General features: G+C 49.1%; 1 protein-coding gene across 1 annotated transcript; it reads right to left on the minus strand.

Moving 5' to 3' along the window:
- Window positions 1-13,745: 13,745 nt before the first annotated feature.
- LOC144752238 (ras-related protein Rab-38-like) lies at window positions 13,746-93,013 on the minus strand. The gene is made up of 3 exons (XM_078640237.1): window positions 92,812-93,013; window positions 15,911-16,191; window positions 13,746-13,995 (listed from the first exon to the last, which is right to left on the minus strand). The coding sequence occupies exons 1-3, from the start codon at window positions 93,011-93,013 to the stop codon at window positions 13,837-13,839; spliced, it is 642 nt and encodes a 213-aa protein (XP_078496363.1). The 3' UTR covers window positions 13,746-13,836.
- Between the last annotated feature and the right edge of the window lie 51,166 nt (window positions 93,014-144,179).

A 144,179-nucleotide genomic window follows, 5' to 3' on the forward strand; every position in this document is an offset into this window, starting at 1 on the left:
CATGGCTATTACAGCTCCCACAGCTCCCTCTTGTGTTCAGTTTCCATTACTGCACCGCTATAAACCAGGTTTCATCTCCCCTTTTTAGTCAGTTAGTAGAACTACATGGCTATTACTGTTCCCACAGATCCATTGTGTGTTCAGTTTCCCTTGCTGCACTGCTGTAAACAATGTTCCATCTCCCCCTTGTCATCAGTTAGTGGAACTGCATGGCTATTACCGCTCCCACAGCTCCATCTCGTGTTCAGTTTCCCTTACTGCACCGATATAAACCAGGTTCCATCTCCCCGTTTTGATCAGTTAGAAGAACTGCATTGCTATTACCCCACCCATAGCTCCATCTCATGTTCAGTTTCCCTTACTGCACCGATATAAACCAGGGCTTGCGGGGGCTCCTTCCCCAGGCTTGCGGGCGGAGCAGCAGGAGCGGCTGCCGGATCTTCATAGGCGGAGTCCCCCCCTTGTAATTAATACAACTATAAACTATCCAAATGCTGTCTCTGGGGTCAGGGAGCAAGCCTGATCTGCTGTGAGATGGTATAAGGTCTGGGGCTGCACACCTCCCAGCTCTCCCCTGGGGCCCAATAAGAGTCCTGCATGACTGTAAACCATCACAAGCTTCATCCAATCCTGACCTGCATGACTGCCATCCTTCTCACCCGCCCGCGTCATCAGTTAACAAGGAGGCCTGATTGTAATACTGCCCGTTGCCCCCCTCAGCATCAGTTCTCAGAGAATAATGCTGCAAACGATCTCACAGCGCCTCCTCTACTCAGGCATTCGAACTGCATGGCTATTACCGCTCCCACAGCTCCATTGTGTTTTCAGTTTTCCTTACTGCAAGGCTATAAACCAGATTCCATCTCCCCCTTGTGGTCAGTTAGTGGAACTGCATGGCTATTACTGCTCCCGCAGCTCCATTGTGTGTTAAGTTTCCATTACTGCACCACTATAAAAAAGGTTCCTTTTCCCCCTTTTGGTCAGTTAGTAAAACTACATGGCTAATATTGCTCCCACAGCTCCCTCTTGTGTTCAGTTTCCATTACTGCACCGCTATAAACCAGGTTCCAACTCCCCCTTGTGGTCAGTTTGTAGAACTGCATGGCTATTACCGCTCCCACAGCTCCCTCTCGTGTTCAATTTCCATTAATGCTATAAACCAGGTTCCAACTCCCCCTTGTGGTCAGTTAGTAGAACTGCATTGCTATTACCGCCCCCACAGCTCCCTCTTGTGTTAAGTTTCCAATACTGCACCGCTATAAACCAGGTTCCATCTCCCCCTTGTGGTCAGTTAGTGGAACTGCTTGGCTATTACCGCCCCCACAGTTCCCTCTTGTGTCAAGTTTCCATTACTGCACCGCTATAAACCAGGTTCCATCTCCCCCTTGTGGTCAGTTAGTGGAATGCCATGGCTATTACCGCCCTCACAGCTCCCTCTTGTGTTAAGTTTCCATTACTGCACGGCTATAAACCAGTCTCCATCTCCCCCTCGTGGTCACTTAGTGGAACTACATGGCTATTACCGCCCCCACAGCTCCCTCTTGTGTTCAGTTTCCCTTACTGCACTGCTGTAAACAATGTTCCATCTCCCCCTTGTCATCAGTTAGTGGAACTGCATGGCTATTACCGCTCCCACAGCTCCATCTTGTGTTCAGTTTCCCTTACTGCCCCGTTATCAACCAGGTTCCATCTCCCCGTTTTGGTCAGTTAGAAGAACTGCATGGCTATTACCGCACCCACAGCTCCATCTCATGTTCAGTTTCCCTTACTGCTCCGATATAAACCAGGGCTTGCGGGGGCTCCTGCCCCAGACTTGCGGGCGGAGCAGCAGGAGCGGCTGCGGGATCTTCATAGGCGGAGCCCCCCCCACCCCCCCCTTGTGATTAATACAAATATAAACTATCCCAATGCTGTCTCTAGGGTCAGGGAGCAAGCCTGATCTGCTGTGAGATAGTTTAAGGTTTGGGGCTGCACACCACCCATCTCTCCCCTGGGGTCCAGCCCGTTGCCCCCCTCACTATCAGTTCCCAGAGAATAATGCTGCAAACGATCTCACAGTGCCTCCTGTACTCAGGCACTCAAACTGCATGGCTATTACCGCTCCCACAGCTCCATTGTGTTTTCAGTTTTGCTTACTGCAAGGCTATAAACCAGGTTCCATCTCCCCTTTTTGGTTAGTTAGTAGAACTACATGGCTATTACCACTCCCACTGCTCCCTCTTGTGTTCAGTTTCCATCCCTGCACCTCTATAAACCAGGTTCCTTCTCCCCCTTTTGGTTAGTAAGTAGAACTACATGGCTATTACCGCTCCCACAGCTTCCTCTTGTGTTCAGTTTCTATTACTGCACCGCTACAATCCAGGTTCCATCTCCCCCTTCTGGTCAGTTAGTAGAACTGCATGGCTATTACCGCTCCCACAGCTCCATTGTGTGTTCAGATTCCATTACTGCACCGCTATGAACCAGGTTCCATCTCCCCTTTTGGTCAGTTAGTAGAAATGCATGGCTATTACCGCTCCCACTGCTCCATCGTGTGTTCAGTTTTCCTTACTGCACCGCTATGAACCAGGTTCCTTCTCCCCCTATTGGTCAGTTAGTAGAACTGCATGGCTATTACCGCTCCCACAGCTCCCTCTTGTGTTCAGTTTCCCTTACTGCATGGCTATAAACCAGGTTCCATCTTCCCCTTGTCATCAGTTAGTGGAACTGCATGGCTATTACTGCTCCCACAGCTCCATCGTGTGTTCAGTTTTCCTTCCGGCACAGCTATTAACCAGGTTCCATCTTCCCCTTGTGGTCAGTTACTAGAACTGCATGGCTCATACCGCTCCCACAGCTCCATCTTGTGTTCGGTTCCCATTTCTGCACCACTATAAACCAGGTTCCATTACCCCCTTTTGGTCAGTTAGTAGAACTGCATGGCTATTACCGCTCCCATAGCTCCATCTTGTGTTCAGTTTATATTACTGCACCACTATAAACCAGGTTCCATTACCCCCATTTGGTCAGTTAGTAGAACTGCATGGCTATTACCGCTCCAACAGCTCCCTCTTGTGTTCAGTTTCCCTTACTGCACAGCTATAAACCAGGTTCCATCTCCCCCTTTTGGTCAGTTAGTATAACTGCATGGCTATTACCGCTCCCACAGCTCCATCTCATGTTCAGTTTCCCTTTCTGCACCGTTATAAACTAGGTTCCATCTCCCCCTTGTGATCAGTTAGTAGAACTGCAATACTGTTACCGAACCCCCAGCTCCATCTCATGTTCAGTTTCCCTTACTGCACCGATATAAACCAGGTTCCAGCTCCTCCTTTTGGTCAGTTGGTAGAACTACATGGCTATTACAGCTCCCACAGCTCCCTCTTGTGTTCAGTTTCCATTACTGCACCGCTATAAACCAGGTTCCATCTCCCCTTTTTGGTCAGTTAGTAGAACTACATGGCTATTACTGTTCCCACAGATCCATCGTGTGTTCAGTTTCCCTTACTGCACTGCTGTAAACAATGTTCCATCTCCCCCTTGTCATCAGTTAGTGGAACTGCATGGCTATTACCGCTCCCACAGCTTCCTCTTGTGTTCAGTTTCTATTACTGCACCGCTACAATCCAGGTTCCATCTCCCCCTTCTGGTCAGTTAGTAGAACTGCATGGCTATTACCGCTCCCACAGCTCCATCGTGTGTTCAGATTCCATTACTGCACCGCTATGAACCAGGTTCCATCTCCCCTTTTGGTCAGTTAGTAGAAATGCATGGCTATTACCGCTCCCACAGCTCCCTCTTGTGTTCAGTTTTCCTTACTGCACCGTTATAAACCAGGTTGCATCTCCCCCTTTTGGTCAGTTGGTAGAACTGCATGGCTGTTACCGCACCCATAGCTCCATCTCATGTTCAGTTTCCATTACTGCACCGATATAAACCAGGTTCCAGCTCCCCCTTTTGGTCAGTTAGCGGAACTACATGGCTATTACCGCTCCCACAGCTCCTTCTTGTGTTCAATTTCCATTACTGCACCGCTATAAACCAGGTTCCATCTCCCCCTTTTGGTCAGTTAGTAGAACTACATGGCTATTACCGCTCCCACAGCTCCCTCTTGTGTTCAGTTTTCATTACTGCACAGCTATGAACCAGGTTCCATCTCCTCCTTGAGGTCAGTTAGTAGAACTGCATGGCTCTTACCGCTCCCACAGCTCCATCTCGTGTTCAGTTTCCATTACTGCACAGCTATTAACCAGGTTCCATCTTCCCCTTGTGGTCAGTTACTAGAACTGCATGGCTCTTACCGCTCCCATAGCTCCATCTCATGTTCAGTTTCCCTTTCTGCACCGTTATAAACTAGGTTCCATCTCCCCCTTGTGATGAGTTAGTAGAACTGCAATACTGTTACCACACCCCCAGCTCCATCTCATGTTCAGTTTCCCTTACTGCACCAATATAAACCAGGTTCCAGCTCCTCCTTTTGGTCAGTTGGTAGAACTACATGGCTATTACAGCTCCCACAGCTCCCTCTTGTGTTCAGTTTCCATTACTGCACCGCTATAAACCAGGTTCCATCTCCCCTTTTTAGTCAGTTAGTAGAACTACATGGCTATTACTGTTCCCACAGATCCATTGTGTGTTCAGTTTCCCTTACTGCACTGCTGTAAACAATGTTCCATCTCCCCCTTGTCATCAGTTAGTGGAACTGCATGGCTATTACCGCTCCCACAGCTCCATCTCGTGTTCAGTTTCCCTAACTGCCCTGTTATAAACCAGGTTCCATCTCCCCGTTTTGATCAGTTAGAAGAACTGCATTGCTATTACCCCACCCATAGCTCCATCTCATGTTCAGTTTCCCTTACTGCACCGATATAAACCAGGGCTTGCGGGGGCTCCTTCCCCAGGCTTGCGGGCGGAGCAGCAGGAGCGGCTGCCGGATCTTCATAGGCGGAGTCCCCCCCTTGTAATTAATACAACTATAAACTATCCAAATGCTGTCTCTGGGGTCAGGGAGCAAGCCTGATCTGCTGTGAGATGGTATAAGGTCTGGGGCTGCACACCTCCCAGCTCTCCCCTGGGGCCCAATAAGAGTCCTGCATGACTGTAAACCATCACAAGCTTCATCCAATCCTGACCTGCATGACTGCCATCCTTCTCACCCGCCCGCGTCATCAGTTAACAAGGAGGCCTGGTTGTAATACAGCCCGTTGCCCCCCTCACCATCAGTTCTCAGAGAATAATGCTGCAAACGATCTCACAGCGCCTCCTCTACTCAGGCATTCGAACTGCATGGCTATTACCGCTCCCACAGCTCCATTGTGTTTTCAGTTTTCCTTACTGCAAGGCTATAAACCAGATTCCATCTCCCCCTTGTGGTCAGTTAGTGGAACTGCATGGCTATTACTGCTCCCGCAGCTCCATTGTGTGTTAAGTTTCCATTACTGCACCACTATAAAAAAGGTTCCTTTTCCCCCTTTTGGTCAATTAGTAAAACTACATGGCTATTACTGCTCCCACCGCTCCCTCTTGTGTTCAGTTTCCATTACTGCATCGCTATAAAACAGGTTCCATCTCCCCCTTTTGGTCAGTTAGTAGAACTGCATGGCTATTACTGCTCCCGCAGCTCCATTGTGTGTTAAGTTTCCATTACTGCACCACTATAAACCAGGTTCCTTCTCCCCCTTTTGGTCAGTTAGTAGAACTGCATGGCTATTACCATTCCCACAGCTCCATCGTGTGTTCAGTTTTCCTCACTGCACCTCTGTGAACCATGTTCCATGCCTTCTTGTCATCAGTTAGTGGAACTGCATGGCTATTACCGCTCCCACAGCTCCATTGTGTTTTCAGTTTTCCTTACTGCAAGGCTATAAACCAGATTCCATCTCCCCCTTGTGGTCAGTTAGTGGAACTGCATGGCTATTACTGCTCCCGCAGCTCCATTGTGTGTTTAGTTTCCATTACTGCACCGCTATAAACCAGGTTCCATAGCCCCCTTGTGGTCAGTTAGAAGAACTACATGGCTATTACCGCTCCCACAGCTCCCTCTTGTGTTCAGTTTCCCTTACTGCACGGCTATAAACCAGGTTCCATCTCCCCCTTTTGGTCAGTTAGTAGAACTGCATGGCTATTACTACTCCCACAGCTCCATCGTGTGTTCAGTTTCCCTTACTGGACCGCTATAATCCAGGTTCCATCCCCCCCTTTTGGTCAATTAGTAGAACTACATGGCTATTACCGCTCCCACAGCTCCCTCTTGTATTCAGTTTCCATTACTGCACGGCTATAAACCAGGTTCCATCTCCCCCTTTTGGTCAGTTAGTAGAACTGCATGGCTATTACCACTTCCATAGCTCCATCGTGTGTTCAGTTTCCATTTCTGCACCGCTATAAACCAGGTTCCATCACCCCCTTGTCATCAGTTAGTAGAACTGCATGGCTATTACCATTCCCACAGCTCCATTGTGTGTTCAGTTTCCCTTACTGCGCCTCTATAAACCAGTTTCCATCTCCCCCTTGTGATCAGTTAGAAGAACTGCATGGCTGTTACCTTTCCCACAGCTCCATCTCGTGTTCAATTTCCTTTACTGCACCTCTATAAATCAAGTTCCATCTCCCCCTTTTGCTCAGTTAGTGGCACTGCATGGCTATTACCGCTCCCTAAGCTCCATTGTGTGTTCATTTTCCCTTACTGCACGGCTATAAACCAGGTTCCATCTCCCCCTTTGTCATCAGTTAGTAGAACTGCATGGCTTTTACCGTTCCCACAGCTCCATCTCGTGTTCAGTTTCCCTCACTGCACCTCTATAAACAAAGGTTCCATCTCCCCCTTTTGCTCAGTTAGTGGAACTGCATGGCTATTACCGCACCCACAGCTCCATCGTGTGTTCAGTTTTCCTTACTGCACTACTATAAACCAGGGTCCATTACCCCCTTTTGGTCAGTTAGTAGAACTACATGGCTATTACCGCTCCCACAGCTCCATCGTGTGTTCAGTTTCACTTACTGCACTGCTGTAAACAATGTTCCATCTCCCCCTTGTCATCAGTTAGTGGAACTGCATTGCTATTACCGCTCCCACAGCTCCATCGTGTGTTCAGTTTCCCTTACTGCACCTCTATAAACCAGGTTCCATCGCCTCCTTGTGATCAGTTAGTAGAACTGCATGGCTTTTACCGTTCCCACAGCTCCATCTCGTGTTCAGTTTTCCTTACTGCACTACTATAAACCAGGTTCCATCCCCCCTTTTGGTTAGTTAGTAGAACAGCATGGCTATTACCGCTCCCACAGCTCCCTCTTGTGTTCAGTTTCCATTACTGCACGGCTATAACCAGGTTCCATCTCCCCCTTTTGGTCAGTTAGTAGAACTACATGGCTATTACCGCTCCCACAGCTCCATCGTGTGTTCAATTTCCCTTACTGCACTGCTGTAAACAATGTTCCATCTCCCCCTTGTCATCAGTTAGTGGAACTGCATGGCTACTACCACTCCCACAGCTCCATTGTGTGTTCAGTTTCCCTAACTGCACCTCTATAAACCAGATTTCATCTCCCCCTTTTGCTCAGTTAGTGGAACCGCATGACTATTACCGCACCCACAGCTCCATCGTGTGTTCAGTTTTCCTTACTGCGCGGCTATAAAGCAGGTTCCATCTCCCCCTTTTGCTCAGTTAGTGGAACCGCATGGCTATTACCGCTCCCACAGCTCCCTCTTGTGTTCAGTTTCCATTACTGCACCGCTATAAACCAGGTTCCATCTCCCCCTATTGGTCAGTTAGTAGAACTACATGGCTATTACCGCTCCCACAGCTCCATCGTGTGTTCAGTTTCCATTACTACACCGCTATAAACCAGGTTGCATCTCCCCTTGTCATCAGTTAGTAGAACTGCATGGCTATTACTGCTCCCACAGCTCCATTGTGTGTTAAGTTTCCATTACTGCACCGCTATGAACCAGGTTCCATCTCCCCCTTTTGGTCAGTTAGTAGAAATACATGGCTATTACCGCTCCCACAGCTCCCTCTTGTGTTCAGTTTCCCTTACTGCACTGCTGTAAACAATGTTCCATCTCCCCCTTGTCATCAGTTAGTGGAACTGCATGGCTATTACCGCACCCACAGCTCCATCGTGTGTTCAGTTTTCCTTACTGCACGGCTATAAACCAGGTTCCATCTCCCCCTTTTGGTCAGTTAGTAGAACTGCATGGCTATTACTGCTCCCACAGCTCCCTCTTGTGTTCAGTTTCAATTACTACACCGCTATAAACCAGGTTCCATCTCCCCTTTTTGGTCAGTCAGAAGAACGACATGGCTATTACCGCTGCCACAGCTCCATCGTGTGTTCAGTTTCCCTTACTGCACCTCTATAAACCAGGTTCCATCTCCCCCTTGTGATCAGTTAGTAGAACTGCATGGCTTTTACAGTTCCCACAGTTCCATCGTGTGTTCAGTTTTCCTTACTGCACGGCTATAAACCAGGTTCCATCTCCCCCATTTGGTCAGTAAGTAGAACTGCATGGAAGTAGAACTGCATGGCTATTCCCGTTCCCACAGTTCCATCGTGTGTTCAGTTTCCCTTACTGCACCTCTATAAACCAGGTTGCATATCCCCCTTTTGCTCAGTTAGTGGAACTGCATGGCTATTACTGCTCCCACAGCTCCATTGTGTGTTAAGTTTTCATTATTGCACGGCTATAACCAGGTTTCATCTCCCCCTTTTGGTCAGTTAGTGGTACCGCATGGCTATTACCGCTCCCACAGCTCCCTCTTGTGTTCAGTTTCCATTACTGCACCGCTATAAACCTGGTTCCATCTCCCCCTTGTGGTCAGTTAGTAAAAATACATGGCTATTACTGTTCCCACAGCTCCATTGTGTTTTCAGTTTCCCTCACTACACCGCTATAAACCAGGTTTCATCTCCCCTTGTCATCAGTTAGTAGAACTGCATAGCTGTTGACTGTCTTACGGCTCCCCGTGTGGTCATTTACATGAACTGCATGCCTAGTAAGTACCTCACATTTCCCTCTTGTGTTAAGTTACTAGTCGTGCATGGCTATAAGCAGTGTTACCACTTCTCCTGTAGATCCCTACAGCTGTTAACTACCTCACAGCCCCAGCTGTTAGTAGAGATCACTGAGTGTAAACGTCCAAGATCTCCCCCTTGTGTTCAATTCCTGAATAGCATTGCCGTGCACAATGGAAGTTATTAGGACATGTGGGCTGTTGTAAGACTCCAATGATTTTTCAGCACTACACTGAGAGAGGGCTTGGGAATATGTGTAGGTTAAGTGCCTATTTCAGGGCACAATCCAACAAATATAACACGCATTGGTCAAGAAGATATGAGTTGCCTAAACAGAGCAACAATGTGTTTGCAATAAAAAAAAATAAAAAAACATGTAAACATTAGAAATCCTTTTAGTACAACTGTAGGGGTGCTTTCTAGTGGACACAACTACTTGTGCACTTAGAACATGGACAGAAATCCTTTTTAGTTTTAATGTCAATCACAGGAAAAAACAATTCTTAGTGGAGAAAATAAAAAGGTACCTTGACTTCAAATGACTGTAACCAAAAGGCATATCTTAAACATAAAAGAATGACTAAAAATGTTTAAAAGAGAATGAACAATAGAAATAAAAAATGGCACAGTGTTAGGCTCCCAGTCCTGGGACCGTAAAAAACTTCTATTTTAGGGACACGTGCATAAGATGAAGTGGGCTGCCCTGCGCACAATGTAGTGGTTGGAACCAAAGTATGAATGATCTTTGAGTAGACCAATGACTGAAGAGTGTTGACCCACAGTCCCTCCCTCTATGATATGTATGCATTTTTATTCATGAATTGTTTTGATTACATGAGGCTGACGAGGCAGGTAAAGCCGCCTCTAACCGAGACCTAAAGAGGAAAAGTATTCACATTCATTCGTAAACCAATGAGAATGGACTGTGTCACATAGTATAATAAACAATTTTATTCTTATCAGTAAATAATTTACAGTTCGTAACGTATTAAGGTAAGAAATGGGCCTGTGGGTATATAGACAGTTAACTGCAGAGGTCTCGACTGCAGGACACACACACTCCCATAGAATGCTTCCTTCATGGGCTCAGTCATTAGTTAAATTACAACCAGTCATTATAAAGAAATACCAACTACATATTGTATTTATACATTTACATTTTGCACAAACTACATTTCCCCAATCAGTGTAAAAATTACAAACAGTACATGCTCCCCAGTCATTGGCTGCATGGGGACACTGGCTCTTGCATGCTCTTCAGGCATTGGCTGCATGGAGACACTGGCTCTTGCATGCTCCCCAGGCATTGGCTGCATTTGGGACACTGGCTCTTGTATGCTCTCCAGGCATTGGCTGGTAAGGACACTGGCTCTTGAATGTTCCCTGGGCATTGGCTGCATGGGAACACTGTCTCTTGCATCCTCCTCAGGTATTGGCTGCATGGGGACACTGCTTTCGCATGCTCTCCAGGCATTGGCTGGCTGGGGACACTGGCTCTTGCATGCTCCTCAGGCAGTGGCTGCATGGAGACACTGGCTCTTGCATGCTCTCCATACATTGGCTGCATGGGGAACCTGGCTCCTACATGCTCCTCAGGCATTGGCTGCATGGGGACACTGGCTCTTGTATGCTCTCCGGGCATTGGCTGGCTGGGGACACTGGCTCTTGCATGCTCTCCGGGCATTGGCTGGCTGGGGACACTGGCTCTTGCATGCTCCTCAGGCATTGGCTGCATGGGGACACTGGCTCTTGCATGCTCCTCGGGTGTTGGCTGCATGGGGACACTGGCTCTTGCATGCTCCTCAGGCATTGGCTGCATGGGGACACTGGCTCTTGCATGCTCCTCGGGTGTTGGCTGCATGGGGACACTGGCTCTTGCATGCTCCTCAGGTGTTGGCTGCATGAGGACACTGGCTCTTGCATGCTGTCCATACATTGGCTGGCTGGGGACACTGGCTCTGGCATGCTCCTCAGGCATTGGCTGAATGGGAACACTGGTGGACTCCTCGGCATATTTGGGGTAAGGTGGAATGTTTTATTCATTTATTTATGCAATTTATAGAACGCGCAAACACCCTTAGGTGTCTCGGTGCTATGGAGTGTCTAGAGGACGAGACCAGTGATGGACGTTTATTGGTCAAAAAGTCACGTCTTTAAAAGTTTCCTGAAGGAAAACAGATTTTGACATGTTTTGATGTGTTCCATAATTTGGCAGTGGCAACGACAAATCTTTTACAGGTGGAATGTTCTAATGAAGGGGAATGTTGGGACAACGGGTGGAATCGTATACATGTTCGGGGTAAGGTGGAATGTTTGAGAGCTGGAATGTTGTAATGAAGGGGAATGTTGGGACCGCGGTGAAATCTTATACATATTTGGGGTAAGCTGGAATGTTTTATAGGTGGAATGTTAGAATGAAGTGAATGTTGGGACCATGGGTGGAATCTTAGGCATGGATGGGGAAATGGTGGAATGTTTTAGAGCTGGAATCTTGTAATGAACAGGTATGTTGACAACACAGGTGGAAACTTATATATGATAGGGGTAAGGTGGAATGTTTTATAGGTGGAATGTTGTGATGAAGGACAATGTTGGGACCACGGATGGAATCTTATGCTTGTTCGGGGCGAACGTGGAATGTTTTGGAGGTGGATTGCTGTAATGGAAGGGGACTGTGCCGACGATGGGTGGAGTCCGAGGCATATTTGGGGTACAGTGCAATGGAGGGGGAATGAATGTTGGGACGACGGGTGGAATCTTAAGCTTTATTTTTGGGTGTCAGGCACTTGGTAAAGGACTGTCACACCCCGCCCCTCCACTGCTTTGTTTGATTGCGCTTTTTACTGAACAAACTTTCTGTTTTGAACCCAGGTCTTCATTTCCAACAGTTGGCGTCTGCGCCGTGCGGATTCTCTTGTCCGCGATAAGTTCAGAAGAAATCCTCTGATGTTTTCTGTGTGCAAAGGGTTCTGGGACACGCTGAGCTCCCAAGGGTGCCCCTTCAAGGGTGTAATTTCACTGAGACTGTTTGTAAAATAAAGTATAAGCTTATAATTCTGATTTTGGCAGGGAAGGTCAGAGGTCCCACATAGGGATGGAGTTAAGAGGTCACATGACTCCAGACCATAGAGAACGCTGCAGCCAGACTCAGCCTGCACCTCCCCAAACAAACCCACATCGCCCCCACCTGAGAGGCCTCCACTGGCTCCCCATTCAGAAGAGAGGCCAGTTTAAGAGCCTCATGTGCTCCTACAAAGCTCTACACTCAGGGCCGAACTGGGAACCAAAGTGCTCGGCAAAGTGCTCGGCCGCCACCCCCGGGGGGTTGGGGGTGCCGAAGAGATCTCTGCCAGGGCCGGTTTTCGGCCGATTATGTTACGGGGCAGAGTTTGCAGCTATGCTGCAAAAAAGGCCCTGTAACAAAAACGGCCCCCAGGGGCCCAAAACTGGCCCCCACCCGTGCGGCCCACCGGGGGATTGCCCGGTGCCCGCTAGGGCCAGTCCGGCCCTGTCTACACTAATAAGGACTGTCCTACATCAACCATCGACTGAACTTCCACCAACCCTCCAGACGCCTGCACTCCTCTTCACTCACCCTCACGCACACCCACTCATCCGTCGCAGCAGTAGCGATGGCCACTCCTTTTACTGCATCGCTGCCAAGACCTGGAACGACCTCTCCCCTCCTCCCCGCAGTTCTGTACAGCCCCCTCGCTGGCAGACTTCAGAAAGAATCTCAAGACCTGGCTCTTCGACGGAGACACAGCGCCCAGATACCCCTAGGGGCGACAGTGCTGCGCTTTACAAATCCTGTTTGATTGATTGAATGGGATGTATGACGTTACAACGCATACTTTTACAATGCCTACCTTTACATCGCAAGTTTTACAACGCATACCATTACAACGCATAATGCTTTTGGGCGCTGGGTAGTGAATAGTTTAATTTACTATTCCAACTCCAGTCCCCATGGATAGTAGGGAAGGTGTTGGATAGTACATTAAACCTATTCCCTATCCTAGAGCGCCCCCCAGCGCAATGCGTTGGAATGGTTTGCGTTGTAAAAGTTGCGTTGTAATGGAAGAGCGTTGTAAAAGTTTTGTTGTAAAGGCTGTATACCGATTGAATGACATGTGTAAGATCGAGAAGTATGGCTGTAAGTCATAGGCTAAAAGGTCAAAGGTTAGAAAACTGAGACTAAAAGCTCTGAAGGGACCGGGCTCGCGGTTACAGGTCTCAGTACAGACGGGCAGGACAGGTTGCAATCAGAGGTGGTGTCGCTGGATGACTCCAGAGGAGGGTCTCATCAAAGGGCTGCTGGTCCGAGGTTATAAGGTTGAAGGTCAGAGGGCTGCAGGTGAGGGGATCCAGAGCTGGCAGGCAGAGATCAGAACTTCAGGGACTTGACATCCTAGAGCTAGGGGTCACAGAAGGTTATAGGTCGGAAGGAGGCCAAAGGTCAGGAAGATAGTGGTGAAAGTCACACCACTGGAGGTGAAAGTTATGAGCCGACAAGTCAGAGGTTACAGGGCCTTAGAGATCATTAGAAGGAGGTCAAAAGTCAGAAAGGTGAAGGTCAAAGTTCACAGAGCTTGGAGTCAGAGGATGATGGGTTAAAGGTCACAGATCAAATTGGCAGAAGTCACTGGGATGAAGGACAAAGAGGTGGAGGTCAAATGGCCAGTGGTGAAAGGTCATAGGACTGAAGGTCCGCAATATAAAGAGGTCAGAGGTCACATGGGTGATAGGCAAAGGCAGGAGGTGAAAGGTCACAGGGCTGTAGGTCTGAGGTGAGGAGGAGTTCAGAGGTCACACACTGGAGGTCAGAGACAGCATCATGGATCAGAACTTGGCGCAGTTGGAGCAGTTGCTGTTTTTTAGGGTCTTGTTTTTCAGGGTGGGGAGGACGATGTGGGGGTCCCGCTTGGAGTCCAGGCCCTTGTCGTTGGCGACCATGTTCTTTATCAAGCAGCTTGCGGCCTCGTCGATATTCAGATTGTCCTGGTTAAAGAGAAAAACAAAGACTCTGTTATACAGGGTACAAGCAGCAGGGCTGAGGTGAGTGTGAGCAGTGACGTGGGCCCTGGTGCAAGCAGGGGAAACTGAGGCACTGCCGGTGCTTAACCTCTTGAGTGCTCGTGATGGAACCACTCTGTCACGAGCCATGGACGAGCTGTGCTGGTGATGGAGTGGTTCTGTCACGGCGCGGCCGCGCCGCCCACGCTGCAGGATTTCGGGAAACGGCCACTACAACGAAGTCGTTTCCACGAAATCCTTAACCACGCATGCAATACAACGCATGCGTGGTTACCACTAAAGCCTTTACCACGCATACCTTTACTACGAGATTTGTAGTAAAGGCATATGTGGTAAAGGTAAAAAGTAAAAAAAGGGGGGCTTGGGGGGTCTCCCCCCCAAAAAAAAACTCACCAGAAGTCACGTCGGGATATGAAGATAATCAGCGTCGTTTAAGAGAAATCGGAAAAAAAAAATCAGTTTCCTCTTAACGACGTATGACGTCACCACGCAAGTATTCGAGGTAAAGGTTATGCGAGGAAAACGAATTCCGTTGTAACGCATGCGTGGTAAAGGCATGCGTTGCAACGGAATTCGTTGTAAGCGGTGCGGTCATACATTCCAGGATTTCCGCACCTGCGCGGGCATTCTATTGAGCAGGCGGGGCCGTGACGGAACCATTTCGTCACAAGCACAGCGCACCCGTGGCTCGTGACGGAGTGGTTCCGTCACGAGCATGGCGGCGCCGCATGGACCACCCCTCCCCCCAGCACCGCGTCGGAATTACCGTCACGGCCAAGGGGTTAATATGAGGCAGTGGGGGGGCACCAGCACTTATTTTTCTGCATCAGACATTTACCAAGAGCAAGCGAGTGAACAACACACAACTGGGAAAGATGGAGGAAGAGGAAGGCAGAGAAACCGTCACAAAGAGAGAAAGCAGGAACATGCAGGAGTGAGATAAAGGGGCAGGGAGCGTCTGCTGGTGCATTAAAGAGGCATGAGGTGGATTTAGGACTATGCAGCTTTGGTCTTCTGGGAGCGAACATTTAATTATACCACTGCGTGTTTCAGAGCAGAGCTTTGACACCGGCACTCTTTCATCTACAAATTAAGCACTGGCCCCAGTGCACCAGGCAGTAAATTGCAGTGATTGCTGGGGTACAGTGGGCCTGTCACACGATACCTCACTGCACGGCACTGCGACTGCTGCACTAATGAGAGCTACACCCTGACTGAGGAAACAACAGAACTCCTATCGATGAGGGACGCCGAGGGTTGCAACTGCTTCAGGGGACATCCTGATGTTAGGTGGGACACTCACTGTCCCACCTGCTGTGTGGAGGTGGACAGTGAGTGCCAGAGGGTACACGTATCAGGACAGTGTCTGGGTGAGATATGTCTGCATGTGGGACAGTGAATGTTAAAGGAAACACGTATCAGGACAGTGTCAGAGTGAGATCTTTATGCAGACAGGACAGTGAATGCTATAGGGAACATGTATCAGGACAGTGTCAGAGTGAGATCTGTCTGCAGACAGCAGACAGGCAGCATACACTAGAAGGAACACATATATGAGGGCAGTGTCAGGGCATGTGCTGTGGGGCAGGAAAGTGTAGAGGCCACAGAAAGATGAGGGTCAGATCTGTGCTCTGACATCAGATGGGACAGTGAATCTCATCGGTTCACTTCGGCTGCCATGGTTGCTCATGAGTGTAGCATTACAGGCCTTTTTTGTTTCTATTGCAATTGCATGAGCAGTAGAGGAGCTCTGTTAATTTTAGGAGAAACAAAAGTGGACTGGACTGAGTGAACCTGGTAACTGAGGCACGCTCTCAGTTGACTTGGAAATGCAGGGCATTGGAGTCCATGGCCTGGGTTCAACGTGAGGTGCGCGTACCTTGGCTGAGGTCTCGAACCAGCCGCTGAAGCCGTTGTCCCGGCAGAAGTGGTCGAGTTTGGGCAGCTCGGTGCCCAGCCCCTCAAGTAACTGGTCGCACTTGTTGGCCAGCAGGATGATGGGGATTGGCTTGCCACTCTGGAGGGACACCTTGGAGTCCAGGTCATCCTTCCACCGCGGCACGGCCTCAAAGGTGGAGGCGCGAGTGACATCGAAGACGATGAAAGCACCAACGGCATCGCGATAATACAGGCGCGTCATGTTCCCGAAGCGCTCTTGACCTGTGGGTAAGAAGAGGAGAAGCCACAATAAGAGCTCAGGTAAAGAGAAAAGGATCCAGAACAAAATACCTGATCTCCTCTAATCTATCCATTCATCCCACCAACCATCTGCATGAACTCAAGGCCCACCACTGCTGAGCACAACTAACTGCTCATTTAATCTATCACAAAGTAACTAGAGCAAATGTGTGGAATGGCTTACTTGAGAGCACAATACTAATCCCATTAACCCATGGATTCTCCACTAATTCTGTGTTCCGGAGTAGGGTGCTACTCACCACAAACTACTTGTCAGTGGTAGTGCTATACAGATGTAAATAAAACACAACAGGAGTTCAGGGAAACAGAAGAAGAGTTTGGATAAGGAGAGGAAAGTCTGGAATGAGAGGTAAGGTAAAGGGAGGACAATCCAGAATAAGTGGTCGGGTGAAGAAAGAGGAATACAAAATAATAATTTAAGTAAAGAGAGCACAATCTGGAAAAATAATTCATTAGACAGAGGAGAATTCAGAATCAGTGCTCAGGAAAGGACTAAAAGTGATCAGGTAAAGAGAGCAGAATCAGAGTAATAGATCAGGTAAAGAGAGCAGAATCAGAGTAATAGATCAGGTAAAGAGAGCAGAATCAGAGTAATAGATCAGGTAAAGAGAGCAGAATCAGAGTAAGAGATCAGGTAAAGAGAGCAGAATCAGAGTAAGAGACCAGGTAAAGAGAGCAGAATCAGAGTAATAGATCAGGTAAAGAGAGCGGAATCAGAGTAATAGATCTGGTAAAGAGAGCAGAATCAGAGTAAGAGACCAGGTAAAGAGAGCCGAATCAGAGTAAGAGATCAGGTAAAGAGAGCAGAATCAGAGTAATAGATCAGGTAAAGAGAGCAGAATCAGAGTAATAGATCAGGTAAAGAGAGCAGAATCAGAGTAATAGATCAGGTAAAGAGAGCAGAATCAGAGTAATAGATCAGGCAAAGAGAGCAGAATCAGAGTAAGAGATCAGGTAAAGAGAGCAGAATCAGAGTAAGAGACCCGGTAAAGAGAGCGGAATCAGAGTAATAGATCAGGTAAAGAGAGCAGAATCAGAGTAATAGATCAGGTAAAGAGAGCAGAATCAGAGTAATAGATCTGGTAAAGAGAGCAGAATCAGAGTAAGAGACCAGGTAAAGAGAGCAGAATCATAGTAATAGATCAGGTAAAGAGAGCAGAATCAGAGTAATAGATCAGGTAAAGAGAGCAGAATCAGAGTAAGAGATCAGGTAAAGAGAGCAGAATCAGAGTAAGAGACCAGGTAAAGAGAGCAGAATCAGAGTAATAGATCAGGTAAAGAGAGCGGAATCAGAGTAATAGATCTGGTAAAGAGAGCAGAATCAGAGTAAGAGACCAGGTAAAGAGAGCAGAATCAGAGTAAGAGATCAGGTAAAGAGAGCAGAATCAGAGTAATAGATCAGGTAAAGAGAGCAGAATCAGAGTAATAGATCAGGTAAAGAGAGCAGAATCAGAGTAATAGATCAGGTAAAGAGAGCAGAATCAGAGTAAGAGATCAGGTAAAGAGAGCAGAATCAGAGTAAGAGACCCGGTAAAGAGAGCGGAATCAGAGTAATAGATCAGGTAAAGAGAGCAGAATCAGAGTAATAGATCAGGTAAAGAGAGCAGAATCAGAGTAATAGATCTGGTAAAGAGAGCAGAATCAGAGTAAGAGACCAGGTAAAGAGAGCAGAATCATAGTAATAGATCAGGTAAAGAGAGCAGAATCAGAGTAAGAGATCAGGTAAAGAGAGCAGAATCAGAGTAATAGATCAGGTAAAGAGAGCAGAATCAGAGTAATAGATCAGGTAAAGAGAGCAGAATCAGAGTAAGAGATCTGGTAAAGAGAGCAGAATCAGAGTAAGAGACCAGGTAAAGAGAGCAGAATCAGAGTAATAGATCAGGTAAAGAGAGCAGAATCAGAGTAATAGATCAGGTAAAGAGAGCAGAATCAGAGTAATAGATCAGGTAAAGAGAGCAGAATCAGAGTAATAGATCAGGTAAAGAGAGCAGAATCAGAGTAATAGATCTGGTAAAGAGAGCAGAATCAGAGTAAGAGACCAGGTAAAGAGAGCAGAATCATAGTAATAGATCAGGTAAAGAGAGCAGAATCAGAGTAAGAGACCAGGTAAAGAGAGCAGAATCAGAGTAAGAGATCAGGTAAAGAGAGCAGAATCAGAGTAAGAGATCAGGTAAAGAGAGCAGAATCAGAGTAATAGATCAGGTAAAGAGAGCAGAATCAGAGTAATAGATCAGGTAAAGAGAGCAGAATCAGAGTAATAGATCAGGTAAAGAGAGCAGAATCAGAGTAATAGATCAGGTAAAGAGAGCAGAATCAGAGTAAGAGATCAGGTAAAGAGAGCAGAATCAGAGTAAGAGACCCGGTAAAGAGAGCGGAATCAGAGTAATAGATCAGGTAAAGAGAGCAGAATCAGAGTAATAGATCAGGTAAAGAGAGCAGAATCAGAGTAATAGATCTGGTAAAGAGAGCAGAATCAGAGTAAGAGACCAGGTAAAGAGAGCAGAATCATAGTAATAGATCAGGTAAAGAGAGCAGAATCAGAGTAAGAGACCAGGTAAAGAGAGCAGAATCAGAGTAAGAGATCAGGTAAAGAGAGCAGAATCAGAGTAAGAGATCAGGTAAAGAGAGCAGAATCAGAGTAATAGATCAGGTAAAGAGAGCAGAATCAGAGTAATAGATCAGGTAAAGAGAGCAGAATCAGAGTAATAGATCAGGTAAAGAGAGCAGAATCAGAGTAATAGATCAGGTAAAGAGAGCAGAATCAGAGTAAGAGATCAGGTAAAGAGAGCAGAATCAGAGTAAGAGACCCGGTAAAGAGAGCGGAATCAGAGTAATAGATCAGGTAAAGAGAGCAGAATCAGAGTAATAGATCAGGTAAAGAGAGCAGAATCAGAGTAATAGATCTGGTAAAGAGAGCAGAATCAGAGTAAGAGACCAGGTAAAGAGAGCAGAATCATAGTAATAGATCAGGTAAAGAGAGCAGAATCAGAGTAAGAGACCAGGTAAAGAGAGCAGAATCAGAGTAAGAGATCAGGTAAAGAGAGCAGAATCAGAGTAAGAGATCAGGTAAAGAGAGCAGAATCAGAGTAATAGATCAGGTAAAGAGAGCAGAATCAGAGTAATAGATCAGATAAAGAGAGCAGAATCAGAGTAATAGATCAGGTAAAGAGAGCAGAATCAGAGTAATAGATCAGGTAAAGAGAGCAGAATCAGAGTAAGAGATCAGGTAAAGAGAGCAGAATCAGAGTAAGAGACCCGGTAAAGAGAGCGGAATCAGAGTAATAGATCAGGTAAAGAGAGCAGAATCAGAGTAATAGATCAGGTAAAGAGAGCAGAATCAGAGTAATAGATCTGGTAAAGAGAGCAGAATCAGAGTAAGAGACCAGGTAAAGAGAGCAGAATCATAGTAATAGATCAGGTAAAGAGAGCAGAATCAGAGTAAGAGACCAGGTAAAGAGAGCAGAATCAGAGTAAGAGATCAGGTAAAGAGAGCAGAATCAGAGTAAGAGATCAGGTAAAGAGAGCAGAATCAGAGTAATAGATCAGGTAAAGAGAGCAGAATCAGAGTAATAGATCAGGTAAAGAGAGCAGAATCAGAGTACTAGATCAGGTAAAGAGAGCAGAATCAGAGTAATAGATCAGGTAAAGAGAGCAGAATCAGAGTAAGAGATCAGGTAAAGAGAGCAGAATCAGAGTAAGAGACCCGGTAAAGAGAGCGGAATCAGAGTAATAGATCAGGTAAAGAGAGCAGAATCAGAGTAATAGATCAGGTAAAGAGAGCAGAATCAGAGTAATAGATCTGGTAAAGAGAGCAGAATCAGAGTAAGAGACCAGGTAAAGAGAGCAGAATCATAGTAATAGATCAGGTAAAGAGAGCAGAATCAGAGTAAGAGACCAGGTAAAGAGAGCAGAATCAGAGTAAGAGATCAGGTAAAGAGAGCAGAATCAGAGTAATAGATCAGGTAAAGAGAGCAGAATCAGAGTAATAGATCAGGTAAAGAGAGCAGAATCAGAGTAATAGATCAGGTAAAGAGAGCAGAATCAGAGTAATAGATCAGGTAAAGAGAGCAGAATCAGAGTAAGAGATCAGGTAAAGAGAGCAGAATCAGAGTAAGAGACCCGGTAAAGAGAGCGGAATCAGAGTAATAGATCAGGTAAAGAGAGCAGAATCAGAGTAATAGATCAGGTAAAGAGAGCAGAATCAGAGTAATAGATCTGGTAAAGAGAGCAGAATCAGAGTAAGAGACCAGGTAAAGAGAGCAGAATCATAGTAATAGATCAGGTAAAGAGAGCAGAATCAGAGTAATAGATCAGGTAAAGAGAGCAGAATCAGAGTAAGAGATCAGGTAAAGAGAGCAGAATCAGAGTAAGAGACCAGGTAAAGAGAGCAGAATCAGAGTAATAGATCAGGTAAAGAGAGCGGAATCAGAGTAATAGATCTGGTAAAGAGAGCAGAATCAGAGTAAGAGACCAGGTAAAGAGAGCAGAATCAGAGTAAGAGATCAGGTAAAGAGAGCAGAATCAGAGTAATAGATCAGGTAAAGAGAGCAGAATCAGAGTAATAGATCAGGTAAAGAGAGCAGAATCAGAGTAATAGATCAGGTAAAGAGAGCAGAATCAGAGTAAGAGATCAGGTAAAGAGAGCAGAATCAGAGTAAGAGACCCGGTAAAGAGAGCGGAATCAGAGTAATAGATCAGGTAAAGAGAGCAGAATCAGAGTAATAGATCAGGTAAAGAGAGCAGAATCAGAGTAATAGATCTGGTAAAGAGAGCAGAATCAGAGTAAGAGACCAGGTAAAGAGAGCAGAATCATAGTAATAGATCAGGTAAAGAGAGCAGAATCAGAGTAATAGATCAGGTAAAGAGAGCAGAATCAGAGTAAGAGATCAGGTAAAGAGAGCAGAATCAGAGTAATAGATCAGGTAAAGAGAGCAGAATCAGAGTAATAGATCAGGTAAAGAGAGCAGAATCAGAGTAAGAGATCTGGTAAAGAGAGCAGAATCAGAGTAAGAGACCAGGTAAAGAGAGCAGAATCAGAGTAATAGATCAGGTAAAGAGAGCAGAATCAGAGTAATAGATCAGGTAAAGAGAGCAGAATCAGAGTAATAGATCAGGTAAAGAGAGCAGAATCAGAGTAATAGATCAGGTAAAGAGAGCAGAATCAGAGTAAGAGATCAGGTAAAGAGAGCAGAATCAGAGTAATAGATCAGGTAAAGAGAGCAGAATCAGAGTAAGAGACCAGGTAAAGAGAGCAGAATCAGAGTAATAGATCAGGTAAAGAGAGCAGAATCATCAGGTAAAGAGAGCAGAATCAGAGTAAGAGACCAGGTAAAGAGAGCAGAATCAGAGTAATAGATCAGGTAAAGAGAGCAGAATCAGAGTAAGAGACCAGGTAAAGAGAGCAGAATCAGAGTAAGAGATCGGGTAAAGAGAGCAGAATCAGAGTAATAGATCAGGTAAAGAAAGCAGAATCAGAGTAATAGATCAGGTAAAGAGAGCAGAATCAGAGTAATAGATCAGGTAAAGAGAGCAGAATCAGAGTAATAGATCAGGTAAAGAGAGCAGAATCAGAGTAAGAGACCAGGTAAAGAGAGCAGAATCAGAGTAATAGATCAGGTAAAGAGAGCAGAATCAGAGTAAGAGACCAGGTAAAGAGAGCAGAATCAGAGTAATAGATCAGGTAAAGAGAGCAGAATCAGAGTAATAGATCAGGTAAAGAGAGCAGAATCAGAGTAAGAGATCAGGTAAAGAGAGCAGAATCAGAGTAATAGATCAGGTAAAGAGAGCAGAATCAGAGTAAGAGATCAGGTAAAGAGAGCAGAATCAGAGTAATAGATCAGGTAAAGAGAGCAGAATCAGAGTAATAGATCAGGTAAAGAGAGCAGAATCAGAGTAAGAGATCAGGTAAAGAGAGCAGAATCAGAGTAAGAGATCAGGTAAAGAGAGCAGAATCAGAGTAATAGATCAGGTAAAGAGAGCAGAATCAGAGTAAGAGATCAGGTAAAGAGAGCAGAATCAGAGTAATAGATCAGGTAAAGAGAGCAGAATCAGAGTAATAGATCAGGTAAAGAGAGCAGAATCAGAGTAAGAGATCAGGTAAAGAGAGCAGAATCAGAGTAAGAGATCAGGTAAAGAGAGCAGAATCAGAGTAAGAGACCAGGTAAAGAGAGCAGAATCAGAGTAATAGATCAGGTAAAGAGAGCAGAATCAGAGTAATAGATCAGGTAAAGAGAGCAGAATCAGAGTAAGAGACCAGGTAAAGAGAGCAGAATCAGAGTAATAGATCAGGTAAAGAGAGCAGAATCAGAGTAATAGATCAGGTAAAGAGAGCAGAATCAGAGTAATAGATCAGGTAAAGACAGCAGAATCAGAGTAAGAGACCAGGTAAAGAGAGCAGAATCAGAGTAATAGATCAGGTAAAGAGAGCAGAATCAGAGTAATAGATCAGGTAAAGAGAGCAGAATCAGAGTAATAGATCAGGTAAAGAGAGCAGAATCAGAGTGAGAGATCAGGTAAAGAGAGCAGAAACGGAGTACAGGGGTGTGGAATTTATTAAAATATCTACTTGTCCATGGGGCAGGTTGCTTCATAAATCTACTTGTCCTGCAACAAAATCCACTTGCCCACTTGGTGCCATGTACTGCAGTGACACATTCTGGCAGCAATCTCATTATATAAGAGTTCTGATATAGCCTCTTTGATTACGCCAGGGCTCATACCATAGTAGTATTTGAATACTTGGAATCCCCTTATGTTGCCACATTTCCGCAGATCTACATACTAGGGCTGAAGGTAGTGGCAAGCAGTAGTACCAGGGTCAGAGGGCCCTTTTGAGTCGGTGCAAACCTACTAACTTGCATGTTTTAAGGGTTTCAAAAACTCTTTTCTAATATTTTCCCATAAAGAGCAGTGTTGGAAATTTACTCCTGACAATGGCAGACGTAAACCTTCTGCCACAGGGTTTGGAAAAAAGTGGTTGGAGGGAAAGTGAACTTGCAAACACTCAGATTTTTGCATGAGCAAATCTACACATGCATATTTGCCCATACTAAAATGCAGATCACAAATATTTTCTGGGAGTACTATTTATTGCAAAACACAAGAGGAAGTAGAGAGGTGCTGATAGAATCACCCTCCAAATAGATATGCACAAACAAAAGGATTCTATCAATGTGAAGTGGCTAAAAATATTTTAATTCTGTGAATTGTGGGATGATTCACTCTCTCTTAGGGTGCTAAAGATGAGAGCACAATGTGCTTGTTAAAATACCCCTCACACACTAAAAAAATCCAATAGTGTCATGCTTCATCATTGGGGTCTTCCCGTCCCTCTACGGGGCGGGGCGTGCTACGACCTGACGAACTACGCGGGAGCACTGATAATGTGACAAGGCTATGTGATGGTGCAAGGTGAGTTGTGTCAGTGAAGTGTAGGGACCTAATAATGTGTGGGAAAAACAAAAGCTAAAAATCCTCTGGCTAGTGGAAAAAAACAATTTATTCACTTCCCTAGCTGGGGACGTTAAGAAGGGGGTTTTGGGGTAGAGCAAGTAGCCACTACCTGGTCACATTATTAGGTCCCTACACTTCACTACACATTGTGCTCTCATCTTTACCACCCTAAGAGAGAGTGAATCATCCAACAATTCACAGAATTAAAATATTTTTAGCCACTTCACATTGATAGAATCCTTTTGTTTGTGCAGTACTATTTATTGTCCTACTTCTGTAAATTCTTGGAAATTCACGAAAGCTGCATAGCTACCCTTAATGCAAGGACATGTACCTTGGGTGCACTTTTGAGACTTTCTTTAATAATTGGGCCCCTAATATGGTCTGACGTCGACCATGACCTTTTGTGTTTATTAAAGTTCTGTTATGGCTGGCTTCACTGTGAGTTGACAGCATTCTGTTCTTTCACCCGGAGCATATCGGCACACAAAGTATTTTTGTTCATTGCCAGTAACTACTGTGGCAGTGTGTGCTTTTTGAAACCAAAAAACTATTTTTGCTTTTGCCAATGTTTGTTATCATGGGAGGGCCTAGCAGCTCGCACCCCAATAAGATTTTACAAAAACCATGCAAAAACAAGTCACACATTGACATTACTAAAAAGCTGATCACTAATTTCAGACCCACTGGCTTTACCAATGCTTGTTTGTTTTTGTTTCCCATAATCATATTGAAACTGGTTACACTGATTTCTGTTATGAATAGTTTTGGGAAATATTAGCATGCATCAACTCATGTTACTAACTGATGATGCAAAGAAAAGGTACCTGAAACATTACAGTATTTAGGCTAAATGTTATTTTTTCCTGCTTTAATTTTTTATGAACATTTTATTTTGAAAGCAAATAATCATCAATCGTGCTTTCAGGCTTTTGCAAATATTTGCATCAAATCAGAGAACATTCCGGGAGCATTATACATAGCCTCATTTTGCTAAACTTTGAAAACGTGTGTACACTTTTTTGTACTGGAACAACTGTCAGTAGGATAGTCGGCACTTCCAACATTTAATTAGAGCGCTCACCCTAATAATAAAGACTTTCAATTAATGAGCCATAAATACAAGTTTGAACAGCATTAACATATGGGCAAAATATATTACCTTAACTGCAGATAGTGTCCTTACCTGATCCATAATGTGGTACTGTAAACTGGCATTTGTGCTGCAGGGGGTTGGGCCTCCTTGTCCCAAGGACAAAATAAACATAAACACTTGTTGCCCTTGACCTCAAACAATATGTCCTAGGCGTCGGGTTATAGGAATTCCACATCCCTGGGAGTAAGAGTTCAGGTAAAGAGAGCGGAATCAGAGTAAGAGACCAGGTAAAGAGAGTGGAATCAGAGTAAGAGATCAGGTAAAGAGAACAGAGTCAGTGTAAGAGATCAGGTAAAGAGAGCGGAATCAGAGTAAGAGATCAGGTAAAGAGAGCGGAATCAGAGTAAGAGATCAGGTAAAGAGAACAGAGTCAGTGTAAGAGATCAGGTAAAGAGAGCGGAATCAGAGTAAGAGATCAGGTAAAGAGAACAGAGTCAGTGTAAGAGATCAGGTAAAGAGAGCGGAATCAGAGTAAGAGATCAGGTAAAGAGAACAGAGTCAGTGTAAGAGATCAGGTAAAGAGAGCGGAATCAGAGTAAGAGATCAGGTAAAGAGAGCGGAATCAGAGTAAGAGATCAGGTAAAGAGAACAGAGTCAGTGTAAGAGATCAGGTAAAGAGAGCGGAATCAGAGTAAGAGATCAGGTAAAGAGAGCGGAATCAGAGTATTAGATCAGGTAAAGACAGCAGAATCAGAGTAAGGGAATAGGTAAAGAGAGCGGAATCAGAGTAAGAGATCAGGTAAAGAGAGCGGAATCAGAGTAAGAGATCAGATAAAGAGAACAGAGTCAGTGTAAGAGATCAGGTAAAGAGAGCGGAATCAGAGTAAGAGATCAGGTAAAGAGAGCGGAATCAGAGTATTAGATCAGGTAAAGACAGCAGAATCAGAGTAAGAGACCAGGTAAAGAGAGCGGAATCAGAGTAAGAGATCAGGTAAAGAGAACAGAGTCAGTGTAAGAGATCAGGTAAAGAGAGCGGAATCAGAGTAAGAGATCAGGTAAAGAGAGCGGAATCAGAGTGAGAGATCAGGTAAAGAGAGCGGAATCAGAGTAAGAGATCAGGTAAAGACAGCAGAATCAGAGTATGAGATCAGGTAAAGAGAGCAGAATGAGAGTGAGAGATCAGGTAAAGACAGCAGAATCAGAGTAAGAGATCAGGTAAAGAGAGCGGAATCAGAGTAAGAGATCAGGTAAAGAGAGCGGAATCAGAGTATTAGATCAGGTAAAGAGAGCGGAATCAGAGTATTAGATCAGGTAAAGAGAACAGAGTCAGTGTAAGAGATCAGGTAAAGAGAGCGGAATCAGAGTAAGAGATCAGGTAAAGAGAGCGGAATCAGAGTATTAGATCAGGTAAAGACAGCAGAATCAGAGTAAGAGACCAGGTAAAGAGAGCGGAATCAGAGTAAGAGATCAGGTAAAGAGAACAGAGTCAGTGTAAGAGATCAGGTAAAGAGAGCGGAATCAGAGTAAGAGATCAGGTAAAGACAGCAGAATCAGAGTAAGAGACCAGGTAAAGAGAGCGGAATCAGAGTGAGAGATCAGGTAAAGAGAGCGGAATCAGAGTAAGAGATCAGGTAAAGACAGCAGAATCAGAGTAAGAGACCAGGTAAAGAGAGCGGAATCAGAGTAATAGATCAGGTAAAGACAGCAGAATCAGAGTAAGAGACCAGGTAAAGAGAGCAGAATCAGAGTAAGAGATCAGGTAAAGACAGCAGAATCAGAGTAAGAGACCAGGTAAAGAGAGCGGAATCAGAGTAATAGATCAGGTAAAGACAGCAGAATCAGAGTAAGAGACCAGGTAAAGAGAGCGGAATCAGAGTAATAGATCAGGTAAAGACAGCAGAATCAGAGTATTAGATCAGGTAAAGACAGCAGAATCAGAGTAAGAGACCAGGTAAAGAGAGCGGAATCAGAGTAAGAGACCAGGTAAAGAGAGCGGAATCAGAGTAAGAGATCAGGTAAAGAGAACAGAGTCAGTGTAAGAGATCAGGTAAAGAGAGCGGAATCAGAGTAAGAGATCAGGTAAAGAGAGCGGAATCAGAGTAAGAGATCAGGTAAAGAGAGCGGAATCAGAGTGAGAGATCAGGTAAAGAGAGCGGAATCAGAGTAAGAGATCAGGTAAAGACAGCAGAATCAGAGTATGAGATCAGGTAAAGAGAGCAGAATGAGAGTGAGATATCAGGTAAAGAGAGCGGAATCAGAGTAAGAGATCAGGTAAAGAGAGCAGAATGAGAGTGAGAGATCAGGTAAAGAGAGCAGAATCAGAGTGAGAGATCAGGTAAAGAGAGCGGAATCAGAGTAAGAGATCAGGTAAAGACAGCAGAATCAGAGTATGAGATCAGGTAAAGAGAGCAGAATGAGAGTGAGATATCAGGTAAAGAGAGCGGAATCAGAGTAAGAGATCAGGTAAAGAGAGCAGAATGAGAGTGAGAGATCAGGTAAAGAGAGCGGAATCAGAGCAAGAGATCAGGTAAAGAGAGCAGAATCAGAGTGAGAGATCAGGTAAAGAGAGCGGAATCAGGGTAAGAGATCAGGTGAAGAGAGCAAAATCAGAGTAAGAGGTCAGGTAAAGAGAGTGGAATCAGAGTAAGAGATCAGGTAAAGAGAGCGGAATCAGAGTATGAGATCAGGTAAAGAGAATGTGGAAAAGTAAATTCTGCCATGTTCTGTGTCCCTACGCGTCATCCATCATATGTTATGTGTGCATGATTAATATGCATATGTATTCCCCATGTTCGATTAAAGACGCAATTATAGTTGTGTCCACCTCTAGTATGCCAGTTTCCAGTTCTCGTGAATACTACGAATATCAGACCTATGTAAAGCTACGTTGCCTCGTTTCTCAGTGTGCACGTTATTTCATTGTAAAGTCCCCGTTCCTAGGCCTCAAAAGGGCCTGGACACTCGATTCAGCTTCTGTCTCCTGAGCCCTCGCTGAGGAGCGATACAGCCCCCACCTGTATTCCTGACCCTTCACTTACTTCCTGCCTCGCAGTGCCCGGTTCAGCCTGGCTCTGCCTCTGAGTCTGCCAAGAGTATGTTATGATTCTAGTTATCAGTCCAGCCCTCCTTCTCTGCATTCCTGAAGCTACTGAATCGCATCAATAGTTACCGTCATAGTCTAGCCTTTACGTCTCCATGTAAAAGAAATACTGTATTAATGGTCATTTAATATTCTTCATCACGCACTACATGTAGAATAATGCATGCTCCAGTCTTAGAGTCTGTTAGCCTTTACCCCGATAGCTTTTGGATTCTATCAACATGTTCTCTAAACATCAGATACCAGATATGCTTAGGTACATGTCGCTCCGACCCTCCAGACTTCAGTCTCTGCTCCTAGCGCAGAAGTCATAGCCCCCAGCTTCTCCTAGTAACACGTCACTGCCAGCTTGCGCGCACCACCAGGTTAGAGGTCCCGGCTCCTTAGGTAGCCCCCTCCATGTTTCCGCCCCATTCATGACATATTCTGTTACGTTTGCATCACATGTCTATGTATACGCCCTGTTACACCCACTTTCACCCTTATCTTTCGCGACTGCTACATGTCACACCCTTTACTCCACCCACTGCTCCGCCTATCATATGTACTGTAATGCAACTGTTTTACTATATATGCGTGTGTATTGTTATTAAATGGCAGCGCGCTCATCCCAGATCCTGCCCCGGCAGCTGCCCGGCCCTGCCATCCTATTCCTGTGCAGGTTGTCCTGTTCCTGTCCTTTATGCTGTAATAAACCTGCAAACTCCTACTACCTCGAATCTTGACTCTTATTTATTGAGCTATCTGTTATTGCTATGCCTAGTCAAACCTAGATCCGGTATTATTTATTTATATACCACATAATGGCGCCCGAATAGGCACTTGCCCTTTCCCCACGCGTCGGTGAAGCCACGCCGACCCCCTGACCCTCTGCAGTCGTGACGGAACTCTTCTGTGCACCGGCAGATATTTCTGCTTTAAGTATCCCTCAGGCCCACGGAGGAGACGGAGGAGGCGGTCCAGCATCCAGACGAGACGGTGGAGGAACGCGGCGAGTCCCGACCAGAGCCCAAGCCGAGAGTCCAAGGTCCGAGGTATCCGGAGGCCCACCTGTAACAGAAGTCCGAAGTTCGTCCGTCCGGCGTCGAAGCAGTCCAGTTCAGTCCGAGGCCTTCCGTTCTTGCTGCCCGGTGAGTACCGTTGCTGGGGTAGTATCTAGACAGGGTCAATCTAAATTGTCTCTGGTCCGATGGGTCTGGGTACGCAGATCCGAAACGAAGTGTTCACCTAGGTGGATACGGGTCTTGATGCGTCCCTTTATGGGACCGGTATGTTCCGTACTGTTTCAGCAGTGCATCCAGTAACTCTAGTCTGTTCCGTTCTCGAGAAATTCATGTGTTTCTGTTCTCAGTATTCCAGGTAATATTCTGCCCGAACTGTTATGTTATAATGTTGTTCAATGTATTTTCAATGTCGTGGTATGCCTGAATTGTTCTCCCAATTGTTATTGTTCCTCGTGTATTGTATTGTGTTCCGATTCGAGTTTACAATGTCTCTCTTTTCGAGATTACGTCAGTTAAAAACTAGAAAGGGTCTGTTGGAAGAAGCAGTTCCTGTCCCGCCTAGGGACAGTCCAGGTCATTTTATGTATCAGAAGCATGGCATAAGTGCCATATTATATCTAGATTTATGGGTAGAGTATACCAAAGAATTGGAAGAAAAGTATAGATGGCCCGTATCAGGTACGTGGGATGCCGAGTGCATCATGAGAGTAGAAGAGGCATTATGGAAAAAGAAAGCCAGACAATCACAGAAAGATGCCATCGAGTTATGGCGCAAAGAAGCTCATAAAAGAACTGAAAAAGAAATCAGGAAGTTTGAATTAAGTCGAGAATCCTTAGAACGAGCACAGGAAAAGGAATTAATCGAGATAGGCGAACGAGTCAAAACTGAACAATCAGACAGACAGAGGAATGCCCTTATTAAGGGTATGTATCCTCTTCTTGCCGAGGGCTTGCCAAAAGCGACCCCAGAGGCATCCAGTAATTATCCGCCACCATTAGTTCCGACCAAGCTACGTCACAAACCGACCGCAGCTGATATTTTTCTCTCGTCCTATTTGGACGACACAGTCCCGGAATATGCAAATCTCGCTCCGCCAGTCCTTGTAAATCAGGCACTTCCTGCTCCTCCAGACACCGGGGCACCCCTTGCAGTACCTGCTACGGCACCCCCGGTCCAGCCCGTCCTACAAGTTCAGCCCGCATTTTAACTTCCCACTCTGCCAGCACGAAGAGCATCAGTCGATGGTTCCAGTTTAGGGGCCGCAGGAGGAGGTCCTCCTCAGACCCCGCCGCCAAATAGACGTCCAGGAGCAGTCGAGTTACATGAACGTGCGTTACAGCGTACGCCTAAATATCAGTCCATTGCAGAAATCAGGCGAGCTCTTACTGAATGCTGTTATGATCCAGTTCCAGGCGAAGATAGTATGGTTATATTTTCCGTGCGTGTTAGGCAGGTGTCCGAGTACTTGGTCACTTTACCGAATCTGAAGGAAGATCTAGACAGAATATACCATTTCATCCGTACAGGGGATGATCCAGAAAGCATTGGCGAAGCCATGTCTCAAAGGAAAGTTGAGATCCAGCTCATGATATTAAAGTTTCTGATTAATTGTCTAATAAGGGAACAAGATTATCCGACCAAAGATCAAGCCGAAATGAAAGTCCTGACAAGGTGGAGTGATAATATAGCCGAGGGTAAGCACAAGACCATCAGTAGTATAGAGAGTATGTACAAGAAGATTCGTAAAGAGATAATAAGGATACACGAACAACGCAAAGAAGCACAAGTAAGCGAGAAAGAAAGTAACTCTGATACTGAAGAGGTAGACGACGAGAATCCCGCCAGAATAGCGTATGTAGGAAAATCTAGATTTCCAGATCGCCATTTACGCCTAGAACACAAGTCAGTTCTTCATCATCTAGCACCAGAACAAGGTTCTCTAGAACAAGTATTCCAAGCTACTGACCATATTCTGAAATCACGAATCGGTTATAGCGAGTTAAGTACTATGCATGAACAAGAACTAGTCCGATCAGCAGTCCGATGGATTACTGATTCTACCACTTTTCCAGATGAAATAGTGGCACAAATGTTTCTGAAATTGCCCCCAGCCGAGCAGCGACTGGTGGGTATGTATATGATCCAGCACCTCATCACTTTGTATGAGGGTCAACATTCTGATCCAGGTCCATTACACGATGTCCTGAACGAGTTACTCCAGTATAAATGGAAAGGTTTAGGTACTGATTTAATTAGTGTCATTTTAGAACAGCGCCACAAATATAGAACGTTTTTGAACCCGTATTTTGTTCATGTCTCACCCCCAGAAAGCAAACCCTTTTACATAGATAGACAGAACCCGTTACGAGAAGTGCATCCAGTTAAGACAGAGGGTGGTGAAATGCAACGAGTGTTTGTTTACACCCCGATCACAAAGATGGAACTCTTAGAGATGAAAAAGTTAATTCCCTGTCATGATAAAGATTCAGCAGGGTTCCACCGAGAATTAAAAGACATGCTCCGTATGGGAGAATACACGTATCCAGATATTATTAAAATGTTAAAAGTCCTGTTGCCCGCAGGGGTATATGAGAAACTCAAAGAAAAAGAATGGGAGGTGGGAGAGAAAAAGATCGATTGGGCAGTCCTAGAAGCTGAAGATAAGGCACGAGTACCAGGTACCGGTCTTGGAGATAAATGTAAAGAATTACCAGAACTATTGATACAAGTTTTGCCCAGATTATTAGCTACTAGAAAGGAAGATTGGGATGCAATTTCAGCCTGTAAACAGAAACAAGATGAAGATACTAGTGATTATTATTCTAGATTTGAAAAATGTTTCACCATAAACAGTGGCCTCAAGACAAGTAGTGAGTCATACCCTCACCTTTTTGTTACTAAATTAGTCGAGAATTCAAGTCCCCAAGTTAAGAATCGAGTTTTGAAAGTCGAAAGTACCTGGCAAGCTAGTACCCCGTCCCAGATGTTACAGATGCTCCAATACCACCAGAATAGAATCAGAGAAGAGCAAGAACACGAGAGAAAACGTATGAAAGACACGAAAATGAAAGTACTAGTTGCACAATCTGTTCCTCAAGACAGTCAGAAGAGGGGTCCAAATCAAGCCAGTCATCCTGCAGCTCCCGTTAAAGGGAACTGCAATTATTGTAAACAGCCAGGTCATTTTATAAACGAGTGCGCAGTTCTGAAACACAACATAGCTACCGGTAAGACTAAAGAAAGACCACGTCCGCCTAGACAAGAGCAAGTTTCACAGACTCCTCAGCCACAGAATGCACAACAGACAGTTACCGCACCGCAGCCCATCGCTGCAACACAGCATGTTACACAGCAGATGTACCAGTATGCTCAGTCAGAGTATCCAGAGTATCAACCGTATTCATGAAACAGCCTAGAGAGGGAGGTAGGCTTGCCTCTCATCGAGATACCTGTAGATCAAGAAGGTCCCTATGTTCATAGTCAAGTATTAGGGAAAGATAGAAAGTTTCTGATTGATACAGGGGCAAGTAGGACCACTATAAGTCACGCCGAAGTTCCAGGGGCTCCGCTCTCAGGCTCTAGAAATGTTTCCCTTGGATTTTCAGGAAAGCCTATTGTAAACGAAATATCAAAGCCAGTTACTCTAGAAGTAGGTCCATTGTCCCGCACTACTGATCTGTTACTTACTAAGTCATGTCCAGAAAATCTATTAGGCATTAAAACACTGAAAGAGTTAGGTGCAGTTATATGCTGTTCCCCAGAGGGAATACGATTGTTCCTACGTGACTTCAAGGGTCACTATGTATTACGAGATTTTGATCCCAGATTGTCTAATGTTCCGCAGCATCTATGGGCGCAAGGTCCAACTGATGTAGGTTTTATGCAAATCACACCCCATCGTGTGACTCTTAAGCCAGGTGTAGTGTTACCACAAATCAGACAGTACAGATTGCCACCTGAGGCTGTAGCAGCCTTATCCAAAATTATTGACGAGCTCATGGCTCAAGGGGTAGTTGTAGAAACTGACTCCAATGTATGTAATTCTCCGATCATTCCAGTCATGAAACGTACTGATCCAAATGCACCTCCAGTATATCGATTAGTGATTGACCTTCGGGAACTCAATAAATGTATTATTCCCCAGTACCCAGTTGTCCCAGATATCTCTTCCCTATTGACAGCTATTGATTCTGAAGCCACATTTTTTACGGTCATAGACCTCAAGAACGCGTTTTTTAGTGTTCCCATTCATCCAGACAGCCAGTTTCTTTTCGGATTTTGTTTAAATGGAAGGAGCTATATGTTCACGCGCGCTCCTCAAGGTTTCACAGAAAGTCCTAGTATTTACAGTCAGGCACTCAAAAGACAACTAGACAACATTCACATGCCAACTGACACTGCCCTGCTCCAATATGTCGATGATCTACTGATCACAGCCCGTTCTGAACGTGTTTGCGAGCAAGCCTCACTTACAGTCTTGTATTTCCTTGCCGAGATGGGGCACAAGGTGTCCCCTTCAAAGCTTCAATTCTGTGTCCAGCAAGTGGTCTACTTAGGCCACTTACTGTCCAAATGGGGTAGGCAGTTGACACCAGACCGTATCCAGTTAATAGCGAGTCTTCCTCAGCCAAAGACCCAGAAGGAGGTGCGTGCTTTTATCGGCCTTACTTCTTATTGCAGACAATGGATTCCTCAGTATGCATTTCTAGCTAAACCACTGATACAGTTAACGACACAGGAGGCAGCCGTATCGACTGTCCTCCCATGGACATCTGAACATACACTTAGTTTCAATGAGTTAAAGAAAGCTTTATGCCAAGCTCCAGTTCTAGCTACACCGAACTACAGTAAGCCTTTTACACTTTTCGTCACTGAACGTGAAGGTACAGCATTATCTGTTCTCACACAAGATCAAGCAGGACAATACAAGCCTTGTGCTTATTTTTCGAGCACATTAGATCCTGTAGCCCAGGCTCTGCCTGCGTGCCTCAAGTCAGTTGCAGCCACAGCACTAGCTATCAGACAAAGTGATTCCATAGTCTTAGGACACTCCCTGACAGTACAAGTTCCACACTCCGTGGAAGTTCTTTTGAACCGAACACAAACTCAGCACTTGACAATTGCACGTTTACCAGGTTATGAATTGACACTGTTTCAGCCACACATAGAAATCAGACGCTGCAACGTCCTAAATCCTGCTACACTGTTACCATCAGCTAATCCAAATCCTGCCACACACGATTGTGTGGAAGTAGTTAACATCATGACGAAACCAAGACAAGATCTGACAGATATTCCATTACCAGATCCCGACCTGACACTTTATGTGGACGGTTCATGTATGAGAACAAGTACAGGAGAACTAGTCGCCGCGTATGCAGTGACTACTGATACTGAAGTTATTGAGACACACCGTATTGACACCCTGTCTGCTCAAGCAGCAGAGCTAGTTGCTCTGACTCAAGCCTGCATACACGCTAAGAACCTGAAAGTTAATATTTACACAGATTCACGCTACGCATTTGGAGTCGTACACGACTTTGGAGTGCTCTGGCAGGAGAGAGGTTTCATGACTTCTCATGGAACCAAGATTCAGCATGGTCTCCTTATTCAAGCTCTGTTAGATGCCATACACTTACCGACATCCATTGCTATCATGAAATGCAAAGCACATACGAAAGTTACTGATACCATTTCTCAAGGTAATGATCTAGCGGATCGCACAGCCAAGCTTACAGCACAGACTCCAGACATTTCAGTTAACCCGACACAGACACTTACTCCAGATCCGACTACATGTATGACAGTTAAGGACCCTACTCAAGATGTCATAGATATCCAGTTACATGCTACTCCCGATGAAATCAAGAAATGGTCCGAACAAGGAGGGGTCCAGACAGATCAGGGATGGTTGACGAAGGGTAGAGCCACATAGTTTCTCCCCGACTCTATGGTTCAAGTCATTATTAATACCGCACATAGTCCAGCACATCTAGGAGAGAAAGCTATGTTAGACAGTATTCAGAACATTTGGTTCAACAAGCATTTACGAGCTGCAGCCAAGCAGAAAGTCCGTACCTGTATGATATGTTGTCAGTTTAATCCAGGTAAAAGTGTCCCGGTGGAACAAGGTGGATTCCAGCCCCCTGACCACCCTTTTGAAGTCCTCCAGATGGATTATATTCAGATGGAGCGATGTCGAGGTTTCAAGTATGTTCTTGTAGTTGTATGTGCTTTGTCCAGATGGACAGAAGCATATCCAGTTCCAGATTACACAGCCGCGACCACTGCCAAGCAGTTGGTTCGTGAGTTCTTCCCCCGTTATGGACTCCCTAGAGTCGTATATTCTGATAACGGCCAGCCATTCTCATCCGAGCTAATGAAACACGTGTCCCTCTTGTTAGGGTACCAGTGGAAGTTCCATTGTGTACGCCATCCTGAAGCAGCCGGTCTCGTAGAGAGACATAATCAGACCCTGAAAATTCGAATTGCAAAAGTTTGTCAAGAGAAAGGTGTGGACTGGCTAGTAGCTCTGCCAGTTGCTTTGTTTTACATGCGCATGGTCGCACATTCCAGATCAGGTCTGTCCCCGTACGAGGTCGTATTCGGCCGCCCCCCTAACATGTGGGGTACTCCTAGACCTCGAAGTATTACCGATGTTTCAAGTAATATGCTGACAGATTACCTAGCTTCCTTGATGTCTGCCCTCAACTCTTGTCGTTCACAGGTTGCCGCCGCATTTCCAGACAATACCGAGGTGGCACCGCATGAAATCGTTCCTGGATCCATGGTTTTAGTGAGAAATTTTGATCGTTCAAGTCCGCTGGAGCCTCGCTGGAAGGAGCCCCGACAGGTCCTCCTGGCCACCCGTACAGCCGTGAAGTTGGAGGGACGAAAAGGCTGGGTGCATCTTTCGCATATCAAAAGGTTTTATGGATTGAAGCCCGTTTCAAAGAACATTTCGGATCATTTGAAAGACTGCCAAAGTACTATTCTTAAGGACTGTCCCGCAAAAGACAATGATACTGCACCCTCCCCGTTAGAGAAAACTCCGCAGCAGGAGTATAAATTAAAACTAAGGTCTAGTAAAATAAGTCAGCCAGTTTGATTGTCTAAGTCCTCCCCTAGGTGAAACGGTTAGACCGGTTTCTGACATGTATAAAATAGACCCCCATAGTGAGAGAGTTAGTCAAAACTCAATCCGATGTATCGTTTTTCTAAGTTTCGTTTTGTTTCTCAGCATTATGATTTCCTGCACCAGTTATGCATTTTACCTGTATTTTCCAGTTTCTCATGAAAATAAGTTTTCTAATGCTACAGTAGAGCACACGTTTAGTGATCTGCCTCCTCATGAACTCTCTTACCGCCTCGCTATGCGTAACAATTCCTTTATCCGCATGCTACATTATTCACACCAGACCAGCAATGCCACTAATTGTTGGGTGTGTGGTCGACTCCCCCCTTTCCAGACACCGAAGGGAGTTCTGCCACTCTTTCCTTATCCATTTTCACATAATGGTTTGTGTGGAGCATGGTCCACGTTAACGTCATCCTCAACAGATATGTCTTTTCTTAACAGTACATGTTTTCCAGACAAGCAAGGTCTTCCCCACAGAACAGGGTTAGATCTAGAGAATGAAGTTTATAATTTAGGTAATTATTCTTCGAATTTCATGGTCCTGAATGTTCAGTCTGATACTACTCCAGACTTACCTGCTATTTCAGTACTACCAGTCAAAGGCGAATTATGTGTCCGAAATTATGGTTCCGTACATGTAGGGCATAGTGATTGTACTACTATTGTCAAGTATAGTGACAGTAGGAAATCTATTTTTAAAGCTTCACGTCATTCTTATTTTATTTGTGGTCAGACCGCATATGTTCGTCTGCCCCTCGATTGGGAGGGAACCTGTTACATTGCCTTCCTACTGCCACCAGTTTTCCTAGCCCCATCTGATTATCATAGAAACACACATCTAGTACACATTAGACATAGAAGGGAGATCGAGTCCCCGATTGTCGATTATACTGAAACTGCTCTAGAACAGTATACAGATTTTAATAAAGGTTTCTTCTTCTTTATAGGACCTGTTCAGAATAGTAAGCTAATCCGTAGGTTAACCAGAACCCTTGAAGCTGTAGTAAATGAGACTGCCTCTGCTCTAGGTAACTTAACCGAAGAGCAATCTGCTATGAGATTTGTCGTTTTGCAGAATCGTCTCGTCCTTGACGTCATACTGGCCGATAGGGGCGGGGCCTGTAGAGTCATCGGATCTAGTTGCTGCATTTTCATTCCTAATAACGCGCCGTCTGTTTATTCAGCTATAACCAGACTTCATAAAATTGCCCATCTGTTACACCAAGATCCAGGCACCTGGACATGGTCCGGTTGGTTCTGGAATATAGTTTCCGCCTGGGGATGGAAAGTCTTGTCCTTTCTAGGTATTGCAGTAGCGATCATATTCAGCTGCTGCCTCTGTATACAATGTGGCCCTGCGATTTGCGGCATTTGTGCTACCTCTTGTATTCCTAGTCCCAAGCCTCATTCTAAATCCCGTTCCAAGAAAATTCGAGACGAGCAAATGATGCTGTATGAAATGATAGATGGTATCATGAATATTGATGTTTCCTGATGGAAACGTAGTGACAAGGAGGGAATGTGGAAAAGTAAATTCTGCCATGTTCTGTGTTCCTACGCGTCATCCATCATATGTTATGTGTGCATGATTAATATGCATATGTATTCCCCATGTTCGATTAAAGACGCAATTATAGTTGTGTCCACCTCTAGTATGCCAGTTTCCAGTTCTCGTGAATACTACGAATATCAGACCTATGTAAAGCTACGTTGCCACGTTTCTCAGTGTGCACGTTATTTCATTGTAAAGTCCCCGTTCCTAGGCCTCAAAAGGGCCTGGACACTCGATTCAGCTTCTGTCTCCTGAGCCCTCGCTGAGGAGCGATACAGCCCCCACCTGTATTCCTGACCCTTCACTTACTTCCTGCCTCGCAGTGCCCGGTTCAGCCTGGCTCTGCCTCTGAGTCTGCCAAGAGTATGTTATGATTCTAGTTATCAGTCCAGCCCTCCTTCTCTGCATTCCTGAAGCTACTGAATCGCATCAATAGTTACCGTCATAGTCTAGCCTTTACGTCTCCATGTAAAAGAAATACTGTATTAATGGTCATTTAATATTCTTCATCACGCACTACATGTAGAATAATGCATGCTCCAGTCTTAGAGTCTGTTAGCCTTTACCCCGATAGCTTTTGGATTCTATCAACATGTTCTCTAAACATCAGATACCAGATATGCTTAGGTACATGTCGCTCCGACCCTCCAGACTTCAGTCTCTGCTCCTAGCGCAGAAGTCATAGCCCCCAGCTTCTCCTAGTAACACGTCACTGCCAGCTTGCGCGCACCACCAGGTTAGAGGTCCCGGCTCCTTAGGTAGCCCCCTCCATGTTTCCGCCCCATTCATGACATATTCTGTTACGTTTGCATCACATGTCTATGTATACGCCCTGTTACACCCACTTTCACCCTTATCTTTCGCGACTGCTACATGTCACACCCTTTACTCCACCCACTGCTCCGCCTATCATATGTACTGTAATGCAACTGTTTTACTATATATGCGTGTGTATTGTTATTAAATGGCAGCGCGCTCATCCCAGATCCTGCCCCGGCAGCTGCCCGGCCCTGCCATCCTATTCCTGTGCAGGTTGTCCTGTTCCTGTCCTTTATGCTGTAATAAACCTGCAAACTCCTACTACCTCGAATCTTGACTCTTATTTATTGAGCTATCTGTTATTGCTATGCCTAGTCAAACCTAGATCCGGTATTATTTATTTATATACCACAAGAGCAGAATGAGAGCGAGAGATCAGGTAAAGAGAGCGGAATCAGAGTAAGAGGTCAGGTAAAGAGAGTGGAATCAGAGTAAGAGATCAGGTAAAGAGAGCGGAATGAGAGTGAGATATCAGGTAAAGAGAACAGAATCAGAGTAAGAGATCAGGTAAAGAGAGCAGAATGAGAGTGAGATATCAGGTAAAGAGAACAGAATCAGAGTAAGAGATCAGGTAAAGAGAGCAGAATGAGAGTGAGAGATCAGGTAAAGAGTGCTGAATCAGAGTTAGAGACCTGGTAAAGAGAGCAGAATCAGAATAAGAGATCAGGTAAAGAGAGCTGAATCAGAGTAAGAGACCTGGTAAAGAGAGCGGAATCAGAGTAAGAGATCAGGTAAAGAGAGCGGAATCAGAGTAAGAGATCTGGTAAAGAGAACAGAATCTGTGTAAGAGATCTGGTAAAGAGAGTGGAATCAGAGTAAGAGATCAGGTAAAGAGAGCAGAATCAGAGTAAGATATCAGGTAAAGAGAGCGGAATCAGAATAAGAGATCAGGTAAAGAGAGCGGAGTCAGAGTAAGATAATAGGTAAAGAGAACGGAATCAGAGTTAAAGCTCAGGTAAAGAGAGCGGAATCAGAGTAAGAGATCAGGTAAGGAGAACTGAATCAGAGTAAGAGATCAGGTAAAGAGAGCGGAGTCAGAGTAAGATAATAGGTAAAGAGAATGGAATCAGAGTTAAAGCTCAGGTAAAGAGAGCGGAATCAGAGTAAGAGATCAGGTAAGGAGAACTGAATCAGAGTAAGAGATCAGGTAAAGAGAGCAGAATCAGAGTGAGATATCAGGTAAAGAGAGCAGAATCAGAGTAAGAGATCAGGGAAAGAGAACAGAATCAGAGTAAGAGATCAGGTAAAGAGAGCGGAGTCAGAGTAAGAGATCAGGTAAAGAAAGCGGAATCAGAGTAAGAGATCAGGTAAAGAGAGCAGAATCAGTGTAAGAGATCTGGTAAAGAGAGTGGAATCAGAGTAAGAGATCAGGAAAAGAGAACAGAATCAGAGTAAGAGATCTGGTGGGAGCAGCGCAGAAAAGGAGCACACAGGCAAGAGGGAGCTATGAGGAGCTGGGGGAGAGGCACATGGGTGAGATAGCAACGAGGGGAAGAACACTAGGGTGAGAGCATCACAGAGGGAGGTGGAGGAGCAGCATAGGGGCAAGAGAGAGTCGTGAACAGGTCCACAGAGGCAAACGAGGGCGACAACTGGAGAACATGCGCACTCTCACGGAGTGCTTACACAAAAAGAGTAGTGCTTGAAAAGTGAGCAGTGGAAGGACACAAGTAATGCGGCAGTGGCCGTGCTCAAGGTGAGGAACAAACACAAGAAGAGAATGTGAAGCCGACATATGCTGACAAATCAGAAGCAAGCAAATGGGAGTGACAATAAGGCCAACCAATCATAAGCAATGGGAAGGCTCTAAGCTCATTGGAAGGTGACAACAGGTCCTTTTGCTTAGAGACAGCGTGCGCTTCCTGGGAGATGAGACCTACAAAGGGTGCACTGGACCCCACTGACGCTGCAGTTTATCGCTTTATTCCTCTTCTACTGGCAAAGGGCAAACTGATTGAGGAGATAGTTGCTTAATGACTGTCCACTTATCCTGAAGAGTAAACACACTTGACTTGTGACAGCTGGACGTCAGCCAAGGAGAGGAACACAGTCTGCCTTGGTTCTGCCAGTCACTATTGATAATGTCGCTTTCCCAATCTGAGAAAACACGGATTAATATTAAGCTTAACTAAACGTCATTTGCACTCTTGTTTCTATATGTGGCCTCTCCTCAGTCGAGTGAGTGCTTCCTTCAGCTCAGTACACCATAGTTGTGGCTTCCAGGATGCAACCTGGATTTAGTACTGCAGTGGCCTATATGCAGGCTTCCAAGACTCTACACAGACAAATTACAGCAGGTTCAGAATGCAGCCAGCGTCTCCTCTTTCAACATTTGACATACATCTGGCCAAAGTCATCTGGTACCCGATCCACACCCAGCACCCACGCCTGGAGCCTAGGGTTCATCATCGACAACAACTGGACATGAAATCAATTTAATGCATCCTGTGTCTACACTCTAATGTCCCAAGTATCCCCCCACCTTGTGGAGTAGTGTGGCTCACTGGTTAGAGGCGGCAGACCCGGGAGCAGAAGTCGGCCCGGGACCAGGGTTCAATTCCCGACGCGGCAGGGTCGTGGACTTGGGTCAGCGGACTCGATAATTGTCGCTTCGGTGCTTACTCTAATCAGGGGTTCCACTCGGCAACTCTGGGCATTAGCTTGCCTAATCTCCACAATGGCCCCATCAATTTCGGGGATACCTGGCTCCACCTTGGGGACTCCCAGCAGAGACCATCCCACAGGGAAAGCCAGGACGGGTTCCCCAGAGTTATAGAGCGCCGGGAAACCTACGGATGGGTAGCAGTGCGCTTTACAAGCTCAAATACACCTCTTAGGTATCTCATCTCTGAAGCCTCAAGTATTCCCCACCAGTGCTGTCCTAGGTATCTCATCTCTGAAGCCCCAGGTATCCCCCACCTGTGCTATCCTAGGTATCTCATCTCCGATGCCCCAGGTATCCCCCACCTGTGCTGCCCTAGGTATCTCATCTCTGAATCCCCAGGTATCCCCCTCCTGTGCTGTCCTAGGTATCACATTTCTGAAGCCCCAGTTATCCCCCCACCTGTGCAGCCCTAGGTATCTCATCTCTGATGCCCCAGGTATCCCACACCTGTGCTGTCCTAGGTATCTAATCTCTGATGCCCCAGGTATTCCCCACCTGTGCTGTCCTAGGTATATCATCTCTGATGCCCCAGGTATTCCCCACCTGTGCTGTCCTAGGTATCTCATCTCTGTTGCCGCAGGTATTCCCCCCACCTGTGCTGTCCTAGGTATCTCATCTCTGATGCCCTAGGTATCCCACCTGTGCTGTTCTAGGTATCTCATCTCTGATGTCCCAGGTATCCCCACCTGTGCTGTCCTAGGTATCTCATCTCTGATGCCCTAGGTATCCCCACCCATGCTGTCCTAGGTATCTCATCTCTGATGCCCTAGGTATCCCCACCCGTGCTGTTCTAGGTATCTAATCTCTGATGCCCCAGGTATTCCCCACCCGTGCTGTTCTAGGTATCTAATCTCTGATGCCCCAGGTATTCCCCACCTGTGCTGTCCTAGGTATCTCATCTCTGTTGCCGCAGGTATCCCCCACCTGTGCTGTCCTAGGTATCTCATCTCCGATGCCCTAGGTATCCCCCCACCTGTGCTGCCCTAGGTATCTCATCTCTGATGCCCTAGGTATCCCACCTGTGCTGTTCTAGGTATCTCATCTCTGATGCCCTAGGTATCCCCACCTCTGCTGTCCTAGGTATCTCATCTCTGATGTCCCAGGTATTCCCCCTCCTGTGCTGTCCTAGGTATCTCATCTGCGATGCCCCAGGTATCCCACACCTGTGCTGTCCTAGGTATCTCATCTCTGATGCCCTAGGTATCCCACCTGTGTTGTTCTAGGTATCTCATTTCTGATGCCCCAGGTATCCCCCCCACCTGTGCTGTCCTAGGTATCTCTTCTCTGATGCCCCAGGTATTCCCCACCTCTGCTGTCCTAGGTATCTCTTCTCTGATGCCCAGGTATCCCCCCACCTGTGCTGCCCTAGGTATCTCATCTCTGATGCCCTAGGTATCCCACCTGTGCTGTTCTAGGTATCTCATCTCTGATGCCCCAGGTATTCCCCCTCCTGTGCTGTCCTAGGTATCTCATCTCTGATGTCCTAGGTATCCCCCACCTGTGCTGTCCTAGGTATCTCATCTCTGATGTCCCAGGTATCCCCCACCTGTGCTGTCCTCGGTATCTCATCTATGATGCCCTAGGTATCCCCCCACCTGTGCTGTCCTAGGTATCTCATCTCTGATGCACCAGGTATCCCCCCACCTGTGCTGTCCTAGGTATCTCATCTCTGATGCCCTAGGTATCCCACCTGTGCTGTTCTAGGTATCTCATCTCTGATGCCCCAGGTATTCCCCCTCCTGTGCTGTCCTAGGTATCTCATCTCTGATGCCCTAGGTATCCCCACCCGTGCTGTTCTAGGTATCTCATCTCTGATGTCCCAGTTATCCCCACCTGTGCTGTCCTAGGTATCTCATCTCTGATGCCCTAGGTATCCCCACCTGTGCTGTTCTAGGTATCTCATCTCTGATGCCCTAGGTATCCCCACCTGTGCTGTTCTAGGTATCTCATCTCTGATGCCCTAGGTATCCCCACCTCTGCTGTCCTAGGTATCTCATCTCTGATGTCCCAGGTATTCCCCCTCCTGTGCTGTCCTAGGTATCTCATCTGCGATGCCCCAGGTATCCCACACCTGTGCTGTCCTAGGTATCTCATCTATGATGCCCTAGGTATCCCACCTGTGCTGTTCTAGGTATCTCATTTCTGATGCCCCAGGTATCCCCCCACCTGTGCTGTCCTAGGTATCTCTTCTCTGATGCCCCAGGTATTCCCCACCTCTGCTGTCCTAGGTATCTCTTCTCTGATGCCCAGGTATCCCCCACCTGTGCTGCCCTAGGTATCTCATCTCTGATGCCCTAGGTATCCAACCACCTGTGCTGCCCTAGGTATCTCATCTCTGATGCCCAGGTATCCCCCCACCTGTGCTGCCCTAGGTATCTCATCTCTGATGCCCTAGGTATCCCCACCTGTGCTGCCCTAGGTATCTCATCTCTGATGCCCCAGGTATCCCCCCACCTGTGCTGTTCTAGGTATCTCATCTCCGATGCCCCAGGTATTCCCCACCTGTGCTGTCCTAGGTATCTCATCTCTGATGCCCTAGGTATCCCCCCACCTGTGCTGCCCTAGGTATCTCATCTCTGATGCCCCAGGTATCCCCCACCTGTGCTGTTCTAGGTATCTCATCTCTGATGCCCCAGGTATCCCCCCACCTGTGCTGTCCTAGGTATCTCATCTGCGATGCCCCAGGTATCCCCCCACCTGTGCTATCCTAGGTATCTCATCTCTGATGCCCAGGTATCCCCCACCTGTGCTGTCTTAGGTATCTCATCTCTGATGCCCCAGGTACCCCCCACCCGTGCTGTCCTAGGTATCTCATCTCTGATGCCCAGGTATCCCCCACCTGTGCTGCCCAAGGTATCTCTTCACTGATGCCCTAGGTATCCCCCCACCTGTGCTGCCCTAGGTATCTCATCTCCGATGCCCCAGGTATACTCCCACCTGTGCTGCCCTAGGTATCTCATCTCTGATGCCCCAGGTATCCCCCCACCTGTGCTGTTCTAGGTATCTCATCTCTGATGCCCCAGGTATCCCCCCACCTGTGCTGTCCTAGGTATCTCATCTCCGAAGCCCCAGGTATCCCCCCACCTGTGCTGTCCTAGGTATCTCATCTCTGATGCCCAGGTATCCCCCACCTGTGCAGCCCTAGGTATCTCATCTCTGATGCCCCAGGTATCCCCCACCCGTGCTGTCCTAGGTATCTCATCTCTGATGCCCAGGTATCCCCCACCTGTGCAGCCCTAGGTATCTCATCTCTGATGCCCCAGGTATCCCCCACCCGTGCTGTCCTAGGTATCTCTTCTCTGATGCCCCAGGTATTCCCCACCTCTGCTGTCCTAGGTATCTCATCTCTGATGCCGCAGGTATCCCCCACCCGTGCTGTCCTAGGTATCTCATCTCTGATGCCCAGGTATCCCCCACCTGTGCTGCCCTAGGTATCTCATCTCTGATGCCCCAGGCATTCCCCACCTCTGCTGTCCTAGGTATCTCATCTCTGATGCCCCAGGCATTCCCCACCTCTGCTGTCCTAGGTATCTCATCTCTGATGTCCTAGGTATCCCCCACCTGTGCTGTCCTAGGTATCTCATCTCTGATGCCGCAGGTATTCCCCACCTGTGCTGTCCTAGGTATCTCATCTCTGATGCCGCAGGTATTCCCCACCTGTGCTGTCCTAGGTATCTCATCTCTGATGCCCCAGGTATTCCCCACCTCTGCTGTCCTAGGTATCTCATCTCTGTTGCCGCAGGTATTCCCCACCTCTGCTGTCCTAGGTATCTCATCTCTGATGCCGCAGGTATTCCCCACCTGTGCTGTCCTAGGTATCTCATCTCTGATGCCCCAGGTATTCCCCCTCCTGTGCTGTCCTAGGTATCTCATCTCTGATGCCCTAGGTATCCACCCACCTGTGCTGCCCTAGGTATCTCATCTCTGATGCCCAGGTATCCCCCCACCTGTGCTGCCCTAGGTATCTCATCTCTGATGCCCTAGGTATCCCCACCTGTGCTGCCCTAGGTATCTCATATCTGATGCCCCAGGTATCCCCCCACCTGTGCTGTTCTAGGTATCTCATCTCCGATGCCCCAGGTATTCCCCACCTGTGCTGTCCTAGGTATCTCATCTCTGATGCCCTAGGTATCCCCCCACCTGTGCTGCCCTAGGTATCTCATCTCTGATGCCCCAGGTATCCCCCACCTGTGCTGTTCTAGGTATCTCATCTCTGATGCCCCAGGTATCCCCCCACCTGTGCTGTCCTAGGTATCTCATCTCTGATGCCCCAGGTATCCCCCCACCTGTGCTATCCTAGGTATCTCATCTCTGATGCCCAGGTATCCCCCACCTGGGCTGTCTTAGGTATCTCATCTCTGATGCCCCAGGTATCCCCCCACCCGTGCTGTCCTAGGTATCTCATCTCTGATGCCCAGGTATCCCCCACCTGTGCTGCCCAAGGTATCTCTTCACTGATGCCCTAGGTATCCCCCCACCTGTGCTGCCCTAGGTATCTCATCTCCGATGCCCCAGGTATCCTCCCACCTGTGCTGCCCTAGGTATCTCATCTCTGATGCCCCAGGTATCCCCCCACCTGTGCTGCTCTAGGTATCTCATCTCTGATGCCCCAGGTATCCCCCCACCTGTGCTGTCCTAGGTATCTCATCTCCGAAGCCCCAGGTATCCCCCCACCTGTGCTGTCCTAGGTATCTCATCTCTGATGCCCAGGTATCCCCCACCTGTGCAGCCCTAGGTATCTCATCTCTGATGCCCCAGGTATCCCCCACCCGTGCTTTCCTAGGTATCTCTTCTCTGATGCCCCAGGTATTCCCCACCTCTGCTGTCCTAGGTATCTCATCTCTGATGCCGCAGGTATCCCCCACCCGTGCTGTCCTAGGTATCTCATCTCTGATGCCCAGGTATCCCCCACCTGTGCTGCCCTAGGTATCTCATCTCTGATGCCCCAGGTATTCCCCACCTCTGCTGTCCTAGGTATGTCATCTCTGATGCCGCAGGTATTCCCCACCTGTGCTGTCCTAGGTATCTCATCTCTGATGCCGCAGGTATTCCCCACCTGTGCTGTCCTAGGTATCTCATCTCTGATGCCCCAGGTATTCCCCACCTCTGCTGTCCTAGGTATCTCATCTCTGTTGCCGCAGGTATTCCCCACCTCTGCTGTCCTAGGTATCTCATCTCTGATGCCGCAGGTATTCCCCACCTGTGCTGTCCTAGGTATCTCATCTCTGATGCCCCAGGTATTCCCCCTCCTGTGCTGTCCTAGGTATCTCATCTCTGATGCCCCAGGTATTCCCCACCTCTGCTGTCCTAGGTATCTCATCTCTGTTGCCGCAGGTATTCCCCACCTGTGCTGTCCTAGGTATCTCATCTCTGATGCCCCAGGTTTCCCCCCACCGTGCTGTCCTAGGTATCTCATCTCTGATGCCCAGGTATCCCCCACCTGTGCTGCCCAAGGTATCTCTTCACTGATGCCCTAGGTATCCCCCGACCTGTGCTGCCCTAGGTATCTCATCTCCGATGTCCCAGGTATCCCCCCACCTGTGCTGTCCTGGGTATCTCATCTCCGATGCCCCAGGTATCCTCCCACCTGTGCTGCCCTAGGTATCTCATCTCTGATGCCCCAGGTATCCCCCCAACTGTGCTGTTCTAGGTATCTCATCTCTGATGCCCCAGGTATCCCCCCACCTGTGCTGTCCTAGGTATCTCATCTCCGAAGCCCCAGGTATCCCCCCACCTGTGCTGTCCTAGGTATCTCATCTCTGATGCCCAGGTATCCCCCACCTGTGCAGCCCTAGGTATCTCATCTCTGATGCCCCAGGTATCCCCCACCCGTGCTGTCCTAGGTATCTCATCTCTGATGCCCAGGTATCCCCCACCTGTGCTGCCCTAGGTATCTCATCTCTGAAGCCCCAGGTATCCCCCCACCTGTGCTATCCTAGGTATCTCATCTCTGAAGCCCCATGTATCCCCCACCCATGCTGTCCTAGGAATCTCATCTCTGAAGCCCCAGGTATCCCCCCACCTGTGCTGTCCTAGGTATCCCACCTGTGCTGTTCTAGGTATCTCATTTCTGATGCCCCAGGTATCCCTCCCACCTGTGCTGTCCTAGGTATCTCATCTGCGATGCCCCAGGTATCCCACACCTGTGCTGTCCTAGGTATCTCATCTCTGATGCCCTAGGTATCCCACCTGTGCTGTTCTAGGTATCTCATTTCTGATGCCCCAGGTATCCCCCCCACCTGTGCTGTCCTAGGTATCTCTTCTCTGATGCCCCAGGTATTCCCCACCTCTGCTGTCCTAGGTATCTCTTCTCTGATCCCCAGGTATCCCCCCACCTGTGCTGCCCTAGGTATCTCATCTCTGAAGCCCTAGGTATCCACCCACCTGTGCTGCCCTAGGTATCTCATCTCTGATGCCCAGGTATCCCCCCACCTGTGCTGCCCTAGGTATCTCATCTCTGATGCCCCAGGTATCCCCCCACCTGTGCTATTCTAGGTATCTCATCTCCGATGCCCCAGGTATTCCCCACCTGTGCTGTCCTAGGTATCTCATCTCTGATGCCCTAGGTATCCCCCCACCTGTGCTGCCCTAGGTATCTCATCTCTGATGCCCCAGGTATCCCCCACGTGTGCTGTTCTAGGTATCTCATCTCTGATGCCCCAGGTATCCCCCCACCTGTGCTGTCCTAGGTATCTCGTCTCTGATGCCCCAGGTATCCCCCCACCTGTGCTATCCTAGGTATCTCATCTCTGATGCCCAGGTATCCCCCACCTGTGCTGTCTTAGGTATCTCATCTCTGATGCCCCAGGTATCCCCCCACCCGTGCTGTCCTAGGTGTCTCATCTCTGATGCCCAGGTATCCCCCACCTGTGCTGCCCAAGGTATCTCTTCACTGATGCCCTAGGTATCCCCCCACCTGTGCTGCCCTAGGTATCTCATCTCCGATGCCCCAGGTATCCTCCTACCTGTGCTGCCCTAGGTATCTCATCTCTGATGCCCCAGGTATCCCCCCACCTGTGCTGTTCTAGGTATCTCATCTCTGATGCCCCAGGTATCCCCCCACCTGTGCTGTCCTAGGTATCTCATCTCCGAAGCCCCAGGTATCCCCCCACCTGTGCTGTCCTAGGTATCTCATCTCTGATGCCCAGGTATCCCCCCCCCTGCTGTCCTAGGTATCTCATCTCTGATGCCCAGGTATCCCCCACCTGTGCAGCCCTAGGTATCTCATCTCTGATGCCCCAGGTATCCCCCACCCGTGCTGTCCTAGGTATCTCTTCTCTGATGCCCCAGGTATTCCCCACCTCTGCTGTCCTAGGTATCTCATCTCTGATGCCGCAGGTATCCCCCACCCGTGCTGTCCTAGGTATCTCATCTCTGATGCCCAGGTATCCCTCCACCTGTGCTGCCCTAGGTATCTCATCTCTGATGGCCCAGGTATTCCCCACCTCTGCTGTCCTAGGTATCTCATCTCTGATGCCGCAGGTATTCCCCACCTGTGCTGTCCTAGGTATCTCATCTCTGATGCCGCAGGTATTCCCCACCTGTGCTGTCCTAGGTATCTCATCTCTGATGCCCCAGGTATTCCCCACCTCTGCTGTCCTAGGTATCTCATCTCTGTTGCCGCAGGTATTCCCCACCTCTGCTGTCCTAGGTATCTCATCTCTGATGCCGCAGGTAATCCCCACCTGTGCTGTCCTAGGTATCTCATCTCTGATGCCCCAGGTATTCCCCCTCCTGTGCTGTCCTAGGTATCTCATCTCTGATGCCCCAGGTATTCCCCACCTCTGCTGTCCTAGGTATCTCATCTCTGTTTCCGCAGGTATTCCCCACCTGTGCTGTCCTAGGTATCTCATCTCTGATGCCCCAGGTATCCCCCCACCGTGCTGCCCTAGGTATCTCATCTCCGATGCCCCAGGTATCCTCCCACCTGTGCTGCCCTAGGTATCTCATCTCTGATGCCCCAGGTATCCCCCCACCTGTGCTGCTCTAGGTATCTCATCTCTGATGCCCCAGGTATCCCCCCACCTGTGCTGTCCTAGGTATCTCATCTCCGAAGCCCCAGGTATCCCCCCACCTGTGCTGTCCTAGGTATCTCATCTCTGATGCCCAGGTATCCCCCACCTGTGCAGCCCTAGGTATCTCATCTCTGATGCCCCAGGTATCCCCCACCCGTGCTTTCCTAGGTATCTCTTCTCTGATGCCCCAGGTATTCCCCACCTCTGCTGTCCTAGGTATCTCATCTCTGATGCCGCAGGTATCCCCCACCCGTGCTGTCCTAGGTATCTCATCTCTGATGCCCAGGTATCCCCCACCTGTGCTGCCCTAGGTATCTCATCTCTGATGCCCCAGGTATTCCCCACCTCTGCTGTCCTAGGTATCTCATCTCTGATGCCGCAGGTATTCCCCACCTGTGCTGTCCTAGGTATCTCATCTCTGATGCCGCAGGTATTCCCCACCTGTGCTGTCCTAGGTATCTCATCTCTGATGCCCCAGGTATTCCCCACCTCTGCTGTCCTAGGTATCTCATCTCTGTTGCCGCAGGTATTCCCCACCTCTGCTGTCCTAGGTATCTCATCTCTGATGCCGCAGGTATTCCCCACCTGTGCTGTCCTAGGTATCTCATCTCTGATGCCCCAGGTATTCCCCCTCCTGTGCTGTCCTAGGTATCTCATCTCTGATGCCCCAGGTATTCCCCACCTCTGCTGTCCTAGGTATCTCATCTCTGTTGCCGCAGGTATTCCCCACCTGTGCTGTCCTAGGTATCTCATCTCTGATGCCCCAGGTTTCCCCCCACCGTGCTGTCCTAGGTATCTCATCTCTGATGCCCAGGTATCCCCCACCTGTGCTGCCCAAGGTATCTCTTCACTGATGCCCTAGGTATCCCCCGACCTGTGCTGCCCTAGGTATCTCATCTCCGATGTCCCAGGTATCCCCCCACCTGTGCTGTCCTGGGTATCTCATCTCCGATGCCCCAGGTATCCTCCCACCTGTGCTGCCCTAGGTATCTCATCTCTGATGCCCCAGGTATCCCCCCAACTGTGCTGTTCTAGGTATCTCATCTCTGATGCCCCAGGTATCCCCCCACCTGTGCTGTCCTAGGTATCTCATCTCCGAAGCCCCAGGTATCCCCCCACCTGTGCTGTCCTAGGTATCTCATCTCTGATGCCCAGGTATCCCCCACCTGTGCAGCCCTAGGTATCTCATCTCTGATGCCCCAGGTATCCCCCACCCGTGCTGTCCTAGGTATCTCATCTCTGATGCCCAGGTATCCCCCACCTGTGCTGCCCTAGGTATCTCATCTCTGAAGCCCCAGGTATCCCCCCACCTGTGCTATCCTAGGTATCTCATCTCTGAAGCCCCATGTATCCCCCACCCATGCTGTCCTAGGAATCTCATCTCTGAAGCCCCAGGTATCCCCCCACCTGTGCTGTCCTAGGTATCCCACCTGTGCTGTTCTAGGTATCTCATTTCTGATGCCCCAGGTATCCCTCCCACCTGTGCTGTCCTAGGTATCTCATCTGCGATGCCCCAGGTATCCCACACCTGTGCTGTCCTAGGTATCTCATCTCTGATGCCCTAGGTATCCCACCTGTGCTGTTCTAGGTATCTCATTTCTGATGCCCCAGGTATCCCCCCCACCTGTGCTGTCCTAGGTATCTCTTCTCTGATGCCCCAGGTATTCCCCACCTCTGCTGTCCTAGGTATCTCTTCTCTGATCCCCAGGTATCCCCCCACCTGTGCTGCCCTAGGTATCTCATCTCTGAAGCCCTAGGTATCCACCCACCTGTGCTGCCCTAGGTATCTCATCTCTGATGCCCAGGTATCCCCCCACCTGTGCTGCCCTAGGTATCTCATCTCTGATGCCCCAGGTATCCCCCCACCTGTGCTATTCTAGGTATCTCATCTCCGATGCCCCAGGTATTCCCCACCTGTGCTGTCCTAGGTATCTCATCTCTGATGCCCTAGGTATCCCCCCACCTGTGCTGCCCTAGGTATCTCATCTCTGATGCCCCAGGTATCCCCCACGTGTGCTGTTCTAGGTATCACATCTCTGATGCCCCAGGTATCCCCCCACCTGTGCTGTCCTAGGTATCTCGTCTCTGATGCCCCAGGTATCCCCCCACCTGTGCTATCCTAGGTATCTCATCTCTGATGCCCAGGTATCCCCCACCTGTGCTGTCTTAGGTATCTCATCTCTGATGCCCCAGGTATCCCCCCACCCGTGCTGTCCTAGGTATCTCATCTCTGATGCCCAGGTATCCCCCACCTGTGCTGCCCAAGGTATCTCTTCACTGATGCCCTAGGTATCCCCCCACCTGTGCTGCCCTAGGTATCTCATCTCCGATGCCCCAGGTATCCTCCTACCTGTGCTGCCCTAGGTATCTCATCTCTGATGCCCCAGGTATCCCCCCACCTGTGCTGTTCTAGGTATCTCATCTCTGATGCCCCAGGTATCCCCCCACCTGTGCTGTCCTAGGTATCTCATCTCCGAAGCCCCAGGTATCCCCCCACCTGTGCTGTCCTAGGTATCTCATCTCTGATGCCCAGGTATCCCCCCCCCCTGCTGTCCTAGGTATCTCATCTCTGATGCCCAGGTATCCCCCACCTGTGCAGCCCTAGGTATCTCATCTCTGATGCCCCAGGTATCCCCCACCCGTGCTGTCCTAGGTATCTCTTCTCTGATGCCCCAGGTATTCCCCACCTCTGCTGTCCTAGGTATCTCATCTCTGATGCCGCAGGTATCCCCCACCCGTGCTGTCCTAGGTATCTCATCTCTGATGCCCAGGTATCCCTCCACCTGTGCTGCCCTAGGTATCTCATCTCTGATGGCCCAGGTATTCCCCACCTCTGCTGTCCTAGGTATCTCATCTCTGATGCCGCAGGTATTCCCCACCTGTGCTGTCCTAGGTATCTCATCTCTGATGCCGCAGGTATTCCCCACCTGTGCTGTCCTAGGTATCTCATCTCTGATGCCCCAGGTATTCCCCACCTCTGCTGTCCTAGGTATCTCATCTCTGTTGCCGCAGGTATTCCCCACCTCTGCTGTCCTAGGTATCTCATCTCTGATGCCGCAGGTAATCCCCACCTGTGCTGTCCTAGGTATCTCATCTCTGATGCCCCAGGTATTCCCCCTCCTGTGCTGTCCTAGGTATCTCATCTCTGATGCCCCAGGTATTCCCCACCTCTGCTGTCCTAGGTATCTCATCTCTGTTTCCGCAGGTATTCCCCACCTGTGCTGTCCTAGGTATCTCATCTCTGATGCCCCAGGTATCCCCCCACCCGTGCTGTCCTAGGTATCTCATCTCTGATGCCCAGGTATCCCCCACCTGTGCTGCCCAAGGTGTCTCTTCACTGATGCCCTAGGTATCCCCCGACCTGTGCTGCCCTAGGTATCTCATCTCCGATGTCCCAGGTATCCCCCCACCTGTGCTGTCCTGGGTATCTCATCTCCGATGCCCCAGGTATCCTCCCACCTGTGCTGCCCTAGGTATCTCATCTCTGATGCCCCAGGTATCCCCCCACCTGTGCTGCCCTAGGTATCTCATCTCCGATGTCCCAGGTATCCCCCACCCGTGCTGTCCTAGGTATCTCATCTCTGATGTCCCAGGTATCCCCCACCTGTGCTGTCCTGGGTATCTCATCTCTGATGCCCCAGGTATCCCCCACCTGTGCTGTCCTAGGTATCTCATCTCCGATGTCCCAGGTATCCCCCACCTGTGCTGTCCTAGGTATCTCATCTCTGAAGCCCCATGTATCCCCCACCTGTGCTGTCCTAGGTATCTCATCTCTGATGCCCCAGGTATCCCCCCACCTGTGCTGTCCTAGGTATCTCATCTCTGAAGCCCCATGTATCCCCCACCTGTGCTGTCCTAGGTATCTCATCTCTGATGCCCCAGGTATCCCCCCACCTGTGCAGCCCTAGGTATCTCATCTCTGATACCCCAGGTATCCCCCCACCTGTGCTGTCCTAGGTATATCATCTATGATGCCCTAGATATCCCCCCACCTGTGCTGTCCTAGGTATCTCATCTCTGATGCCCTAGGTATCACCCCAACTGTGCTGTCCTAGGTATCTCATCTCCGATGCCCCAGGTATCCCCCCACCTGTGCTGTCCTAGGTATCTCATCTCTGATGTCCTAGGTATCCCCACCTGTGCTGTTCTAGGTATCTCATCTCTGATGCCCCAGGTATCCCCACCTGTCCTGTCCTAGGTATCTCATCTCTGATGCCCTAGGTATCCTTACCTCTGCTGTCCTAGGTATCTCATCTATGATGCCCTAGGTATCCCCACCTGTGCTGTTCTAGGTATCTCATCTCTGATGCCCCAGGTATCCCCACCTGTGCTGTCTTAGGTATCTCATCTCCGATGTCCCAGGTATCCCCCCACCTGTGCTGTCCTAGGTATCTCATCTCTGAAGCCCCAGGTATCCCCCCACCTGTGCTGCCCTAGGTATCTCATCTCCGATGTCCCAGGTATCCCCCACCTGTGCTGTCCTAGGTATCTCATCTCCGATGTCCCAGGTATCCCCCACCTGTGCTGTCCTAGGTATCTCATCTCTGAAGCCCCATGTATCCCCCACCTGTGCTGTCCTAGGTATCTCATCTCTGATGCCCCAGGTATCCCCCCACCTGTGCAGCCCTAGGTATCTCATCTCTGATACCCCAGGTATCCCCCCACCTTTGCTGTCTTAGGTATCTCATCTATGATGCCCTAGGTATCCCCCCACCTGTGCTATCCTAGGTATGTCATCTCTGATGCCCCAGGTATCCCCCACCTGTGCTGTCCTAGGTATCTCATCTCTAATGCCCCAGGTATCCCCCCACCTGTGCTGTCCTAGGTATCTCATCTCCGATGCCCCAGGTATCCCCCCACCTGTGCTGTCCTAGGTATCTCATCTCTGATGCCCCAGGTATCCCCCCACCTGTGCTGTCCTAGGTATCTCATCTCTGATGTCCTAGGTATCCTTACCTCTGCTGTCCTAGGTATCTCATCTATGATGCCCTAGGTATCCTTACCTCTGCTGTCCTAGGTATCTCATCTCTGATGCCCCCGGTATCCCCCACCTCTGCTTTCCTAGGTATCTCATCTATGATGCCCTAGGTATCCCCCACCTGTGCTGTCCTAGGTATCTAATCTCTGATGCCCCAGGTATTCCCCCTCCTGTCCTGTCCTAGGTATCTCATCTCTGATGCCCCAGGTATTCCCCCTCCTGTGCTGTTCTAGGTATCTCATCTCTGATGCCCTAGGTATCCCACCTGTGCTGTTCTAAGTATCTCATCTCTGATGTCCCAGGTATCCCCACCTGTGCTGTCCTAGGTATCTCATCTCTGATGCCCTAGGTATCCCCACCTCTGCTGTCCTAGGTATCTCATCTCTGTTGCCGCAGGTATCCCCCCACCTGTGCTGTCCTAGGTATCTCATCTCTGATGCCCAGGTATCCCCCACCTGTGCTGTCTTAGGTATCTCATCTCTGATGCCCCAGGTATCCCCCCACCCGTGCTGTCCTAGGTATCTCATCTCTGATGCCCAGGTATCCCCCACCTGTGCTGTTCTAGGTATCTCATCTCTGATGCCCCAGGTATCCCCCACCTGTGCTGTCCTAGGTATCTCATCTCCGATGTCCCAGGTATCCCCCACCTGTGCTGTCCTAGGTATCTCATCTCTGAAGTGTCGTGTATTTCTATAGGTTCTGAATCAGTCCCCCTATTCCTGACCCTATTCTGGTTAAACTAACTAGCTAGTTAACTAACAGTCAGCCCATGAGGCATGAAAACCCCCATGATGCAGATACCGTTATCTGACGCAGTCACACTACGGCACAGGAACGTGTTATCTGATTAGGTCATAACGCTTGAGATCTAATTAGACAAGCGACATTCCTCCAGCCCCTGATAAGGCATACGACGTTCTCATAACAAATCAAACCTATGACAACCTGGATAATCCGTGCGGCCATTGTTTTGATTTCACAGAGAACTTTTGCAAAAGAATGTGCTAACGAGCAAGTCGTATGACATCTTTATTGACGTACCTATGTCCATCCTTACGTCAATCTCGGCACCTTTAAGGTATAAATATTGCCGACCTTGCCCTATGCAAAGACACGCGTGGTGACAAGACGGAGCAGCCATACTTGCCGAAGCCGAGAGCAGAAGCAGACCCCGCTGGCAGCAGCCCCGCCTTCCTGACGCGCTGAGAGACGCGCTGCTATCTCAAGCCGAGAGACCCAGCACCGGCGCTTCCGGGTAGCCCTCGCAGGCAGCCTGGAATATCGAGAGCAGAGAAAGAGATACCATTCCTCATTCATCCAAACTTCCAGGTACAGAACTGAATAACCCCTCACAGAGAATTCTTTAGTTATTCACTTGGCAAAAACAAACTTAACTTAAACTGTAACTTTCTATTCCCGCCCACGCATTAGACTTAGGTCAGGTACACGGGGTAGGCGTATTTAGAAACACCAGTTGAGTACGTTTAGTCAAATGTATATGTGTATGTAAATATATTTTAATCATTTTAAACATCATATGGCTCAGAAACCATATCAATGTTTTTACAGTATTATTTTATACTATTGCTTTTAATGTATGCACTTTACTTAACTATAAGTATTGCAATAATATCGATCCATTTCTCATGTATGAGAAAAGAGACTGATGAATAAATAACACCTTTTTATTGAACACGCCCGTCTCTTCCTTTTCTCTACATTCTGATGAGACTAAGAATGCACGTACTGACTGAGTAAAATAATTGCCTTGTGCTCACACGACTCTTGAGATTGACTCTTGATTAGGGGAGAGCAAAGTTGTCATGTTCTATGGTTGTCAGAAACTAAATCCCTTCTTGTCTAATCAGGGGAGTTAATTCCTTCCTTGAACATTCGAGAAAGTTTCTAGCGAACTCTGAGCTTAGCTGGCAAACCCAAAAATTAAGTCTAGTATCGACAGTAGTAGACCTAGTTAACGTCTGGTCTAGGCCTTTACTGCTGTAGGTATTATTCCAATGCGCAGAGCCTATTGGGAAAATAGGAGCTACACTACATGGCGCCCAACGCGTTTGGAAAGGGCGATAAAACTAACATAAGACATTTAGAGTAACTCAGTCGTGCTTTCTCACTCAGACCCCTTTTCCCAAATACTCCAAAGACGTCTGGAGTGGGTGAAAGGTTATATCCTCCAAAACCTCGCAGGAGGGAACTCCTATGTATGGTTTTTGGTCAAGTCAACGTTGAAGGATAAACAGTTCCAAAATATTGTGCATCTAATCTTTGTTCCATAAAGAAACCTGATCTGCAAATAAACATAATATCATCATGTCTGTACAATTGGGAGACAGTGATGAAGAAAGAGAGGCAGTTAGATTAGCAACTGAACTCGCAGATGCTGATGCTACCATGCAAGCAGCAGACCCGAATATAACACTCATTCCGGTCATTAAAAGGAGATCTATAACCTTAAAACTTATAGAAAATGGACTGACACCTAGAGGTGGCACAGTCATATTCGTAATCGAGGCACACGAATATCGGCATACAGAGGTATACTATTCATGGATACATTTTCCAGCAGCGAATGCTGTAACAAAGTACTTCCACTATTACAAAGTAGAGGAACCTCCTGAAACATACACTCCGTTCGAGGAGGTGGAAGTACCACTCAAATTCCAAGAGCATTTGCTCTTATTTGATGGCGCCCTAAAACATAATAATCACATAACAAGGCTCGGTCCTTTAGGAAGACCAGGAGCAACGTGGCCGGTCTTAGCCGGATACACACCACATCCAGACATCGACGAGATGCCTGCACCACAGCTGTTAATACAGCTAAAACAACTACTAAAAATTCACAGACAATTAGTTCAGTATGTAATGCGGACTTCAACAATTCAGCCAGCGATTAAACTTCCACAGCTGACCCCTCACCAGGGGAACACAAATAAAATTACACCACAGAACATCCAATCCTGCCTAGGTAAAGTTCCAGCTAAACGGGAACAGATACCATTCTGGTTGGCACAGAAAATCACCCAAATAGAGGCGGTGTTTCCTGACACCACCCCATTAGAAAAACACAGGATTCTGACTATATGTCTCCCAATGGGAATCGCACCACACATAGAGGACTGTGACACTTGGGGTACAGTCTTTGCTTCCATCTACACAAAAACGCACGGTGTTCCATCCATTTCGGTAATACCAGATGTGCTAAAACAAATTCAAGATGAATACGGTCCAGAACCTGCTTTAACTCTTGGTATGAAATTACTGAAAGACTTCAAGCAGGTCTCGGCTATATTACTAGCCAACATAAAAGGTGAAGCAGCAAACGTGGCGATCCGCCAGAGGTTAAAAGAGACAGATATAGCAGACCAACCAGCTGAAATTGCCAGAATTATAGAAAAATCCTATGAAGAACTAGGCAGAGATAGTCTAGGTGGAATACCAGTAAAACCGCAACTGACTACAAGTCCAGAAAAAATATTTTTTAATAATAATAATTCACCAAAAAAGAACTGGGATGGAAACAAACAATCCAATCCTAAAGAAAAGAAATTCCAGTCCAGAGGAAGGTCTCCTAGGCGAAGAGAGAAATCTCCAAACCAAAGACAGAGGTCACCGCAGAGTGACCCCTCTGGGAATAGATATAACCTTAGAAATAGGGATAATATTAAAAAACCTGATAGATATCAAGACATTGATACACGTCCCTCTCAATCTTTTCAGAATTCCTCGCAGAAATCGGAAAGAAGAGGACGATCAGAAGAGCACGCCAAGTCCAAAGACAAGGAACCTGCTCAGCTAAAAAAGAAATTACAATTTCCAAAAAAGAAGGTAGCCAGTATCAAGGTAGTTAACAATGCCGAGAATACTGAGGACACAACTGAAAAACGGAGAGTGGGCTCAGACAATGCTAGACAGCGCAGCAGAGGTGAGCATAGCTCGCAAAGTCCTTATGAATCATCTGGAGACAGTGGACACGAATGAATACCTTCAAGTGGAAACTGCAGACACCAGAGTTAGCAAGCCCCACAAGATATACGAGATAACATTACGTATAGAGGGAGATAAGACTAGGAAAATTAGGGGACTATTTTGGGATAACCTGTCCAAAGGCTATGACATCCTTCTAGCTGAAAAAGACTGGCCACCAGAGTTTGTCAGGGAATGCCCTCATGGCGAAGAAGTAATTATTGGTGAATCACAGAAACCTGTGTTGTGGGAAGCACTGTTCACTTATTCACAATAACGTGATTTTTGTTTTTCTATTAATCAACCATACATTCAATTCACTTTTAACGAAAATTAAACAGATTACGTTTCATCACGAATTCAAAATTTTCATATGTTCACAGTCTTTTTAAACAAACAAAAAGCCAAAACCAATTCCCAAATTATATGCTCATCACAAGATGGACGTTTTTCTTTTCTTCAAAAACGATTTTATTCTTCTCATTCATCAATAACCGCAACAGTCTGTGTTTTTCAAACAAATCTTCATAGTTCAACGAATACTGACATATCCCAATGCATTTCGGTATGCACCTTCATCAGGGGAATGTATTCTAAATAACAAAAGATTATACGTAATTACCAAAAATTAAATCTTGTGTATATCCAATACATACACTATTTACAATTGCACATGCATTAAATTCCAAAAATTATTAATAAACAGCAACCAGAGAATCTCCTGATGTAATTCAAACATCTAGTGTATATTAGAGAATTCATGCTCACAAAAGTTCACCTGCAACCTCCTAAATTAAACCAAAAAACCAAAAAACATGCTGCCAACCCAGTGCTACCACCACCTCATGCTAACTGTGATCCAATAGTAACCAAAGCATAACGTGAATTCCATGTGCTTGAAAATTCACAACTCCTACCTTCGTCAAATCAATTAAACTGAGAAAACGACCAGCTCCAACATCCGTCCTATACTCTCTTCTACAAAACATAATGGTACCTTTGAAACCTCAACACGTTCCTACTCAGCTTGCTCTAACTTACATACAAAGCCAGTACTTACTTGGTCTCCTCGACCCCAGTGTCAAAATGCTCTGCGCTACTTCACTTTCGAAATATTTTCTTTTCCGTTCTGTAATACATAAAGGCATAAAGCACCTTAACCCCTAGTCATATTAGGTAGTTGAAAAACTACTTCTCAACTCACTGCCATGAATTCTTACCTCTTTCTGTAAAGACAAAACGCTGCGCATTACTCTTAGGTTCACTCCGGATCTACCGCTTTCTCGCTAGGTCAAGCCCTGAGCGAGCCGCCTGAATATGGCGTCTGACGTCATACGTCATAGAAATCAAAGACGGACTGTAACCAAAACATCCTCATTCAAAATGGCACCCGTGAAATGCCTAATTACGATGAATACGAACAAAATAGTCCAATTTCAAAGATAAGAGAGTAAACTAGCTTAAGACTGATAAACTATTGAAAAAAAATAGTAATGCCTAAAGAATTATATAAGAAAACCTATTCTCAAAAACGTGAGGTTTTATGAGCATGAGTACCAATACCATCTGAATAAAGAACATATGCAGTCCTAAGCATACATTATACAGCAGTGTTACACATTATAAAAAGCAAATCATTTCAATTTTGTCGTTAAGCCCATAGGGTGTCAGTGTCCTGAGGAACTTGATCCAGTATGTTTCTCTCTGTGCCAACATTTTAGCAGTGTCAACATGTGGTTTCTCCACCAATCTTTCTAGCACAGTGAATTTTAGTTGAGGTATTGAATGCCCCCTCTCATGCCAATGAACAGCCAAACATGATTTCATATTTTTTGTGCGTATCGTGCTTTTATGTTCGGTTATTCTAACCTTCACTTTCCTGGTGGTACGGCCAACATAGACCAGACCACATGGGCATTTGATTGCATAAATTAAAACACTCGAATTGCAATCAGACGTGTGTCTCAACATGATGTTTTTACCTGTTTGCGGGTGAGTGAAAAAATTGCCTACCATTACATTACCACAATGTCCACAGTTAAAACACTTCCTCATACCTTTTTGGCCAAGATCTGTGTCTTCATGTACCCTATGCTTCAAAAGTTCCTTAAGATTACGTGATCTAGAATGTGCAAATAAGGGTTTATCTAAAAATACCTGCTTGAAATCAGGTTCTTGCTCGATTATTTCCCAACGTTTCATTACACATCTTTTTATCGCCGCTGCGGCTGTGGAAAATTTGAGTACGTAGACCTCCCTCTTATTTGTGCTCTTCTCACTTTTTTCTAGCATAGTGGACCTAGGCATGGTTTTAACTCTGTTCTCAGCTTCATCTAGTATGGCAGCCGGATACCCCCTTATGAGGTAATCAGTGCGCATATTGGTGATGGTTTCAAACCCTTGCTTTTCATCTGAACAAATCCTTCTTGCCCGGATGAATTGTGATAGTGGTAGGTGTCTTTTTAACGCGTCTGAGTGAAAACTCTCATAGTATAAAGCATTATTTCTGTCAGTTGGCTTCTTGAATACGCTTGTGACAAGTTTGTTTCCTTCTTTTTTAATCAAAATGTCAAGGTAGCTTATCTGTGCCGAACTGATAGTGTAGGTGAATTTGATAAAAGCATGACAATTGTTCAGCTCATGGAGTTGCGCTCTTAACTTTGCTTCTGAACCCTTCCAAACAACTAGTATATCATCGATATACCTTAAGTATAGCGCTAGATGTTGCTGCCATTCATGGTTCTGTAATATGTGAGTGTCTTCAAATTTGGACATAAACATGTTTGCATACGTAGGTGCCCCGGTGAACCCCATTGAGGTACCAGTCTTCTGTAAGAAAAAACATTTCTGCCATTGGAAATATCCATGATATAGACAAAATTGCAATAGTTCAAGCAAAAAAATGTTGTGCCCCTCCTCATAATCATGTCTCAATAACATCCACTCTGCTGCCTCCAGACCTTCCATATGCGGGATTGAGGTGTACAGGGCTGAAACATCAACCGTGCACAACCACACTTCCTCATTATCCAAAATAGGCACTCTTTGCAATTTCCGTAAGCAATCTGTGGTGTCTTGCACAAAAGTTGACCACTGTTGTACCAAAGGTTGCATGAAATAATCTAAATACCTTCCTACGGGTTCATGTAGTGACCCACATCCCGCCACGATGGGTCGGAATGGTGGGTCTACCGGGTCTTTATGCATTTTAGGCAACATATATATATATGGCCTACGTGGGTATTCGGTGGTCAGATACCTTCTTGTCTGTTCGTCAATCCTCCCTAACTCAAGCGCTCTTTTCAAAATCTCAGATAGAACTGTCTGAAACTCCATTGTGGGGTCCATCTCTAACTGTATATAGGTGTTGGTGTCTTTCACATGTTGATCTACTTTCTCATGGTAATAGGCGGTATTGAGCACCACCAGTGCTCCGCCTTTGTCCGCAGATACTATAGTCAATGCATCATTCAATGCCAATTCATTGAGTGCCGCCATTTCTTGTCTAGTCAAATTCCTTTTGGTTTTCCTCTGATGATTTAATTCAACAAAATCTTTCCTTACCAACGTTTCGAAGAGATCTAAAGCCTTATGTGACATAGGTGACATAAATGTGCTTTTGGGTTTAAATTGTTTGGTCTCTGGTGTTCCTGTCATGGGTTCTGGATTTTCCATGGCTATTTGATGAAAGAACCATCTGAGTCTCAACTTCCTCATGAATTTAAAAAAGGAGATTTCAGTCTCTAGGTCATTACTCTGATACGTAGGCACAAACGACATGCCCTTGTTCAAAACAGCTATTTGTGTAGGGGTTAACACAATGTCTGAGATGTTCATAATCAATTCCTCTTTGGATTGCGTCTTGCCACGTCTTGTTTTTTTCCCTTGTCCCCTCCTGGTTCGCTTGTGCCACTTTGTGTATGTTGTGCATCCGGTGGGTGGTTGGAACTGTGGCCCCCCTCTAAAAAAGGCTGCCTACCCTGATTACCTGTCCTGCTATCTGCATGTGCACCTGCTGCTGTTGTTTCTACTGGGGGACGTGTAGGCAAAGTATCTCGGTCTGAGGCTAAACTCTCCTCTGAGGTATTTTCTGTTGGTTTTCTAAAAACCCTCCTTTGTGCATAGTTATCAGCCCAACTATAAACTTCATCAAGCTTATAGTCGAGTGTATCTCGCTTAAACTTGCACATGCAGATAGCAGGACAGGTAATCAGGGTAGGCAGCCTTTTTTAGAGGGGGGCCACAGTTCCAACCACCCACCGGATGCACAACATACACAAAGTGGCACAAGCGAACCAGGAGGGGACAAGGGAAAAAAACAAGACGTGGCAAGACGCAATCCAAAGAGGAATTGATTATGAACATCTCAGACATTGTGTTAACCCCTACACAAATAGCTGTTTTGAACAAGGGCATGTCGTTTGTGCCTACGTATCAGAGTAATGACCTAGAGACTGAAATCTCCTTTTTTAAATTCATGAGGAAGTTGAGACTCAGATGGTTCTTTCATCAAATAGCCATGGAAAATCCAGAACCCATGACAGGAACACCAGAGACCAAACAATTTAAACCCAAAAGCACATTTATGTCACCTATGTCACATAAGGCTTTAGATCTCTTCGAAACGTTGGTAAGGAAAGATTTTGTTGAATTAAATCATCAGAGGAAAACCAAAAGGAATTTGACTAGACAAGAAATGGCGGCACTCAATGAATTGGCATTGAATGATGCATTGACTATAGTATCTGCGGACAAAGGCGGAGCACTGGTGGTGCTCAATACCGCCTATTACCATGAGAAAGTAGATCAACATGTGAAAGACACCAACACCTATATACAGTTAGAGATGGACCCCACAATGGAGTTTCAGACAGTTCTATCTGAGATTTTGAAAAGAGCGCTTGAGTTAGGGAGGATTGACGAACAGACAAGAAGGTATCTGACCACCGAATACCCACGTAGGCCATATATATATATGTTGCCTAAAATGCATAAAGACCCGGTAGACCCACCATTCCGACCCATCGTGGCGGGATGTGGGTCACTACATGAACCCGTAGGAAGGTATTTAGATTATTTCATGCAACCTTTGGTACAACAGTGGTCAACTTTTGTGCAAGACACCACAGATTGCTTACGGAAATTGCAAAGAGTGCCTATTTTGGATAATGAGGAAGTGTGGTTGTGCACGGTTGATGTTTCAGCCCTGTACACCTCAATCCCGCATATGGAAGGTCTGGAGGCAGCAGAGTGGATGTTATTGAGACATGATTATGAGGAGGGGCACAACATTTTTTTGCTTGAACTATTGCAATTTTGTCTATATCATGGATATTTCCAATGGCAGAAATGTTTTTTCTTACAGAAGACTGGTACCTCAATGGGGTTCACCGGGGCACCTACGTATGCAAACATGTTTATGTCCAAATTTGAAGACACTCACATATTACAGAACCATGAATGGCAGCAACATCTAGCGCTATACTTAAGGTATATCGATGATATACTAGTTGTTTGGAAGGGTTCAGAAGCAAAGTTAAGAGCGCAACTCCATGAGCTGAACAATTGTCATGCTTTTATCAAATTCACCTACACTATCAGTTCGGCACAGATAAGCTACCTTGACATTTTGATTAAAAAAGAAGGAAACAAACTTGTCACAAGCGTATTCAAGAAGCCAACTGACAGAAATAATGCTTTATACTATGAGAGTTTTCACTCAGACGCGTTAAAAAGACACCTACCACTATCACAATTCATCCGGGCAAGAAGGATTTGTTCAGATGAAAAGCAAGGGTTTGAAACCATCACCAATATGCGCACTGATTACCTCATAAGGGGGTATCCGGCTGCCATACTAGATGAAGCTGAGAACAGAGTTAAAACCATGCCTAGGTCCACTATGCTAGAAAAAAGTGAGAAGAGCACAAATAAGAGGGAGGTCTACGTACTCAAATTTTCCACAGCCGCAGCGGCGATAAAAAGATGTGTAATGAAACGTTGGGAAATAATCGAGCAAGAACCTGATTTCAAGCAGGTATTTTTAGATAAACCCTTATTTGCACATTCTAGATCACGTAATCTTAAGGAACTTTTGAAGCATAGGGTACATGAAGACACAGATCTTGGCCAAAAAGGTATGAGGAAGTGTTTTAACTGTGGACATTGTGGTAATGTAATGGTAGGCAATTTTTTCACTCACCCGCAAACAGGTAAAAACATCATGTTGAGACACACGTCTGATTGCAATTCGAGTGTTTTAATTTATGCAATCAAATGCCCATGTGGTCTGGTCTATGTTGGCCGTACCACCAGGAAAGTGAAGGTTAGAATAACCGAACATAAAAGCACGATACGCACAAAAAATATGAAATCATGTTTGGCTGTTCATTGGCATGAGAGGGGGCATTCAATACCTCAACTAAAATTCACTGTGCTAGAAAGATTGGTGGAGAAACCACATGTTGACACTGCTAAAATGTTGGCACAGAGAGAAACATACTGGATCAAGTTCCTCAGGACACTGACACCCTATGGGCTTAACGACAAAATTGAAATGATTTGCTTTTTATAATGTGTAACACTGCTGTATAATGTATGCTTAGGACTGCATATGTTCTTTATTCAGATGGTATTGGTACTCATGCTCATAAAACCTCACGTTTTTGAGAATAGGTTTTCTTATATAATTCTTTAGGCATTACTATTTTTTTTCAATAGTTTATCAGTCTTAAGCTAGTTTACTCTCTTATCTTTGAAATTGGACTATTTTGTTCGTATTCATCGTAATTAGGCATTTCACGGGTGCCATTTTGAATGAGGATGTTTTGGTTACAGTCCGTCTTTGATTTCTATGACGTATGACGTCAGACGCCATATTCAGGCGGCTCGCTCAGGGCTTGACCTAGCGAGAAAGCGGTAGATCCGGAGTGAACCTAAGAGTAATGCGCAGCGTTTTGTCTTTACAGAAAGAGGTAAGAATTCATGGCAGTGAGTTGAGAAGTAGTTTTTCAACTACCTAATATGACTAGGGGTTAAGGTGCTTTATGCCTTTATGTATTACAGAACGGAAAAGAAAATATTTCGAAAGTGAAGTAGCGCAGAGCATTTTGACACTGGGGTCGAGGAGACCAAGTAAGTACTGGCTTTGTATGTAAGTTAGAGCAAGCTGAGTAGGAACGTGTTGAGGTTTCAAAGGTACCATTATGTTTTGTAGAAGAGAGTATAGGACGGATGTTGGAGCTGGTCGTTTTCTCAGTTTAATTGATTTGACGAAGGTAGGAGTTGTGAATTTTCAAGCACATGGAATTCACGTTATGCTTTGGTTACTATTGGATCACAGTTAGCATGAGGTGGTGGTAGCACTGGGTTGGCAGCATGTTTTTTGGTTTTTTGGTTTAATTTAGGAGGTTGCAGGTGAACTTTTGTGAGCATGAATTCTCTAATATACACTAGATGTTTGAATTACATCAGGAGATTCTCTGGTTGCTGTTTATTAATAATTTTTGGAATTTAATGCATGTGCAATTGTAAATAGTGTATGTATTGGATATACACAAGATTTAATTTTTGGTAATTACGTATAATCTTTTGTTATTTAGAATACATTCCCCTGATGAAGGTGCATACCGAAATGCATTGGGATATGTCAGTATTCGTTGAACTATGAAGATTTGTTTGAAAAACACAGACTGTTGCGGTTATTGATGAATGAGAAGAATAAAATCGTTTTTGAAGAAAAGAAAAACGTCCATCTTGTGATGAGCATATAATTTGGGAATTGGTTTTGGCTTTTTGTTTGTTTAAAAAGACTGTGAACATATGAAAATTTTGAATTCGTGATGAAACGTAATCTGTTTAATTTTCGTTAAAAGTGAATTGAATGTATGGTTGATTAATAGAAAAACAAAAATCACGTTATTGTGAATAAGTGAACAGTGCTTCCCACAACACAGGTTTCTGTGATTCACCAATTATTTCCAACTTGGCTAGGAGCTAGTCAAGATATGGGTCAGCACCGGGCAGTATAATTTGTTGATATTGAAAAAACTGTTTCAATAGAGGAGTGCATATCGCTAACTATTGTTGTAAATATAGAAGAAGTAATTATGCCTGCCTTCTCGAATCAAATACCGATTCATAAAAAATATACACTTGCTAGAAAGTGGGCAGTGGCCTTAGCACCTGCTTTATATAAAAATCATGTAGGATGGGATGAGGATTCTCCTCCTCACAAAATCCAGTTAAAATCACAACCAACTGCACAAAGGCAGTACCCAATTAAGCAAGAAGCTAAAAAACAAGTAAATGAAATACTAGATCAGCTAGAATACCAGGGGGTGATTGAAACTTGCACCTCACAAATGAACAATCCTTTGTTTCCGGTCTCCAAACCAGACAATTCATACCGTCTAGTTTTGGATTACCGACACCTTAACACATGTTGCAAAACCTTTGCAGTGCAAAACTCACACAGTGCTGCACTAATGAATAACATAGTGCGCAAAAAATACAAAACTACCTTGGACATCTCCAATGGATTCTTTTGTCAAAATATAGCACCGGAGAGCAGATATTTAACTGCATTCTCAGTAAATGGCACTCAAAAACAATTCTGTCGGTTAGCCCAGGGGTACAAGAACAGCCCGGGGGTATTCTCAGCGAGAGTAACAGAATTACTACAACTATATGATAATGAAGCATTATCTTATGTTGATGACATTTACTTAACAGATGATGACTTGGAGACTCACTTGAAAAGAGTGAACACCATAATACTTGGTTTCGCTGCAGAGGGTTACAAATTCAACTTTAAAAAGTCCAGAATTGCCCATCTGACAGTCCTATTCTTAGGATATGAGTTATCAAGTGAAGGTAAAAGCCTGGCAGACAATTTCCTAGAGAAATGTGCCGTAATCCAAGCTCCTAAAACACTAAAAAACCTACAGTCAATTCTAGGTTTCCTAAATTTCGGAAGAACATACATTGCAAATTACGCAGAAAGGGTCAAACCCCTTTATGATCTAATTAAACCAGACTTTAAAAGATCCAGTTGGACTCAAACACACACAGAAATTTTGAGATCCTTACAAACAGACATGCTAATTAAAACAAAATTAGAAACCCGTGATAATACACGCAACCTTGTGATCCGAGTCATCCCAGGGAGATGCGGATTCACATACCTGACCTCTAATGAGGGAGAAATGGTACCAATTGCATTCAAATCACACATGTACACAGAAGCTGAACAGAAATTCAGTAATACAGAAAAAATCATTCGTGCAGTTCAAACCGCAATAGCTAGAGAAAAAGATATAGCTGACGGTAGACATATCACAGTCAGAACAGCAGAATCAGCCTTTGAGGCACTAACAACACCATGTAATTTACCAACTACAACATTGAATCCGGAATGGATACAATGGGTGAATTCAATCACAACGGACAAAGTATACTACTACTTTGACCCAGAACTAGAGGAATTAAAAAATCTAAAATATGAAAAGACGTATCCTCTGCCAATCGACATTCTGCCTCTACGACATTACGCCTGTGTAATCTACACAGACGGACATGCTCAACCCTCCGTTTGGGGAGAACATGCATACAACCCCACATGTGAGATTACAAAAGAAGTGTGGCGCGGAGGTATATTAAAACCTCTTTTAACAAAATCACACTCAGTAGAAACTAATTCAGAACAACAAACTGAAATAATCGCATTGAAAATGGCGCTAGATAATGCGGATCGCGAATTCCCGACACTTATAGTGTCAGATTCATATTACTGCGTCAAATCATATAACAGCGATTTGCAGACATGGATTCAGAACGGTTACAAAGATGACACAGATGCACCAATAAAGCAGAGACTTCTCTGGGAACAAATAGCTCTTTTACAAAAAGAACTACCAAAGACTCATGTGACTCACTCACTGAGTCATCAACGTGATGGCGTTCACGTTGTAGGGAATTCATTGGCTGAAACAGCCGCAGCGGCAGCCAGTAAACCGGCTCCCGTAGATCGAAAAAAGCGTACATTAAAATACATTGACGGTGAAACATTGCTGGCAGTGAAAACGTCATCAAAAGGCGACTGCTCAGCGTTACCGATCAACTATCCACTCAATTATACATACATAATCGATGCAAACTCCGTCCCTTTTGCTCGAATCCCTGGAGTGGGGGATAGAGTGATTCCAAACATGGACAGGAGACACTTGTTAATCGCAGACGCACATATGGGTGAGGGTCTTGGACACCTCAAACTAAAAGATTCTCTGGAAGATTTACAATCACGGTACTGGTGGCCAGGCATGAGCCTACATCATACCATGTTTGTAAAAAACTGCCCAAACTGCAACAGAAATCGTAGTGGGGAGAGAAAAAATAAAATACGGTGGAATCTCACTGCAGATAACATCACCACTAAAAAGAATGGCTTGCGATTAACATATACAGGCTAGTTTCCACTTATAATGTAGATCCACAGCACTCGGCTGACGTCCGGACTGTTATACAAGATTTGCGAGTCTAAATGGCATATACGCTAAGAGCATGCTACGTTCGACCATTGTTTTCACTCAGGCAATCCAGCCTGGGGGGGAAACATGGCCAAATGAGCACAGCCCAGCGGGACTCTTCTCACTTCCTTCCTGAGGGTATGGGATGGTGTAAAGAAAAAACCAAGGCAGAAAGCAATCTATAATAGAAAGGATATTAGGTTCGGGAGCTGGGTGGGTCAAACATCTAATAAGTGTCCAACGTAGTCTAAATAACTTGCCAAGAAATTCTCTGAAGGGATTCAGTCCGTACGAATTATTATTCGGAACTAGGATGTTGATCTCTGACCTTGATAGTCAGACTTCAGTGGTAATAGAAAAAACCTTTGATGTCAAAGACCGTTTGGCTATTTTGCAGGACTTAAACAAAACAAGAAAAGACCTGAGCAACATACAGTTGAAACAACAGCCAACGACCACTGAAGAATCACCACCTGTCCCAGCAAGACCTGTCTGGATTCCAAAAGTCGGGGATCTAGTCAGGGAGAAGATCGCGGTAAAGAAGGAATTTGGGCCTTCTTACAGAAAAGCAGTTCCTGTCTTGTCTGTCAACGGGACAAGATCAGTTGTACTACCGCCACTTGCTGGAAAAAAGGAGAACCGAGTTGTATCCATCGACCTGGTAAAACCACAACATGTGGCCGATAACCAACGGTAGGCCAAGTGGACTCCCAATAAGTAGCAGAACACCAAGGTTTGCTACCAGTACAGAGGTCCTAACAAAGAGGCTCATCACATTCGAAACGCCTACAGAAGAACAACAAGGACTATGCAACACTGCAATAGAACTCAGACCTCTGAAAACCCAAATAAAAACATTTAGCAGAGACACACCAATCTACAATGAAGTACCAAGTGACAATGCGAGAAACAAAAATCCTGAAGCAATTGGAACAATTGACAGAACTGCATCCGGGTACTTCATTAACTTCGATGATTCCTCTGAAGGCTTCAGTGAATCAAAGACACAGCCATCATCAAAATCCTTTAAAGACAAAGCTAAGGAACTTTTGAAACAACTGAAAGAAACATATCTGGTTTCTCCATGGATTGAATTTTGGGTGGGTTTTGGTGCATTTATCCTCATACTTTGGCTCATCATGGTATTTACTTTGGGACGCTTCATTGAGGGAAAATATGCTAAAATGGACACAGCAAGTCAGAACATCAACTTGGTCCTCAAACCACACACAACTTCACACGTCGAGAAAAGAGAACTTTCTTCAGAACTTTCTTCAGCCAACTTCACAGCAATTCCGATACCTGGTGGGGTAGCCTGGGACAACACTGACTATGAAATTTATGGTCCGGTCGAGATCCTTAAGTATCCACACCAAATCAAGATCTCTTTGAGTGACTTTGCAAAACCAAACTCATTTGCTGATGATTGGGACTTCGAGAGTATTAACAACATGATGTCTGATTTAGTAATGTCTGCTAAATTTACAAAACATGATTATTTGCAAGGTTCTACAAATTATGATAGTATGTATTGCTACAACCATTATGGTAACCATTTCTTGCATAAATCTGCACAACCTAGAAATGTTTTAAATTATAATCAATGGGAACATTGTGCAACACCTCCAAAAGGGAGCTCAAGAACCGTTTATGACAAATATTCATACTTTCAAGGTTTTAACACAAGTAATGCTGAAACATTTTATTATAAATTATCAAACAAGACAGGGATGAAAACCATGATAACCAACACAAAATTGATATATTCAGATTCATTCTTCGAAAAAATGAATACTTTTGGATTTGATTATTGGGACAAAAATGTTGATTTGAAAAGTGTTTGGGGTACAAAAGAATGGCAAGTACAGGGTTTAGAAGCTTTGTTTAGAGCCTGCATGATCCCAGAACAAATGATATTTTTAAATGACACTGTTCAACAAACCACCTGTCTTGGCTTAGCCAAAATCAAAGATTTAAATAACCCGTCTATTCCAAAGCCAACAATGTTTAGCAATAACTCTGATACAGATGAAGAAATAGACATAAACCATATACTTAACCAAAACAGAACACATCCTAATTGGAAACAATGGTTGATCTGGCCCACAGATACAAATAACTGTCAAGATAGATTCCTGAATAAAACACAGGGTTTCAAAATGACCAGGCCAGACCCTAGATATCCTCAAAGACATCACCCAGGGATAATAACAACCTACAGTGTGGGCAAATTATGCCTTCAATGGCTACAGACTTCCACACTGCCTGAAATTAAGCAACACCTAACTTTACTTACTGATGGTGCTGACTTGCGTGATTTCATAATGGGACCACGCAAACAGCGTCAAAAGCGTTTCATAGCAGCCTCTGTATATGCAGCATACAATGAGGCCTGGAAGGTTACTCAAATTGAAACAGCAGAGAGAATACGTGAAATTGATCGTATTAATTTGGAAAAATCACTTTCTGTAGTGGACAATGGGTTAATGACTCTGTCCTCCAGAATATTTTCATTGGACAGCATTGTGTCTTCAGCAATCGATATATTATCGCAAGACTTACTGTTATTACAACATGGTCAGTCACAATTGCGTTCTATTGTACAGCTTGGCTGGACGTTACAAAATCTGCGTTCAGGGTATGTGCCTTGGCGTTTAATCAACACAACGTCACTATTCCAAATCTTTAACCTTACTGATAGACAAATCGGTATGGCGCAGAAGGGTGCTGATTATACAATCTTGAGCATTGAAAAACTAGAAAGATTACCAATGACAATGTCAGAACGACCTGTCAGTGAATGGATAATCCACGGAATAATAAATATTCCAATCTCAACCTTCAGGTTTCAATACTGCCAAAAATATATACAGGCTGGCATGTACGAGAAATTGGGAAAGGGGTACCTTAAAACAACTTGGAACCTGCCCTATTCACATGCATGTGTCAGTAATAAAGGACAGAAAGTGTTTCTTAGTGGCAACAATTGTGCTATGTCACTAAGCGGCACGCTTCTGTGTAACGGAATTAGTTTGCATGGAGCCTGTGAAGGGAATTCATACAACCTTTCATGTCACCAGCAAGGCGCACCTGCAACTGAAATAGAACCATTCTTTCAAAGACTCTATAATGGGAGTTACATTCTTATTGTAGACCGCAGATGTTGTAGTCTTATGCCCGGGACTCCTTATCTAGTAACTACAACGGCGAAGGTCAAGTGCTGTGGACGTTCTTTGTTCCCCAGCTCCTTTCCAGACAGGGAGGCAAGGGCATGGCCCAGTTTGAAAATTACTTCTATTCGAATAGACACTTTAAGCAGAATGAAAACAGTGCTTCTTCAGACGCCTACAAGGCTCACGTCATCTAAAGAAACGTATGATCTACAAGTCGCAAGGACGACTGCAGAGATACATACATTATTATCAACCAATTCCCCCGTACATTTCGCGGAAATCCTGAGCGAAATCTTAAATATTTCTGATACCACAGGGGTCTCAAAGGTATTTAAGACAGTATTTTCGATGGCATTAACACCATTCAAAGCCATACTGGGTATTTTTCCAGATTTCGTCCATTCGATTTTTGGCGGACTTCCCCTGATCCTGGGACTAATTGCAGGAATCCTATTCCTAGTCCTTATTTTTCGTTATGGCAACCCATGTCACAGATCAAACTCTCGCGACAATGGAAGATACGATCCTAGCCATTGGATACCGGGACCGGATATCAAAAATCCTGGGACTCTCCCGGCTTAGAGACCTAAATATGACTTGGTTTCTATCATTTCGACCAATGTGGCAAAGGTGTGTTTTACCTGTACTAAGGTGTCTGCTATGCGGAGAAGAATGCGTGTTAGACACCTGTCTGACGCTACAATCGGATGCGCCGGTGGATGCAGATACACTGTTGGTTCCTACCAAGGTTCACGCTTTGTGCTGCCCTCAAAGGCTGCCAATCCTGATGACGGCATTCCTGGAATCTTCACCACTACGATTGAAGGGTAGTGAAGTTCAAGATGAAAGCAACATCGAACAGGTACGACCTTCTGTCAGCAATGCGAATCAGAATGTCAATGGAGACAATCATGCGCACGAATGCATGGTTACCCCTATTTCCGACTTAGTGGAACTTTCCCATGAAGCTGTTGACAGTTTTTTCGAAAGCCTGAATGATATGATGTTCTCTCCAGAACAGAAATAGAGACTTTTGAGTAAACTCGCACACGGCGTTCCCTGAATTCGGCCTTCAACTTTAAAAATAAAGTCACATGAACAATTACCATTCAGTTCACGGACAGCAATTTTTTCAGCAAGCCCCTAAAATATTTTTCTACATATTTTTTTCCCGGGACACTGATCTTCTGCTTAAAGTAAGAAACTATTCCTAGAGAACTAAGATTTCTACTTTTAGATACTTTATAGACTTTATAGACTTTAGCTGCCCGCTGGTATGTTCACAAATATTTTATTATGTGATGAAATGGTCTCGAACTTCCTTTCTGTATAGCCATATTAAGAGCCATTTCATGTGTATTTCTCATATATCAAAAAGCAATAATGCATAACAATGCGTGTTTACTTTTGCATTTAATTCATAGCTTAAGTGCATACAATATATATGACTGCAATTTTTCAGTATATTTGAAAATTTCAAAATGCATTTATGTATTTTGGGGTGGTAAGGTATACACTATACTCTATAGTATGTTGTACTATGTTATACTATGCATAGATTAGTAGATATGACCATAGTTAGCGTGGAGTGGGTGTCGTGTATTTCTATAGGTTCTGAATCAGTCCCCCTATTCCTGACCCTATTCTGGTTAAACTAACTAGCTAGTTAACTAACAGTCAGCCCATGAGGCATGAAAACCCCCATGATGCAGATACCGTTATCTGACGCAGTCACACTACGGCACAGGAACGTGTTATCTGATTAGGTCATAACGCTTGAGATCTAATTAGACAAGCGACATTCCTCCAGCCCCTGATAAGGCATACAACGTTCTCATAACAAATCAAACCTATGACAACCTGGATAATCCGTGCGGCCATTGTTTTGATTTCACAGAGAACTTTTGCAAAAGAATGTGCTAACGAGCAAGTCGTATGACATCTTTATTGACGTACCTATGTCCATCCTTACGTCAATCTCGGCACCTTTAAGGTATAAATATTGCCGACCTTGCCCTATGCAAAGACACGCGTGGTGACAAGACGGAGCAGCCATACTTGCCGAAGCCGAGAGCAGAAGCAGACCCCGCTGGCAGCAGCCCCGCCTTCCTGACGCGCTGAGAGACGCGCTGCTATCTCAAGCCGAGAGACCCAGCACCGGCGCTTCCGGGTAGCCCTCGCAGGCAGCCTGGAATATCGAGAGCAGAGAAAGAGATACCATTCCTCATTCATCCTAACTTCCAGGTACAGAACTGAATAACCCCTCACAGAGAATTCTTTAGTTATTCACTTGGCAAAAACAAACTTAACTTAAACTGTAACTTTCTATTCCCGCCCACGCATTAGACTTAGGTCAGGTACACGGGGTAGGCGTATTTAGAAACACCAGTTGAGTACGTTTAGTCAAATGTATATGTGTATGTAAATATATTTTAATCATTTTAAACATCATATGGCTCAGAAACCATATCAATGTTTTTACAGTATTATTTTATACTATTGCTTTTAATGTATGCACTTTACTTAACTATAAGTATTGCAATAATATCGATCCATTTCTCATGTATGAGAAAAGAGACTGATCAATAAATAACACCTTTTTATTGAACACGCCCGTCTCTTCCTTTTCTCTACATTCTGATGAGACTAAGAATGCACGTACTGACTGAGTAAAATAATTGCCTTGTGCTCACACGACTCTTGAGATTGACTCTTGATTAGGGGAGAGCAAAGTTGTCATGTTCTATGGTTGTCAGAAACTAAATCCCTTCTTGTCTAATCAGGGGAGTTAATTCCTTCCTTGAACATTCGAGAAAGTTTCTAGCGAACTCTGAGCTTAGCTGGCAAACCCAAAAATGAAGTCTAGTATCGACAGTAGTAGACCTAGTTAACGTCTGGTCTAGGCCTTTACTGCTGTAGGTATTATTCCAATGCGCAGAGTCTATTGGGAAAATAGGAGCTACACTACAGAAGCCCCATGTATCCCCCACCTGTGCTGTCCTAGGTATCTCATCTCTGATGCCCCAGGTATCCCCCCACCTTTGCTGTCTTAGGTATCTCATCTATGATGCCCTAGGTATCCCCCCACCTGTGCTGTCCTAGGTATCTCATCTATGATGCCCTAGGTATCCCCCCACCTGTGCTGTCCTAGGTATGTCATCTCTGATGCCCCAGGTATCCCCCCACCTGTGCTGTCCTAGGTATCTCATCTCTGATGCCCTAGGTATCACCCCAACTGTGCTGTCCTAGGTATCTCATCTCCGATGCCCCAGGTATCCCCCCACCTGTGCTGTCCTAGGTATCTCATCTCTGATGTCCTAGGTATCCCCACCTGTCCTGTCCTAGGTATCTCATCTCTGATGCCCTAGGTATCCTTACCTCTGCTGTCCTAGGTATCTCATCTCTGATGCCCTAGGTATCCTTACCTCTGCTGTCCTAGGTATCTCATCTCTGATGCCCTAGGTATCCCCACCTGTGCTGTTCTAGGTATCTCATCTCTGAAGCCCCATGTATCCCCCACCTGTGCTGTCTTAGGTATCTCATCTCTGATGCCCCAGGTATCCCCCCACCCTTGCTGTCCTAGGTATCTCATCTCTGATGCCCAGGTATCCCCCACCTGTGCTGCCCAAGGTATCTCTTCACTGATGCCCTAGGTATCCCCCCACCTCTGCTGTCCTAGGTATCTCATCTCTGATGCCCCAGGTATCCCCCCACCCGTGCTGTCCTAGGTATCTCATCTCTGATGCCCAGGTATCCCCCACCTGTGCTGCCCAAGGTATCTCTTCACTGATGCCCCAGGTATCCCCCTCCTGTGCTGTCCTAGGTATCTCATCTCTGATGCCCCAGGTATCCCCCCACCTGTGCTGTTCTAGGTATCTCATCTCTGATGCCCCAGGTATCCCCCACCTGTGCTGTCCTAGGTATCTCATCTCTGATGCCCTAGGTATCCCCACCTGTGCTGTCCTAGGTATCTCATCTCTGATGCCCTAGGTATCCCCACCTGTGCTGTCCTAGGTATCTCATCTGTGATGTCCCAGGTATCCCCCACCTGTGCTGTCCTAGGTATCTCATCTCTGATGCCCCAGGTATCCCCCACCTGTGCTGTCCTAGGTGTCTCATCTCTGATGCCCCAGGTATCTCCCACCTGTGCTGTCCTAAGTATCTCATCTCTGATGCCCCAGGTATCCCCCACCTGTGCTGTCCTAGGTATCTCATCTCTGATGCCCTAGGTATCCCCACCTGTGCTGTCCTAGGTGTCTCATCTCTGATGCCCCAGGTATCTCCCACCTGTGCTGTCCTAGGTATCTCATCTCTTATGCCCTAGGTATCCCCCCACCTGTGCTGCCCTAGGTATCTCATCTCCGATGTCCCAGGTATCCCCCCACCTGTGCTGTCCTAGGTATCTCATCTCTGAAGCCCCAGGTATCCCCCCACCTGTGCTGCCCTAGGTATCTCATCTCCGATGTCCCAGGTATCCCACACCTGTGCTGTCCTAGGTATCTCATCTCTGAAGCCCCATGTATCCCCCACCTGTGCTGTCCTAGGTATCTCATCTCTGATGCCCCAGGTATCCCCCCACCTGTGCAACCCTAGGTATCTCATCTCTGATACCCCAGGTATCCCCCCACCTTTGCTGTCTTAGGTATCTCATCTATGATGCCCTAGGTATCCCCCCACCTGTGCTGTCCTAGGTATGTCATCTCTGATGCCCCAGGTATCCCCCCACCTGTGCTGTCCTTGGTATCTCATCTCTGATGCCCCAGGTATCCCCCCACCTGTGCTGTCCTAGGTATCTCATCTCCGATGCCCCAGGTATCCCCCCACCTGTGCTGTCCTAGGTATCTCATCTCCGATGCCCCAGGTATCCCCCCACCTGTGCTGTCCTAGGTATCTCATCTCCGATGCCCCAGGTATCCCCCCACCTGTGCTGTCCTAGGTATCTCATCTCTGATGCCCCAGGTATCCCCCCACCTGTGCTGTCCTAGGTATCTCATCTCTGATGTCCTAGGTATCCTTACCTCTGCTGTCCTAGGTATCTCATCTATGATGCCCCAGGTATCCCCACCTCTGCTGTCCTAGGTATCTCATTTTTGATGCCCAGGTATCCCCCACCTGTGCTGTCCTAGGTATCTCATCTCTGATGTCCTAGGTATCCTTACCTCTGCTGTCCTAGGTATCTCATCTATGATGCCGCAAGTATCCCCCACCTGTGCTGTCCTAGGTATCTCATCTCTGATGTCCTAGGTATCCCCACCTGTGCTGTCCTAGTTATCTCATCTCTGATGCCCTAGGTATCCCCCCATCTGTGCTGTCCTAGGTATCTCATCTCTGATGTCCTAGGTATCCCCACCTGTGCTGTCCTAGGTATCTCATCTCTGATACCCCAGGTATCCCCCCACCTGTGCTGTCCTAGGTATCTCATCTCTGATGCCCAGGTATCCCCCCACCTGTGCTGTCCTAGGTATCTCATCTCTGATGTCCTAGGTATCCCCACCTGTGCTGTCCTAGGTATCTCATCTCTGATGCCCTAGGTATCCCACCTGTCCTGTCCTAGGTATCTCATCTCTGATGCCCCCGGTATCCCCCACCTCTGCTGTCCTAGGTATCTCATCTCTGATGCCCAGGTATCCCCCCACCTGTGCTGTCCTAGGTATCTCATCTCTGATGTCCTAGGTATCCCCACCTGTGCTGTCCTAGGTATCTCATCTCTGATGCCCTAGGTATCCCACCTGTCCTGTCCTAGGTATCTCATCTCTGATGCCCCCGGTATCCCCCACCTCTGCTGTCCTAGGTATCTCATCTATGATGCCCCAGGTATCCCCACCTGTGCTGTCCTAGGTATCTCATCTCTGATGCCCCAGGTATCCCCACCTGTGCTGTCCTAGGTATCTCATCTCTGATGTCCTAGGTATCCCCACCTGTGCTGTCCTAGGTATCTCATCTCTGATGCCCTAGGTATCCCACCTGTGCTGTTCTAGGTATCTCATCTCTGATGTCCCATGTATCCCCACCTGTGCTGTCCTAGGTTTCTCATCTCTGGTGTCCTAGGTATCCCCACCTGTGCTGTCCTAGGTATCTCATCTCTGATGTCCTAGGTATCCCCACCTGTGCTGTCCTAGGTATCTCATCTCTGATGTCCTAGGTATCCCCACCTGTGCTGTCCTAGGTATCTCATCTCTGATGTCCTAGGTATCCCCACCTGTGCTGTCCTAGGTATCTCATCTCTGATGCCCTAGGTATCCCCACCTGTGCTGTCCTAGGTATCTCATCTCTGATGCCCCAGGTATCCCCCACCTGTGCTGTCCTAGGTGTCTCATCTCTGATGCCCCAGGTATCTCCCACCTGTGCTGTCCTAAGTATCTCATCTCTGATGCCCCAGGTATCCCCCACCTGTGCTGTCCTAGGTATCTCATCTCTGATGCCCTAGGTATCCCCACCTGTGCTGTCCTAGGTGTCTCATCTCTGATGCCCCAGGTATCTCCCACCTGTGCTGTCCTAGGTATCTCATCTCTTATGCCCTAGGTATCCCCCCACCTGTGCTGCCCTAGGTATCTCATCTCCGATGTCCCAGGTATCCCCCCACCTGTGCTGTCCTAGGTATCTCATCTCTGAAGCCCCAGGTATCCCCCCACCTGTGCTGCCCTAGGTATCTCATCTCCGATGTCCCAGGTATCCCACACCTGTGCTGTCCTAGGTATCTCATCTCTGAAGCCCCATGTATCCCCCACCTGTGCTGTCCTAGGTATCTCATCTCTGATGCCCCAGGTATCCCCCCACCTGTGCAACCCTAGGTATCTCATCTCTGATACCCCAGGTATCCCCCCACCTTTGCTGTCTTAGGTATCTCATCTATGATGCCCTAGGTATCCCCCCACCTGTGCTGTCCTAGGTATGTCATCTCTGATGCCCCAGGTATCCCCCCACCTGTGCTGTCCTTGGTATCTCATCTCTGATGCCCCAGGTATCCCCCCACCTGTGCTGTCCTAGGTATCTCATATCCGATGCCCCAGGTATCCCCCCACCTGTGCTGTCCTAGGTATCTCATCTCCGATGCCCCAGGTATCCCCCCACCTGTGCTGTCCTAGGTATCTCATCTCCGATGCCCCAGGTATCCCCCCACCTGTGCTGTCCTAGGTATCTCATCTCTGATGCCCCAGGTATCCCCCCACCTGTGCTGTCCTAGGTATCTCATCTCTGATGTCCTAGGTATCCTTACCTCTGCTGTCCTAGGTATCTCATCTATGATGCCCCAGGTATCCCCACCTCTGCTGTCCTAGGTATCTCATTTTTGATGCCCAGGTATCCCCCACCTGTGCTGTCCTAGGTATCTCATCTCTGATGTCCTAGGTATCCTTACCTCTGCTGTCCTAGGTATCTCATCTATGATGCCGCAAGTATCCCCCACCTGTGCTGTCCTAGGTATCTCATCTCTGATGTCCTAGGTATCCCCACCTGTGCTGTCCTAGTTATCTCATCTCTGATGCCCTAGGTATCCCCCCATCTGTGCTGTCCTAGGTATCTCATCTCTGATGTCCTAGGTATCCCCACCTGTGCTGTCCTAGGTATCTCATCTCTGATACCCCAGGTATCCCCCCACCTGTGCTGTCCTAGGTATCTCATCTCTGATGCCCAGGTATCCCCCCACCTGTGCTGTCCTAGGTATCTCATCTCTGATGTCCTAGGTATCCCCACCTGTGCTGTCCTAGGTATCTCATCTCTGATGCCCTAGGTATCCCACCTGTCCTGTCCTAGGTATCTCATCTCTGATGCCCCCGGTATCCCCCACCTCTGCTGTCCTAGGTATCTCATCTCTGATGCCCAGGTATCCCCCCACCTGTGCTGTCCTAGGTATCTCATCTCTGATGTCCTAGGTATCCCCACCTGTGCTGTCCTAGGTATCTCATCTCTGATGCCCTAGGTATCCCACCTGTCCTGTCCTAGGTATCTCATCTCTGATGCCCCCGGTATCCCCCACCTCTGCTGTCCTAGGTATCTCATCTATGATGCCCCAGGTATCCCCACCTGTGCTGTCCTAGGTATCTCATCTCTGATGCCCCAGGTATCCCCACCTGTGCTGTCCTAGGTATCTCATCTCTGATGTCCTAGGTATCCCCACCTGTGCTGTCCTAGGTATCTCATCTCTGATGCCCTAGGTATCCCACCTGTGCTGTTCTAGGTATCTCATCTCTGATGCCCTAGGTATCCCCACCTGTGCTGTCCTAGGTATCTCATCTCTGATGTCCTAGGTATCCCCACCTGTGCTGTCCTAGGTATCTCATCTCTGATGCCCCAGGTATCCCCACCTGTGCTGTCCTAGGTATCTCATCTCTGATGCCCCAGGTATCCCCACCTGTGCTGTCCTAGGTATCTCATCTCTGATGTCCTAGGTATCCCCACCTGTGCTGTCCTAGGTATCTCATCTCTGATGCCCTAGGTATCCCACCTGTGCTGTTCTAGGTATCTCATCTCTGATGTCCCAGGTATCCCCACCTGTGCTGTCCTAGGTATCTCATCTCTGATGCCCCAGGTATCCCCACCTGTGCTGTCCTAGGTATCTCATCTCTGATGCCCCAGGTATCCCCACCTGTGCTGTCCTAGGTATCTAATCTCTGATGTCCTAGGTATCCCCCACCTGTGCTGCCCTAGGTATCTCATCTCTGATGCCCCAGGTATCCCCACCTGTGCTGTCCTAGGTATCTAATCTCTGATGTCCTAGGTATCCTCACCTGTGCTGTCCTAGGTATCTCATCTCTGATGTCCTAGGTATCCCCACCTGTGCTGTCCTAGGTATCTCATCTCTGATGTCCTAGGTATCCCCACCTGTGCTGTCCTAGGTATCTCATCTCTGATGTCCTAGGTATCCCCACCTGTGCTGTCCTAGGTATCTCATCTCTGATGTCCTAGGTATCCCCACCTGTGCTGTCCTAGGTATCTCATCTCTGATGCCCTAGGTATCCCACATGTGCTGTTCTAGGTATCTCATCTATGATGCCCCAGGTATCCCCACCTGTGCTGTCCTAGGTATCTCATCTCTGATGCCCCAGGTATCCCCACCTGTGCTGTCCTAGGTATCTCATCTCTGATGTCCTAGGTATCCCCACCTCTGCTGTTCTAGGTATCTCATCTCTGATGCCCCAGGTATCCCCACCTGTCCTGTCCTAGGTATCTCATCTCTGTTGCCGCAGGTATCCCCCCACCTGTGCTGTTCTAGGTATCTCATCTCTGATGCCCCAGGTATCCCCACCTGTCCTGTCCTAGGTATCTCATCTCTGTTGCCGCAGGTATCCCCCGTCCTGTGCTGTCCTAGGTATCTCATCTCTGATGTCCGAGGTATTCCCCACCTGTGCTGTCCTAGGTATCTCATCTCTGATGTCCTAGGTATTCCCCACCTGTGCTGCCCTAGGTATCTCATCTCTGATGCCCGAGGTATTCCCCACCTGTGCTGTCCTAGGTATCTCATCTCTGAAGCCCCATGTATCCCCCACCTGTGCTGTCCTAGGTATCTCATCTCTGATGCCCCAGGTATCCAACACCTGTGCTGTCCTAGGTATCTCATCTCTGATGCCCCAGGTATCCCACACCTGTGCTGTCCTAGGTATCTCATCTCTGATGCCCGAGGTATTCCCCACCTGTGCTGTCCTAGGTATCTCATCTCTGAAGCCCCAGGTATCCCCCACCTGTGCTGTTCTAGGTATCTCATCTCTGAAGCCCCATGTATCCCACACCTGTGCTGTCCTAGGTATCTCATCTCTGATGCCCTAGGTATCCCCACCTGTGCTGTCCTAGGTATCTCATCTCTGATGCCCCAGGTATCCCACACCTGTGCTGTCCTAGGTATCTCATCTCTGATGCCCCAGGTATCCCACACCTGTGCTGTCCTAGGTATCTCATCTCTGATGCCCGAGGTATTCCCCACCTGTGCTGTCCTAGGTATCTCATCTCTGAATCCCCAGGTATCCCCCACCTGTGCTGTTCTAGGTATCTCATCTCTGAAGCCCCATGTATCCCACACCTGTGCTGTCCTAGGTATCTCATCTCTGATGCCCTAGGTATCCCACCTGTGCTGTTCTAGGTATCTCATCTCTGAAGCCCCATGTATCCCACACCTGTGCTGTCCTAGGTATCTCATCTCTGATGTCCCAGGTATCCCCCTACCTGTGCTGTCCTAGGTATCTCATCTCTGATGCTCGAGGTATTCCCCACCTGTGCTGTCCTAGGTATCTCATCTCTGATGTCCTAGGTATTCCCCACCTGTGCTGTCCTAGGTATCTCATCTCTGATGCCCGAGGTATTCCCCACCTGTGCTGTCCTAGGTATCTCATCTCTGATGTCCTAGGTATTCCCCACCTGTGCTGTCCTAGGTATCTCATCTCTGATGCCCGAGGTATCCCCCACCTGTGCTGTCTTAGGTATCTCATCTCTGATGCCCCAGGTATCCCCCCACCCGTGCTGTCCTAGGTATCTCATCTCTGATGCCCGAGGTATTCCCCACCTGTGCTGTCCTAGGTATCTCATCTCTGATGTCCTAGGTATTCCCCACCTGTGCTGTCCTAGGTATCTCATCTCTGATGCCCGAGGTATTCCCCACCTGTGCTGTCCTAGGTATCTCATCTCTGAAGCCCCATGTATCCCCCACCTGTGCTGTCCTAGGTATCTCATCTCTGATGTCCTAGGTATTCCCCACCTGTGCTGTCCTAGGTATCTCATCTCTGATGCCCGAGGTATCCCCCCACCCGTGCTGTTCTAGGTATCTCATCTCTGATGCCCAGGTATCCCCCACCTTTGTTGTCTTAGGTATCTCTTCACTGATGCCCCAGGTATTCCCCACCCGTGCTGCCCAAGGTATCTCATCTCTGATGCCCTAGGTATCCCCACCTCTGCTGTCCTAGGTATCTCATCTCTGATGCCCGAGGTATTCCCCGTCCTGTGCTGACCTAGGTATCTCATCTGCGATGCCCCCGGTATCCCCCACCTGTGCTGTCCTAGGTATCTCATCTCCGATGTCCCAGGTATCCCCACACCTGTGCTGTCCTAGGTATCTCATCTCTGATGCCCTAGGTATCCCACCTGTGCTGTTCTAGGTATCTCATCTCTGAAGCCCCAGGTATCGCCCACCTGTGCTGTCCTAGGTAAATTATCTCCGATGCTCCAGGTATCCCCCACCTGTGCTGTCCTAGGTATCTCATCTCTGATGCCCCAGGTATCCCCCACTTTTAATGTGTTAGGTATCTCATTCCCAATGTCCCCGCTGTCTCCCCCACCTGTGTCTTGGGTGTCTTTTCTCTGATGTCCTGGGTGGCTCCCACTCCTGTGGTATCCCAGCCGTCTCTCCCTTCTTTAATGCCAGGTGTCTCACCTGCACCAGTGCCTACCAACCTACAATGCTACACATCCACCTGTAATGTCCAAGGAGACCCCACCCCTGCGAGGCCCAACGTCTTCCCCCACCTGCGATGTCCTAGGTGTCCCTACATCTGCTTATCCTGTGTTGTCTTCTGCAATCTGCACTGCTCCAGGCGTCCTCACACCTGCAATGTCCCAGGAATTCCCTCAGCTGTGATGCACTAGGTAACCCCAAACCTTTGATGGCCCAGGTGTCCCTACAGCTGCAATACCCCAGGTATACAGACATACGTGAAATGCCTCAGGTGTCATCGCATCACGATGTCCCACCTCCGAGAGAACAGGTGTCCCCCTACCTGCTCTTCCCAAAGTGACCCCACTGACCTGTGAAGACACAGATGTCCCCACTCACCTGCGATGACCTAGGAATCCCCACTCACCTGCGACCACCTAGATGCTTCCACTCACCTGCGATGACCCAGGGGTACCCTCTCACCTGTGATCACCTAGGTGTCCACACTCACCTGCGATCACCTAGGTGTCCCCTCTCACCTGCGATCACCTAGGTGTCCCCTCTCACCTGCGATGACCCAGGTGTCCCCACTCACCTGTGATCACCTAGATGCTTCCACTCACCTGCGATGACCCAGGTGACCCCACTCACCTGTGATCACCTAGGTGTCCCCACTCACCTGCAATCACCTAGGTGTCCCCACTCACCTGTGATTACCCAGGTGTACCCACTCACCTGCGGTGATCCAGTGTCCCTACTCACCTGCAATGACCCAGTGTCCCCACTCACCTGTGATGACCCAGTGTCCCCCCTCACCTGTGATGACCCAGGTGTCCCTACTCACCTGCAATCACCTAGGTGTACCCTCTCACCTGGGACGACCTACTAATCCCCACTCTCCTGCGATTAACCCAGTGTCCCCACTCACCTGCGATGACCCAGTGTCCACACTCACCTGCGATGACCCAGTGTCCCCTCTCACCTGCGATGACCCAGGTGTACCCACTCACCTACGATGACCCACTAATCCCCACTCACCTTTGATGACCCAGGTGTCCACACTCACCTGCTATGACCCAGTGTCCCCACTCACCTGCGATAACTGGATGACTGGACTGGATGATTGTAAACCAGTTAAAACTTAACAGAGATAAGACAGAGGCTCTTGTCTTAGGACAACATAAAGATCTTTCGAACTCCACCCATTGGCCTATTCAAATGGGAAATCTCCCAATTCCGACCAGTCATGTTCGTAATCTTGGGGTGATTGTGGACAGTACTTTATCTATGAACCAACAAACTAACAAAGTAGCAACCCTATGTTTCACCATTTGAAATGGCTGAAGAAAATTCTGTGGATGCTACCTGTTTCTACCCAAAAGACCGTAGTCAATGCGCTCATAACATCATGACTTGACTATGGCAACATCCTCTACCTTGGGTCAAAAGAGGCCGTGGTACGTAGATTATAGTTGATACAAAATTCTGCGGCCAGGCTGCTTTGTAAAGTTTCTAAAACATCTAGCATTTCTGGCCATCTACGTGACCTACATTGGCTCAGGTTGGAGAATCGAATAAAATTTAAAAGCCCTGAGCTATAGGTTCAAGACAAGCATTTGCAATGCAATAGGTCTCGCGTTAGGAATGTGTGAGCTATTGGTATTGTAAATGACATTTTTTTAAAAATATGTGTTGGTTTTGAAAATATATAAATTAATAGCTTTGTTATTCACAAAGCCAATAGCTTACACTTTCCTAATGCGAGTCCTATTGGCTATGGCAATGCTTTTTGGTAGCAAGCAAGGACAGTGCTGTTGTGGTGCTGAGTGATGTGGTGGTGTATTAGAGTGATGTGGTTGTGTCCCAGAGTAATGTGGTGGTGTCCCCGAGTGATGTGGTGGTGTCCCCGAGTGATGTGGTGGTGTCCCCGAGTGATGTGGTGGTGTCCCTGAGTGATGTGGTGGTGCTCCCGAGTGATGTGGTGGTGCTCCTGAGTGATGTGGTGATGCCCCTGAGTGATGTGGTGGTGCACCCGAGTGATGTAGTGGTGCCCCTGAGTGATGTGGTGGTGCTCCTGAGTGATGTAGTGGTGCCCCTGAGTCATGTGGTGGTGCTCCTGAGTGATGTGGTGGTGCCCGTGAGTGATGTGGTGGTGCACCCGAGTGATGTAGTGGTGCCCCTGAGTGATGTGGTGGTGCCCCTGAGTGATGTGGTGGTGTCCCTGCGTGATGTGGTGGTGACCTTGAGTGATGTGGTGGTGTCCCTGAGTGATGTGGTGGTGCTCCCGAGTGATGTGGTGGTGCTCCTGAGTGATGTGGTGGTGCCCGTGAGTGATGTGGTGGTGTCCCAGAGTGATGTGGTGGTGCCCGTGAGTGATGTGGTGGTGCTCCCGAGTGATGTGGTGGTGCTCCTGAGTGATGTGTTGGTGCCCGTGAGTGATGTGGTGGTGCACCCGAGTGATGTAGTGGTGCCCCTGAGTGATGTGGCGGTGCTCCTGAGTGATGTGGTGGTGCCCGTGAGTGATGTGGTGGTGCACCCGAGTGATGTAGTGGTGCCCCTGAGTGATGTGGTGGTGCCCCTGAGTGATGTGGTGGTGTCCCTGAGTGTTGTGGTGGTGTCCCCGAGTGATGTGGTGGTGACCTTGAGTGATGTGGTGGTGTCCCTGAGTGATGTGGTGGTGCTCCCGAGTGATGTGGTGGTGCTCCTGAGTGATGTGGTGGTGCCCGTGAGTGATGTGGTGGTGCACCCGAGTGATGTAGTGGTGCCCCTGAGTGATGTGGTGGTGCCCCTGAGTGATGTGGTGGTGCCCCTGAGTGATGTGGTGGTGTCCCCGAGTGATGTGGTGGTGTCCCCGAGTGATGTGGTGGTGTCCCAGAGTGATGTGGTGGTGTCCCCGAGTGATGTGGTGGTGTCCCCGAGTGATGTGGTGGTGTCCCCGAGTGATGTGGTGGTGTCCCAGAGTGATGTGGTGGTGTCCCCGAGTGATGTGGTGGTGTCCCCGAGTGATGTGGTGGTGTCCCCGAGTGATGTGGTGGTGCCCCTGAGTGATGTGGTGGTGTCCCCGAGTGATGTGGTGGTGTCCCCAAGTGATGTGGTGGTGTCCCCGAGTGATGTGGTGGTCACATCGTCTAGGGTGAAATTGTGAATTTGTAAAACATAGTTAAGACCACTCATGGTTAGACACTTGCTAGGACTAAGCCTATTGCACCCTGTTGAAAAATCCTTTACTCACCCTGACTTCTCTTCCCTCCCTGAAACCTGAGATCATAGGGAAATGGGTTGAACTGCACAAGTCTCTTTTCAGCTGAAGGTGAGGCTGCACGAGAGAACTGACAGTAGAATTTTGAGAGGGGGGTGGCAGTTTGGAGACACATGAACATTCTCCTGCCTCGCGGGCGCACTCTCCGGCTTGATCTAATGTCCCATCAGAGCCTGGATTCCATCCCCTTCTTGCATTATTCCCTCCTGTACCCCACCATCTCCTATGCTGCTTCTCCTCTCCCTACCTTACCTCTCAGTACCAATTCAATAACTCCCACAAAAATATTGGCCATTGAGTTAATGGGCTGTGGCAGCTCCATCCTCGATCTCCATATCTTCTCCCTGCCTGTCTCCTGGTTCTGCATTTTCAAATCTCCTGTGCTCCTTCAAAGATTTAAGGAAACATTAAGGTGGCACAAAGCACTTTCTAAATGTGAGGTTAACTGATTGAGTAGGAAAGATGGTTTAGTGAGGTAAACGCTCACCCTGGACAGTGCTGTGATCTAAAGGTCACAGGCTTGAGTTTCCGCGAGGTTACATCTTGATCGCTGAGAGGCCCTTCTGGGTAACCATGTGCGGCATAAGTTTAGGAGAATAGAATGACGTCATTAAATGGATAATTTCTCCCTGGCCGTGAATTGAGGCCTGCAAGCGGGAAAGGAAAGCCTCCCATTCCCCCTGCCCTGCACGCTGTTGTACTGATCAGACGCACAGGCAGAATGTATGTCTGCGCCGGTGTATATGTCCTGAAGCAGACACACCAAACTATAATAATAATAATAATAATAATAATCCACATTTGTAAAGCGCACAATCACCTGTAAGGGTCTCCAGGCGCTGGGGGCCGTCGGGAAAATTAAGCGAGCTATTGCCCAGAGTCACATGGTGCTGGGCTAACCTGCCGCCGGTGCCGGGGATCGAACCGTGGTCCCCAGATTCCAGCGTCAGTCGCCCTGGCCGCTACGCCACACCTCTATGGCGCACTCCCAACAATTCACATTGGTTGGTGTGGACCTGGTTTTGACTCATGAATAGCTAGATCCGACTCTATTCCAACTCTGCCTGCTTCGACCCCACTGACTCCCAGAGCAGACTCAGCACCAGCAGTTGCCAGAGGAGAAGCAGTTCGCACCAGGAGAAGTGTGGCTCACTGGTTAGAGGAGGCAGACCTGGAAGCAGAGGTCAGCCCGGGACCAGGGTTCAATTCCCGGCTCGGCGGGGTCTTGAGTCCTAAAATGTCCATGGACTCGACAATTCTCGCTCCAGTGCCTACTCGATTCACGGGTTCACACTCTACGACTCTGGGCAATAGCTTGCTTAATCTCCACAACGGCCCCTCGCGGCGTGATGCCTGGCTTTCACCTTGCGGATACCCTGCCGGGGTTATCTCACAGGGGAATACCAGGACGGGTTCCCTAAGCAAGCGCTTAGAAACCGCTTGGTGATTTGCGCTATATAAATTCCTGTACATTTACATTTACATATATGGTGGGTGTTATGGCTGCCTGCTGTCTATAAAGATCTCCAGCTTCAAGCAGTAGGTTCCTTGAAATAACCAAGCACTCCTGCTGCCTCTGCTAAAACTGTGTGTGACAGATTAAGCAGCAGATGTGACAAAACACTTGAAAGGCCCCAAAGACCAAACTTATTGGCTATGCCAATGCTTGTTTTCTATGCTTTCTGGTTTTAAACCTCGTTTTCTACCCTCCTTCTGACTGTATATGGTGCTTGGCCAAGCACCACGACTGAGAAGTGCGATGCCGATGGACAACTGAAGCCAAAGGCGCTGCGGGAGCGACAGCTTGAAACCCTGTCAGCATGGTTGTCGCAACCATCCGATCTCTGGTCCCTTCACTGAGCCGTTCCCGTGGACATCGGGCCCGATTCACAGAACTAACTTACGACAAAATCCTAAACTTACTACTTTTAGTATTCACAGAAGTTAGGAATTTGTCTTAAGTCTGTCTTAAGTCAAACTTAAGACAAAATCCTAACTTCTGTGAACACCAAAAGTAGTAAGTTTAGGATTTTGTCTTAAGTTAGTTCTGTCACTGTGAATCGGCCCCATCGACACTCATCTACGTCTGGCAGTAAGTCTTGTCGCAAGCAGTTGTGGCATCCCCCGGCTTTGTCACCTCACAACATGGTTTCCCACGGCTTCTCACGCCTTCAGGCTGAGGACCCTGTGCAAGTGTTTCCCTGGAGCACGATCGGGCCCTAAGGAGGTTACCTGCGCCTTGACTCTGTCCACGCGGGCAGGTTCGCGCGTGGCTGCAGTTAGGCCCATATCTTCATCGGTGCCGGTGTGCAGCCACTCCGGGTTCACGCCCGCAGCGCCGATCGTGTGAGGCTACCGCGCTCTTAGGCCAGCAAAGAACAGAGGGGGATATTATCAAGGGGGTTTATCTCCGCTTTTTTGGCTTTAAAAGCCAAGAAAGTGGAGATAAAATTATCTCCCTATTACCTAGCTGTCGCTAACACCAGTTAGCACCAGCTAGTAGGAGATAGCGACCATCTTGGGCCCCACTTTGCATGTCAGTGATATTTATCACTAATGACATGCAAAGTGGGCGTGCCAAGATGTTAGCGACTGGAAACAGTCGCTAACATCGCTATCTCCTATTACCAACTTTTGGAGATATTCGCGCTAAGCGCGAATATCTCCAAAAACTAACACCTGCCCTGAGCAGTTCTTAGCCATGTTATCCAATGGGAGGTGGATAACATGGCTAAGAGCATTAGCTCGGTAATGCATGAATATCGCTGACTTTTCAGCGATATTCATGCATTGCTGCCGTTTTTTATCGCATTTGCGATAAACCTTGCTAATAGCAAGGTTTATCTGCGATAATTTCTGATGATGCTTAGCGTTAAAAAATTCGTTGCTAAGCATCGTTAGCGATAAATATCGCTTAACGTTAGTAATATGCCCCAGAATTCGCGTTTTAGGATGCTTGGGAGATTGTGGGTGCAGCAGCCTATCTGCTCCAACTCCATGATTTTTTAGGGGTAAAAGGCTGTAAGCAAGATTTAATCGATTGGTTCTTAGCAGAGGTTGGTCTTGGGTCGCATGCATCTTGGGCTGTTAAGGGAGCCCAAGTCAATAAACGAGGGAGTGAACACATAAGTGCATTTTTGCGAAATAAGTAAAATCGAGGCACCCACACACTCCCCCATCATCACATACACCATCATAGACTCACTCTGAAATATCCAACTGCTGACATTCTCACTACACTCACTCTGCCATCTAACTACACTCGGTATTTCAACGGACAAATCCTAAATATGTATATACACTGATCTACACACTACTCAACCTGTGCCCACCCATGGATATGTGCATTGGGAGGAGAACAAGAGTGTCTTTCCTGCACCAACACTGCATTACAGCAGACAGCCCTGTAGCTTTCCATTCTGTACCTGTGCCATTTTGTGTTAATGTAAGCTTAGATCTCAAGGCAAACCTGCTGGTTTTGGTGGCTGCAGGCATCCTCTCTGTGACATCACAAAGAACAAGCAATTGGGCCAAACTCATCACCACGGCATTTTAAACATTCCCTAAAGTAAACCAATATGCAAGCCCTGCTCGAGTCACAGATTCTAAAGTTAAGTCTCGCTAGGTGAACATGAGAAGACAGGGGCCAATCATCAGTACTATGCAGCTCGCTCTCTGGCTGTTTGATAACAAATACATTGGGGCTGTGGCCGAGTTGTGAGCCTCTGATGGAGGTTGGACACGTAAGAGCGTTGTCCAAGGGCGCACACAAATTAGGACTCGTTCCCTGATGATGCATCAAATTGGTGCCAATTTAGGCGCTACTAAATAAATGTTTCGTCATCAGATACCGACAGGGTTGGGGTGTGGGTGGATAAAAAACAACAGCCAGTCCAAACGATACGATTTTCAGCGCTCTGAGCGCTCTAGAGTTAAGCGCTACAAAAAGTGCTACCAACATGGACAAAACAGATCGAAGAGAGACTGAAAAACTCGACATTGTATATTCGACCGTGCTGAAGCTAAGCGGCTGCGCTGTTTTGGGTGTTCTTATTAGGAATGTGCATTCTTTTGGAGGTCTAAGATTCTACTGTTGTCGGGTACGTCCTCCTCGGGCCCCGATTAAGTTCAAACGATTATTCAAGAGATACCAACAACAATGGCTCACTAGAGCCACACACAAGCGACTCACCCTCCGAGCCACTGGAAGGATTTCCAGCTCTCGCCAATCTGACAAGAAAAGAAAACAAGCCGCGAGCGTGCGCATCCTGAAAACGGAAGTTCGGGAGCGTCACGCCTGTCGTGGGGCGGGACTTCCGTTTTCCGCGAAGCCCGCGCCCACGGAGTTGATGCCCCGCGGTGGCTGCAGAAGTCAGGAGTGGCGGCGATGCGGTGAGTGGGGCTTAGTTGTAAGGGGGGCGGTGTGTCTGTGTGTGTGTGTGTGGGTGGGAGGGTAGAGGGCGGCGGCGGCGGCGTGTGTATGCGTGCGTGTCTGTGTGTGTGCAGGGGGGTGGGGGGCGGCAGCGTGTGTATGTGTGCACGCGCCTGTGTGTGTGTGTGTGCAGAGGGGTGGGGGCTGGCTGTGTCTGTGTGTGTGCGCCGTTAATGCATGCGAGTGCGAGCGAAGCGAAAGCAGGGGCTGTGAGTTCGTCTGCGCAAGCGCGTCTCAGAAGCGCGCTCCCGCGGTCAAAACTGAGACTGCAAAAGCGCACGTCTGACTCGTGTCTACATTCCCAGAAATGGCTGACAATAGTTGTCGAAGCAGACAGCAATCAATGCTTCGCATTGAATGCAGATCTGCTCGACCTAATAAAAACCGGTACTGCTCCTAAATACCTCCAAGCATTAATGCACCCATATGTACCCACACGTCATCTACGATCCCAAACTGCGGCTAATTTCTGTGTACCAAGGTTTAAACTTTCTAGAGTGGGTGGGAGATCTTTTTCCTATTTAGGTCCATCTATCTGGAATACACTTCCCACCTTCATACGGAAAGAAACAAACTATGTGCGTTTCCGGAAAAAATTTAAGACATGGCTATTTGACCAGTAACATCTATGTTAGTTTCTGTTCTGCTGTTTTGCTCCGTCATTGGTGCCGGGAAACCCTTTTTGGGTAGCTGTGCGCCTTATAAACTTAACAAATAAATAATAAATAAATAAATAACTCAGGTGTACCCACTCACCTGCAATGACCCACTAATCCCCACTCACCTGTGATGACCCCCGTGTCCCCACTAACCTGCGATGACCCAGATGTGTCCACTCACCTGTGATGACCCAGGTGTCCCCACTCACCTGCGATGACCCAGATGTGTCCACTCACCTGCGATGACCCAGGTGCACCCACTCACCTGCAATGACCCACTAATCCCCTCTCACCTGCGATGACCCCCGTGTCCCCACTAACCTGCGATGACCCAGATGTGTCCAATCACCTGCGATGACCCAGAGGTACCCACTCACCTGTGATCACCTAGGTGTCCCCACTCACCTGCGATGACCGAGTTTCCCCCTCACCTGTATTGACCCAGGTGTCCCCACTCACTTGCAATCACCTAGGTGTACCCTCTCATCTGGGACGACCTACTAATCCCCACTCACCTGCGATTAACCCAGTGTCCCCACTCACCTGCGATGATCCAGTGTCCCCACTCACCTGCGATGACCCAGTGTCCCCACTCACCTGCGATGACCCAGGTGTCCCCTCTCACCTACGATGACCCACTAATCCCCACTCACCTACGATTGCCCAGTGTCCCCACTCACCTGCGATGACCCAGGGGTACCCTCTCACCTGTGATCACCTAGGTGTCCCCACTCACCTGTGATCACCTAGATGCTTCCACTCATCTGTGATGACCCAGGGGTACCCTCTCACCTGCGATGACCCAGGTGTCCCCACTCACCTGCAATCACCTAGGTGTCCCCACTCACCTGCGATGACCCAGTGTCCCCCCTCACCTGTGATGACCCAGGTGTCCCCACTCACCTGCGATCACCTAGGTGGCCCCACTCACCTGCGATAACCCAGGTGTACCCACTCACCTGTGATTACCCAGTGTCCCCACTCACCTGCAATGACCCAGTGTCCCTACTAACCTGTGATGACCCAGTCTCCCCCCTCACCTGTGATGACCCAGGTATCCCCACTCACCTTCGATCACCTAGGTGTACCCTCTCACCTGGGACGACCAACTAATCCTCACTCACCTGCGATTCACCCAGTGTCCCCACTCACCGGCAATTAACCCAGTGTCCCCACTCACCTGCGATGACCCAGTGTCCCCACTCACCTGTGATAACCCAGGTGTCCCTACTCACCTACCATGACCCACTAATCCCCACTCACCTGCGATGGCCCCCGTGTCCCCACTAACCTGCGATGACCCAGATGTGTCCACTCACCAGTGATGACCCAGGTGTCCCTACTCACCAGCGATGACCCCCGTGTCCTCACTCACCTGCAATATCCCAGAGCTGGAGTCGAATGATGGTCTCTGGGCCCCACTTGATAACTTTGAGTGCGAAGTCCACACCGATCGTGGCGCGATAGTGCTGTGAGTAGACCTTGTGCACGTAGCGCTGGATTATGGACGTCTTGCCCACTCCGAGATCCCCCACGACCAAAACTTTACACAGGTGCTCCTTCAAGGGCGTCCCCATGGTAGAGCTGGGACCTCAGTGCTAGGGAGTCAAAGAAAACGATTCACTGGTCAGACCTCCTTCCTTGTCCACTTCCTGGACATGTAAGTGTTTACTCCACCACCCACTGGGAACTCTTCCCAGGCCACTAGACTACCCTATAGGCACCATACAGGGCCTTTCCTTCCACAGGTCACTAGACTACCCTATGGACACCACACAGGCCCTTCCCTTCCCCACGTGTAGGAAGGGGAATCTGACTACATGGTTGCCCCCACTTTTTTTCTTGGTGTTTTGGTGTTTTCTTACTTAGTTTGGCTGGGATCCTGCTATTCAGGACCCCAGCCTATCTGCTTTCTCTTTTAAAATGATTGCATGTACTTTAGGTACACTCAAGTTTGGTTACTGGGGTACCCTTATGAGTCCCTAGTATATGGTACCTTAGTTACCAAGGGCTTAGGTACCCCAGAGGACTACCAGGGGCTGCCGCATGTATTATGCCACCCCTGGGAAGCCTTTCAAAATGACACCACAGGCCTGCTACTGCAGCCTGGGTAAGGTGGTGCATGCACCCCTTACTAAGATATAGGTTACCTATATCTACCTTTAATCACTGAAACATAAAAAACCTATCAGTCACTCCTATGTCAGGGCTTATCAATCCTGAAGACAGGGTGCTGGGTTTTCTGTGAGAGGGTGCCCATGCATGAGCAGGGCCCCTCTGCAGCCTTCGGATTCTATTCTCTGGTGCTGTTCTGTGATGCAGCCAGACCATATAGTCTGAAGTGCATTATAACCTCGCTGTAAATGCTAACTTTGTAATGGGTGCAAAGAAACATGTGTTTGGTGGCAAACACTTTGGAATCAGACCCCCTTCCTCCCCCGCCTGTTCTGGGGGCGGGGGTAGAATTCCACCCTTCTAGAGGGAGAGACATGTACACACTGGTCTGCCCGGTAATAGTCTAAAAGAGCCCTGGCATCACAAAATGGATGCTGCAGCCACGGACACGAGTCTGGCCTCCTGCTGCTGGACGAAACTCCGGCAGGGGAGACCTGGACAAAAGGTTTCCTTTCACAGGGAGGTGTACCCACCTCCCAGACAGGCTTTAGTGTATTGGGGCTGGGTGGGTGCACTCTAAGAGTGCTTTGAAGTCTGCACTGCGGGCACATTTGGTGTCCCTGTGCATAGCCCAGTTCAAACCGGTTACAGGGGCTACCAACCCCTGCTCTGGTGTGAAACTGGGCAAAGGAAATGGGTGTAGCCACCCCTCTTTCCAAACCCTCCCATAGGTGGGTCCCCAGAGTATGTCCAACCCCTTCCTTGGGTATAAAGTAGGAACCCCTGGCTACAGGACTTTAGATTACACCTGGACAAAACTCTGATACTGATTCCTGGAACTCCGACGATCTGCACAACACTGGATGACTGAAGAATCTCCCTTGGAGTGAAGGAGTTACTCCCCTGCGTGGCAGGCACCAAAGACGCATCTGACCAGTTTGCATCTCAGAAGCTCCCGCCAGACAAGTAATTGCAACACAGGAGGTGGATTTCCAGACTTCTCTGAGGCCGACCTGAGTCCCCAGCAAAGCTGAGACCTGCAGCCCTCGTGGGTACCGTGGAACCGGAACCCCTGGACACTGTGCATATTTGCAAGTGCATCAGCTTCTCGACGCCCCTTGAGGCTGTGCATTGCGTTACTTGAAGCCCAGACCCGAGCACCTTTTCCACCGAAGATTGCTGGCCTACACTCCACGAGTGTTCCGTGAGCTGGCCTTTTGTATTTTCGCTCGAGGTACCTTCGCAATCCCTGATCCGTTGACTGGTGAGTTCCTGAGAAGGCAACTTTAACTTTCCTTGGGCTTCCCTGGTTGCTCCAGACGTGCCCTGACTCTCCACCACTTGGTGAGCCCCTGGACCTTGCTGGTCCGCACCGAAGCATCTTTTCTCTTCCTGCGTGGGTTGCTGTTGCCAATGCTTGTTGGATCCAATCTAGGCACTGACACCGCAGCACTCAACATCCTTCGTGGGCTGCTCGAATCCAGCTCCTGGTCATCGTTGACGCCTCCTGGTCCTCGTGGCTGCAGAGTCAAGCTTCACCTCTTCACACCTGACTTACCCGACATCGGTGGGCATTCGTCTATTGTGCCCCTGGTCACTGGCAAGTCACCCAGACCCTGTCCCCTCTGCTTTCAGGTTCTTCTCATCTTCGATCCAGGCTTGGATCACACTGGACACTTTCCTCTTCGACTGCAGCATCACTTTGCAGCAGATCGCCATTTAAATCAACGACGATTCCCGACACCAAAAGACGCCTATGCACCCGGCTTCCCTGGGTGAGGTAACTCGAGTACTCTGGTGCTCCCGTGGGTGTTGGCCCTAGAACCCCTTAAGTCTAAGGGGGATTGCTCTAAGTCCTCCCATTAGTGTCCCTTATCTTTAAGATTCCAACCGCGACTTTCCCCATAGAAGCGAACGGTGAATCGCGGCTGTGTTCTCACACTGCACACGTCCCCCGTGGGTCCTCTGTGTCACTACCTTGGGTGGTTTCTTGGGGTCCCAGCGACTCTACAGGCTCTAGGCCCTGTGTCTTGACTAGAGTTGTGGTTATTATAACACTTTCTTTATATATATCTTGGTGTCCCCCTGGGGCCCAGTGTATATTGTGCTATTTACTGAAGTTCTATTGCTTTTAAATTGTGTACTTTGCTCTGTAATCTCATGAAGAGATTACTAGAGAATGTTTAGTAATACATATATTTTATATATACCTGGTGTGGTTCTCCTTTCAGTTAGACATTCTTTAACCTAATCATCAATAAAGGTCGTTTGGACTGGTGCAAGGTGCCCACTAGAATGGTGGGCAGCATATGCCAGGCCAGCTTCTCACACCAGGTCACCTGTCTACCCTATGGACACCGCACAGGGCCTTTCCTTCCCCAGGTCACTAGTCTTCAAGGACACTCGCCTTTTTAAACAAGAACCAACCCTTCTCAGGGCTGTAGACCTTATGGACACTAACTATCTCAGGTAATGTTAAATTCCATGTGAAGATGTAGATTGCTGGATCACCACAGTGGCAGGGGTCTTGACATGGAATGCTGCTATTACAAGTCAGTTTTCTGGACAGTGTTCGGCGGGAAAGTCCCAGGTCTAAGTGGTTTAACACACACATTTACCAGCTTCTATAGGAAGGTGGCTAAAATGTCTGGGCTCCTGTTCAGGGGCACTGGGAGGGTTTGAGGGGGTTAGAGGATTGGGTATGGAAATGGACTACATACTCCCCGCCCCTTGGCGGAGGGTCAGGTGGGCACCCAGGGATGGGTCTGGACTTTAAAGAAGCCCATGGGCTAAAAGCAATGTTATTGGCTGTAATTTCTAAACAGTAAAACCAGGTCCATTCTTCCCACAACTGGGACATCTGTCTGTGGGAACACAGACCCAGTCATCATTGTAGGAAGGAAGTGAACTCCACACCACTTAGATAGGAAAACCCTTCCCCACGATCACTAGTGCTCATAGACCCTTGTGAGCACTAGCCCTCACGTATAGGACCCAAGCCATCTTAGGGCACTAGTCCTTGTGAACACTAGCCCTCACATACAGGAGCCAAGCCATCTTAGGGCACTAGTCCTTGTGAACACTAGCCCTCACATACAGGAGCCAAGCCTTCTCAGCGCTCTAGTCCTTGTGAACACTAGCCCTCACATACAGGATCCAAGCCATCTTAGGGCACTAGTCCTTGTGAACACTAGCCCTCACACACAGAAGCCAAGCCTTCTCAGGGCACTAGTTATTGTGAGCACTAGCCCTCACATACAGAAGCCAAGCCTTCTCAGGGCACTAGTTATTGTGAACACTAGCCCTCACATACAGAACCCAAGCCTTCTCAGGGCACTAGTACTTGTACACAATAGCACTCACGTACATGAGCCAAGCCTTCTCAGGGCGCTAGTTATTGTGAACACTAGCCCTCACATACAGAACCCAAGCCTTCTCAGGGCACTAGTCCTTGTGCACACTAGCCCTCACATACAGAACCCAAGCCTTCTCAGGGCACTAGTCCTTGTGCACACTAGCCCTCACATACTGGAGCCAAGCCTTCTCAGGGCATTAGTTAAGGTGAACACTAGCCCTCACATACAGGAGCCAAGCCATCTTAGGGCACTAGTCCTTGTGAACACTAGCCCTCACATACAAGAGCCAAGCCTTCTCAGGGCGCTAGTTATTGTGAACACTAGCCCTCACATACAGGAGCCAAGCCTTCTCAGGGCGCTAGTCCTTGTGAACACTAGCCCTCACATACAGGAGCCAAGCCTTCTCAGGGCGCTAGTCCTTGAGAACACTAGCCCTCACGTACAGGAGCCAAGCCTTCTCAGGGCACTAGCCCTTGTGAACACTAGCCCCCACACACAGAAGCCAAGCCTTCTCAGGGCACTAGTTATTGTGAACACTAGCCCTCACATACAGAACCCAAGCCTTCTCAGGGCACTAGTCCTTGTGAACACTAGCCCTCACATACAGGAGCCAAGCCTTCTCAGGGCACTAGTTATTGTGAACACTAGCCCTCACATACAGGAGCCAAGCCTTCTCAGGGCACTAGTCCTTGTGAACACTAGCCCTCACATACAGGAGCCAAGCCATCTTAGGGCACTAGTCCTTGAGAACACTAGCCCTCACGTACAGGAGCCAAGCCTTCTCAGGGCACTAGCCCTTGTGAACACTAGCCCTCACATACAGGAGCCAAGCCTTCTAAGAGCACTAGTTATTGTGAACACCAGCCCTCACATACAGGAGCCAAGCCATCTTAGGGCACTAGTCCTTGTGAACACTAGCCCTCACATACAGGAGCCAAGCCTTCCCAGGGTGCTAGTCCTTGTGAACACTAGCCCTCGCATACAGGAGCCACGCCTTCTCAGGGCACTAGTGCTTGTGAGCACTAGCCCTCACATACAGGAGCCAAGCCATCTTAGGGCACTAGTCCTTGAGAACACTAGCCCTCACGTACAGGAGCCAAGCCTTCTCAGGGCACTAGCCCTTGTGAACACTAGCCCTCACATACAGGAGCCAAGCCTTCTCAGGGCGCTAGTCCTTGAGAACACTAGCCCTCACGTACAGGAGCCAAGCCTTCTCAGGGCACTAGCCCTTGTGAACACTAGCCCTCACATACAGGAGCCAAGCCTTCTCAGAGCACTAGTTATTGTGAACACCAGCCCCCACAAACAGGAGCCAAGCCATCTTAGGGCACTAGTCCTTGTGAACACTAGCCCTCACATACAGGAGCCAAGCCATCTTAGGGCACTAGTCCTTGTGAACACTAGCCCTCACATACAGGAGCCAAGCCTCCTCAGGGCACTACTTATTGTGAACACTAGCCCTCACATACAGGAGCCAAGCCATCTTAGGGCACTAGTCCTTGTGAACACTAGCCCTCACATACAGGAGCCAAGCCTTCACAGGGCACTAGTTATTGTGAACACCAGCCCCCACAAACAGGAGCCAAGCCATCTTAGGGCACTAGTCCTTGTGAACACTAGCCCTCACATACAGGAGCCAAGCCATCTTAGGGCACTAGTCCTTGTGAACACTAGCCCTCACATACAGGAGCCAAGCCTCCTCAGGGCACTAGTTATTGTGAACACTAGCCCTCACATACAGGAGCCAAGCCATCTTAGGGCACTAGTCCTTGTGAACACTAGCCCTCACATACAGGAGCCAAGCCTTCTCAGGGCACTAGTCCTTGTGAACACTAGCCCTCCCATACAGGAGCCAAGCCTTCTCAGGGCACTAGTGCTTGTGAGCACTAGCCCTCACATACAGGAGCCAAGCCATCTTAGGGCACTAGTCCTTGTGAACACTAGCCCTCACATACAGAAGCCAAGCCTTCTCAGGGCACTAGTGCTTGTGAGCACTAGCCCTCACATACAGGAGCCAAGCCATCTTAGGGCACTAGTCCTTGTGAACACTAGCCCTCACATACAGGAGCCAAGCCTTCTCAGGGCACTAGTCATTGTGAACACTAGCCCTCACAAACAGGAGCCAAGCCATCTTAGGGCACTAGTCCTTGTGAACACTAGCCCTTACATACAGGAGCCAAGCCTTCTAAGGGCTCTAGTCCTTGTGAACACTAGCCCTCACATACAGGAGCCAAGCCTTCTCAGGGCACTAGTGCTTGTGAGCACTAGCCCTCACATACAGGAGCCAAGCCTTCTCAGGGCACTAGTTCTTGTGAGCACTAGCCCTCACATACAGGTGCCAAGCCATCTTAGGGCACTAGTCCTTGTGAACACTAGCCCTCACATACAGGAGCCAAGCCTTCTCAGGGCTCTAGTCCTTGTGAACACTAGCCCTCACATACAGGAGCCAAGCCTTCTCAGGGCACTAGTCCTTGTGAACACTAGCCCTCACATACAGGAGCCAAGCCATCTTAGGGCACTAGTGCTTGTGAACACTAGCCCTCACATACAGGAGCCAAGCCTTCTCAGGGCACTAGTGCTTGTGAGCACTAGCCCTCAGAGACAGGAGCCAAGCCATCTTAGGGCACTAGCCCTCACATACAGGAGCCAAGCCTTCTCAGGGCACGAGTCCTTGTGAACACTAGCCCTCACATACAGGAGCCAAGCCTGCTCGGGGAGCTAGTCCTCCTGAGCACTAGCACTCACATACAGGAGCCCAGCCTTCTCAGGGCACTAGTGCTTGTGAGCACTAGCCCTCAAATACAGGAGCCAAGCCTTCTCAGGGCACTAGCTAGTCCTTGTGAACACTAGCCCTCACATACAGGAGCCAAGCCTTCTCAGGGCTCTAGTCCTTGTGAACACTAGCCCTCACATACAGGAGCCAAGCCTTCTCAGGGCTCTAGACCTTGTGAACACTAGCCCTCACATACAGGAGCCAATCCTTCTCAGGGCACTAGTCCTTGTGAACACTAGACCTCACATACAGGAGCCACGCCTTCTCAGGGCACTAGTGCTTGTGAACAGTAGCCCTCACATACAGGAGCCAAGCCTTCTTAGGGCACTAGTCCTTGAGAACACTAGCCCTCACGTACAGGAGCCAAGCCTTCTCAGGGCACTAGCCCTTGTGAACACTAGCCCTCACATACAGGAGCCAAGCCTTCTCAGAGCACTAGTTATTGTGAACACCAGCCCTCACATACAGGAGCCAAGCCATCTTAGGGCACTAGTCCTTGTGAACACTAGCCCTCACATACAGGAGCCAAGCCTTCCCAGGGTGCTAGTCCTTGTGAACACTAGCCCTCGCATACAGGAGCCACGCCTTCTCAGGGCACTAGTGCTTGTGAGCACTAGCCCTCACATACAGGAGCCAAGCCATCTTAGGGCACTAGTCCTTGAGAACACTAGCCTTCACGTACAGGAGCCAAGCCTTCTCAGGGCACTAGCCCTTGTGAACACTAGCCCTCACATACTGGAGCCAAGCCTTCTCAGGGCACTAGTCCTTGAGAACACTAGCCCTCGCGTACAGGAGCCAAGCCTTCTCAGGGCACTAGTCCTTGTTAACACTAGCCCTCACATACAGGAGCCAAGCCTTCTCAGGGCACTAGTTATTGTGAACACCAGCCCCCACAAACAGGAGCCAAGCCATCTTAGGGCACTAGTCCTTGTGAACACTAGCCCTCACATACAGGAGCCAAGCCATCTTAGGGCACTAGTCCTTGTGAACACTAGCCCTCACATACAGGAGCCAAGCCTCCTCAGGGCACTAGTTATTGTGAACACTAGCCCTCACATACAGGAGCCAAGCCATCTTAGGGCACTAGTCCTTGTGAACACTAGCCCTCACATACAGGAGCCAAGCCTTCTCAGGGCACTAGTCCTTGTGACCACTAGCCCTCCCATACAGGAACCAAGCCTTCTCAGGGCACTAGTGCTTGTGAGCACTAGCCCTCACATACAGGAGCCAAGCCATCTTAGGGCACTAGTCCTTGTGAACACTAGCCCTCACATACAGAAGCCAAGCCTTCTCAGGGCACTAGTGCTTGTGAGCACTAGCCCTCACATACAGGAGCCAAGCCATCTTAGGGCACTAGTCCTTGTGAACACTAGCCCTCACATACAGGAGCAAAGCCTTCTCAGGGCACTAGTCATTGTGAACACTAGCCCTCACAAACAGGAGCCAAGCCATCTTAGGGCACTAGTCCTTGTGAACACTAGCCCTTACATACAGGAGCCAAGCCTTCTAAGGGCTCTAGTCCTTGTGAACACTAGCCCTCACATACAGGAGCCAAGCCTTCTCAGGGCACTAGTGCTTGTGAGCACTAGCCCTCACATACAGGAGCCAAGCCTTCTCAGGGCACTAGTTCTTGTGAGCACTAGCCCTCACATACAGGTGCCAAGCCATCTTAGGGCACTAGTCCTTGTGAACACTAGCCCTCACATACAGGAGCCAAGCCTTCTCAGGGCTCTAGTCCTTGTGAACACTAGCCCTCACATACAGGAGCCAAGCCTTCTCAGGGCACTAGTCCTTGTGAACACTAGCCCTCACATACAGGAGCCAAGCCATCTTAGGGCACTAGTGCTTGTGAACACTAGCCCTCACATACAGGAGCCAAGCCTTCTCAGGGCACTAGTGCTTGTGAGCACTAGCCCTCAGATACAGGAGCCAAGCCATCTTAGGGCACTAGCCCTCACATACAGGAGCCAAGCCTTCTCAGGGCACGAGTCCTTGTGAACACTAGCCCTCACATACAGGAGCCAAGCCTTCTCGGGGAGCTAGTCCTCCTGAGCACTAGCACTCACATACAGGAGCCCAGCCTTCTCAGGGCACTAGTGCTTGTGAGCACTAGCCCTCACATACAGGAGCCAAGCCATCTCAGGGCACTAGCTAGTCCTTGTGAACACTAGCCCTCACATACAGGAGCCAAGCCTTCTCAGGGCTCTAGTCCTTGTGAACACTAGCCCTCACATACAGGAGCCAAGCCTTCTCAGGGCTCTAGACCTTGTGAACACTAGCCCTCACATACAGGAGCCAATCCTTCTCAGGGCACTAGTCCTTGTGAACACTAGACCTCACATACAGGAGCCACGCCTTCTCAGGGCTCTAGACCTTGTGAACACTAGACCTCACATACAGGAGCCAAGCCTTCTCAGGGTACTAGTCCTTGTGAACACTAGACCTCACATACAGGAGCCAAGCCTTCTCAGGGCACTAGTCCTTGTGAACAGTAGCCCTCAGATACAGGAGCCAAGCCTACCCAGGGTGCTAGTTATTGTGAACACTAGCCCTCACATACAGGAGCCAAGCCATCTTAGGGCACTAGTCCTTGTGAACACTAGCCCTCACATACAGGAGCCAAGCCTTCTCAGGGCACTAGTCCTTGTGAACACTAGCCCTCACATACAGGAGCCAAGCCTTCTCAGGGCACTAGTTATTGTGAACACTAGCCCTCACATACAGGAGCCAAGCCTTCTCAGGGCACTAGTCCTTGTGAATACTAGCCCTCACATACAGGAGCCAAGCCTTCTCAGGGCACTAGTCCTTCTGAGCACTAGCACTCACATTCAGGAGCCAAGCCTTCTCAGGGCACTAGTGCTTGTGAGCACTAGCCCTCAGATACAGGAGCCAAGCCATCTTAGGGCACTAGTCCTTGTGAACACTAGCCCTCACATACAGGAGCCAAGCCTTCTCAGGGCACGAGTCCTTGTGAACACTAGCCCTCACATACAGGAGCCAAGCCTTCTCAGGGCACTAGTCATTGTGAACACTAGCCCCCACACACAGAAGCCAAGCCTTCTCAGGGCTCTAGTCCTTCTGAGCACTAGCACTCACATACAGGAGCCCAGCCTTCTCAGGGCACTAGTGCTTGTGAGCACTAGCCCTCACATACAGGAGCCAAGCCATCTCAGGGCACTAGCTAGTCCTTGTGAACACTAGCCCTCACATACAGGAGCCAAGCCTTCTCAGGGCTCTAGTCCTTGTGAACACTAGCCCTCACATACAGGAGCCAAGCCTTCTCAGGGCTCTAGACCTTGTGAACACTAGCCCTCACATACAGGAGCCAAGCCTTCTCAGGGCTCTAGACCTTGTGAACACTAGCCCTCACATACAGGAGCCAAGCCTTCTCAGGGCACTAGTTATTGTGAACACCAGCCCTCACATACAGGAGCCAAGCCATCTTAGGGCACTAGTCCTTGTGAACACTAGCCCTCACATACAGGAGCCACGCCTTCTCAGGGCACTAGTCCTTGTGAACACTAGCCCTCACATACAGGAGCCAAGCCTTCTCAGGGCACTAGTCATTGTGAACACTAGCCCTCACATACAGGAGCCAAGCCTTCTCAGGGCACTAGTCCTTGTGAACACTAGCCCTCACATACAGGAGCCAAGCCTTCTCAGGGCACTAGTCCTTGTGAACACTAGCCCTCACATACAGGAGCCAAGCCATCTCAGGGCACTAGTCCTTGTGAACACTAGCCCTCACATACAGGAGCCAAGCCTTCTCAGGGCACTAGTCCTTGTGAACACTAGCCCTCACATACAGGAGCCAAGCCTTCACAGGGCACTAGTTATTGTGAACACTAGCCCTCACATACCCCTCACATACAGGAGCCAAGCCTTCTCAGGGCGCTAGTCTTTGTGAACACTAGCCCTCACATACAGGAGCCAAGCCTTCTCAGGGCACTAGTCCTTGTGAACACTAGCCCTCACATACAGGAGCCAAGCCTTCTCAGGGCGCTAGTCCTTGGGAACACTAGTCCTCACGTACAGGAGCCAAGCCTTCTCAGGGCGCTAGTCCTTGTGAACACTAGCCCTCACATACAGGAGCCAAGCCTTCTCAGGGCGCTAGCCCTTGTGAACACTAGCCCTCACATACAGGATCCAAGCCTTCTCAGGGCGCTAGTCCTTGTGAGCACTAGCCCTCACATACAGGAGCCAAGCCTTCTCAGGGCACTAGTGCTTGTGAGCACTAGCCCTCACATACAGGAGCCACGCCTTCTCAGGGCACTAGTGCTTGTGAGCACTAGCCCTCACACACAGGAGCCAAGCCATCTTAGGGCACTAGTCCTTGTGAACACTAGCCCTCACACACAGAAGCCAAGCCTTCTCAGGGCACTAGTCATTGTGAACACTAGCCCTCACAAACAGGAGACAAGCCATCTTAGGGCACTAGTCCTTGTGAGCACTAGCCCTCACATAAAGGAGCGAAGCCTTCTCAGGGCTCTAGTCCTTGTGAACACTAGCCCTCACATACAGGAGCCAAGCCTTCTCGGGGCACTAGTGCTTGTGAGCACTAGCCCTCACATACAGGAGCCAAGCCTTCTCAGGGCACTAGTGCTTGTGAGCACTAGCCCTCACATACAGGAGCCAAGCCTTCTCAGGGCACTAGTCCTTGTGAACACTAGCCCTCACATACAGGAGCCAAGCCATCTTAGGGCACTAGTCCTTGTGAACACTAGCCCTCACATACAGGAGCCAAGCCTTTTCAGGGCTCTAGTCCTTGTGAACACTAGCCCTCACACACAGGAGCCAAGCCTTCTCAGGGCACTAGTGCTTGTGAGCACTAGCCCTCGCATACAGGAGCCATCTTAGGGCACCAGTCCTTGTGAACACCAGCCCTCACATACAGGAGCCAAGCCTTCTCAGGCCTCTAGTCCTTGTGAACACTAGCCCTCACATACAGAAGCCAAGCCTTCTCGGGGAGCTAGTCCTTCTGAGCACTAGCCCTCAAATACAGGAGCCAAGCCTTCTCAGGGCTCTAGTCCTTGTGAACAGTAGCCCTCACATACAGGAGCCAAGCCTTCTCAGGGCTCTAGTCCTTGTGAACAGTTGCCCTCAGATACAGGAGCCCAGCCTTCTCAGGGCACTAGTCCTTGTGAACACTAGACCTCACATACAGGAGCCAAGCCTTCTCAGGGCACTAGTCCTTGTGAACACTAGCCCTCACATACAGGAGCCAAGCCTTCTCTGGGCGCTAGTCCTTGTGAACACTATCCCTCACATACAGGAGCCAAGCCTTCTCAGGGCACTAGTTATTGTGAACATTAGCCCTCACATACAGGAGCCAAGCCTTCTCAGGGCTCTAGTCCTTGTGAACACTAGCCCTCACATACAGGAGCCAAGCCTTCTCAGGGCACTAGTCCTTGTGAACACTAGCCCTCACATACAGGAGCCAAGTCTTCTCAGGGCACTAGTTATTGTGAACACTAGCCCTCACATACAGGAGCCAAGCCTTCTCAGGGCGCTAGTCCTTGTGAACACTAGCCCTCACATACAGGAGCCAAACCTTCTCAGGGCACTAGTGCTTGTGAGCACTAGCCCTCAGATACAGGAGCCAAGCCTTCTCAGGGCACTAGTCCTTGTGAACAGTAGCCCTCAGATACAGGAGCCAAGCCTACCCAGGGTGCTAGTCCTTTTGAACACTAGCCCTCACATACAGGAGCCAAGCCTTCTCAGGGCTCTAGACCTTGTGAACACTAGCCCTCAGATACAGGAGCCAAGCCTTCTCAGGGCTCTAGACCTTGTGAACACTAGACCTCACATACAGGAGCCAAGCCTTCTCAGGGCACTAGTTATTGTGAACATTAGCCCTCACATACAGGAGCCAAGCCTTCTCAGGGCACTAGTCCTTGTGAACACTAGCCCTCACATACAGGAGCCAAGCCTTCTCAGGGCACTAGTTATTGTGAACACTAGCCCTCACATACAGGAGCCAAGCCTTCTCAGGGCGCTAGTCCTTGTGAACACTAGCCCTCACATACAGGAGCCAAACCTTCTCTGGGCGCTAGTCCTTGTGAACACTAGCCCTCACATACAAGAGCCAAGCCTTCTCAGGGCACTAGTTATTGTGAACACTAGCCCTCACTTACGGGAGCCAAGCCTTCTCAGGGTGCTAGTCCTTGTGAACACTAGTCCTCACGTACAGGAGCCAAGCCTTCTCAGGGCACTAGTCCTTGTGAACACTAGCCCTCACATACAGGAGCCAAGCCTTCTCTGGGCGCTAGTCCTTGTGAACACTAGCCCTCACATACAGGAGCCAAGCCTTCTCAGGGCACTAGTCCTTGGGAACACTAGTCCTCACGTACAGGAGCCAAGCCTTTTCAGGGCGCTAGTCCTTGTGAACACTAGCCCTCACATACAGGAGCCAAGCCTTCTCAGGGCGCTAGCCCTTGTGAACACTAGCCCTCACATACAGGATCCAAGCATTCTCAGGGCACGAGTCTTTGTGAACACTAGCCCTCACATACAGGAGCCAAGCCTTCTCGGGGAGCTAGTCCTTGTGAACACTAGCCCTCACATACAGTAGCCAAGCCTTCTCAGGGCACTAGTCCTTGTGAACACTAGCCCTCACATACAGGAGCCAAGCCTTCTCAGGGCGCTAGTCCTTGTGAACACTAGCCCTCACATACAGGAGCCAAGCCTTCCCAGGGTGCTAGTCCTTGTGAACACTAGCCCTCGCATACAGGAGCCAAGCCATCTTAGGGCACTAGTCCTTGAGAACACTAGCCTTCACGTACAGGAGCCAAGCCTTCTCAGGGCACTAGCCCTTGTGAACACTAGCCCTCACATACTGGAGCCAAGCCTTCTCAGGGCACTAGTCCTTGAGAACACTAGCCCTCACGTACAGGAGCCAAGCCTTCTCAGGGCACTAGTCCTTGTTAACACTAGCCCTCACATACAGGAGCCAAGCCTTCTCAGGGCACTAGTTATTGTGAACACCAGCCCCCACAAACAGGAGCCAAGCCATCTTAGGGCACTAGTCCTTGTGAACACTAGCCCTCACATACAGGAGCCAAGCCATCTTAGGGCACTAGTCCTTGTGAACACTAGCCCTCACATACAGGAGCCAAGCCTCCTCAGGGCACTAGTTATTGTGAACACTAGCCCTCACATACAGGAGCCAAGCCATCTTAGGGCACTAGTCCTTGTGAACACTAGCCCTCACATACAGGAGCCAAGCCTTCTCAGGGCACTAGTCCTTGTGAACACTAGCCCTCCCATACAGGAACCAAGCCTTCTCAGGGCACTAGTGCTTGTGAGCACTAGCCCTCACATACAGGAGCCAAGCCATCTTAGGGCACTAGTCCTTGTGAACACTAGCCCTCACATACAGAAGCCAAGCCTTCTCAGGGCACTAGTGCTTGTGAGCACTAGCCCTCACATACAGGAGCCAAGCCATCTTAGGGCACTAGTCCTTGTGAACACTAGCCCTCACATACAGGAGCAAAGCCTTCTCAGGGCACTAGTCATTGTGAACACTAGCCCTCACAAACAGGAGCCAAGCCATCTTAGGGCACTAGTCCTTGTGAACACTAGCCCTTACATACAGGAGCCAAGCCTTCTAAGGGCTCTAGTCCTTGTGAACACTAGCCCTCACATACAGGAGCCAAGCCTTCTCAGGGCACTAGTGCTTGTGAGCACTAGCCCTCACATACAGGAGCCAAGCCTTCTCAGGGCACTAGTTCTTGTGAGCACTAGCCCTCACATACAGGTGCCAAGCCATCTTAGGGCACTAGTCCTTGTGAACACTAGCCCTCACATACAGGAGCCAAGCCTTCTCAGGGCTCTAGTCCTTGTGAACACTAGCCCTCACATACAGGAGCCAAGCCTTCTCAGGGCACTAGTCCTTGTGAACACTAGCCCTCACATACAGGAGCCAAGCCATCTTAGGGCACTAGTGCTTGTGAACACTAGCCCTCACATACAGGAGCCAAGCCATCTTAGGGCACTAGCCCTCACATACAGGAGCCAAGCCTTCTCAGGGCACGAGTCCTTGTGAACACTAGCCCTCACATACAGGAGCCAAGCCTTCTCGGGGAGCTAGTCCTCCTGAGCACTAGCACTCACATACAGGAGCCCAGCCTTCTCAGGGCACTAGTGCTTGTGAGCACTAGCCCTCACATACAGGAGCCAAGCCATCTCAGGGTACTAGCTAGTCCTTGTGAACACTAGCCCTCACATACAGGAGCCAAGCCTTCTCAGGGCTCTAGTCCTTGTGAACACTAGCCCTCACATACAGGAGCCAAGCCTTCTCAGGGCTCTAGACCTTGTGAACACTAGCCCTCACATACAGGAGCCAATCCTTCTCAGGGCACTAGTCCTTGTGAACACTAGACCTCACATACAGGAGCCACGCCTTCTCAGGGCTCTAGACCTTGTGAACACTAGACCTCACATACAGGAGCCAAGCCTTCTCAGGGTACTAGTCCTTGTGAACACTAGACCTCACATACAGGAGCCAAGCCATCTTAGGGCACTAGTCCTTGTGAACACTAGCCCTCACATACAGGAGCCAAACCTTCTCAGGGCACTAGTTATTGTGAACACCAGCCCTCACATACAGGAGCCAAGCCATCTTAGGGCACTAGTCCTTGTGCACACTAGCCCTCACATACAGGAGCCAAGCCTTCTCAGGGCACTAGTCCTTGTGAACACTAGCCCTCACATACAGGAGCCAAGCCTTCTCAGGGCACTAGTTATTGTGAACACTAGCCCTCACATACAGGAGCCAAGCCTTCTCAGGGCACTAGTCCTTGTGAACACTAGCCCTCACATACAGGAGCCAAGCCTTCTCAGGGCACTAGTCCTTCTGAGCACTAGCACTCACATACAGGAGCCAAGCCTTCTCAGGGCACTAGTGATTGTGAGCACTAGCCCTCAGATACAGGAGCCAAGCCATCTTAGGGCACTAGTCCTTGTGAACACTAGCCCTCACATACAGGAGCCAAGCCTTCTCAGGGCACGAGTCCTTGTGAACACTAGCCCTCACATACAGGAGCCAAGCCTTCTCAGGGCACTAGTCATTGTGAACACTAGCCCCCACACACAGAAGCCAAGCCTTCTCAGGGCTCTAGTCCTTGTGAACACTAGCCCTCACATACAGGAGCCAAGCCTTCTCGGGGAGCTAGTCCTTCTGAGCACTAGCACTCACATACAGGAGCCCAGCCTTCTCAGGGCACTAGTGCTTGTGAGCACTAGCCCTCACATACAGGAGCCAAGCCATCTCAGGGCACTAGCTAGTCCTTGTGAACACTAGCCCTCACATACAGGAGCCAAGCCTTCTCAGGGCTCTAGTCCTTGTGAACACTAGCCCTCACATACAGGAGCCAAGCCTTCTCAGGGCTCTAGACCTTGTGAACACTAGACCTCACATACAGGAGCCAAGCCTTCTCAGGGTACTAGTCCTTGTGAACACTAGCCCTCACATACAGGAGCCAAGCCTTCTCAGGGCACTAGTTATTGTGAACACTAGCCCTCACATACAGGAGCCAAGCCTTCTCAGGGCACTAGGTATTGTGAACACCAGCCCTCACATACAGGAGCCAAGCCATCTTAGGGCACTAGTCCTTGTGAACACTAGCCCTCACATACAGGAGCCACGCCTTCTCAGGGCACTAGTCCTTGTGAACACTAGCCCTCACATACAGGAGCCAAGCCTTCTCAGGGCACTAGTCATTGTGAACACTAGCCCTCACATACAGGAGCCAAGCCTTCTCAGGGCACTAGTCCTTGTGAACACTAGCCCTCACATACAGGAGCCAAGCCTTCTCAGGGCACTAGTCCTTGTGAACACTAGCCCTCACATACAGGAGCCAAGCCATCTCAGGGCACTAGTCCTTGTGAACACTAGCCCTCACATACAGGAGCCAAGCCTTCTCAGGGCACTAGTCCTTGTGAACACTAGCCCTCACATACAGGAGCCAAGCCTTCACAGGGCACTAGTTATTGTGAACACTAGCCCTCACATACAGGAGCCAAGCCTCCTCAGGGCACTAGCCCTTGTGAACACTAGCCGTCACAGACAGGAACCAAGCCTTCTCAGGGCACTAGTGCTTGTGAGCACTAGCCCTCACATACAGGAGCCAAGCCTTCTCAGGGCGCTAGTCCTTGTGAACACTAGCCCTCACATACAGGAGCCAAGCCTTCTCAGGGCGCTAGTCCTTGTGAGCACTAGCCCTCACATACAGGAGCCAAGCCTTCTCAGGGCACTAGTTCTTGTGAGCACTAGCCCTCACATACAGGTGCCAAGCCATCTTAGGGCACTAGTCCTTGTGAACACTAGCCCTCACATACAGGAGCCAAGCCTTCTCAGGGCTCTAGTCCTTGTGAACACTAGCCCTCACATACAGGAGCCAAGCCTTCTCAGGGCACTAGTCCTTGTGAACACTAGCCCTCACATACAGGAGCCAAGCCATCTTAGGGCACTAGTGCTTGTGAACACTAGCCCTCACATACAGGAGCCAAGCCTTCTCAGGGCACTAGTGCTTGTGAGCACTAGCCCTCAGATACAGGAGCCAAGCCATCTTAGGGCACTAGCCCTCACATACAGGAGCCAAGCCTTCTCAGGGCACGAGTCCTTGTGAACACTAGCCCTCACATACAGGAGCCAAGCCTTCTCGGGGAGCTAGTCCTCCTGAGCACTAGCACTCACATACAGGAGCCCAGCCTTCTCAGGGCACTAGTGCTTGTGAGCACTAGCCCTCACATACAGGAGCCAAGCCATCTCAGGGTACTAGCTAGTCCTTGTGAACACTAGCCCTCACATACAGGAGCCAAGCCTTCTCAGGGCTCTAGTCCTTGTGAACACTAGCCCTCACATACAGGAGCCAAGCCTTCTCAGGGCTCTAGACCTTGTGAACACTAGCCCTCACATACAGGAGCCAATCCTTCTCAGGGCACTAGTCCTTGTGAACAGTAGACCTCACATACAGGAGCCACGCCTTCTCAGGGCTCTAGACCTTGTGAACACTAGCCCTCACATACAGGAGCCAAGCCTTCTCAGGGCTCTAGACCTTGTGAACACTAGACCTCACATACAGGAGCCAAGCCTACCCAGGGTGCTAGTTATTGTGAACACTAGCCCTCACATACAGGAGCCAAGCCATCTTAGGGCACTAGTCCTTGTGCACACTAGCCCTCACATACAGGAGCCAAGCCTTCTCAGGGCACTAGTCCTTGTGAACACTATCCCTCACATACAGGAGCCAAGCCTTCTCAGGGCACTAGTTATTGTGAACACTAGCCCTCACATACAGGAGCCAAGCCTTCTCAGGGCACTAGTCCTTGTGAACACTAGCCCTCACATACAGGAGCCAAGCCTTCTCAGGGCACTAGTCCTTCTGAGCACTAGCACTCACATACAGGAGCCAAGCCTTCTCAGGGCACTAGTGCTTGTGAGCACTAGCCCTCAGATACAGGAGCCAAGCCATCTTAGGGCACTAGTCCTTGTGAACACTAGCCCTCACATACAGGAGCCAAGCCTTCTCAGGGCACGAGTCCTTGTGAACACTAGCCCTCACATACAGGAGCCAAGCCTTCTCAGGGCACTAGTCATTGTGAACACTAGCCCCCACACACAGAAGCCAAGCCTTCTCAGGGCTCTAGTCCTTGTGAACACTAGCCCTCACATACAGGAGCCAAGCCTTCTCGGGGAGCTAGTCCTTCTGAGCACTAGCACTCACATACAGGAGCCCAGCCTTCTCAGGGCACTAGTGCTTGTGAGCACTAGCCCTCACATACAGGAGCCAAGCCATCTCAGGGCACTAGCTAGTCCTTGTGAACACTAGCCCTCACATACAGGAGCCAAGCCTTCTCAGGGCTCTAGTCCTTGTGAACACTAGCCCTCACATACAGGAGCCAAGCCTTCTCAGGGCTCTAGACCTTGTGAACACTAGACCTCACATACAGGAGCCAAGCCTTCTCAGGGTACTAGTCCTTGTGAACACTAGCCCTCACATACAGGAGCCAAGCCTTCTCAGGGCACTAGTTATTGTGAACACTAGCCCTCACATACAGGAGCCAAGCCTTCTCAGGGCACTAGTTATTGTGAACACCAGCCCTCACATACAGGAGCCAAGCCATCTTAGGGCACTAGTCCTTGTGAACACTAGCCCTCACATACAGGAGCCACGCCTTCTCAGGGCACTAGTCCTTGTGAACACTAGCCCTCACATACAGGAGCCAAGCCTTCTCAGGGCACTAGTCATTGTGAACACTAGCCCTCACATACAGGAGCCAAGCCTTCTCAGGGCACTAGTCCTTGTGAACACTAGCCCTCACATACAGGAGCCAAGCCTTCTCAGGGCACTAGTCCTTGTGAACACTAGCCCTCACATACAGGAGCCAAGCCATCTCAGGGCACTAGTCCTTGTGAACACTAGCCCTCACATACAGGAGCCAAGCCTTCTCAGGGCACTAGTCCTTGTGAACACTAGCCCTCACATACAGGAGCCAAGCCTTCACAGGGCACTAGTTATTGTGAACACTAGCCCTCACATACAGGAGCCAAGCCTCCTCAGGGCACTAGCCCTTGTGAACACTAGCCGTCACAGACAGGAACCAAGCCTTCTCAGGGCACTAGTGCTTGTGAGCACTAGCCCTCACATACAGGAGCCAAGCCTTCTCAGGGCGCTAGTCCTTGTGAACACTAGCCCTCACATACAGGAGCCAAGCCTTCTCAGGGCGCTAGTCCTTGTGAACACTAGCCCTCACATACAAGAGCCAAGCCTTCTCAGGGCGCTAGTTATTGTGAACACTAGCCCTCACATACAGGAGCCAAGCCTTCTCAGGGCGCTAGTCCTTGTGAACACTAGCCCACACATACAGGAGCCAAGCCTTCTCAGGGCGCTAGTCTTTGTGAACACTAGCCCTCACATACAGGAGCCAAGCCTTCTCAGGGCGCTAGTCCTTGTGAACACTAGCCCTCACATACAGGAGCCAAGCCTTCTCAGGGCGCTAGTCTTTGTGAACACTAGCCCTCACATACAGGAGCCAAGCCTTCTCAGGGCACTAGTCCTTGTGAACACTAGCCCTCACATACAGGAGCCAAGCCTTCTCAGGGCACTAGTCCTTGGGAACACTAGTCCTCACGTACAGGAGCCAAGCCTTCTCAGGGCGCTAGTCCTTGTGAACACTAGCCCTCACATACAGGAGCCAAGCCTTCTCAGGGCGCTAGCCCTTGTGAACACTAGCCCTCACATACAGGATCCAAGCCTTCTCAGGGCGCTAGTCCTTGTGAACACTAGCCCTCACATACAGGAGCCAAGCCTTCTCAGGGCACTAGTGCTTGTGAGCACTAGCCCTCACATACAGGAGCCACGCCTTCTCAGGGCACTAGTGCTTGTGAGCACTAGCCCTCACATACAGGAGCCAAGCCATCTTAGGGCACTAGTCCTTGTGAACACTAGCCCTCACATACAGAAGCCAAGCCTTCTCAGGGCACTAGTCATTGTGAACACTAGCCCTCACAAACAGGAGACAAGCCATCTTAGGGCACTAGTCCTTGTGAGCACTAGCCCTCACATAAAGGAGCGAAGCCTTCTCAGGGCTCTAGTCCTTGTGAACACTAGCCCTCACATACAGGAGCCAAGCCTTCTCGGGGCACTAGTGCTTGTGAGCACTAGCCCTCACATACAGGAGCCAAGCCTTCTCAGGGCACTAGTGCTTGTGAGCACTAGCCCTCACATACAGGAGCCAAGCCTTCTCAGGGCACTAGTCCTTGTGAATACTAGCCCTCACATACAGGAGCCAAGCCATCTTAGGGCACTAGTCCTTGTGAACACTAGCCCTCACATACAGGAGCCAAGCCTTCTCAGGGCTCTAGTCCTTGTGAACACTAGCCCTCACACACAGGAGCCAAGCCTTCTCAGGGCACTAGTGCTTGTGAGCACTAGCCCTCGCATACAGGAGCCATCTTAGGGCACCAGTCCTTGTGAACACCAGCCCTCACATACAGGAGCCAAGCCTTCTCAGGCCTCTAGTCCTTGTGAACACTAGCCCTCACATACAGAAGCCAAGCCTTCTCGGGGAGCTAGTCCTTCTGAGCACTAGCCCTCAAATACAGGAGCCAAGCCTTCTCAGGGCTCTAGTCCTTGTGAACAGTAGCCCTCACATACAGGAGCCAAGCCTTCTCAGGGCTCTAGTCCTTGTGAACAGTTGCCCTCAGATACAGGAGCCCAGCCTTCTCAGGGCACTAGTCCTTGTGAACACTAGACCTCACATACAGGAGCCAAGCCTTCTCAGGGCACTAGTCCTTGTGAACACTAGCCCTCACATACAGGAGCCAAGCCTTCTCAGGGCACTAGTCTTTGTGAACACTAGCCCTCACATACAGGAGACAAACCTTCTCTGGGCGCTAGTCCTTGTGAACACTATCCCTCACATACAGGAGCCAAGCCTTCTCAGGGCACTAGTTATTGTGAACATTAGCCCTCACATACAGGAGCCAAGCCTTCTCAGGGCTCTAGTCCTTGTGAACACTAGCCCTCACATACAGGAGCCAAGCCTTCTCAGGGCACTAGTCCTTGTGAACACTAGCCCTCACATACAGGAGCCAAGTCTTCTCAGGGCACTAGTTATTGTGAACACTAGCCCTCACATACAGGAGCCAAGCCTTCTCAGGGCGCTAGTCCTTGTGAACACTAGCCCTCACATACAGGAGCCAAACCTTCTCAGGGCACTAGTGCTTGTGAGCACTAGCCCTCAGATACAGGAGCCAAGCCTTCTCAGGGCACTAGTCCTTGTGAACAGTAGCCCTCAGATACAGGAGCCAAGCCTACCCAGGGTGCTAGTCCTTTTAACACTAGCCCTCACATACAGGAGCCAAGCCTTCTCAGGGCACTAGTCCTTGTGAACAGTAGCCCTCAGATACAGGAGCCAAGCCTACCCAGGGTGCTAGTCCTTTTAACACTAGCCCTCACATACAGGAGCCAAGCCTTCTCAGGGCACTAGTCCTTGTGAACAGTAGCCCTCACATACAGGAGCCAAGCCTTCTCAGGGCACTAGTCCTTGTGAACACTAGCCCTCACATACAGGAGCCAAGCCTTCTCAGGGCACTAGTCCTTGTGAACACTAGACCTCACATACAGGAGCCAAGCCTTCTCAGGGCACTAGTTATTGTGAACATTAGCCCTCACATACAGGAGCCAAGCCTTCTCAGGGCACTAGTTATTGTGAACATTAGCCCTCACATACAGGAGCCAAGCCTTCTCAGGGCAATAGTCCTTGTGAACACTAGCCCTCACATACAGGAGCCAAGCCTTCTCAGGGCACTAGTCCTTGTGAACACTAGCCCTCACATACAGGAGCCAAGCCTTCTCAGGGCACTAGTCCTTGTGAACACTAGACCTCACATACAGGAGCCAAGCCTTCTCAGGGCACTAGTTATTGTGAACATTAGCCCTCACATACAGGAGCCAAGCCTTCTCAGGGCACTAGTCCTTGTGAACACTAGCCCTCACATACAGGAGCCAAGCCTTCTCAGGGCACTAGTTATTGTGAACACTAGCCCTCACATACAGGAGCCAAGCCTTCTCAGGGCGCTAGTCCTTGTGAACACTAGCCCTCACATACAGGAGCCAAACCTTCTCTGGGCGCTAGTCCTTGTGAACACTAGCCCTCACATACAAGAGCCAAGCCTTCTCAGGGCACTAGTTATTGTGAACACTAGCCCTCACTTACGGGAGCCAAGCCTTCTCAGGGTGCTAGTCCTTGTGAACACTAGTCCTCAGATACAGGAGCCAAGCCTTCTCAGGGCACTAGTCCTTGTGAACACTAGCCCTCACATACAGGAGCCAAGCCTTCTCTGGGCGCTAGTCCTTGTGAACACTAGCCCTCACATACAGGAGCCAAGCCTTCTCAGGGCACTAGTCCTTGGGAACACTAGTCCTCACGTACAGGAGCCAAGCCTTCTCAGGGTACTAGTCCTTGTGAACACTAGCCCTCACATACAGGAGCCAAGCCTTTTCAGGGCGCTAGTCCTTGTGAACACTAGCCCTCACATACAGGAGCCAAGCCTTCTCAGGGCGCTAGCCCTTGTGAACACTAGCCCTCACATACAGGATCCAAGCATTCTCAGGGCACGAGTCTTTGTGAACACTAGCCCTCACATACAGGAGCCAAGCCTTCTCGGGGAGCTAGTCCTTGTGAACACTAGCCCTCACATACAGTAGCCAAGCCTTCTCAGGGCACTAGTCCTTGTGAACACTAGCCCTCACATACAGGAGCCAAGCCTTCTCAGGGCGCTAGTCCTTGTGAACACTAGCCCTCACATACAGGAGCCAAGCCTTCCCAGGGTGCTAGTCCTTGTGAACACTAGCCCTCGCATACAGGAGCCACGCCTTCTCAGGGCACGAGTCTTTGTGAACACTAGCCCTCACATACAGGAGCCAAGCCTTCTCAGGGCGCTAGTCCTTGTGAACACTAGCCCTCACATACAGGAGCCAAGCCTTCTCAGGGCACGAGTCTTTGTGAACACTAGCCCTCACATACAGGAGCCAAGCCTTCTCGGGGAGCTAGTCCTTGTGAACACTAGCCCTCACATACAGGAGCCAAGCCTTCTCAGGACACTAGTCCTTGTGAACACTAGCCCTCACATACAGGAGCCAAGCCTTCTCAGGGCACTAGTCCTTGTGAACACTAGCCCTCACATACAGGAGCCAAGCCTTCTCAGGGTGCTAGTCCTTGTGAACACTAGCCCTCGCATACAGGAGCCAAGCCTTCTCAGGGCACTAGTTATTGTGAACACTAGCCCTCACATACAGGAGCCAAGCCTTCTCAGGGCGCTAGTCCTTGTGAACACTAGCCCTCACATACAGGAGCCAAGCCTTCTCAGGGTGCTAGTCCTTGTGAACACTAGCCCTCACATACAAGCGCCAAGCCTTCTCAGGGCACTAGTTATTGTGAACACTAGCCCTCACATACAGGAGCCAAGCCTTCTCAGGGCGCTAGTCCTTGTGAACACTAGCCCTCACATACAGGAGCCAAGCCTTCTCAGGGCGCTAGTCTTTGTGAACACTAGCCCTCACATACAGGAGCCAAGCCTTCTCAGGGCACTAGTCATTGTGAACACTAGCCCTCACATACAGGAGCCAAGCCTTCTCAGGGCACTAGTCCTTGGTGACACTAGTCCTCACGTACAGGAGCCAAGCCTTCTCGGGGAGCTAGTCCTTGTGAACACTAGCCCTCACATACAGGAGCCAAGCCTTCTCAGGGCTCTAGTGCTTGTGAACACTAGCCCTCACATACAGGAGCCAAGCCATCTTAGGGCACTGGTCCTTGTGAACACTAGCCCTCACATACAGGAGCCAAGCCTTCTCAGGGCACTAGTTATTGTGAACATTAGCCCTCACAGACAGGCACCAAGCCTTCTCAGGGCTCTAGTCCTTGTGAACACTAGCCCTCACATACAGGAGCCAAGCCTTCTCAGGGCACTAGTCCTTGTGAACACTAGCCCTCACATACAGGAGCCTTCTCAGGGCACTAGTTATTGTGAACACTAGCCCTCACAAACAGGAGCCAAGCCTTCTCAGGGCACTAGTCCTTGTGAACACTAGCCCTCACATACAGGAGCTAAACCTTCTCAGGGCGCTCCTTGGGAACACTAGCCCTCACATACAGGAGCCAAGCCTTCTCAGGGCACTAGTACTTGTGAACACTAGCCCTCACATACAGGAGCCAAGCCTTCTCAGGGCGCTAGTCCTTGTGAACACTAGCCCTCACATACAGGAGCCAAGCCTTCTCAGGGCGCTAGTCCTTGTGAACACTAGCCCTCACATACAGGAGCTAAACCTTCTCAGGGCGCTCCTTGTGAACACTAGCCCTCACATACAGGAGCCAAGCCTTCTCAGGGCACTAGTACTTGTGAACACTAGCCCTCACATACAGGAGCCAAGCCTTCTCAGGGCGCTAGTCCTTGTGAACACTAGCCCTCACATACAGGAGCCAAGCCTTCTCAGGGCGCTAGTCCTTGTGAACACTAGCCCTCACATACAGGAGCCAAGCCTTCTCAGGGCGCTAGTCCTTGTGAACACTAGCCCTCACATACAGGAGCCAAGCCTTCTCAGGGCACTAGTCATTGTGAACACCAGCCCCCACACACAGAAGCCAAGCCTTCTCAGGGCTCTAGTCCTTGTGAACACTAGCCCTCACATACAGGAGCCAAGCCTTCTCAGGGCACTAGTCCTTGTGAACACTAGTCCTCAAGTACAGGAGCCAAGCCTTCTCGGGGAGCTAGTCCTTGTGAACACTAGCCCTCACATACAGGAGCCAAGCCTTCTCAGGGCACTAGTCCTTGTGAACACTAGCCCTCACATACAGGAGCCAAGCCTTCTCAGGGCTCTAGTGCTTGTGAACACTAGCCCTCACATACATGAGCCAAGCCTTCTCAGGGCACCAGTCCTTGTGAACACTAGCCCTCACATACAGGAGCCAAGACTTCTCAGGGCTCTAGTCCTTGTGAACACTAGCCCTCACATACAGGAGCCAAGCCTTCTCAGGGCACTTGTCCTTGTGAACACTAGCCCTCACATACAGGAGCCAAGACTTCTCAGGGCTCTAGTCCTTGTGAACACTAGCCCTCACATACAGGAGCCAAGCCTTCTCAGGGCTCTAGTCCTTGTGAACACTAGCCCTCACATACAGGAGCCAAGCCATCTCAGGGCACTCGTCTTTGTGAACACTAGTCCTCACGTACAGGAGCCAAGCATTCTCGGGGAGCTAGTCCTTGTGAACACTAGCACTCACATACATTAGCCAAGCCTTCTCAGGGCACTAGTCCTTGTGAACACTAGCCCTCACAAGCAGGAGCCAAGCCTACTCAGGGCACTAGTCCTTGTGAACACTAGCACTCACAGACAGGAGCCAAGCCTTCTCAGGGCGCTAGTCCTTGTGAACACTAGCCCTCACATACAGGAGCCAAGCCTTCTCAGGGCACTAGTCCTTGTGAACACCAGCCCTCACATACAGGAGCCGAGCCTTCTCGGGGCTCTAGTCCTTGTGAGCACTAGCCCTCACATACAGGAGCCAAGCCTTCTCAGGGCACTAGTTATTGTGAACACTAGCCCTCACATACAGGAGCCAAGCCATCTTAGGGCACTAGTCCTTGTGAACACTAGCCCTCACATACAGGAGCCAAGCCTTCTCAGGGCACTAGTCCTTGTGAGCACTAGCCCTCACATACAGGAGCCAAGCCTTCTCAGGGCACTAGTTATTGTGAACACTAGCCCTCACATACAGGAGCCAAGCCTTCTCAGGGCACTAGTCCTTGTGAACAGTAGCCCTCACATACTGGAGCCAAGCCTTCTCAGGGCACTAGTCCTTGTGAACACTAGCCCTCACATACTGGAGCCAGGCCTTCTCAGGGCTCTAGCCCTTGTGAACACTAGCCCTCACATACAGGAGCCAAGCCTTCTCAGGGCTCTAGTCCTTGTGAACACTAGCCCTCACATACAGGAGCCAAGCCTTCTCAGGGCACTAGTCCTTGTGAACACTAGCCCTCACATACAGGAGCCAAGCCTTCTCAGGGCACGAGTCCTTGTGAACACCAGCCCTCACATACAGGATCCAAGCCTTCTCAGGGCGCTAGTCCTTGTGAACACTAGCCCTCACATACAGGAGCCAAGCCTTCCCAGGGCACTAGTCCTTGGGAACACTAGCCCTCACATACAGGAGCCAAGCCTTCTCAGGGCGCTAGTCCTTGTGAACACTAGCCCTCACATACAGGAGCCAAGCCTTCTCAGGGCACTAGTGCTTGTGAACACTAGCCCTCACATACAGGAGCCAAGCCTTCTCAGGGCTCTAGTCCTTGTGAACACTAGCCCTCACATACAGGAGCCAAGCCTTCTCAGGGCACTAGTCCTTGTGAACACCAGCCCTCACATACAGGAGCCGAGCCTTTTTGGGGCTCTAGTCCTTGTGAACACTAGCCCTCACATACAGGATCCAAGCCTTCTCAGGGCACTAGTTATTGTGAACACTAGCCCTCACAGACAGGAGCCAAGCCTTCTCAGGGCGCTAGTCCTTGTGAACACTAGCCCTCACATACAGGAGCCAAGAGTTCTCAGGGCTCTAGTCCTTGTGAACACTAGCCCTCACATACAGGATCCAAGCCTTCTCAGGGCACTAGTTATTGTGAACACCAGCCCTCACATACAGGAGCCAAGCCTTCTCAGGACACTAGTCCTTGTGAACACTAGCCCTCACATATAGGAGCCAAGCCTTCTCAGGGCACTAGTGCTTGTGAGCACTAGCCCTCAGATACAGGAGCCAAGCCTTCTCGGGGCACTAGTTATTGTGAACACTAGCCCTCACAGACAGGAGCCAAGCCTTCTGAGTGCACTAGTCCTTGTGAACACTAGCCCTCAGAGTCCACACCCTCACCAGTACAGTCCACACCCACACAGTACAGTCAATACCCTCACAGTACAGTCCACACCCTCACCAGTACAGTCCACACCCTCACTAGTACAGTCCACACCCACACAGTACAGTCCATACCCTCACAGTGCAGTCCACACCCTCACCTGTACAGTCCACACCCTCACAGTACAGTCCACACCCTCACCAGTACAGTCCACACCCCTCACAGTACAGTCCACACCCCTACAGTACAGTCCACACCCTCACAGTACAGTCCATACCCTCACAGTACAGTCCACACCCTCACCAGTACAGTCCACACCCTCACAGTACAGTCCACACCCTCACAGTACAGTCCACACCCTCACAGTACAGTCCACACCCTCACAGTACAGTCCATACCCTCACAGTACAGTCCACACCCTCACAGTACAGTCCACACCCTCACAGTACAGTCCACACCCTCACAGTACAGTCCACACCCTCACAGTACAGTCCACACCCTCAGCTGTACAGTCCACACCCTCCCCAGTACAGTCCATACCCTCACCAGTACAGTCCACACCCTCACAGTACAGTCCACACCCTCACCAGTACATTCCACACCCTCACAGTACACTCCACACCCTCACAGTACAGTCCACACCCTCACAGTACAGTCCACACCCTCACAGTACAGTCCACACCCTCACAGTACAGTCCATACCCTCACAGTACAGTCCACACCCTCACAGTACAGTCCATACCCTCGCAGTACAGTCCACACCCTCACCAGTACAGTCCACACCCTCACAGTACAGTCCACAACCTCACAGTACAGTCCACACCCTCACAGTACAGTCCACACCCTCACCTGTACAGTCCACACCCTCACAGTACAGTCCACACCCTCACAGTACAGTCCACACCCTCACAGTACAGTCCACACCCTCGCCAGTACAGTCCACACCCTCACAGTACAGTCCACAACCTCACAGTACAGTCCACAACCTCACAGTACAGTCCACACCCTCACAGTATAGTCCATACCCTCACAGTACAGTCCACACCCTCACAGTACAGTCCATACCCTCACAGTACAGTCCACACACTCACCAGTACAGTCCACACCCTCACAGTACAGTCCACACCCTCACAGTACAGTCCACACCCTCACAGTACAGTCCACACCGTCACAGTACAGTCCACACCCTCACAGTACAGTCCACACCCTCACCTGTACAGTCCATACCCTCACAAGTACAGTCCACACCCTCACAGTACAGGCCACTCCCTCACCAGTACAGTCCACACCCTCACCAGTACAGTCCATACCCTCACAGTGCAGTCCACACCCTCACCAGTACAGTCCACACCCTCACCTGTACAGTCCAAACCCTCACAGTACAGTCCACACCCTCACCAGTACAGTCCACACCTTCACAGTACAGTCCACACCCTCACAGTACAGTCTACACCCTCACAGTACAGTCCACACCCTCACAGTACAGTCCACACCCTCACCAGTACAGTCTACACCCTCACAGTACAGTCCACACCCTCACAGTACAGTCTACACCCTCACAGTACAGTCCACACCCTCACCAGTACAGTCCATACCCTCACCAGTACAGTCCACACCCTCACAGTACAGTCCACACCCTCACAGTACAGTCCACACCCTCACATTACAGTCCACGCCCTCACCTGTACAGTCCACACCCTCACAGTACAGTCCACACCCTTACCTGTACAGTCCACACCCTCACCAGTACAGTCCACACCCTCACAGTACAGTCCACACCCTTACCTGTACAGTCCACATCCTCACCAGTACAGTCTACACCCTCACAGTACAGTCCACACCCTCACAGTACAGTCCACACCCTCACCTGTACAGTCCACACCCTCACAGTACAGTCCACACCCTCACCAGTACAGTCCACGCCTTCACAGTACAGTCCACACCCTCACAGTACAGTCTACACCCTCACAGTACAGTCCATACCCACACAGTACAGTCCACACCCTCACCAGTACAGTCCACACCCTCACAGTACAGTCCACACCCTCACAGTACAGTCCACACCCTCACAGTACAGTCCACACCCTCACAGTACAGTCCATACCCTCACAGTACAGTCCACACCCTCACCAGTATAGTCCACACCCTCACAGTACAGTCCACACCCTCAAAGTACAGTCCACACCCTCACAGTACAGTCCACACCCTCACAGTACAGTCCACACCCTCAGCTGTACAGTCCACACCCTCCCCAGTACAGTCCATACCCTCACCAGTACAGTCCACACCCTCACAGTACAGTCCACACCCTCACAGTACAGTCCACACCCTCACCAGTACAGTCCACACCCTCACAGTACACTCCACACCCTCACAGTACAGTCCACACCCTCACAGTACAGTCCACACCCTCACAGTACAGTCCACACCCTCACAGTACAGTCCATACCCTCACAGTACAGTCCACACCCTCACAGTACAGTCCATACCCTCGCAGTACAGTCCACACCCTCACCAGTACAGTCCACACCCTCACAGTACAGTCCACACCCTCACAGTACAGTCCACACCCTCACAGTACAGTCCACACCCTCACAGTACAGTCCACACCCTCACCTGTACAGTCCACACCCTCACAGTACAGTCCACACCCTCACAGTACAGTCCACACCCTCACAGTACAGTCCACACCCTCGCCAGTACAGTCCACACCCTCACAGTACAGTCCACAACCTCACAGTACAGTCCACACCCTCACAGTACAGTCCACACCCTCACAGTATAGTCCATACCCTCACAGTACAGTCCACACCCTCACAGTACAGTCCATACCCTCACAGTACAGTCCACACCCTCACCAGTACAGTCCACACCCTCACAGTACAGTCCACACCCTCACAGTACAGTCCACACCCTCACAGTACAGTCCACACCGTCACAGTACAGTCCACACCCTCACAGTACAGTCCACACCCTCACCTGTACAGTCCATACCCTCACCAGTACAGTCCACACCCTCACATTACAGGCCACTCCCTCACCAGTACAGTCCACACCCTCACCAGTACAGTCCATACCCTCACAGTGCAGTCCACACCCTCACCAGTACAGTCCACACCCTCACCTGTACAGTCCACACCCTCACAGTACAGCCCACACCCTCACCAGTACAGTCCACAACTTCACAGTACAGTCCACACCCTCACAGTACAGTCTACACCCTCACAGTACAGTCCACACCCTCACAGTACAGTCCACACCCTCACCAGTACAGTCTACACCCTCACAGTACAGTCCACACCCTCACAGTACAGTCTACACCCTCACAGTACAGTCCATACCCTCACAGTACAGTCCACACCCTTACCTGTACAGTCCACACCCTCACCAGTACAGTCCACACCCTCACAGTACAGTCCACACCCTCACAGTACAGTCCACACCCTCACCAGTACAGTCCACACCCTCACAGTACAGTCCACACCCTCACAGTACAGTCCACACCCTTACCTGTACAGTCCACACCCTCACAGTACAGTCCACACCCTCACAGTACAGCCCACACCCTCACAGTACAGCCCACACCCTCACAGTACAGTCCACACCTTCACTGTACAGTCTGGATAGCTTTCGATGCAGCCCTTACATTCCCAGGAACAGCGCATGAGCCCCCAGTACAGAACACATTGTCCAGTAGTCAGTGCTTGAAATGGAAAAATAGAAGTGCAGGTACTCAGTAACAAAGTACCTGCTCGTTTCTAAGAAGTGCAGGTACTCTGTAACAAAGTACCTGCTTGGTTCTAAGAAGTGCAGGTACTCTATAACAAAGTACCCGCTTGGTTCTAAGAAGGGCAGATACTCAGTAACAAAGTACCCGCTTGGTTCTAAGAAGTGCACGTACTCTATAACAAAGTACTCGCTTGGTTCTAAGAGTGCAGGTACTCTAGAACAACGTACCCGCTTGGTTCTAAGAAGTGCAGGTACTCAGTAACAAAGTACCTGCTTGTTTCTAAGAAGTGCAGGTACTCTGTAACAAAGTACCCGCTTGGTTCTAAGAAGTGCAGGTACTCTATAACAAAGTACCCGCTTGGTTCTAAGAAGTGCAGGTACTCTGTAACAAAATACCTGCTTGGTTCTGAGAAGTGCCAGTACTCTGTAACAAAGTACCCGCTTGGTTCTGAGAAGAGCCAGTACTCTGTAACAAAGTACCCGCTTGGTTCTAAGAAGTGCAGGTACTCTGTAACAAAGTACCCGCTTGGTTCTGAGAAGAGCCAGTACTCTGTAACAAAGTACCCGCTTGGTTCTAAGAAGTGCAGGTACTCTGTAACAAAGTACCCGCTTGGTTCTGAGAAGAGCCAGTACTCTGTAACAAAGTACCCGCTTGGTTCTGAGAAGAGCCAGTACTCTGTAACAAAGTACCCGCTTGGTTCTAAGAAGTGCAGGTACTCTGTAACAAAGTACCCGCTTGGTTCTGAGAAGAGCCAGTACTCTGTAACAAAGTACCCGCTTGGTTGTAAGAAGTGCAGGTACTCTGTAACAAAGTACCCGCTTGGTTCTGAGAAGAGCCAGTACTCTGTAACAAAGTACCCGCTTGGTTCTAAGAAGTGCAGGTACTCTGTAACAAAGTACCCGCTTGGTTCTAAGAAGTGCAGGTACTCTGTAACAAAGTACCCGCTTGGTTCTGAGAAGAGCCAGTACTCTGTAACAAAGTACCCGCTTGGTTCTGAGAAGAGCCGGTACTCGCCAATTAAAAGTATTACGTTTTTTCTTGAAACGTGCCGGCACTCTCCCTCTCAAAATAAAAAAGTGCCGGTACTCCGTACCGGACGGTACCGGCCCATTTAAAGCACTGCCGGTAGTATCCTGGTGAGTCAGTCTACCCCCATAGAGCCCATGAGCTACTTCACAGTACAGTCCGATTACCCCAGTACTGCACCTGTACCCCAGAACACCCACGCACACCCCAGGCACCCAGGCAGCCCCTCCCCTTCACCCCACACACACAGATGTGCTCTCACCAGTGCAGGACTCTGTGTCCTTCCAGGCAGGTGGGGGGGGGGGGGGGCTCTGCGTCCCCTCAGTACTGACAGATGTCTCCAGGGAGGAAGAGAGGTGTCTCTCAGACCCTGTCTCCTGCTGACAGTCTCGTCAGACCCTGGTGACAGACTCTTGTCTCCTTAGATGTCAGTCACTCCTCTGTCTGCTGCTGAAACTCTCGAGCAAATACTGGTACCTGTCTCTCGCCAGCAGTCTGCTGCCGGGTCCACTGACAGTCTCTTGTATCTCGGCTCCTGCTGACTGTCTCATTCAGATGCTGCTAGCAGTCCCTTGTCTCCGGCGGGCGTGGCGCAGTGTCCTGTACTCTGCTGACTGTCTCAGCAGACGCTGCTGTGATCCTCAGCAGACGCTGCTGTGATCCTCAGCAGACGCTGCTGTGATCCTCAGCAGACGCTGCTGTGATCCTCAGCAGACGTTGCTGTGATCCTCAGCAGACGCTGCTGCGATCCTCTGCAGCGCTGTAAGTCTCGTGTCTCCTGCTGAGAGTCCCAGCAGATGCTGTGACAGTCTCTCGTGTCCGGCGGGTGTGGCGCAGTGTCCTGTACTCTGCTGACAGTCTTAGCAGGCGCTGTTGTGATCCTCAGCAGACGCCACTGGCAGTCTCGTGTCTGCTGCTGACAGTCTCTCGTGTCCGGCGAGTGTGGCTGAGTGTCCTGTACTCTGCTGACTGTCTCATTCAGATGCTGCTAGCAGTCCCTTGTCTCCGGCGGGCGTGGCGCAGTGTCCTGTACTCTGCTGACTGTCTTAGCAGGCGCTGTTGTGATCCTCAGCAGACGCCACTGGCAGTCTCGTGTCTGCTGCTGACAGTCTCTCGTGTCCGACGGATGTGGCACAGCCCCTGTCTCCTGCTGACGGTCTCAGTGGCGCTGCTGTGAGTCTGGAGAGACCCTACAGACAGACAGACAGCCTCTCGCCTCCTGCTGCCCCCGTGAGACCCCTGCAGTGCTGCTGAGGCCGCCTCGCCCGGTCAGTGCCCTCACACGGGGCTGTGAATGAAGCCTGCCCTCTGCGCACACTCACACCCGGGTGCCAACCCCTCCCCTGCCAGGGCCGGGCACACCCCCCTGGCACAGCTGTGCACGACTCGACGGACACTTCCCCAGCCGGAGATGAGTGACACTGCCCCAGCCCTGCTGACCTTTGAAGGCCCCGGCCTGAGATGAGTGACACTGCCCCATCCCTGCTGACCTTTCAAAGGCACCGGCCTGAGATGAGTGACACTGCCCCATCCCTGCTGACCTTTCAAAGGCACCGGCCTGAGATGAGTGACACTGCCCCAGCCCTGTTGACCTTTGAAAGGCACCGGCCTGAGATGAGTGACACTGCCCCATCCCTGCTGACCTTTCAAAGGCACCGGCCTGAGATGAGTGACACTGCCCCATCCCTGCTGACCTTTCAAAGGCACCGGCCTGAGATGAGTGACACTGCCCCAGCCCTGTTGACCTTTCAAAGGCACCGGCCTGAGATGTGACGGACACTGCCCCAGCCCTACTGACCTTTCAAAGGCACCGGCCTGAGATGAGTGACGGACACTGCCCCAGCCCTGTTGACCTTTCAAAGGCACCGGCCTGAGATGAGTGACACTGCCCCAGCCCTGCTGACCTTTCAAAGGCACCGGCCTGAGATGTGACGGACACTGCCCCAGCCCTACTGACCTTTCAAAGGCACCGGCCTGAGATGAGTGACGGACACTGCCCCAGCCCTGTTGACCTTTCAAAGGCACCGGCCTGAGATGAGTGACACTGCCCCAGCCCTGCTGACCTTTCAAAGGCACCGCACTGAGATGAGTGACACTGCCCCAGCCCTGCTGACCTTTCAAAGGCTCGGGCCTGAGATGAGAGACGGACACTGCCCCTGCCCTGCCTACCTTTCAAAGGCACCGGCCTAAGATGAGTGACACTGCCCCAGCCCTGCTGACCTTTGAAGGGACCGGCCTGAGATGTGCCTGACACTGCCCCAGCCCTGCTGACCTTTCAAAGGCACCGGCCTGAAATGAGTGACACTGCCCCTGCCCTGCTGACCTTTCAACGGCACCGGCCTGAGATGAGTGACACTGCCCCAGCCCTGCTGACCTTTGAAGGGACCGGCCTGAGATGTGCCTGACACTGCCCCAGCCCTGCTGACCTTTCAAAGGCACCAGCCTGAGATGAGTGACACCGCCCCAGCCCTGCTGACCTTTCAAAGGCACCGGTCTGAGATGAGAGACGGACACTGCCCCTGCCCTGCTGACCTTTGAAAGGCATCGGCCTGAGATGCGACGGACACTGCCCCAGCCCTACTGACCTTTGAAAGGCACCGGCCTGAGATGAGTGACACTGCCCCAGCCCTGCTGACCTTTCAAAGGCACCGCCCTGAGATGAGTGACACTGCCCCAGCCCTGCTGACCTTTAAAGGCACCGGCCTGAGATGAGTGACACTGCCTCAGCCCTGCTGACCTTTCAAAGGCACCGCACTGAGATGAGTGACACTGCCCCATCCCTGCTGACCTTTCAAAGGCTCGGGCCTGAGATGAGTGATGGACACTGCCCCAGCCCTGTTGACCTTTCAAAGGCACCGGCCTGAGATGTGAGGGACACTGCCCCAGCCCTGTTGACCTTTCGAAGGCACCGGCCTGAGATGTGACGGACACTGCCCCAGCCCTGCTGACCTTTGAAGGCCCCGGCCTGAGATGAGTGACACTGCCCCAGCCCTGCTGACCTTTCAAAGGCACCGCCCTGAGATGAGTGACACTGCCCCAGCCCTGCTGACCTTTAAAGGCACCGGCCTGAGATGAGTGACACTGCCTCAGCCCTGCTGACCTTTCAAAGGCACCGCCCTGAGATGAGTGACACTGCCCCAGCCCTGCTGACCTTTAAAGGCACCGGCCTGAGATGAGTGACACTGCCTCAGCCCTGCTGACCTTTCAAAGGCACCGCACTGAGATGAGTGACACTGCCCCAGCCCTGCTGACCTTTCAAAGGCACCGGCCTGAGATGTGACGGACACTGCCCCAGCCCTGCTGACCTTTCAAAGGCACCGGCCTGAGATGAGTGACACTGCCCCAGCCCTGTTGACCTTTCAAAGGCACCGGCCTGAGATGAGTGACACTGCCCCAGCCCTGTTGACCTTTCAAAGGCACCGGCCTGAGATGAGTGACACTGCCCCAGCCCTGTTGACCTTTCAAAGGCACCGGCCTGAGATGAGTGACACTGCCCCAGCCCTGCTGACCTTTCAAAGGCACCGCCCTGAGATGAGTGACACTGCCCCAGCCCTGCTGACCTTTAAAGGCACCGGCCTGAGATGAGTGAGACTGCCTCAGCCCTGCTGACCTTTCAAATGCACCGCACTGAGATGAGTGACACTGCCCCAGCCCTGCTGACCTTTCAAAGGCACCGGCCTGAGATGTGACGGACACTGCCCCAGCCCTGCTGACCTTTCAAAGGCACCGGCCTGAGATGAGTGACACTGCCCCAGCCCTGTTGACCTTTCAAAGGCACCGGCCTGAGATGAGTGACACTGCCCCAGCCCTGTTGACCTTTCAAAGGCACCGGCCTGAGATGAGTGACACTGCCCCAGCCCTGCTGACCTTTCAAAGGCACCGCCCTGAGATGAGTGACACTGCCCCAGCCCTGCTGACCTTTAAAGGCACCGGCCTGAGATGAGTGACACTGCCTCAGCCCTGCTGACCTTTCAAAGGCACCGCACTGAGATGAGTGACACTGCCCCAGCCCTGCTAACCTTTCAAAGGCACCGGCCTGAGATGTGACGGACACTGCCCCAGCCCTGCTGACCTTTCAAAGGCACCGGCCTGAAATGAGTGACACTGCCCCAGCCCTACTGACCTTTCAAAGGCACCGGCCTGAGATGAGTGACACTGCCCCAGCCCTGTTGACCTTTCAAAGGCACCGGCCTGAGATGAGTGACACTGCCCCAGCCCTGCTGACCTTTCAAAGGCACCGCCCTGAGATGAGTGACACTGCCCCAGCCCTGCTGACCTTTAAAGGCACCGGCCTGAGATGAGTGACACTGCCTCAGCCCTGCTGACCTTTCAAAGGCACCGCACTGAGATGAGTGACACTGCCCCAGCCCTGCTGACCTTTCAAAGGCACCGGCCTGAGATGTGACGGACACTGCCCCAGCCCTGCTGACCTTTCAAAGGCACCGGCCTGAAATGAGTGACACTGCCCCAGCCCTGCTGACCTTTCAAAGGCGCCGGCCTGAGATGAGTGACACTGCCCCAGTCCTGTTGACCTTTCAAAGGCACCGGCCTGAGATAATTGACACTGCCCCAGCCCTGCTGACCTTTGAAAGGCACCGGCCTGAGATGAGTGACACTGCCCCAGCCCTACTGACCTTTCAAAGGCACCGGCCTGAGATGCAATGGACACTGCCCCAGCCGTGCTGACCTTTCAAAGGCACCGGCCTGACATGCAATGGACACTGCCCCAGTCCTGCTGACCTTTCAAAGGCACCTGCCTGAGATGCGACGGACACTGCCCCAGCCTTGCTGACCTTTCAAAGGCACCGGCCTGAGATGCAATGCACACTGCCCCAGTCCTGCTGACCTTTCAAAGGCACCGGCCTGAGATGCAATGGACACTGCCCCAGTCCTGCTGACCTTTCAAAGGCACCGGCCTGAGATGAGTGACACTGCCCCAGCCCTGCTGACCTTTCAAAGGCACCGGCCTGAGATGAGTGAGTGACACTGCCCCAGCCCTCCTGACCTTTCAAAGGCACCGGCCTAAGATGAGTGAGTGACATTGCCCCAGCCCTGCTGACCTTTTAAAGGCACCGGCCTGAGATGTGACGGACACTGCCCCAACCCTGCTGATCTTTCAAAGGCACCGGCCTGAGATGAGTGACACTGCCCCTTCCCTGCTAACCATTCAAAGGTTCAAAGGCTCTGGTCTGAGATGTGACGGACACTGCCCCAGCCCTGCTGACCTTTCAAAGGCACCGGCCTGAGATGAGTGACACTGCCCTAGCCCTGCTGACCTTTGAAGGCACTGGCCTGAGATGAGTGACACTGCCCCAGCCCTGCTGACCTTTGATGGCACCTCCCTGAGATGAGTGACACTGCCCCAGTGAAGAACCGGGGTTTAACCCAGCGGAGTCAGGGACACGCCTAAGATCTTCGAGTTCACCTGTCTTGGTATTCAAAGACACGGAATACTTCTGGATGGCGTCAGAGACCACGTTTATTAGCTGCAGCTAGTAACCGTGATCCTAGAAATACATCACGGTGTAAATTCTCAAGAGACTGCTCATTTTACTAAGGCGAGACGTCTCCTTTTATACCCAATATTTCACATTATAAATGTACACCCACTGCACAAAATTCTAGCCAATAAGATACATTTTCAAACAAAGTATCACATAGCAAAAACTCAATTTACAATCTCCAAACCCAAAAGTTAATTATTAGGAATGTCCCAAATTCAATCTCCACAAGCCGGACAAACCTATAATTGAAAGCATAACCCATGTAATGAAGAAACATAAAAAAGAAACAGTAACAGATGCTGAACAAGATAAGGCATGTGCAAGGAAACTAAAAAGTTAACGATGTCCTGAACATTGATCGGCAATCTCAGACAAAGATCGATCAGGGAAATTGGCTTTGCGAGGTGAGTTTCAGGTGAAGAGGTCAGTTTCTTACAGTTCATTTCAGAGTCAAAAAGAAACCTAGTTAATGTATACATGAACTTAGAAGGCCAGACCACTTTGTTCGCCAGGCTACCTTTACAGGCCTACGTGAAGGCAACACAAAATGGTGGCACAGAACAAAATGGAGTCCGACTCGAGAATTACCGAACCTCAGACCCTCCTTTTGCCATTACATAGGCAATAACCTAAGACTCATGTTAATCTGAATCTAGGTCTATATCGATATTCATTAGGTCATCAAAGTGTTGCTGTAGCATCATTTTATTATTCTCTACTTCTCTCGGGACAGATCTCCGAACACACATAGTAGCACAAGGACTACAAATGGCGGGACCTCACTGGATGCAAAGACAACAAGAGAAAAGGATGGCTAAAACCATACCAAGGAATGTCAGAATCTTCCATCCCCATTTGGACAGCAGTCCCCAAAACCATCCCATCAATGACCAGTCTAATTCGTCTACATGGATAGACTCAGAGATCTTATGCAACCTAGAGATGGCTTGGTATATTGTAGGGGCATTATCTGGTATGTAAACACAGCAACTGGATCCAATCAATTTACATATTCCTCCTCAATCTGCAAGTATGATGTCTAATACCATACGATTCTGCAAAGTCATAAGGCGGTCCGCTTGAAGCTCAGCTGTAACATTACTAAGAGCACCTGCTGTCTCATTAATAGTAGCTTCAACAACGCGGACAAGCTGTCGAATATGCCTACTATTGATCATAGGACCCCAAAAGGGCAAGAAGCCCTTGAAAAAATCTCCTACTTCGTGTGCTGCAGTATCTTCCTTATTGAAGACACCTCTACCATATCTCGTTCTATGATAGTCTGAAGCAGTAGTATATGTAGGGGGAAGCAAAAACGCCACATAACATGTTCCTGAAAAATCAGGTGGCAACCATGTGTAGGCTCTGTCATGACAAACAAAATATGTGCCTTTAGCTGGCACAAACGGTGGAGAAGTCCGGGATGAATAGACATAGGTTTGAGCACACACACTCTTACCTAGCTGAGCTTTTGGATTCCGACCAGTACCTTGCAAACAAAAATGGCCTCGGTGGGGTAAAATCCAAATAGGGGGAGACCTCTTTCGTCTCTCCTTCTCTGTCAAGCTACTACTATAGCCAGTCACGTTCCAACCAACATAAGCCTGCACCTCATCCTTAGGGATAGCATTATATGCATCAATATCTCAGATCATAGCTACTATTCCCCTTATCAAAGCACTATTGCTGGAGTTATCTTTAAGGGAACGTAAGGGGCGTACCTCATTTGTATAGATAAACATGGTCTGTAAAGCCCACACAGACCCATTAAAAGAAAAAGGCAAACCCAAATATGGCATACCTTTATCTGTCGTATGAGGCATAAGACCACAAACCCAACAATTAGGGGTATTTACTACTAACTGATGCTGATGCAACAACTGTATGAACGAGTTGTTGACAAATTCTGATCTCCTTGTTTGTTCATGTTCAGGCAACATATAACACTGATGCAAAGAAACAGTAGTGAAAGAAAGCATAGGTTGGGAGGTGTGTGTAGAGGTCTGTTGTGTAACATAGACAATCCAACCTACACAAGCTAATGTGATACTTAAAAACATCAAAAAACACAATATTATAAAACATTTGCTATATATATCAATGTACAAAATCTTGTCTTAAGATCTATCCTCTCAACATCTCTTTCAGTTACAACAGACTTCATCCTCTAACGTGCTGCTCGCGGCAATTTTCCTTCTTCACTCAAGTGTGCGTCCAGGCGTCCTAGACGTCCCTAGAACCGCAGACCTTTCAACAATAGGCGGGCCACCCCTTAAATCTTATACCGCGACCCTGCAGCTGAACCCGAATGGTGGCTCAAAAAAGAAAAAGAAAAATAGTCTCTTGTCTGAAAGAGTGTAATTCACAAAAAAATTCAGATTTTATTTGTCCTTTTTAGACCTTAAGTTGTAGCGTTCTTTACCAGGCACAGTTTGATCCTGAAAGAGTGTCTACGGATGAGTAGTATCAAATCTCAAACACGGCGGCACAGCTTCTTGCAAGACTTCATTATCCGCACGTTCTGACTGAGTCCATTCCAGATGTGCATCGCTAAAAGGTACAAATCTTGGAACCCTTTCACTCTCGGAATCGGCAACACCTTCCCGGACCCACTTATCCTACCGTTAAGTGTAAAGGTATCTTCTTGCAATGGGTACCATGTACCCAGTTTTTCTTGCCGAACACCTTAATAGCAGTCCGAGTTGATAACAGGACTTGGTATGGACCGGTCCATCTTGGTTCCAAGTTCTTTGACCTCTAGAAATTCCTGGTTAGAATCCAGTCGCCAGGTTGAATCGTGTGGCCTGCGTCTGCAGAAACTGAAGGCAAAGTGTCATGGACCTGTTGGTGAAAAACACGCAATTTAGCAGTCAAATCATGTATGTAGTTAACCAACATAGGGTACTCGATATCACTGTACTTCTTAGGCCTCGGCACACCCCAGACATTCGCCAGGAGTCCAAAAACAATTTCGTATGGGCTAAGTCCCACGTGAGAATGTACTGTCGTTCTCGTGGAAAAAAGTGCCAATGGTAAGGCATCGGGCCATGTAAGACCAGAGCTCGCTTGCACCTTGGCCACCTTCAGCTTCAGAGTGCCATTATAGCACTCGACCAGGCCTGCTGACTCGGGGTGATTCGCAGCATGAAATTTCTGTTTAATACCCAGACCCGCACATACATTCTTCATAATCTGACCCACAAATTCACTTCCATTATCACTCCATACCATCCTCGGCAAGCAATTTCTGGGAAAAAATTCTTTGAGCAAAATCTTGGCTGTAGACAAGGCAGTATTATCCTTTAGGGGGTAGGCCTCTATCCTTCTGGAAAAGGCACAAACAACCACAAGGACATACTTCAAGTTATTGCATCTTTCCATATGAATGTAGTCTATCTGCAGCACCTCAAACGGATACGTTGGAGGGGCCAAATGACCCGCTGGAGTTGGGGTTCCCTTTCCAGGATTATGCATCAAGCAAATCATGCAGTGTTTAACCAAATTCTCAGCACACTTAGTAATTCCACCATTCTGCCATACCGGAGCCAACAACTTACATATCCCTTTTGAACTAATGTGGGCCAGCCCATGAGCCATAGTAACCACCGGGAGCACATATGCATCCAGCAACAACCATCGCCGGTGCTCTGACAACTCAACCCAACAGCCTGTCGAATCCAACATTCCCGTACTCTCTCTCCACATACTCAATTCTTTCTCAGTAGCTTCTGCCTGAATCATCTTCACACTTTCTGTTGTATCTTCACACATTCCTACTTCCACAACCCATCTGGCAGGACCTGCAACATACATCCGACTCATCACATCTTACGCTGTTTCTCTCGCTACTTCATCTGCAAACGCATTCCCTCGACCCACATCATCCGTAACCTTCTTATGCTGCGTACTACACTTTACTATCGCAATTTGGGTCGGTAAAGTAAGTGATTCAAGAAGTTCACTCACTAATTGTCCATGCTGAATTTTCGTACCATGGGAAGTAAGAAATCCTCTCTCTTTCCAAAAACGACCAAAACTATGAGCCAAGCCAAATGCATATTGGCTATCAGTAAAAACATTCACTCTCTTTCCTTTTGACAACACACACGCTCTAGTCAATGCTATCAACTCCGCTGCTTGTGCTGAATTCTGTGCAATACGTGCTGTTTCAACAATCGTGTGCAAAGTTGTGACAGCATATGCTGCAGTCGTCTCTCCATTCGGAAGCTTAAAGCACGAACCATCTACCCATAGGGTACCATCAGGATTCGAAAGAGGAGTATCTTTCAGATCAACTCTACCCTTCGTTTCCTCCTCTGTCCGGAGAAAACAGTCATGCTGTTCCTGAACATCTGTCTCGACAAAAATTGGCAACAATGTAGCTAGATTCAATGTGTTGCACCGCTTGATGTGCACATGGCTAGCCAAAAGCGTCAACTCATAACCTGACAGACGTGCACTAGTAAGGTGCTGAGTCTTCGTCCTGTTTAATAAAGTATCCACTGCATGTGGAACCATCACAATCAATGTATTATCCAATACCAAACCAGCAGACTGTCGGATAGAAACAGCCGCTGCTGCTGTAGCTGTTAGACAACTAGGCAACGCCCTAGCTACCGGATCTAAAGTGGCTGAAAAATACGCACATGGACGCTGCTTGTCTCCAAATTGTTGCGTCAACACTGACAACGCACAACCTTCTCTCTCGTGTACATAAAGTGTAAAAGGTTTACTATAGTCTGGGGTACCCAACACCGGAGCAGAACACAATGCATCACACAATTCAGAAAAACTCTTCTGACATTCGTCAGACCAAGGAAGAGGATGTGGCGTGTCCTTAAGAGTAAGTGCCAACAAAGGTTTTGCTAGCAAAGAAAAATTCGGAATCCATTGTCTACAATACGAGGTGATACCTAAAAAGGCACGCACCTCTCTCTGTGTGCATGGCACAGTCATTTGGGCAATCGCTTGAATACGCTCTGGGGTCAATCGTCTTCCCTCCTTAGACAATAGATGACTTAAGTAGGTCACTTCTTGTCGGCAATACTTCAACTTCGAAGGTGACACTTTATGATGAAGGTCAGACAGGTGTCGCAACAAAGAAAGAGTAACCTCTTTACAAATCTCTTCATCATCAGCAGCAACCAACAGATCATCAACATACTGGATAAGAGTAGCACCAGAAGGCAATGCAAAAGTATCAAGCTGAGTTTTCAAAGCCTGACTATAAATGGAGGGACTCTCACAATAACCCTGAGGAGCGAGTTTAAACCAAAAACTGAGGCCTCCTAAAGAGAAGCCAAAAATATCCCTCCTTTCCTCAGCAATCGGAATACTGAAGAAAGCATTCTTCAGGACAAAAACAGAAAACCAAGCAGCTGAGGCAGGGATCATAGTCAAAAAAGCAGTAATGTCTGGGACAACAGGAAACTGTGGCACAACAATCTTATTGACGTCTCGAAGGTCGATCACAAACCGATACACAGGTGGCTGAGAAGAGTCAGTACGCTTAAGGACAGGCAGAACAGGACTATTACACACATTACCTCTCGTTTCTTCAACCACACCTTTCTCAACCAAATCATAGATAATCGCTAAAAGAGCTCTTTCACCATCACTGGAAATTTAGTACTGAGGAATGCGAGGTAATTTAGCATTCGACTTAAGGGTAACAACGTGGGGTGGAATCTGCAAGAGACCAACATTATTAGGACCTGTAGCCCAAAGTGTATCAGGGAGAGAACGTAGTTCCAGTGGAAGGCGATCCTTAGAAAGATACATCGGGGAAATCACTTTCTTACCCACTGTAAGATGTACTCCCAAAGGAGAACAATGTAATGTCGCATGCAATCTTTTCAACAAGTCCAAACCCAACAAATTCTCATCACAACCAGTCGTTAGAATAAGGGGAGCCTCCGATTCACAAGGACCAATAGAAAGGGGCAAAGGACAAGAAACCGAATTACGAACTGGGGCACCAGAAAATCCTACCGAAACATTAGTCAAGCCAGACAAAGGTGCGCCAGGGAGTTTAGAGTGCATGATAGAACTCTTTGCTGCACCAGTATCCAAAAGAAAATGTTCTGCCACACCTGACGTAATCACTTCAACATAAGGTCCACTCTGGTCTACTGGAACTGACACTACTCCCTCTCTTTGTCCATGGCTGTCCTAACTATCATTAAAACCAACACTCTCACTTCCAACATAATAATCATCAGTGTAGTACTGAGAGGACTGGACGGTCGGAACATTCTGTTGGTCAAAATAATTTATAGAATTCTGAGGGGAAAAGGAACGTTCATTCTGGGGAAACGTACCACGTCCCCTACCCCTAGGTACTTGTTGGTAACCACCACGACCTCTCAGACCAGACATACCATTCGCACGCTGTAGCAAGATCGGGCAACTATTCTTGAAGTGACCTTCCTCTTTACAATAAGCACACTGATTAGGGCCCAGCGGGAGTCGCGAAGCAAAAGACTCAGGCTTCTGCAACAGTTTCTGAAACTGTGGGGGTTGCTGAAACTGACGCTGATTAGGTCGAGGTCGAAAAGCCTGCTGCAGAAGAACTTTAGTTTTTAATTCTCTAGTCTTCTTCTCTACTTTATCCTTCTCATCTTTATTTCTATTCTCATAGTATTGTGCAGTAGCCAATATCTGGGCCGAAGAAGAAACTGCCCATGAACTCTCAGAGTCCTTTAACTTATTAGAAAGTTCAGGAAGTAAATTAAAAACAAACTTATCTACAAACAACCTCTGACCACCTTCTGTACTCATGTCTTGACCACTATGATCAATGAATGTTTCCTCGAACCTAGTGAAAAAATCAGAAACACTCTCATCTTTCTTTTGTTTGCATGCTGCTAACTTGTCCCAATTCACCCGCAAAGGAGGCATCATAGTTTTCATTAAATTAATAATCCTACCAGGTAGTTCTGCAACTAAGGGTTCAGGTTTGGCACCTCCTACCTCCTGACCATCTGCAGCAGTGATATTAACCCATGTTTCTCCTAACTCTTGCACCTGATCCTCGTGACGGATCTTCGCCCACAAGGGTTGAGGAACTACATTACCCATCAACATATCTATGTCAGCTAAATTCATAACACACGCATCAACTGTCTGAGACAACTCCTTGTAATAACCAGCAGGATTCTTACGAGGGTCAGGTAAGGTCTGCTTAAGAGCTAGGACCTCAGCTCTCTTCCAAGGGACATGCACCCACACTCGCTGAAAATGAGCCGGAGCAGCCACAATACCATGAGCGGCATCAGCCACAACTGCCTCTCTCCATACAGGGGGAACCTCTCTCATAGGATACTGCTTCACTTTTCTCCTAACAGAAGGGTCAGGTTCGAACAATAGCTGAGGTGGAAGTTTAGACCTAAAAGTGAGTAATGTGTCTACCGCTTCCTCAACATCGGAACCCACTATCGTTCCTTTAGCAAATTCAGACTGAACATTAATCAATTCCAACGGAATTGGACCCAACTCATTATCTTCCCACTCCTGATGAAGGAAGGTACACATGACATCAAAAACATACCTTTGTTTTGGTGCCTCCCACAGTAGGAAAATATCCATAACCACTTGTGGACCGTACTTGGAGACATTCAAAACCCATCTACGAGCAAGGAGATCTAACACTGCCCGCTCTTCGGGACCAGGAATCTGACTACGTCTCTGCTTACGTTCAGAAACAGGGGTCATATTCATTGACCCAAAGAAAGGAGACAAAAGACTAGTGACAGTCTCAGTCATTCGTTGCCGAGCAGAAGGGGAAGAAGTTGACATGAGGACAGGAGACAAAGTGTTTTGAGGCAAGAGAGACGTAGGGACAGAAATAAGAGAAGTCGAAGATAAAGGAGTGTAAGGCAAAGGAGTTTGAGGCAAGGCTGGTGACAAAGCTGGCGGCCCTGGAGGGGGCTGCGCCGCGGGAGGAAGAACCACCTGTGAAGCAACAGGTGGCTGAACAACAACAGGGGGTTGAACGACAACAAGGGGTGTAACAACTGGAGGTAACGGAGGTGCAGTAGCACCCTGCACATAAGGGGGTGGTAATCTCAGTAAATGTGACATCAAAGGATCCTTTTCAGGGTCTTCAGTCACATTTGTAAGGGGAGGTGGCAAAGCCGGGTAACATTTGTCAATGGCCATGCAATGTTGTCTATCTGACACTTCAATCGCACGATCTTCTTCATCTTCCTTAAACTGCCTAGCAGCTTGCATTACCGACATATTCCTTTCCTTCCTATCTCTCTTAGCTTGCTTAATTTCTCGCTGTTTGGCTTCCTTACGCCAAAGGCGGAAAGAGTCAAACATCGCCGGTCGGGCTTTCTTCTTAAATAGCGCAACCTCTAGGTTATCTAAAACATCTGATTCAAAACTACCATGTTGGGGCCATCGTAAAACATCATCTTTCTTTGTATAACGGACCCATAATTCATTAAAGGTAATGGGACCCACACCATGCTTTGAATAGAGCTCATAAGTTGGAGTTCCAACTGGAGGTATCGGACACGAGTCCTCCAATCGGGAATCCTTATTACAACTACAACAAAACCATTTCCTAATTTTGCCAAAACCAGACATCTTTAGCTCACTAGTCTTGCTTCAAACTTCAAGGGGTTATCAAAAAAATGATACACTCGTAAATATACGAACCCCTCGGCTTCGACTATTGCAATGGGCGAATCAAAACCAAGAAACAAAACAAAGTCGTGGGAGCGACCCACTTATACTTAACCAAAATGTCTGTCACGCCACCAGAAGACCGTCTAACGTCTCGCCTTACAAATCATCACAAGAGGGTCCAAGACAGGGCAACAGTGAGGGCAGAAGTCCTTCGCAGCCGTCGGAAAGGGGAAGCGTCACAGAAAAAACCTTCGGTCCACGTCGACATGCAGGGGTCAATGAAGTGGCGGCCGTCCTCCAGAATTTCCTCACGGGGCTCCTCACAATCTTCGGGCTTAGACCAGTACCGCTGAAGTCGCCCCACATTGGGCGCCAGTTGAAGAACCGGGGTTTAACCCAGCGGCGTCAGGGACACGCCTAAGATCTTCGAGTTCACCTGTCTTGGTATTCAAAGACACGGAATACTTCTGGATTGACTGGACCTGTTCTCAGGACACCCCCGCGCCGCACAGCCACTAGCTGTGTGTGTGCCCCTCGCCTCGCTGCTGCTCGTAGCCTCGTTGTGCCTGCCTCTCCGCCCTAGCTGCCTGCCTAGATGTTCCCCACCCCTCCGCCGTGTTTGCGTGTTGTTGTTGCATTGCCTTTTTGTATTTCACTACTGTGCGTGTTTTAGATATAGCCCTGTTGTAATTTCTACTGTTGTCCCCCTGTGCGTGTTGTAGATATAGCCTTGTTGTTAATTCTTCTGCAGTCCCCCTGTGCCCTGCCCGCCCCACTCCCCGCTTCCCGCCGCCGTTCACGCGGCCACGCCCCCTTTTAGTTTTGTATCCTCCCCGCTCCCGCCTCCCAGCTGCTCCTCCCTCCCACTTGTCCATAAATGGCGACCGCGCGGCGCAGGTGAGTGTGACCTGTTCTCAGGACACCCCCGCGCCGCACGGCCACCAGCTGTGTGTGTGCCCCTCGCCTCGCTGCTGCTCGTAGCCTCGTTGTGCCTGCCTCTCCGCCCTAGCTGCCTGCCTCGCTGTTCCCCGCGCTTCCGCCGTGTTTGCGTGTTGTTGTTGCATTGCCTTTTTGTATTTCACTACTGTGCGTGTTTTAGATATAGCCCTGTTGTAATTTCTACTATTGTCCCCCTGTGCGCGTTGTAGATATAGCCTTGTTGTTAATTCTTCTTCAGTCCCCCTGTGCCCTGCCCGCCCCGCTCCCCGCTTCCCGCTGCCGTTCACGCGGCCACGCCCCCGTTTTGTTTTGTATCCTCCCCGCTCCCGCCTCCCAGCTGCTCCTCCCTCCCACTTAGCCATAAATGGCGACCGCGCAGACGCGCAGCGGTCACGCGCAGCAGATGCGCCGATTGTGCGCCAAAGGCAAGCCCGTCTGCGCCCGTCTGTGCCTGGACCGCGCCCAGCGCCAGGACCCCTGGCCCCTGCCGACACCAGACAACACGATGGACCTATGGCGCCGCCACCCTCAACGCACTCAACGCCGGTCCAACCCCTGCCTGCTGCCGAGCCACTCCGAAACGTAACCACGGACCCTTCACCTGCCATGCCTGCAAATTCACCTGCCTCCGGACCTGCACCGCTCCCGCCAAGCCGAGCGCCAGCAACAACCACCTCAAGTGCATCCTGCTCAACACCCGCTCCGTCCACAGACACGCCGTCGAACTCTGGAACCTGCTCGACACCACATCACCAGACGTCGCCTTCCTCACGGAAACCTGGATGAACGCCTCCTCAGCGCCCAACCTCGCCATTGCCATCCCGGACGGATACAAGATCATCCGGAGGGACCGCGTGAACCAGAGTGGAGGAGGCATAGCCATCGTCCACAAGAACACCATCCGCATCACGACGGACGCCGACGACACCTACGCCGCCGCCGAACACCTACACTTCCAGATTCACACCGACCCAAAGACGACCCTCAGAGGCACCCTCATCTACAGACCCCCAGGACCACGCACCCAATTCAGCGAAGACATCGCTGACTTCATCAGCCCACACGCCCTCCCCTCCGCCGACTACATCCTCCTAGGGGACCTCAACTTCCACCTGGAGAACAACAAGGACTGCAACACCGTCACCCTGCTGGACAACCTCGCCAACCTCGGACTCAAGCAACTGGTCAACACCCCCACCCACTACGCCGGCCACACGCTTGATCCTGTCTTCTCATCCAGCAAGCACATCGCCTTCAGCCACTCAACCGGACTTCACTGGACCGACCACAGCTGCGTCCACTTCAGCTTCAGAAAAACCACCACCCACAACAGGTTCCTCACAGAAACTGGAGCAAGATCACCGCCGACCAGCTCACCACTTCCCTCTGCCAGAACCCACCCGCCAGCACACCGGACCCCAACGAAGCAGCCCGCAACTTCACGCACTGGCTGACCGCCTGCGCTGACGACCTCGCACCACTGAAGAACCCTCCCAGCAACCCCAGAAGCAAGAAGGCCCCCTGGTTCACCGACGAACTCAAGGACTCCAACAAGACCTGCCGCACCCTCGAGAAAGCCTGGCTCCTCGACCGGACCACTGACAACATGACCGCCCTCAAACACGCCACCCGCAAGCACCACCAGCGCATCCGCACCACCAAGAAGAAATCACTGAAGGATCGACTGGACAACAACGCGCACAACAGCAAGGAACTCTTCAGCATCGTCAAGGAGTTCTCCAACCCCAGCACCGGCAACAACGACATCACCCCTTCACAAGATCTCTGCAACTCCCTCGCCTCGTTCTTCCACCGCAAGATTGCCGACATCCACAACAGCTTCGGCACACCATCCACGCACCCAACCGCAGAACCAACGCACCCCACCGCCACCCTCCGCACCTGGACCACGGTGACCACCGAAGACACAGCCCGCACGATGAACACCATCCACTCCGGATCTCCGACAGACCCCTGCCCCCACCACGTCTTCAACAAGGCCGACTCCACCATCGCACCACAACTCCGAGACATCATCAACACCTCCTTCGACACCGCCACCTTCCTGGAGAGCTGGAAGCACGCCGAGCTCAGCCCCCTACTGAAGAAACCAACAGCGGACCCCACCGACCTCAAGAACTTCTGCCCCATCTCGCTCCTCCCTTTTCCTGCCAAAGTCATCGAGAAGATCGCCAACAGACAACTGGCCGCCTTCCTCGAGACGAATGGATGCCTCGACCCCTCGCAGTCCGGTTTAGAGCCAACCACAGCACCGAGACCGCCCTCATCGCAGCCACCGACGACATCCGAGCCCTTCTCGACAACGGGGAAACAGCGGCACTCATCCTCCTGGACCTCTCAGCAGCGTTCGACACGGTCTGCCACCGCACCCTAGTCCAACGCCTCAGCAATACCGGCATCCAAGAGAAGGCACTGGAGTGGATCATCTCGTTCCTCGCCGGAAGAACACAGAGAGTCCGCCTCCCCCCGTTTCGATCCTAGGCCACTGAAGTCATCTGCGGCGTCCCGCAAGGATCATCACTCAGCCCCACCCTCTTCAATGTCTACATGAGACCTCTTGCTGCCATCGCACGCCAACACAACCTCAACATCATCTCCTACGCCGACGACACCCAGCTGATCCTCTCCCTCACCAGAGACCCCGACACCGCCAGAACCAGCCTCCACAAAGGGATGAAAGACGTCGCCGAGTGGATGAAGAACAGCCGCTTGAAACTGAACTCAGACAAGACGGAAGTCCTCATCCTGGGACCATCACCCTCCGCCTGGGATGACTCCTGGTGGCCCCCAGCCCTGGGCACCACTCCCAAGCCGACGGACCACGCACGCAACCTGGGCTTCATCCTGGACTCCTCCCTCTCGATGACCAGACAAGTCAACGCCGTCTCCTCTTCATGCTTTCACACCCTCCGCATGCTCCGCAAGATCTTCCGTTGGATCCCGACCGAAACCAGGAAGACGGTCACCCAGGCACTCGTCACCAGCCGACTGGACTACGGAAACACCCTCTACGCCGGAACCACATCCAAGCTACAGAAAAGACTCCAACGCATCCAGAACGCCTCCGCCCGACTCATCCAGGACATCCCCCGATGCAGCCACATCTCCGGCCACCTGAGGGACCTACACTGGCTCCCCGTCAACAAGAGGATCACGTTCAGGCTCCTCACCCACACACACGAGTCTCTCCACGACCTGGGCCCTAAGTACCTCAACGACCGCCTGACCTTCCACACGCCCACCCGCCAGCTACGGTCTGCTAGCCTCGCCCTCGCCGCCGTAACACGCATCCGAAGAGCCACCGCCGGAGGCAGATCCTTCTCCTACCTGGCGGCCAAGACATGGAACTCCCTCCCCATCCACCTTCGGCTGACCCAGGACCACCTCGCCTTTAGGAGGCAACTCAAGACCTGGCTGTTCGAGCAGTAGCGAACCCCTTCCCCCAAGCGCCTTGAGACCCTCCTGGGTGAGTAGCGCGCTATACAAGTGCTGTGATTGATTGATTAATTGATTGGATGGCGTCAGAGACCAAGTTTATTAGCTGCCGCTAGTAACAGTGATCCTAGAAATACATCACGGTGTAAATTCTCAGGAGACTGCTCATTTTACTAAGGCGAGACGTCTCCTTTTATACCCAATATTTCACATTATAAATGTACACCCACTGCAAAAAATTCTAACCAATAAGATACATTTTCAAACAAAGTATCACATAGCAAAACTCAATTTACAATATCCCAACCCAAAAGATAATTATTAGGAATGTCCCAAATTCAATCTCCACAAGCCGGACAAACCTATAATTGAAAGCATAACCCATGTAATGAAGAAACATAAAAAAGAAACAGTAACAGATGCTGAACAAGATAAGGCATGTGCAAAGAACTAAAAAGTTAACGATGTCCTGAACATTGATTGGCAATCTCAGACAAAGATCGATCAGGGAAATTGGCTTTGCGAGGTCAGTTACAGGTGAAGAGGTCAGTTTCTTACAGTTCATTTCAGAGTCAAAAAGAAACCAAGTTAATGTATACATGAACTAAGAAGGCCAGACCACTTTGTTCGCCAGGCTACCTTTACAGGCCTACGTGAAGGCAACACACAATGGTGGCACAGAACAAAATGGAGTCAGACTCGAGAATTACCGAACCTCACCAGCTCTGCTGACCTTTCAAAGGCACCGACCTGAGATGAGTGACACGGTCCCAGCCCTGCTGACCCTTGAAAGGCTCCGGCCT

The sequence above is a fragment of the Lissotriton helveticus genome, chromosome 4_2 (assembly GCF_964261635.1).
Source record: "Lissotriton helveticus chromosome 4_2, aLisHel1.1, whole genome shotgun sequence".
NCBI lineage: Eukaryota > Metazoa > Chordata > Amphibia > Caudata > Salamandridae > Lissotriton > Lissotriton helveticus.

Coding starts and splice junctions, on each gene's coding strand:
- LOC144752238 (XM_078640237.1), bottom strand. CDS start 93,013: ATGGGGACGCCCTTGAAGGAGCACCTGTGTAAAGTTTTGGTCGTGGGG. Junction 16,192..92,811: donor CCAGCTCTGGGATATTGCAG/GTGAGTGAGGAC, acceptor TCTTACCCACAG/GTCAAGAGCGCTTCGGGAAC. Junction 13,996..15,910: donor GGTTCGAGACCTCAGCCAAG/GTACGCGCACCT, acceptor CTCTTTAACCAG/GACAATCTGAATATCGACGA.